The following is a 144,179-nucleotide window of genomic DNA, read 5'->3' as shown; positions in this document are numbered from 1 at the left end:
CAAATCGGAAAGATAGGTAGGAGCAAGCCCATGTAATGCTTTGTAGGTTAGCAGTAAAACCTTGAAATCAGCCCTTGCCTTAACAGGAAGCCAGTGTAGGGAGGCTAACACTGGAGTAATATGATCAAATTTTTTGGTTCTAGTCAGGATTCTAGCAGCCGTATTTAGCACTAACTGAAGTTTATTTAGTGCTTTATCCGGGTAGCCGGAAAGTAGAGCATTGCAGTAGTCCAGCCTAGAAGTAACAAAAGCATGGATTAATTTTTCTGCGTCATTTTTGGACAGAAAATTTCTGATTTTTGCAATGTTACGTAGATGGAAAAAAGCTGTCCTTGAAACAGTCTTGATATGTTCTTCAAAAGAGAGATCAGGGTCCAGAGTAACGCCGAGGTCCTTCACAGTTTTATTTGAGACGACTGTACAACCATCCAGATTAATTGTCAGATTCAACAGAAGATCTCTTTGTTTCTTGGGACCTAGAACAAGCATCTCTGTTTTGTCCGAGTTTAAAAGTAGAAAGTTTGCAGCCATCCACTTCTTTATGTCTGAAACACAGGCTTCTAGCGAGGGCAATTTTGGGGCTTCACCATGTTTCATTGAAATGTACAGCTGTGTGTCGTCTGCATAGCAGTGAAATTTAACATTATGTTTTCGAATGACATCCCCAAGAGGTAAAATATATAGTGAAAACAATAGTGGTCCTAAAACGGAACCTTGAGGAACACCGAAATTTACAATTGATTTGTCAGAGGACAAACCATTCACAGAGACAAACTGATATCTTTCCGACAGATAAGATCTAAACCAGGCCAGAACTTGTCCATGTAGACCAATTTGGGTTTCCAATCTCTCCAAAAGAATGTGGTGATCGATGGTATCAAAAGCGGCACTAAGATCTAGGAGCACGAGGACAGATGCAGAGCCTCGGTCTGACGTCATTAAAAGGTCATTTACCACCTTCACAAGTGCAGTCTCAGTGCTATGATGGGGTCTAAAACCAGACTGAAGCGTTTCGTATACATTGTTTGTCTTCAGGAAGGCAGTCAGTTGCTGTGCAACAGCTTTTTCTAAAATTTTGGAGAGGAATGGAAGATTCGATATAGGCCGATAGTTTTTTATAATTTCTGGATCAAGATTCGGCTTTTTCAAGAGAGGCTTTATTACTGCCACTTTTAGTGAGCTTGGTACACATCCGGTGGATAGAGAGCCGTTTATTATGTTCAACATAGGAGGGCCAAGCACAGGAAGCAGCTCTTTCAGTAGTTTAGTTGGAATAGGGTCCAGTATGCAGCTTGAGGGTTTGGAGGCCATGATTATTTTCATCATTGCGTCAAGAGATATAGTACTAAAACACTTTAGTATCTCCCTTGATCCTAGGTCCTGGCAGAGTTGTGCAGACTCAGGACAATGGAGCTTTGGAGGAATACCCAGATTTAAAGAGGAGTCTGTAATTTGCTTTCTAATGATCATGATCTTTTCCTCAAAGAAGTTCATAAATTTATTACTGCTGAAGTGAAAGCCATCCTCCATTTGCGAAGGCTGCTTTTTAGTTAGCTTTGCGACAGTATCAAAAAGAAATTTCGGATTGTTCTTATTTTCCTCAATTAAGTTGGAAAAATAGGATGATCGAGCAGCAGTAAGGGCTCTTCGATACTGCACGGTACTGTCTTTCCAAGCTAGTCGGAAGACTTCCAGTTTGGTGTGGCGCCATTTCCGTTCCAATTTTCTGGAAGCTTGCTTCAGAGCTCGTGTATTTTCTGTATACCAGGGAGCTAGTTTCTTATGACAGATGTTTTTAGTTTTTAGGGGTGCAACTGCATCTAGGGTATTGCGCAAGGTTAAATTGAGTTCCTCGGTTAGGTGGTTAACTGATTTTTGTCCTCTGACGTCCTTGGGTAGGCAGAGGCAGTCTGGAAGGGCATCAAGGAATCTTTGGGTTGTCTGAGAATTTATAGCACGACTTTTAATGCTCCTTGGTTGGGGTCTGAGCAGATTATTTGTTGCAATTGCAAACGTAATAAAATGGTGGTCCGATAGTCCAGGATTATGAGGAAAAACATTTAGATCCACAACATTTATTCCATGGGACAAAACTAGGTCCAGAGTATGACTGTGGCAGTGAGTAGGTCCAGAGACATGTTGGACAAAACCCACTGAGTCGATGATGGCTCCGAAAGCCTTTTGGAGTGGGTCTGTGGACTTTTCCATGTGAATGTTAAAGTCACCAAAAATTAGAATATTATCTGCTATGACTACAAGATCCGATAGGAATTCAGGGAACTCAGTGAGGAACACTGCATATGGCCCAGGAGGCCTATAAACAGTAGCTATAAAAAGTGAGTGAGTAGGCTGCATAGATTTCATGACTAGAAGCTCAAAAGACGAAAACGTCATTGTTGTTTGTTTTTTTGTAAATTGAAATTTGCTATCGTAAATGTTAGCAACACCTCCGCCTTTGCCGGATGCACGGGGGGTATGGTCACTAATGTAACCTGGGGGTGAGGCCTCATTTAACACAGTAAATTCATCAGGCTTAAGCCATGTTTCAGTCAGGCCAATCACATCAAGATTATTATCAGTGATTAGTTCATTGACTATAACTGCCTTGGAAGTGAGGGATCTAACATTAAGTAACCCAATTTTGAGATGTGAGGTATCACAATCTCTTTCAATAATGGCAGGAATGGAGGAGGTCTTTATACTAGTGAGATTGCTAAAGCGAACACCGCCATTTTTAATTTTGCCCAACCTAGATCGAGGCACAGACACGGTCTCAATGGGGGAAGCTGAGCTGACTACACTGACTGTGCTAGTGGCAGACTCCACTAAGCTGGCAGGCTGGCTAACAGCCTGCTGCCTGGCCTGCACCCTATTTCATTGTGGAGCTAGAGGAGTTAGAGCCCTGTCTATGTTCGTAGATAAGATGAGAGCACCCCTCCAGCTAGGATGGAGTCCGTCACTCCTCAACAGGCCAGGCTTGGTCCTGTTTGTGGGTGAGTCCCAGAAAGAGGGCCAATTATCTACAAATTCTATCTTTTGGGAGGGGCAGAAAACAGTTTTCAACCAGCGATTGAGTTGTGAGACTCTGCAGTAGAGCTCATCACTCCCCCTAACTGGGAGGGGGCCAGAGACAATTAATCGATGCCGACACATCTTTCTAGCTGATTTACACGCTGAAGCTATGTTGCGCTTGGTGACCTCTGACTGTTTCATCCTAACATCGTTGGTGCCGACGTGGATAACAATATCTCTATACTCTCTACACTCGCCAGTTTTAGCTTTAGCCAGCACCGTCCCTCTGTTCTGTCTCTTACTGCTATAGTCCCTCTGCCTCTTACTGCTATAGTCCCTCTGCCTCTTACTGCTATAGTCCCTCTGCCTCTTACTGCTATAGTCCCTGTGTGTCTTACTGCTAAAGTCCCCCTTTCTCTTACTGCTATAGTCCCTCTGCCTGTTACTGCTATAGTCACTTTGTGTCTTACTGCTATAGTCACTCTGTTTCTTACTGCTATAGTCCCTGTGTGTCTTACTGCTATAGTCCCTGTGTGTCTTACTGCTACAGTCCCTCTGTCTCTTACTGCTATAGTCCCTCTGTTCTGTCTCTTACTGCTATAGTCCCTCTGCCTCTTACTGCTATAGTCCCTCTGCCTCTTACTGCTATAGTCCCTGTGTGTCTTACTGCTATAGTCCCTGTGTCTCTTACTGCTACAGTCCCTCTGTCTCTTACTGTTACAGTCCCTCTGTCTCTTACTGCTTTAGTCCCTCCTTCTCTTACTGCTATTGTCCCTCTCTCTCACTGCTATAGTCCCTCTGTTCACGCTCTTACTGCTATAGTCTCTCTATCTCTTACTGCAAAAGTCCCTATGTTCGGTCTATTACTGCTATAGTCCTTATGTTCTGTCTCTTACTGCTATAGACCCACTGTTCTGTCTCTTACTGCTATAGTCCCTCTGTCTCTTACTGCTATAGTCCCTCTGATCGTTCTCTTACTGCTATAGTCCCTGTGTTCTGTCTCTTACTGCTATAGTCCCTCTGTTCTGTCTCTTACTGCTAAAGTCCCTCTGATCGTTCTCTTACTGCTATAGTCCCTCTGTCTCTTACTGCTATAGTCCCTCTGTTCAGTCTCTTACTGCTATAGTCCCTCTGTTCTGTCTCTTACTGCTATAGTCCCTCTGTTCTGTCTCTTACTGCTATAGTCCCTCTGTTCAGTCTCTTACTGCTACAGTCCCTCTGTCCTGTCTCTTACTGCTATAGTCGCTCTGTCTCTCACTGCTATTGTCCCTCTGTTTTGTCTCTTACTGCTAAAGTCTCTCTGTCTCTTACTGCTATAGTCTCTCTGTCTCTTACTGCTATAGTTCCTGTGTGTCTTACTGCTATAGTCCCCCTTTCTCTTCCTGCTATAGTCCCTCTGCCTCTTACTGCTATAGTCACTTTGGGTCTTACTGCTATAGTCCCTCTGCGTCTTACTGCTATAGTCCCTGTGTGTCTTACTGCTATAGGCCCCCTTTCTCTTACTGCTATAGTCCCTCTGCCTCTTACTGCTATAGTCACTTTGTGTCTTACTGCTATAGTCACTCTGTTTCTTACTGCTATAGTCCCTGTGTGTCTTACTGCTATAGTCTCTCTGTCTCTTACAGCTATAGTCCCTCTGTCTCTTACTGCTATAGACCCTCTGTTCTGTCTCTTACTGCTATAGTCCCTCTGCCTCTTACTGCTATAGTCCCTCTGCCTCTTACTGCTATAGTCCCTCTGCCTCTTACTGCTACAGTCCCTGTGTGTCTTACTGCTACAGTCCCTCTGTCTCTTACTGCTATAGTCCCTCTGTTCTGTCTCTTACTGCTATAGTCCCTCTGCTTCTTACTGCTATAGTCCCTCTGTTCTGTCTCTTACTGCTATAGTCCCTCTGCCTCTTACTGCTATAGTCCCTGTGTTGCTTACTGCTACAGTCCCTCTGTCTCTTACTGCTTTAGTCCTTCCTTCTCTTACTGCTATTGTCCCACTGTTCTGTCTCTTACTGCTATAGACCCACTGTTCTGTCTCTTACTGCTATAGTCTCTCTGTCTCTTACTGCTATAGTCCCTCTGTTCTGTCTCTTACTGCTAAAGTTCCCAAGTCTCTTATTGCTATCGTCCCTCTGTCTCTTACTGCTATAGTCCCTCTGTTCAGTCTCTCACTGCTACAGTCCCCCTGTTCAGGCTCTTACTGCTATAGTCTCTCTATCTCTTACAGCTTTAGCCCCTCTGTTATGTCTCTTACTGCTAAAGTTCCCATGTCTCTTACTGCTATAGTCCCTCTGTCTCTTACTGCTATAGTCCCTCTGTCTCTTACTGCTATAGTCCCTCTGTGTCTTACTGCTATAGTCACTCCGTCTCTTACTGCTAAAGTTCCCATGTCTCTTACTGCTATAGTCCCTCTGTTCCGTCTCTTACTGCTATAGTCTATCTATCTCTTACTGCTTTAGTCCCTCTGTTCTGTCTCTTACTGCTATATTCCCTCTGTTCTGTTTCTTACTGCTATAGTCACTCTGTTCAGTCTCTTACTGCTATAGTCCCTCTGTTCTGTCTCTTACTGCTATAGTTCCTCTGTTCTGTCTCTTACTGCTATAGTCCCTCTGTTCTGTCTCTTACTGCTTTAGTCCCTCTGTTCTGTCTCTTACTGCTATAGTCCCTCTGTTCTGTCTCTTACTGCTATAGTTCCTCTGTTCTGTCTCTTACTGCTTTAGTCCCTCTGTTCTGTCTCTTACTGCTATAGTTCCTCTGTTCTGTCTCTTACTGCTTTAGTCCCTCTGTTCTGTCTCTTACTGCTATAGTCCCTCTGTCTCTTACTGCTATAGTCCCTCTGTTCTGTCTCTTACTGCTATAGTCCCTCTGTTCAGTCTCTTACTGCTATAGTCCCTCTGTTCTGTCTCTTACTGCTACAGTCCCTCTGTCCTGTCTCTTACTGCTATAGTCGCTCTGTCTCTCACTGCTATTGTCCCTCTGTTTTGTCTCTTACTGCTAAAGTCTCTCTGTCTCTTACTGCTATAGTCTCTCTGTCTCTTACTGCTATAGTTCCTGTGTGTCTTACTGCTATAGTCCCCCTTTCTCTTACTGCTATAGTCCCTCTGCCTATTACTGCTATAGTCACTTTGTGTCTTACTGCTATAGTCCCTGTGTGTCTTACTGCTACAGTCCCTCTGTCTCTTACTGCTACAGTCCCTCTGTCTCTTACTGCTTTAGTCCCTCCTTCTCTTACTGCTATTGTCCCTCTCTCTCACTGCTATAGTCCCTCTGTTCACGCTCTTACTGCTATAGTCTCTCTATCTCTTAATGCAAAAGTCCCTATGTTCGGTCTATTACTGCTATAGTCCTTATGTTCTGTCTCTTACTGCTATAGACCCACTGTTCTGTCTCTTACTGCTATTGTCCCTCTGTTCTGTCTCTTACTGCTATAGTCCGTCTGTTCTGTCTCTTACTGCTATAGTCCCTCTGTCTCTTACTGCTAAAGTCCCTCTGATCGTTCTCTTACTGCTATAGTCCCTCTGTTCAGTCTCTTACTGCTATAGTCCCTCTGTTCAGTCTCTTACTGCTATAGTCCCTCTGTCTCTTACTGCTAAAGTCCCTCTGATCGTTCTCTTACTGCTATAGTCCCTCTGTCTCTTACTGCTTTAGTCCCTCTGTTCTGTCTCTTACTGCTATAGTCCCTCTGTTCAGTCTCTTACTGCTATAGTCCCTCTGTTCAGTCTCTTACTGCTATAGTCCCTCTGTCTCTTACTGCTAAAGTCCCTCTGATCGTTCTCTTACTGCTACTGTCCCTCTGTCTCTTACAGCTATAGTCCCTCTGTTCTGTCTCTTACTGCTATAGTCCCTCTGTTCTGTCTCTTACTGCTATAGTCCCTCTGTTCAGTCTCTTACTGCTACAGTCCCTCTGTCCTGTCTCTTACTGCTATAGTCGCTCTGTCTCTCACTGCTATTGTCCCTCTGTTTTGTCTCTTACTGCTAAAGTCTCTCTGTCTCTTACTGCTATAGTCTCTCTGTCTCTTACTGCTATAGTTCCTGTGTGTCTTACTGCTATAGTCCCCCTTTCTCTTACTGCTATAGTCCCTCTGCCTCTTACTGCTATAGTCACTTTGTGTCTTACTGCTATAGTCCCTCTGCGTCTTACTGCTATAGTCCCTGTGTGTCTTACTGCTATAGGCCCCCTTTCTCTTACTGCTATAGTCCCTCTGCCTCTTACTGCTATAGTCACTTTGTGTCTTACTGCTATAGTCACTCTGTTTCTTACTGCTATAGTCCCTGTGTGTCTTACTGCTATAGTCTCTCTGTCTCTTACAGCTATAGTCCCTCTGTCTCTTACTGCTATAGTCCCTCTGTTCTGTCTCTTACTGCTATAGTCCCTCTGTTCTGTCTCTTACTGCTATAGTCCCTCTGTTCAGTCTCTTACTGCTACAGTCCCTCTGTCCTGTCTCTTACTGCTATAGTCGCTCTGTCTCTCACTGCTATTGTCCCTCTGTTTTGTCTCTTACTGCTAAAGTCTCTCTGTCTCTTACTGCGTTAGTCTCTCTGTCTCTTACTGCTATAGTTCCTGTGTGTCTTACTGCTATAGTCCCCCTTTCTCTTCCTGCTATAGTCCCTCTGCCTCTTACTGCTATAGTCACTTTGGGTCTTACTGCTATAGTCCCTCTGCGTCTTACTGCTATAGTCCCTGTGTGTCTTACTGCTTTAGTCCCTCTGTTCTGTTTCTTACTGCTATAGTCCCTCTGTTCTGTCTCTTACTGCTTTAGTCCCTCTGTTCTGTCTCTTACTGCTATAGTCCCTCTGTCTCTTACTGCTATAGTCCCTCTGTTCAGTCTCTTACTGCTATAGTCCCTCTGTTCTGTCTCTTACTGCTATAGTCCCTCTGTTCTGTCTCTTACTGCTATAGTCCCTCTGTCTCTTACTGCTATAGTCCCTCTGTTCTGTCTCTTACTGCTATAGTCCCTCTGTTCAGTCTCTTACTGCTATAGTTCCTCTGTTCTGTCTCTTACTGCTTTAGTCCCTCTGCCTATTACTGCTATAGTCACTTTGTGTCTTACTGCTATAGTCCCTGTGTGTCTTACTGCTATAGTCCCTGTGTGTCTTACTGCTACAGTCCCTCTGTCTCTTACTGCTTTAGTCCCTCCTTCTCTTACTGCTATTGTCCCTCTCTCTCACTGCTATAGTCCCTCTGTTCACGCTCTTACTGCTATAGTCTCTCTATCTCTTAATGCAAAAGTCCCTATGTTCGGTCTATTACTGCTATAGTCCTTATGTTCTGTCTCTTACTGCTATAGACCCACTGTTCTGTCTCTTACTGCTATTGTCCCTCTGTCTCTTACTGCTATAGTCCCTCTGTTCAGTCTCTTACTGCTATAGTCCCTCTGTTCAGTCTCTTACTGCTATAGTCCCTCTGTTCTGTCTCTTACTGCTATAGTCCCTCTGTTCTGTCTCTTACTGCTATTGTCCCTCTGTTCAGTCTCTTACTGCTACAGTCCCTCTGTCCTGTCTCTTACTGCTATAGTCGCTCTGTCTCTCACTGCTATTGTCCCTCTGTTTTGTCTCTTACTGCTAAAGTCTCTCTGTCTCTTACTGCTATAGTCTCTCTGTCTCTTACTGCTATAGTTCCTGTGTGTCTTACTGCTATAGTCCCCCTTTCTCTTACTGCTATAGTCCCTCTGCCTCTTACTGCTATAGTCACTTTGTGTCTTACTGCTATAGTCCCTCTGCGTCTTACTGCTATAGTCCCTGTGTGTCTTACTGCTATAGGCCCCCTTTCTCTTACTGCTATAGTCCCTCTGCCTCTTACTGCTATAGTCACTTTGTGTCTTACTGCTATAGTCACTCTGTTTCTTACTGCTATAGTCCCTGTGTGTCTTACTGCTATAGTCTCTCTGTCTCTTACAGCTATAGTCCCTCTGTCTCTTACTGCTATAGACCCTCTGTTCTGTCTCTTACTGCTATAGTCCCTCTGCCTCTTACTGCTATAGTCCCTCTGCCTCTTACTGCTATAGTCCCTCTGCCTCTTACTGCTATAGTCCCTGTGTGTCTTACTGCTACAGTCCCTCTGTCTCTTACTGCTATAGTCCCTCTGTTCTGTCTCTTACTGCTATAGTCCCTCTGCTTCTTACTGCTATAGTCCCTCTGTTCTGTCTCTTACTGCTATAGTCCCTCTGTCTCTTACTGCTATAGTCCCTGTGTTGCTTACTGCTACAGTCCCTCTGTCTCTTACTGCTTTAGTCCTTCCTTCTCTTACTGCTATTGTCCCTCTCTCTCACTGCTATAGTCCCTCTGTTCTGTCTCTTACTGCTATAGTCCCTCTGTCTCTTACTGCTATAGTCTCTCTGTCTCTTACTGCTATAGTCCCTCTGTTCTGTCTCTTACTGCTAAAGTTCCCAAGTCTCTTATTGCTATCGTCCCTCTGTCTCTTACTGCTATAGTCCCTCTGTTCAGTCTCTTACTGCTACAGTCCCTCTGTCCTGTCTCTTACTGCTATAGTCGCTCTGTCTCTCACTGCTATTGTCCCTCTGTTTTGTCTCTTACTGCTAAAGTCTCTCTGTCTCTTACTGCTATAGTCTCTCTGTCTCTTACTGCTATAGTTCCTGTGTGTCTTACTGCTATAGTCCCCCTTTCTCTTACTGCTATAGTCCCTCTGCCTCTTACTGCTATAGTCACTTTGTGTCTTACTGCTATAGTCCCTCTGCGTCTTACTGCTATAGTCCCTGTGTGTCTTACTGCTATAGGCCCCCTTTCTCTTACTGCTATAGTCCCTCTGCCTCTTACTGCTATAGTCACTTTGTGTCTTACTGCTATAGTCACTCTGTTTCTTACTGCTATAGTCCCTGTGTGTCTTACTGCTATAGTCTCTCTGTCTCTTACAGCTATAGTCCCTCTGTCTCTTACTGCTATAGACCCTCTGTTCTGTCTCTTACTGCTATAGTCCCTCTGCCTCTTACTGCTATAGTCCCTCTGCCTCTTACTGCTATAGTCCCTCTGCCTCTTACTGCTATAGTCCCTGTGTGTCTTACTGCTACAGTCCCTCTGTCTCTTACTGCTATAGTCCCTCTGTTCTGTCTCTTACTGCTATAGTCCCTCTGCTTCTTACTGCGACAGTCCCTCTGTTCTGTCTCTTACTGCTATAGTCCCTCTGTCTCTTACTGCTATAGTCCCTGTGTTGCTTACTGCTACAGTCCCTCTGTCTCTTACTGCTTTAGTCCTTCCTTCTCTTACTGCTATTGTCCCTCTCTCTCACTGCTATAGTCCCTCTGTTCTGTCTCTTACTGCTATAGTCCCTCTGTCTCTTACTGCTATAGTCTCTCTGTCTCTTACTGCTATAGTCCCTCTGTTCTGTCTCTTACTGCTAAAGTTCCCAAGTCTCTTATTGCTATCGTCCCTCTGTCTCTTACTGCTATAGTCCCTCTGTTCAGTCTCTCACTGCTACAGTCCCCCTGTTCAGGCTCTTACTGCTATAGTCTCTCTATCTCTTACAGCTTTAGCCCCTCTGTTATGTCTCTTACTGCTAAAGTTCCCATGTCTCTTACTGCTATAGTCCCTCTGTCTCTTACTGCTATAGTCCCTCTGTCTCTTACTGCTATAGTCCCTCTGTGTCTTACTGCTATAGTCACTCCGTCTCTTACTGCTAAAGTTCCCATGTCTCTTACTGCTATAGTCCCTCTGTTCCGTCTCTTACTGCTATAGTCTATCTATCTCTTACTGCTTTAGTTCCTCTGTTCTGTCGCTTACTGCTATATTCCCTCTGTTCTGTTTCTTACTGCTATATTCCCTCTGTTCTGTTTCTTACTGCTATAGTCTATCTATCTCTTACTGCTATAGTCCCTCTGTTCTGTCTCTTACTGCTATAGTCCCTCTGTTCGGTCTCTTACTGCTATAGTCCCTCTGTTCTGTCTCTTACTGCTATAGTCCCTCTGTCTCTTTCTGCTATAGTCCCTCTGTCTCTTACTGCTATAGTCTCTCTGTCTCTTACTGCTATAGTCCCTCTGTTCTGTCTCTTACTGCTATAGTCCCTCTGTTCTGTCTCTTACTGCTATAGTCCCTCTGTTCTGTCTCTTACTGCTATAGTCCCTCTGTTCTGTCTCTTACTGCTATAGTCCCTCTGTTCAGTCTCTTACTGCTACAGTCCCTCTGTCCTGTCTCTTACTGCTATAGTCGCTCTGTCTCTCACTGCTATTGTCCCTCTGTTTTGTCTCTTACTGCTAAAGTCTCTCTGTCTCTTACTGCTATAGTCTCTCTGCGTCTTACTGCTATAGTTCCTGTGTGTCTTACTGCTATAGTCCCCCTTTCTCTTACTGCTATAGTCCCTCTGCCTATTACTGCTATAGTCACTTTGTGTCTTACTGCTATAGTCCCTCTGCGTCTTACTGCTATAGTCCCTGTGTGTCTTACTGCTATAGTCCCCCTTTCTCTTACTGCTATAGTCCCTCTGCCTCTTACTGCTATAGTCACTTTGTGTCTTACTGCTATAGTCACTCTGTTTCTTACTGCTATAGTCCCTGTGTGTCTTACTGCTATAGTCTCTCTGTCTCTTACAGCTATAGTCCCTCTGTCTCTTACTGCTATAGACCCTCTGTTCTGTCTCTTACTGCTATAGTCCCTCTGCCTCTTACTGCTATAGTCCCTCTGCCTCTTAATTCTATTTTTCCCTCTGCCTCTTACTGCTATAGTCCCTGTGTGTCTTACTGCTACAGTCCCTCTGTCTCTTACTGCTATAGTCCCTCTGTTCTGTCTCTTACTGCTATAGTCACTCTGCTTCTTACTGCTACAGTCCCTCTGTTCTGTCTCTTACTGCTATAGTCCCTCTGCCTCTTACTGCTATAGTCCCTCTGTCTCTTACTGCTACAGTCCCTCTGTCTCTTACTGCTTTAGTCCTTCCTTCTCTCACTGCTATAGTCCCTCTGTTCTGTCTCTTACTGCTATAGTCTCTCTGTCTCTTACTGCTATAGTCCCTCTGTTCTGTCTCTTACTGCTATAGTCCCTCTGTTCTGTCTCTTACTGCTATAGTTCCTCTGTTCTGTCTCTTACTGCTTTAGTCCCTCTGTTCTGTCGCTTACTGCTATAGTCCCTCTGTTCTGTCTCTTACTGCTATAGTTCCTGTGTGTCTTACTGCTATAGTCCCCCTTTCTCTTACTGCTACAGTCCCTCTGTCTCTTACTGCTATAGTCCCTCTGTTCTGTCTCTTACTGCTATAGTCCCTCTGTTCTGTCTCTTACTGCTATAGTTCCTCTGTTCTGTCTCTTACTGCTTTAGTCCCTCTGTTCTGTCGCTTACTGCTATAGTCCCTCTGATCTGTCTCTTACTGCTATAGTTCCTGTGTGTCTTACTGCTATAGTCCCCCTTTCTCTTACTGCTACAGTCCCTCTGTCTCTTACTGCTATAGTCCCTCTGTTCCGTCTCTTACTGCTATAGTCTATCTATCTCTTACTGCTTTAGTTCCTCTGTTCTGTCGCTTACTGCTATATTCCCTCTGTTCTGTTTCTTACTGCTATATTCCCTCCGTTCTGTTTCTTACTGCTATAGTCTATCTATCTCTTACTGCTATAGTCCCTCTGTTCTGTCTCTTACTGCTATAGTCCCTCTGTTCGGTCTCTTACTGCTATAGTCCCTCTGTTCTGTCTCTTACTGCTATAGTCCCTCTGTCTCTTTCTGCTATAGTCCCTCTGTCTCTTACTGCTATAGTCTCTCTGTCTCTTACTGCTATAGTCCCTCTGTTCTGTCTCTTACTGCTATAGTCCCTCTGTTCTGTCTCTTACTGCTATAGTCCCTCTGTTCTGTCTCTTACTGCTATAGTCCCTCTGTTCTGTCTCTTACTGCTATAGTCCCTCTGTTCAGTCTCTTACTGCTACAGTCCCTCTGTCCTGTCTCTTACTGCTATAGTCGCTCTGTCTCTCACTGCTATTGTCCCTCTGTTTTGTCTCTTACTGCTAAAGTCTCTCTGTCTCTTACTGCTATAGTCTCTCTGCGTCTTACTGCTATAGTTCCTGTGTGTCTTACTGCTATAGTCCCCCTTTCTCTTACTGCTATAGTCCCTCTGCCTATTACTGCTATAGTCACTTTGTGTCTTACTGCTATAGTCCCTCTGCGTCTTACTGCTATAGTCCCTGTGTGTCTTACTGCTATAGTCCCCCTTTCTCTTACTGCTATAGTCCCTCTGCCTCTTACTGCTATAGTCACTTTGTGTCTTACTGCTATAGTCACTCTGTTTCTTACTGCTATAGTCCCTGTGTGTCTTACTGCTATAGTCTCTCTGTCTCTTACAGCTATAGTCCCTCTGTCTCTTACTGCTATAGACCCTCTGTTCTGTCTCTTACTGCTACAGTCCCTCTGCCTCTTACTGCTATAGTCCCTCTGTTCTGTCTCTTACTGCTATAGTCGCTATAGTCCCTCTGCCTCTTACTGCTATAGTCCCTCTGTCTCTTACTGCTACAGTCCCTCTGTCTCTTACTGCTTTAGTCCTTCCTTCTCTCACTGCTATAGTCCCTCTGTTCTGTCTCTTACTGCTATAGTCTCTCTGTCTCTTACTGCTATAGTCCCTCTGTTCTGTCTCTTACTGCTATAGTCCCTCTGTTCTGTCTCTTACTGCTATAGTTCCTCTGTTCTGTCTCTTACTGCTTTAGTCCCTCTGTTCTGTCGCTTACTGCTATAGTCCCTCTGTTCTGTCTCTTACTGCTATAGTTCCTGTGTGTCTTACTGCTATAGTCCCCCTTTCTCTTCCTGCTACAGTCCCTCTGTCTCTTACTGCTATAGTCCCTCTGTTCTGTCTCTTACAGCTATAGTCCCTCTGTCTCTTACTGCTATTGTCCCTCTGTTCTGTCTCTTACTGCTATAGTCCCTCTGCCTCTTACTGCTATAGTCCCTCTGCCTCTTACTGCTATAGTCCCTGTGTGTCTTACTGCTAAAGTCCCCCTTTCTCTTACTGCTATAGTCCCTCTGCCTGTTACTGCTATAGTCACTTTGTGTCTTACTGCTATAGTCACTCTGTTTCTTACTGCTATAGTCCCTGTGTGTCTTACTGCTATAGTCCCTGTGTGTCTTACTGCTACAGTCCCTCTGTCTCTTACTGCTATAGTCCCTGTGTGTCTTACTGCTATAGTCCCCCTTTCTCTTACTGCTATAGTCCCTCTGCCTATTACTGCTATAGTCCCTGTGTGTCTTACTGCTACAGTCCCTCTGTCTCTTACTGCTATAGTCCCTGTGTGTCTTACTGCTATAGTCCCCCTTTCTCTTACTGCTATAGTCCCTCTGCCTCTTACTGCTATAGTCACTTTGTGTCTTACTGCTATAGTCACTCTGTTTCTTACTGCTATAGTCCCTGTGTGTCTTACTGCTATAGTCTCTCTGTCTCTTACAGCTATAGTCCCTCTGTCTCTTACTGCTATAGACCCTCTGTTCTGTCTCTTACTGCTACAGTCCCTCTGTCTCTTACTGCTATAGTCCCTCTGTTCTGTCTCTTACTGCTATAGTCACTCTGCTTCTTACTGCTACAGTCCCTCTGTTCTGTCTCTTACTGCTATAGTCCCTCTGCCTCTTACTGCTATAGTCCCTCTGTCTCTTACTGCTACAGTCCCTCTGTCTCTTACTGCTTTAGTCCTTCCTTCTCTCACTGCTATAGTCCCTCTGTTCTGTCTCTTACTGCTATAGTCTCTCTGTCTCTTACTGCTATAGTCCCTCTGTTCTGTCTCTTACTGCTATAGTCCCTCTGTTCTGTCTCTTACTGCTATAGTTCCTCTGTTCTGTCTCTTACTGCTTTAGTCCCTCTGTTCTGTCGCTTACTGCTATAGTCCCTCTGTTCTGTCTCTTACTGCTATAGTTCCTGTGTGTCTTACTGCTATAGTCCCCCTTTCTCTTACTGCTACAGTCCCTCTGTCTCTTACTGCTATAGTCCCTCTGTTCTGTCTCTTACAGCTATAGTCCCTCTGTCTCTTACTGCTATTGTCCCTCTGTTCTGTCTCTTACTGCTATAGTCCCTCTGCCTCTTACTGCTATAGTCCCTCTGCCTCTTACTGCTATAGTCCCTGTGTGTCTTACTGCTAAAGTCCCCCTTTCTCTTACTGCTATAGTCCCTCTGCCTGTTACTGCTATAGTCACTTTGTGTCTTACTGCTATAGTCACTCTGTTTCTTACTGCTATAGTCCCTGTGTGTCTTACTGCTATAGTCCCTGTGTGTCTTACTGCTACAGTCCCTCTGTCTCTTACTGCTATAGTCCCTCTGTTCTGTCTCTTACTGCTATAGTCCCTCTGCCTCTTACTGCTATAGTCCCTCTGCCTCTTACTGCTATAGTCCCTGTGTGTCTTACTGCTATAGTCCCTGTGTCTCTTACTGCTACAGTCCCTCTGTCTCTTACTGCTACAGTCCCTCTGTCTCTTACTGCTTTAGTCCCTCCTTCTCTTACTGCTATTGTCCCTCTCTCTCACTGCTATAGTCCCTCTGTTCACGCTCTTACTGCTATAGTCTCTCTATCTCTTACTGCAAAAGTCCCTATGTTCGGTCTATTACTGCTATAGTCCTTATGTTCTGTCTCTTACTGCTATAGACCCACTGTTCTGTCTCTTACTGCTATAGTCCCTCTGTCTCTTACTGCTATAGTCCCTCTGTCTCTTACTGCTATAGTCCCTCTGATCGTTCTCTTACTGCTATAGTCCCTCTGTTCTGTCTCTTACTGCTATAGTCCCTCTGTTCTGTCTCTTACTGCTAAAGTCCCTCTGATCGTTCTCTTACTGCTATAGTCCCTCTGTCTCTTACTGCTATAGTCCCTCTGTTCAGTCTCTTACTGCTATAGTCCCTCTGTTCTGTCTCTTACTGCTATAGTCCCTCTGTTCTGTCTCTTACTGCTATAGTCCCTCTGTTCAGTCTCTTACTGCTACAGTCCCTCTGTCCTGTCTCTTACTGCTATAGTCGCTCTGTCTCTCACTGCTATTGTCCCTCTGTTTTGTCTCTTACTGCTAAAGTCTCTCTGTCTCTTACTGCTATAGTCTCTCTGTCTCTTACTGCTATAGTTCCTGTGTGTCTTACTGCTATAGTCCCCCTTTCTCTTCCTGCTATAGTCCCTCTGCCTCTTACTGCTATAGTCACTTTGGGTCTTACTGCTATAGTCCCTCTGCGTCTTACTGCTATAGTCCCTGTGTGTCTTACTGCTATAGGCCCCCTTTCTCTTACTGCTATAGTCCCTCTGCCTCTTACTGCTATAGTCACTTTGTGTCTTACTGCTATAGTCACTCTGTTTCTTACTGCTATAGTCCCTGTGTGTCTTACTGCTATAGTCTCTCTGTCTCTTACAGCTATAGTCCCTCTGTCTCTTACTGCTATAGACCCTCTGTTCTGTCTCTTACTGCTATAGTCCCTCTGCCTCTTACTGCTATAGTCCCTCTGCCTCTTACTGCTATAGTCCCTCTGCCTCTTACTGCTATAGTCCCTGTGTGTCTTACTGCTACAGTCCCTCTGTCTCTTACTGCTATAGTCCCTCTGTTCTGTCTCTTACTGCTATAGTCCCTCTGCTTCTTACTGCTATAGTCCCTCTGTTCTGTCTCTTACTGCTATAGTCCCTCTGCCTCTTACTGCTATAGTCCCTGTGTTGCTTACTGCTACAGTCCCTCTGTCTCTTACTGCTTTAGTCCTTCCTTCTCTTATGGATTGTCCCACTGTTCTGTCTCTTACTGCTATAGAGCCACTGTTCTGTCTCTTACTGCTATAGTCTCTCTGTCTCTTACTGCTATAGTCCCTCTGTTCTGTCTCTTACTGCTAAAGTTCCCAAGTCTCTTATTGCTATAGTCTCTCTATCTCTTACAGCTTTAGCCCCTCTGTTATGTCTCTTACTGCTAAAGTTCCCATGTCTCTTACTGCTATAGTCCCTCTGTCTCTTACTGCTATAGTCCCTCTGTCTCTTACTGCTATAGTCCCTCTGTGTCTTACTGCTATAGTCACTCCGTCTCTTACTGCTAAAGTTCCCATGTCTCTTACTGCTATAGTCCCTCTGTTCCGTCTCTTACTGCTATAGTCTCTCTATCTCTTACTGCTTTAGTTCCTCTGTTCTGTCTCTTACTGCTACAGTCCCTCTGTCCTGTCTCTTACTGCTATAGTCCCTCTGTTCTGTCTCTTACTGCTATAGTCCCTCTGTCTCTTACTGCTATAGTCCCTCTGCCTCTTACTGCTATAGTCCCTCTGTTCTGTCTCTTACTGCTATAGTCCCTCTGTTCAGTCTCTTACTGCTATAGTCCCTCTGTCTCTTACTGCTATAGTCCCTCTGTTCTGTCTCTTACTGCTACAGTCCCTCTGTCCTGTCTCTTACTGCTATAGTCGCTCTGTCTCTCACTGCTATTGTCCCTCTGTTTTGTCTCTTACTGCTAAAGTCTCTCTGTCTCTTACTGCTATAGTCTCTCTGTCTCTTACTGCTATAGTTCCTGTGTGTCTTACTGCTATAGTCCCCCTTTCTCTTACTGCTATAGTCCCTCTGCCTATTACTGCTATAGTCACTTTGTGTCTTACTGCTATAGTCCCTGTGTGTCTTACTGCTACAGTCCCTCTGTCTCTTACTGCTACAGTCCCTCTGTCTCTTACTGCTTTAGTCCCTCCTTCTCTTACTGCTATTGTCCCTCTCTCTCACTGCTATAGTCCCTCTGTTCACGCTCTTACTGCTATAGTCTCTCTGATCGTTCTCTTACTGCTATTGTCCCTCTGTCTCTTACTGCTATAGTCCCTCTGTTCAGTCTCTTACTGCTATAGTCCCTCTGTTCTGTCTCTTACTGCTATAGTCCCTCTGTTCAGTCTCTTACTGCTACAGTCCCTCTGTCCTGTCTCTTACTGCTATAGTCGCTCTGTCTCTCACTGCTATAGTCCCTCTGTTCTGTCTCTTACTGCTATAGTCACTCTGTTCTCTCTCTTACTGATATAGTCCCTCTGTTCTGTCTCTTACTGCTATAGTCCCTCTGTTCTGTCTCTTACTGCTATAGTCCCTCTGTTCAGTCTCTTACTGCTACAGTCCCACTGTCCTCTCTCTTACTGCTATAGTCGCTCTGTCTCTCACTGCTATTGTCCCTCTGTTTTGTCTCTTACTGCTAAAGTCTCTCTGTCTCTTACTGCTATAGTCTCTCTGTCTCTTACTGCTATAGTTCCTGTGTGTCTTACTGCTATAGTCCCCCTTTCTCTTACTGCTATAGTCCCTCTGCCTATTACTGCTATAGTCACTTTGTGTCTTACTGCTATAGTCCCTCTGCGTCTTACTGCTATAGTCCCTGTGTGTCTTACTGCTATAGTCCCCCTTTCTCTTACTGCTATAGTCCCTCTGCCTCTTACTGCTATAGTCACTTTGTCTCTTACTGCTATAGTCACTCTGTTTCTTACTGCTATAGTCCCTGTGTGTCTTACTGCTATAGTCTCTCTGTCTCTTACAGCTATAGTCCCTCTGTCTCTTACTGCTATAGACCCTCTGTTCTGTCTCTTACTGCTATAGTCCCTCTGCCTCTTACTGCTATAGTCCCTCTGCCTCTTACTGCTATTTTTCCCTCTGCCTCTTACTGCTATAGTCCCTGTGTGTCTTACTGCTACAGTCCCTCTGTCTCTTACTGCTATAGTCCCTCTGTTCTGTCTCTTACTGCTATAGACCCACTGTTCTGTCTCTTACTGCTATAGTCTCTCTGTCTCTTACTGCTATAGTCCCTCTGTTCTGTCTCTTACTGCTAAAGTTCCCAAGTCTCTTATTGCTATCGTCCCTCTGTCTCTTACTGCTATAGTCCCTCTGTTCAGTCTCTCACTGCTACAGTCCCCCTGTTCAGGCTCTTACTGCTATAGTCCTCTCTATCTCTTACAGCTTTAGCCCCTCTGTTATGTCTCTTACTGCTAAAGTTCCCATGTCTCTTACTGCTATAGTCCCTCTGTTCCGTCTCTTACTGCTATAGTCTATCTATCTCTTACTGCTTTAGTCCCTCTGTTCTGTCTCTTACTGCTATATTCCCTCTGTTCTGTTTCTTACTGCTATAGTCACTCCGTCTCTTACTGCTAAAGTTCCCATGTCTCTTACTGCTATAGTTCCTCTGTTCTGTCTCTTACTGCTATAGTCCCTCTGTCTCTTACTGCTATAGTCCCTCTGTTCTGTCTCTTACTGCTATAGTCCCTCTGTCTCTTACTGCTATAGTTCCTCTGTTCTGTCTCTTACTGCTATAGTCCCTCTGTCTCTTACTGCTATAGTCACTCTGTTCAGTCTCTTACTGCTATAGTCCCTCTGTCTCTTACTGCTATAGTCCCTCTGTTCTGTCTCTTACTGCTATAGTCCCTCTGTTCTGTCTCTTACTGCTATAGTCCCTCTGTTCTGTCTCTTACTGCTATAGTCCCTCTGTTCAGTCTCTTACTGCTATAGTCACTCTGTTCTGTCTCTTACTGCTATAGTCCCTCTGTTCTCTCTCTTACTGCTATAGTCCCTCTGTCTCTTACTACTATAGTTCCTCTGTCTCTTACTGCTATAGTCACTCTGCTCGGTCTCTTACTGCAATGGACCCACTGTTCTGTCTCTTACTGCTATAGTCCCTCTGTCTCTTACTGCTAAAGTCCCTCTGCCTCTTACTGCTAAAGTCCCTCTGTTCGGTCTCTTACTGCAATAGTCCCTCTGTCTCTTACTACTATAGTCCCTCTGTCTCTTACTGCTATAGTCCCTCTGTTCAGTCTCTTACCGCTATAGTCCCTCCGTTCTGTCTCTTACTGCTATAGTCCCTCTGTCTCTCACTGCTATTGTCCCTCTGTTCGGTCTCTTTCTGCTATAGTCCCTCTGTCTCTTACTGCTATAGTCCCTCTGTCTCTTACTGCTATAGTCCCTCTGTTCTGTCTCTTACTGCTATAGTCCCTCTGTTCTCTCTCTTACTGCTATAGTTCCTCTGTTCAGTCTCTTACTGCTATAGTCCCTCTGTTCAGTCTAATACTGCTATAGTCCCTCTGTTCTGTCTCTTACTGCTATAGTCCCTCTGTTCTGTCTCTTACTGCTATAGTCCCTCTGTTCTGTCTCTTACTGCTATAGTCCCTCTGTTCAGTCTCTTACTGCTATAGTCCCTCTGTTCTGTCTATTACTGCTATAGTCCCTCTGTTCTGTCTCTTACTGCTATTGTCCCTCTGTCTCTTACTGCTATTGTCCCTCTGTCTCTTACTACTACAGTCCCTCAGTCTCTTACTGCTAAAGTCCCTCTGTCTCTTACTGCTAAAGTCACTCTGTTCGGTCTCTTACTGCTATAGACCCACTGTTCTGTCTCTTACTGCTACTGTCCCTCTGTCTCTTACTGCTACAGTCCCTCCGTTCTGTCTCTTACTGCAATAGTCCCTCTGTCTCTTACTGCTACAGTCCCTCTGTCTCTTACTGCTATAGTCCCTCTGTTCTGTCTCTTACTGCAATAGTCCCTCTGTTCTGTCTCTTACTGCTACTAGTCCCTCTGTTCGGTCTCTTACTGCTATAGTCTCTCTGTCTCTTACTGCTATAGTCCCTCTGTCTCTTTCTGCTATAGTCCCTCTGTCTCTTACTGCTATAGTCCCTCTGTTCAGGCTCTTACTGCTATAGTCCCTCTGTCTCTTACTGCTATAGTCTCTCTGTCTCTTACTGCTATAGTCCCTCTGTTCAGGCTCTTACTGCTATAGTCCCTCTGTTCTGTCTCTTACTGCTATAGTCCCTCTGTTCAGGCTCTTACTGCTATAGTCCCTCTGTTCAGGCTCTTACTGCTATTGTCCCTCTGTTCGGTCTCTTACTGCTATAGTCCCTCTGTCTCTTACTGCTATAGTCCCTCTGTTCAGGCTCTTACTGCTATAGTCCCTCTGTTCAGGCTCTTACTGCTATTGTCCCTCTGTTCTGTCTCTTACTGCTATAGTCTCTCTGTCTCTTACTGCTATAGTCCCTCTGTCTCTTACTGCTATAGTCCCTCTGTTCAGGCTCTTACTGCTATAGTCCCTCTGTTCAGTCTCTTACTGCTATAGTCCCTCTGTTCAGTCTCTTACTGCTATAGTCACTCCGTCTCTTACTGCTAAAGTTCCCATGTCTCTTACTGCTATAGTCCCTCTGAAATGTCTCTTACTGCTATAGTCCCTCTGTTCAGTCTCTTACTGCTATAGTCCCTCTGTTCAATCTCTTACTGCTAAAGTTCCCATGTCTCTTACTGCTATAGTCCCTCTGAAATGTCTCTTACTGCTATAGTCTCTCTATCTCTTACTTCTTTAGTCCCTCTGTTCTGTCTCTTACTGCTATAGTCCCTCTGTTCAGTCTCTTACTGCTATAGTCCCTCTGTTCAGTCTCTTACTGCTATAGTCCCTCTGTTCAGTCTCTTACTGCTATAGTCCCTCTATTCTGTCTCTTACTGCTATAGTCACTCCGTCTCTTACTGCTAAAGTTCCCATGTCTCTTACTGCTATAGTCCCTCTGAAATGTCTCTTACTGCTATAGTCCCTCTGTTCAGTCTCTTACTGCTATAGTCCCTCTGTTCAATCTCTTACTGCTAAAGTTCCCATGTCTCTTACTGCTATAGTCCCTCTGAAATGTCTCTTACTGCTATAGTCCCTCTGTTCTGTCTCTTACTGCTATAGTCCCTCTGTTCAGTCTCTTACTGCTTTAGTCCCTCTGTTCTGTCTCTTACTGCTATATTCCCTCTGTTCAGTCTCTTACTGCTAAAGTCCTTCTGTTCAGTCTCTTACTGCTTTAGTCCCTCTGTCTATTGCTGCTGTAGTCACACAGTCTCGTACTGTTATAGTCCCTCTCTTCTATCTCTTACTGCTATAGTCCCTCTGTCTCTTACTGCTATAGTCCCTCTGTTCTGTCTCTTACTGCTATAGTCCCTCTGTCTCTTACTGCTAAAGTCCCTCTGTTTGGTCTCTTACTGCTATAGTCCCTCTGTTCTGTCTCTTACTGCTATAGTCCCTCTGACTCTTACTGCTATAGTCCCTCTGTCTCTTTCTGCTATAGTCCCTCTGTTCAGTCTCTTACTGCTATAGTCCCTCTGTCTCTTACTGCTATAGTCCCTCTGTTCAGTCTCTTACTGCTATAGTCCCTCTGTCTCTTACTGCTATAGTCCCTCTGTTCTGTCTCTTACTGCTATAGTCCCTCTGCCTCTTACTGCTAAAGTCCCTCTGTTCGGTCTCTTACTGCTATAGTCCCTCTGTCTCTTACTGCTATAGTCCCTCTGTTCAGTCTCTTACTGCTATAGTCCCTCTGTCTCTTACTGTTATAGTCCCTCTGTTCTGTCTCTTACTGCTATAGTCCCTCTGACTCTTACTGCTATAGTCCCTCTGTCTCTTTCTGCTATAGTCCCTCTGTTCAGTCTCTTACTGCTATAGTCCCTCTGTTCTGTCTCTTACTGCTATAGTCTCTCTATCTCTTACTGCTATAGTCCCTCTGTTCAGTCTCTTACTGCTATAGTCTCTCTATCTCTTACTGCTATAGTCCCTCTGTTCAGTCTCTTACTGCTATAGTCTCTCTATCTCTTACTGCTATAGTCCCTCTGTTCAGTCTCTTACTGCTATTGTCCCTCTGTCTCTTTCTGCTATAGTCCCTCTGTTCAGTCTCTTACTGCTATAGTCTCTCTATCTCTTACTGCTATAGTCCCTCTGTCTCTTACTGCTATAGTCCCTCTGTTCAGTCTCTTACTGCTATAGTCCCTCTGTTCAGTCTCTTACTGCTATAGTCTCTCTGTCTCTCACTGCTATAGTCCCTCTGTCTCTTACTGCTATAGTCTCTCTGTTCAGTCTCTTACTGCTATAGTCCCTCTATTCTGTCTCTTACTGCTATAGTCACTCCGTCTCTTACTGCTAAAGTTCCCATGTCTCTTACTGCTATAGTCCCTCTGAAATGTCTCTTACTGCTATAGTCCCTCTGTTCAGTCTCTTACTGCTATAGTCCCTCTGTTCAATCTCTTACTGCTAAAGTTCCCATGTCTCTTACTGCTATAGTCCCTCTGAAATGTCTCTTACTGCTATAGTCTCTCTATCTCTTACTGCTTTAGTCCCTCTGTTCTGTCTCTTACTGCTATAGTCCCTCTGTTCTGTCTCTTACTGCTATAGTCCCTCTGTTCAGTCTCTTACTGCTATAGTCTCTCTATCTCTTACTGCTTTAGTCCCTCTGTTCAGTCTCTTACTGCTATAGTCCCTCTGTTCTGTCTCTTACTGCTATAATCCCTCTGTTCAGTCTCTTACTGCTATAGTCCCTCTTTTCTGTCTCTTACTGCTATAGTCCCTCTGTTCAGTCTCTTACTGCTATAGTCACTCTGTCTCTCACTGCTATAGTCCCTCTGTCTCTGACTGCTATAGTCCCTCTGTCTCTTACTGCTTTAGTCCCTCTGTTCAGTCTCTTACTGCTATAGTCTCTCTGTCTCTCACTGCTATAGTCCCTCTATCTCTTACTGCTATAGTCCCTCTGTTCTGTCTCTTACTGCTATAGTCCCTCTGTTCAGTCTCTTACTGCTATAGTCCCTCTGTTCAGTCTCTTACTGCTATAGTCTCTCTGTCTCTCACTGCTATAGTCCCTCTGTCTCTTACTGCTATAGTCTCTCTTTTCAGTCTCTTACTGCTATAGTCCCTCTATTCTGTCTCTTACTGCTATAGTCACTCCGTCTCTTACTGCTAAAGTTCCCATGTCTCTTACTGCTATAGTCCCTCTGAAATGTCTCTTACTGCTATAGTCCCTCTGTTCAGTCTCTTACTGCTATAGTCCCTCTGTTCAATCTCTTACTGCTAAAGTTCCCATGTCTCTTACTGCTATAGTCCCTCTGAAATGTCTCTTACTGCTATAGTCTCTCTATCTCTTACTGCTTTAGTCCCTCTGTTCTGTCTCTTACTGCTATAGTCCCTCTGTTCAGTCTCTTACTGCTATAGTCCCTCTGTTCTGTCTCTTACTGCTATAGTCCCTCTGTTCTGTCTCTTACTGCTTTAGTCCCTCTGTTCTGTCTCTTACTGCTATAGTCCCTCTGTTCAGTCTCTTACTGCTATAGTCCCTCTTTTCTGTCTCTTACTGCTATAGTCCCTCTGTTCAGTCTCTTACTGCTATAGTCACTCTGTCTCTCACTGCTATAGTCCCTCTGTCTCTGACTGCTATAGTCCCTCTATCTCTTACTGCTATAGTCCCTCTGTTCTGTCTCTTACTGCTTTAGTCCCTCTTTCTATTGCTGCTGTAGTCACACAGTCTCTTACTGCTATAGTCCCTCTGTTCTGTCTCTTACTGCTATAGTCCCTCTGTTCAGTCTCTTACTGCTATAGTCCCTCTGTTCAATCTCTTACTGCTAAAGTTCCCATGTCTCTTACTGCTATAGTCCCTCTGAAATGTCTCTTACTGCTATAGTCCCTCTGTTCTGTCTCTTACTGCTATAGTCCCTCTGTTCAGTCTCTTACTGCTATAGTCCCTCTGTTCTGTCTCTTACTGCTATAGTCCCTCTGTTCAGTCTCTTACTGCTATAGTCCCTCTGTCCTGTCTCTTACTGCTATAGTCTATCTATCTCTTACTGCTATAGTCCCTCTGTCTCTTTCTGCTATAGTCCATCTGTCTCTTACTGCTATAGTCCCTCTGTCGCTTACTGCTATAGTCCCTCTGTTCTGTCTCTTACTGCTATAGTTCCTCTGTTCTGTCTCTTACTGCTATAGTCCCTCTGTTCAGTCTCTTACTGCTATAGTCCCTCTGTTCAGTCTCTTACTGCTACAGTCCCTCTGTCCTGTCTCTTACTGCTATTGTCCCTCTGTCTCTTTCTGCTATAGTCCCTCTGTTCAGTCTCTTACTGCTATAGTCTCTCTATCTCTTACTGCTATAGTCCCTCTGTTCTGTCTCTTACTGCTATTTTCCTTCTATTCAGTCTCTTACTGCTATAGTCCCTCTGTCTCTTACTGCTATAGTCCCTCTGTTCAGTCTCTTACTGCTATACTCTCTCTGTCTCTCACTGCTATAGTCCCTCTGTTCTGTCTCTTACTGCTATAGTCCCTCTGTTCTGTCTCTTACTGCTTTAGTCCCTCTGTCTCTCACTGCTATAGTCCCTCTGTTCAGTCTCTTACTGCTATAGTCACTCTGTCTCTCACTGCTATAGTCCCTCTGTCTCTTACTGCTATAGTCCCTCTGTTCAGGCTCTTACTGCTATAGTCCCTCTGTCTCTTACTGCTATAGTCCCTCTGTTCTGTCTCTTACTGCTATTGTCCCTCTGTTCTGTCTATTACTGCTATAGTCCCTCTGTTCTGTCTCTTACTGCTATAGTCCCTCTGTTCTGTCTCTTACTGCTATAGTCCCTCTGTCTCTTACTGCTATAGTCACTCTCTCTCTTACTGCTATAGACCCTCTGTTCAGTCTCTTACTGCTATAGTCCCTCTGTCTCTGACTGCTATAGTCCCTCTGTTCAGTCTCTTACTGCTATAGTCTCTCTATCTCTTACTGCTATAGACCCTCTGTTCAGTCTCTTACTGCTATAGTCCCTCTGTCTCTGACTGCTATAGTCCCTCTGTCTCTTACTGCTATAGTCCCTCTGTTCAGGCTCTTACTGCTATAGTCCCTCTGTATCTTACTGCTATAGTCCCTCTGTTCAGTCTCTTACTGCTATAGTCCCTCTGTTCTGTCTCTTACTGCTATAGTCCCTCTGTTCTGTCTCTTACTGCTATAGTCCCTCTGTCTCTTACTGCTATAGTCCCTCTGTCTCCTACTGCTATAGTCCCTCTGTTCAGTCTCTTACTGCTATAGTCCCTCTCTCTCTTACTGCTATAGTCCCTCTGTTCTGTCTCTTACTGCTATAGTCTCTCTGTTCTGTCTATTGCTGCTTTTGTCCCTCTGTTCAGTCTCTTACTGCTATAGTCTCTCTATCTCTTACTGCTATAGTCCCTCTGTTCAGTCTCTTACTGCTATAGTCCCTCTGTCTCTCACTGCTATAGTCCCTCTGTTCTGTCTCTTACTGCTATAGTCCCTCTGTCTCTTACAGCTATAGTCCCTCTGTTCAGTCTCTTACTGCTATAGTCCCTCTGTCTCTCACTGCTATAGTCCCTCTGTTCTGTCTCTTACTGCTATAGTCCCTCTGTCTCTCACTGCTATAGTCCCTCTGTTCAGTCTCTTACTGCTATAGTCCCTCTGTTCAGTCTCTTACTGCTAAAGTCTCTCTGTTCTGTCTATTGCTGATTTTGTCCCTCTGTTCAGTCTCTTACTGCTATAGTCCCTCTGTTCTGTCTCTTACTGGTATAGTCCCTCTGTCTCTTACTGCTATAGTCCCTCTGTTCAGTCTCTTACTGCTAAAGTCTCTCTGTCTCTTACTACTATAGTCCCTCTGTCTCTTACTGCTATAGTCTCTCTGTCTCTTACTACTATAGTCACTCTGTTCTGTCTCTTACTACTATAGTCCCTCTGTCTCTTACTACTATAGTCCCTCTGTCTCTTACTACTATAGTCCCTCTGTCTCTTACTGCTATAGTCTCTCTCTCTCTTACTACTATAGTCCCTCTGTCTCTTACTGCTATAGTCACTCTGCTCAGGCTCTTACTGCTATAGTCCCTCTGTCTCTTACTGCAATAGTCCCTCTGTTCGGTCTCTTACTGCAATAGTCCCTCTGACTCTTACTGCTATAGTCCCTCTGTCTCTTACTGCTATAGTCCCTCTGTCTCTTACTGCTATAGTCCCTCTGTCTCTTACTGCTATAGTCCCTCTGTCTCTTACTGCTATAGTCCCTCTGTTCAGTCTCTTACTGCTTTAGTCCTTCTGTTCAGTCTCTTACTGCTTTAGTCCCTCTGTCTATTACTGCTGTAGTCACACAGTCTCTTACTGTTATAATCCCTCTGTTCTATCTCTTACTGCTATAGACCCTCTGTTCTGTCTCTTACTGCTATAGTCTCTCTGTCTCTTACTGCTATAGTCCCTCTGTCTCTTACTGCTATTGTCCCTCTGTTCAGTCTCTTACTGCTATAGTCCCTCTGTTCAATCTCTTACTGCTATAGTCCCTCTGTCCTGTCTCTTACTGCTATAGTCCCTCTGTTCAGTCTCTTACTGCTATAGTCCCTCTGAAATGTCTCTTACTGCTATAGTCTCTCTATCTCTTACTTCTTTAGTCCCTCTGTTCTGTCTCTTACTGCTATAGTCCCTCTGAAATGTCTCTTACTGCTATAGTCTCTCTATCTCTTACTTCTTTAGTCCCTCTGTTCAGTCTCTTACTGCTATAGTCCCTCTGTTCAGTCTCTTACTGCTATAGTCCCTCTGTTCAGTCTCTTACTGCTATAGTCCCTCTGTTCAGTCTCTTACTGCTATAGTCCCTCTGTCTCTTACTGCTATAGTCACTCCGTCTCTTACTGCTAAAGTTCCCATGTCTCTTACTGCTATAGTCCCTCTGAAATGTCTCTTACTGCTATAGTCCCTCTGTTCAGTCTCTTACTGCTATAGTCCCTCTGTTCAATCTCTTACTGCTAAAGTTCCCATGTCTCTTACTGCTATAGTCCCTCTGAAATGTCTCTTACTGCTATAGTCTCTCTATCTCTTACTTCTTTAGTCCCTCTGTTCAGTCTCTTACTTCTTTAGTCCCTCTGTTCTGTCTCTTACTGCTATAGTCTCTCTATGTCTTACTGCTATAGTCCCTCTGTTCAGTCGCTTACTGCTATAGTCCCTCTGTTCTGTCTCTTACTGCTATAGTCCCTCTGTTCTGTCTCTTACTGCTATAGTCCCTCTGTTCTGTCTCTTACTGCTGTAGTCCCTCTGTTCAGTCTCTTACTTCTTTAGTCCCTCTGTTCTATCTCTTACTGCTATAGTCCCTCTGTTCTGTCTCTTACTGCTATAGTCTCTCTGTTCTGTCTCTTACTGCTATAGTCCCTCTATTCAGTCTCTTACTGCTAACATCCCTCTGTTCAGTCTCTTACTGCTATAGTCCCTCTGTTCAGTCTCTTACTGCTATAGTCTCTCTGTCTCTCACTGCTATAGTCCCTCTGTCTCTTACTGCTATAGTCCCTCTGTTCAGTCTCTTACTGCTATAGTCTCTCTGTCTCTTACTGCTATAGTCTCTCTGTCTCTTACTGCTATAGTCCCTTTGTTCAGTCTCTTACTGCTAAAGTCCTTCTGTTCAGTCTCTTACTGCTATAGTCCCTCTGTTCAGTCTCTTACTGCTATAGTCCCTCAGTCTCTTACTGCTATAGTCCCTCTGTCTATTGCTGCTGTAGTCACACAGTCTCTTACTGTTATAATCCCTCTGTTCTATCTCTTACTGCTCTTGTCCCTCTGTTCTGTCTCTTACTGCTATAGTCCCGCTGTCTCTTGCTGCTGTAGTCCCTCGGTCTCTTACTGCTATCGTCCCTCTGTTCTGTCTCTTACTGCTATAGTCTCTCTGTCTCTTACTCCTATAGTCCCTCTGTCTCTGACTGCTATAGTCCCTTTGTTTCTTACGTCTATGGTCCCTCTTTCTAACTGCTATAATCCGTCTGTTCTGCTTCTTATTGCTATTGTCTCGCTTTATCTTACTGCTATTGTCCCTCTGTCTCTTTCTGCCTCTGTTCTGTGTCTTACTCCTATAGTCCTGCGGTCTCGAACTGCTAAAGTTCCCATGTCTCTTACTGCTATCGTCCCTCTGTTCTGTCTCCTACTGCTATGGTCCCCTTGTCTCTTACTGCCATGGTCCCTCCGTCTCTTACAGCTATATTCTCTCAGTCTCTTACTGCTATAGTCCCTCTGTTCAAATCAAATCAAATCAAATGTATTTATATAGCCCTTCTTACATCAGCTGATATCACAAAGTGCTGTACAGAAACCCAGCCTAAAACCCCAAAGAGCAAGCAGTGCAGGTGTAGAAGCACGGTGGCTAGGAAAAACTCCCTAGAAAGGCCAAAACCTAGGAAGAAACCTAGAGAGGAACCAGGCTATGAGGGGTGGCCAGTCCTCTTCTGGCTGTGCAAGGTGGAGATTATAACAGCACATGGCCTAGATGTTCAAATGTTCATAAATGACCAGCATTGTCAAATAATAATAATCATAGTAGTTGTCGAGGGTGCAACAAGTCAGTAACACAAGAGTAAGTGTCAGTTGGCTTTTTCATAGCCGATCTTTGAGAGTATCTCTACCGCTCCTGCTGTCTCTAGAGAGTTGAAAACAGCAGGTCTGGGACAGGTAGCACGTCCGGTGAATAGGTCAGGGTTCCAGCAGGTCTGGGACAACAGGTCTGGGACAGGTAGCATGTCCGGTGAACAGGTCAGGGTTCCATAGCTGCAGGTAGAACAGTTGGAACTGGAGCAGCAGCACGGCCAGGTCAACTGGGGACAGCAAGGAGTCATCAAGCCAGGTAGTCCTGAGGCATGGTCCTAGGGCTCAGGTCCTCCGAGAGAGAGAAAGAAAGAAAGAGAAAGAGAGAATTAGAGAGAGCATATGTAAATTCACACAGGACACCAGAAAAGACAAGAGAAATTCTCCAGATGTGACAGACTGACCCTAGCCCCCCGACAAATAGACTACTGCAGCATAAATACTGGAGGCTGAGACAGGAGGGGTCAGGAGACACTGTGGCCCCATCCGATGAAACCCCCGGACAGGGCCAAACAGATAGGATATAACCCCACCCACTTTGCCAAAGCACAGCCTCCACACCACTGGAGGGATATCTCCAACCACCAACATACCATCCCGGGACAAGGCCGAGTATAGGCCACAAAGATCTCCGCCACGGCACAGCCCAAGGGGGGGCACCAACCCAGACAGGAAGACCACGTCAGTGACTCAACCCACTCAAGTGACGCACCCCTCCCAGGGACGGCATGGAAGAACACCAGTAAGCCAGTGACTCAGCCCCCGTAATAGGGGTAGAGGCAGAGAATCCCAGTGGAAAGAGGGGAAACCGGCCAGGCAGAGACAGCAAGGGCGGTTTGTTGCACCAGCCTTTCCGTTCACCTTCACACCCCTGGGCCAGACAACACTTAATCATAGGACCTACTGAAGAGATATGTCTTCAGTAAAGACTTAAAGGTTGAGACTGAGTCTGCGTCTCTCACATGGGTAGGCAGAGTATTCCATAAAAATGGAGCTCTATAGGAGAAAGCCCTGCCTCCAGCTGTTTACTTAGAAATTCTAGGAACAATTAGGAGGCCCGCGTCTTGTGACCGTAGCGTACGTGTAGGTATGTACGGCAGGACCAAATCGGAAAGATAGGTAGGAGCAAGCCCATGTAATGCTTTGTAGGTTAGCAGTAAAACCTTGAAATCAGCCCTTGCCTTAACAGGAAGCCAGTGTAGGGAGGCTAGCACTGGAGTAATATGATCACATTTTTTGGTTCTAGTCAGGATTCTAGCAGCCGTATTTAGCACTAACTGAAGTTTATTTAGTGCTTTATCCGGGTAGCCGGAAAGTAGAGCATTGCAGTAGTCCAACCTAGAAGTAACAAAGGCATGGATTAATTTTTCTGTGTCAATTTTGGACAGAAAGTTTCTGATTTTTCCAATGTTACGTAGATGGAAAAAAGCTGTCCTTGAAACAGTCTTGATATGTTCTTCAAAAGAGAGATCAGGGTCCAGAGCAACGCCGAGGTCCTTCACAGTTTTATGTGAGACGACTGTACAACCATCCAGATTAATTGTCAGATTCAACAGAAGATCTCTTTGTTTCTTGGGACCTAGAACAAGCATCTCTGTTTTGTCCGAGTTTAAGAGTAGAAAGTTTGCAGCCATCCACTTCCTTATGTCTGAGACACAGGCTTCTAGCGAGGGCAATTTTGGGGCTTCACCATGTTTCATTGAAATGTACAGCTGTGTGTCATCCACATAGCAGTGAAATTTAACATTATGTTTTCGAATGACATCCCCAAGAGGTAAAATATATAGTGAAAACAATAGTGGTCCTAAAACGGAACCTTGAGGAACACCGAAATTTACAGTTGATTTGTCAGAGGACAAACCATTCAGAGAGACAAACTGATATCTTTCCGACAGATAAGACCTAAACCAGGCCAGAACTTGTCCATGTAGACGAATTTGGGTTTCCAATCTCTCCAAAAGAATGTGGTGATCGATGGTATCAAAAGCAGCACTAAGATGTAGGAGCACGAGGACAGACGCAGAACCTCGGTCTGACGTCATTAAAAGGTCATTTACCACCTTCACAAGTGCAGTCTCAGTGCTATGATGGGGTCTAAAACCAGACTGAAGCGTTTCGTGTACATTGTTTGTCTTCAGGAAGGCAGTGAGTTGCTGCGCAACAGCTTTTTCAAAAACTTTTGAGAGGAATGGAAGATTCGATATAGGCCGATAGTTTTTTTTATAATTTCTGGGTCAAGATTTGGCTTTTTCAAGAGAGGCTTTATTACTGCCACTTTTAGTGAGTTTGGTACAAATCCGGTGGATAGAGAGCCATTTATTATGTTCAACATAGGAGGGCCAAGCACAGAAAGCAGCTCTTTCAGTAGTTTAGTTGGAATAGGGTCCAGTATGCAGCTTGAAGGTTTAGAGGCCATGATTATTTTCATCATTGTGTCAAGAGATATAGTACTAAAACACTTTAGTGTCTCCCTTGATCCTAGGTCCTGGCAGGGTTGTGCAGACTCAGGACAACGGAGCTTTGGAGGAATACGCAGATTTAAAGAGGAGTCCGTAATTTGCTTTCTAATGATCATGATCTTTTCCTCAAAGAAGTTCATGAATTCATCACTGCTGAAGTGAGAGCCATCCTCTCCTGGGGAATGCTGCTTTTTAGTTAACTTTGCGACAGTATCAAAAAGAAATTTCGGATTGTTCTTATTTTCCTCATTTAAGTTGGAAAAATAGGATGATCGAGCAGCAGTGAGGGCTCTTCGATACTGCACGGTACTGTCTTTCCAAGCTAGTCGGAAGACTTCCAGTTTGGTGTGGCGCCATTTCCGTTCCAATTTTCTGGAAGCTTGCTTCAGAACTCGTGTATTTTCTGTATACCAGGGAGCTAGTTTCTTATGACAAATGTTTTTAGTTTTTAGGGGTGCAACTGCATCTAGGGTATTGCGCAAGGTTAGATTGAGTTCCTCGGTTAGGTGGTTAACTGATTTTTGTCCTCTGACGTCCTTGGGTAGGCAGAGGGAGTCTGGAAGGGCATCAAGGAATCTTTGGGTTGTCTGAGAATTTATAGCATGACTTTTAATGCTTCTTGGTTGGGGTCTGAGGAGATTATTTGTTGCGATTGCGAACGTAATAAAATGGTGGTCCGATAGTCCAGGATTATGAGGAAAAACATTAAGATCCACAACATTTATTCCATGGGACAAAACTAGGTCCAGAGTATGACTGTGGCAGTGAGTAGGTCCAGAGACATGTTGGACAAAACCCACTGAGTCGATGATGGCTCCGAAAGCCTTTTGGAGTGGGTCTGTGGACTTTTCCATGTGAATATTAAAGTCACCAAAAATTTGAATATTATCTGCGATGACTACAAGGTCCGATAGGAATTCAGGGAACTCAGTGAGGAACGCTGCATATGGCCGAGGAGGCCTGTAAACAGTAGCTATAAAAAGTGATTGAGTAGGCTGCATAGATTTCATGACTAGAAGCTCAAAAGACGAAAACGTCGTTGTTTTTTGGGGGTAAATTTAAATTTGCTATCATAAATGTTAGCAACACCTCCGCCTTTGCGGGATACGCGGGGGATATGGTCACTAGTGTAACCAGGGGGTGAGGCCTCATTTAACACAGTAAATTCATCAGGCTTAAGCCATGTTTCAGTCAGGCCAATCACATCAAGATTATGATCAGTGATTAGTTCATTGACTATAACTGCCTTTGAAGTGAGGGATCTAACATTGAGTAGTCCTATTTTGAGATGAGGTATCACAATCTCTTTCAATAATGGCAGGAATGGATGAGGTCTTTATACTAGTGAGATTGCTAAAGCGAACACCGCCATCTTTAATTTTGCCCAACCTAAATCGAGGCACAGACACGGTCTCAATGGGGATAGCTGAGCTGACTACACTGACTGTGCTAGTGGCAGACTCCACTAAGCTAGCAGGCTGGCTAACAGCCTGCTGCCTGGCCTGCACCCTATTTCATTGTGGAGCTAGAGGAGTTAGAGCCCTGTCTATGTTTGTAGATAAGATGAGAGCACCCCTCCAGCTAGGATGGAGTCCGTCACTCCTCAACAGCCCAGGCTTGGTCCTGTTTGTGGGTGAGTCCCAGAAAGAGGGCCAATTATCTACAAATTCTACCTTTTGGGAGGGGCAGAAAACAGTTTTCAACCAGCGATTGAGTTGTGAGACTCTGCTATAGAGCTCATCACTCCCCCTAACTGTTCTGTCTCTTACTGCTATAGACCCTCTGTCTCTTACTGCTACAGTCCCTCTGCTCAGTCTCTTACTGCTATAGTCCCTCTGTCTCTTACTGCTATAGTCCCTCTGTCTCTTACTGATATAGTCCTTCTGTCTCTTACTGCTATAGTCCCTCTGTCTCTTACTGCTATAGTCCCTCTGTCTCTTACTGCTATAGTCCCTCTGTCTCTTACTGCTATAGTCCCTCTGTCTCTTACTGATATAGTCCTTCTGTCTCTTACTGCTATAGTCTCTCTGTCTCTTACTGATATAGTCCTTCTGTCTCTTACTGCTATAGTCTCTCTGTCTCTTACTGATTTAGTCCTTCTGTCTCTCACTGCTATAGTCTCTCTGTCTCTTATTGCTATAGTCGCTCTGTCTCTTACTGATGTAGTCTCTCTGTCTCTTACTGCTATAGACCCTCTGTTCTGTCTCTTACTGCTATAGTCCCTTTGACTCTTACTTCTATGTTCCCTCTGTTTCTTACTGCTGTGGTCCCTCTGTTCTGTCTCCTACTGCTATTGTCTCCTTGTCTCTTACTGCTGTCGTCCCTCTGTCTCTTACTGCTATAGTCCCTCTGTTCTGTCTCTTACTGCTATAGTCCCTCTTTCTGACTGCTATAATCACTCTGCTCTGTCTCTTATTGCTATAGTCTCTCTGTCTCTTACTGCTATGGTCCCTCTGTCTCTTACTGCTATAGTCCCTCTGTTTCTTACTGCTATAGTCCCTCTCTCTTACTGCTAAAGTTCCCATGTCTCTTACTGCTATAGTCCCTCTGTTCTGTCTCTTACTGCTATAGTTCCTCTGTTCAGTCTCTTACTGCTATAGTCCCTCTGTCTCTTACTGCTATAGTCCCTCTGTTCTATCTCTTACTGCTATTGTCCTTCTGTTCAGTCTCTTACTGCTATAGTCCCTCTGTTCAGTCTCTTACTGCTATAGTCCCTCTATTCAGTCTCTTACTGCTATAGTCCCTCTGTTCTGTCTCTTACTGCTATAGTCCCTCTGTTCAGTCTCTTACTGCTATAGTCCCTCTGTTCTGTCTCTTACTGCTATAGTCCCTCTGTTCTGTCTCTTACTGCTATAGTCCCTCTGTTCAGTCTCTTACTGCTATAGTCCCTCTGTTCTGTCTCTTACTGCTATAGTCCCTCTGTTCAGTCTCTTACTGCTATAGTCCCTCTGTCTCTTACTGCTATAGTTCCTCTGAGTCTTACTGCTATAGTCCCTCTGTGTCTTACTGCTATGGTCCCTCTGTTCTGTCTCTTACTGCTATGGTCCCCTTGTCTCTTACTGCTATGGTCCCTCTGTTCTGTCTCTTACTGCTATGGTCCCCTTGTCTCTTACTGCTATGGTCCGACTGTCTCTTACTGCTATAGTCCCTCTGTCTCTTACTGCTATAGTCCCTCTGTCTCTTACTGCTATAGTCCCTCTGTCTCTTACTGCTATAGTCCCTCTGTCTCTTACTGCTATAATCACTCTGTTCTGTCTCTTACTGCTATAGTCCCTCTGTCTCTTACTGCTATAGTCCCTCTGTCTCTTACTGCTATAGTCCCTCTGTTCTGTCTCTTACTGCTATAGTCCCTCTGTTCAGTCTCTTACTGCTATAGTCTCTCTGTCTCTTACTGCTATAGTCACTCTGTTCTGTCTCTTACTGCTATAGTCCCTCTGTCTCTTACTGCTATAGTCTCTCTGTCTCTTACTGCTATAGTCCCTCTGTCTCTTACTGCAATAGTCTTTATGTTCTGTCTTTCAGAGCTCCCAACCAATGACATAAAGAATCTAGACAAGAATCTTTTAAGTCGCTATGTGGGCATGTACTGTGTGTTAGTGTGTACAAAATGCCAAAAGTGCATGAGCGAGTGTGCATCTATGACCATGGTTGTGGATATTGTGTAGACTTTACAGAGTGATGACTTTGCATTTGCTGTGTAAAATGTAGAAAATCCTGATGGGGGAGACGATGATGTAACAAGGCAAAACCCGAGAGAAATTGCAAGTTCTTCAGACGACTGTCTTCGACGTCGAGGGCTCCCCAGAGCGACGTAAAACGGCTTTGTTATTGTACACCATGAAATCTCCACACGGCTTCAATTTCATTTTACCCAGCAGTGCAGCTTAAAAGTCATCTTTATCTTCGATCTGCGACAAGCCACTGATGTATCGTGGTGTGGATTAGCACGCCAGTCAGGCAGTTCTACTTTTTGTTGTGTTACTGCGAGTGCATCCCAATTGGCACCCTATTGCCTGGTCAAAAAGTTGTACACTATATAGGCAATAGGCCTTTTGGGACGCAGTCGGTGAGTTACATCAAAACTAAACAGAACGTTTTATTTAATTAGGCCTGCAGCGCTTTGGTGGAAAAGGTGTGTTATTTCTGACACATTAATGTTGAGCAGCATTTAAAGGCAGGAGATACACACAACGGCAGCAGAGGAAACAAAGTCACTCTTATTCTGTGGGTGGATGTGAAACTGGAAAATACATCAGCAAGGCTCCGGTGCATTTCAACCTGCCGTTTTGGTACAAGAAAGTCCCAAGGAACATTCCAGCTATCAAAGGCCCAGGCCACGGACCTTTTCAAGTGTATGTGCTTTGCAACTGGACACTTCAAATGCTTAGCAGCAGCATGAAAAGGGCCCTCTTCAGCTTTGCGGGTTCTAAGAAAAAATCTGTGTAGAGTTGACATCCTGTGCTGTGTGAGGATAGGGTGAGGAGATGGGTGGAGCGGCCTCACATCAATCCTGTGCTGGAAGTCAGCGTTTCAGGGTGGTCAGCTGAGCGGGACGGGGAAGCAGAAAGCCTCGTTATGACTACCCCACCCCTGTGCCCGTCTATGGCAGTGTTTCCCAACCCTCTCCTGTCCTACAGTACCCCCAGCCAGGTCCACTTATTTGATCCATTGCCAGTACAAGCACACGTTCCAGAACATTCTTCCTTGGTGTCTGTCTGTACTGCCTCTGGCAGGCTTGGCTTCTGGTGGAACTCCACGACTGGAGACTTGACCTCCTCCAGAACCATCCAATACAGGACCTTTAAGTCTGTGGTCTGTCCCGGAAAGGGACAGGACCTTAACGTTTGTGGTCTGCCCCGGAAAAGGATAGGACCTTTAAGTCTGTGGCCTGCCCCGGAAAAGGATAGGACCTTTAAGTCTGTGGCCTGCCCCGGTAAAGGATAGGACCTTTAAGTCTGTGGCCTGCCCCGGAAAAGGATAGGACCTTTAAGTCTGTGGTCTGCCCCGGAAAAGGATTGGACCTTTAAGTCTGTGGCCTGCCCCGGTAAAGGATAGGACCTTTAAGTCTGTGGCCTGCCCCGGTAAAGGATAGGACCTTTAAGTCTGTGACCTGCCCCGGTAAAGGATAGGACCTTTAAGTCTGTGGTCTGCCCCGGTAAAGGATAGGACCTTTAAGTCTGTGGCCTGCCCTGGAAAAGGATAGGACCTTTAAGTCTGTGGTCTGCCCCGGTAAAGGATAGGACCTTTAAGTCTGTGGCCTGCCCTGGAAAAGGATAGGACCTTTAAGTCTGTGGCCTGCCCTGGAAAAGGGCACAAAGCTGCTGGTTTTGGGGGTGGAGGTGTAGATGGGGTGAAGGTGAAGGTGGAGGACTCTACTTCTGGAGGGTTCTCACTAGGCGGACCCTGGGGCTCCTCAAGACTCCTGGGCTCCTTTCTCCGACTTCGTGGCTTCTTTTTGGGACCTATCGTCAATCCACAGTGCACTTGTATTGTTGTCCTCCTGTATGTCTTCCCACTGTGGCACAGTGCTGAGTAGAAGTGGGTATGTGACCTCATGTTGGCATAGCCCAGTCCTGCATGTCTTGTCAGTAATAGCAGACACTCAAAGCTTTGGTTGTGGCAGATCAGGGGTTATATTCAGTGATGTGAAATATTAAGATAGACATGTAATGAATAGAGCTAACACGATTCCTAATTCCACATGGCAGATAATCATACTGTATCTGTTCTACACAGCACTTTTCAGATTGTTTTGTAACGTTACACCTTACTGAACAGACACAGGACAAAGGTCTACGGACATAGATATGTCTCCTCCTCCAATGCGGCCACTGTGACAGCCTGGTTAAATCTGAACACTTTGTCTAGAGGGAACTTGAGTTACAGGACCTTGGGCAACTCTTTACTCAATACAAATCCCTTACTCATAGAATTACAGGACACCAAGGGAGAATACATTGTTGTGGTACCTTTAGTAGTGGTCTGTTCTCGCTCTCTCTCTCTCTCTCTCTCTCTCTCTATTCATAGAATTACAGGACACCAAGGGAGAATACATTGTTGTGGTACCTTTAGTAGTGGTCTGCTCTCTCTCTCTCTCTCTCTCTCTCTCTCTCTCTCTCTCTCTCTCTCTCTCTCTCTCTCTCTCTCTCTCTCTCTCTCTCTCTCTCTCTCTCTCTCTCTCTCTCTCTCTCTCTCTCTCTCTCTCTCTCTCTCTCTCTCTCTCTCCTCTCTCTCAAGGCCAGACTGCAACCCCTCTCCCTTTGATTGCACCAGGTGGAGGTTTTTAGTAAGGAGTAAAACATCACCCAGTGTCCTTCTGTAATGTCCACTTCACCCAGTTAAGTCAACGTCTATTGACCAAATTCTACATTTACTACAAATATACTGTACAGTCATGACAAAATATCAAAACTGTTATTTTGACATAGGCTACTTATGTGAGGTACACAGACAGTAGTGGAGGTGATAAGAGATGTTTTAAAAAGCAGCCATACCAGCTGGGTTTCCTCGCTTATCCTAAGGGGGTCCGGCAGCCCCCTGTCTCGGTCTGTCCACATGTTCATCTTTACAGGGCACTCCAGGAAGTGGCGTTGACAGGCTGGATTCAAGGTCGGGGAGGGGAGTGGAGTAAAGGTCAAGCCCTTCCTGCTGACATCAAAAGCACATCCAAGCACACCTTGCTCTTCGTATCTGTCGTCCACCCCTCGTCTGCTCCCCCCTCTCTGACCATCTGTACCTGGACAATCTGGGCCTCATCGGCCGGGGCCCCAACAAAAGCCATGTGTTAATTACCTTTGAAGGTGTAATGACTTCAGGGCCGCGGCCAGCCGATCTTCATCTGGGTTTCAAAGCCAGGAGGGCCAGGAACAGGTTACTCTTCAGACATATTACAGTTGTCCTCTCTCTCTCTCTCTCTCTCTGTCTCTCTCTCTCTCTCTCTCTCTGTCTCTCTGTCTCTCTGTCTCTCTCTGTCTCTCTCTCTCTCCTCTATGCTGGCCTGGTCTGTTGGTGTGCTTTCATTTTAGAGGAATAACATTGCAGGACTTCCCTTTAAACTCAGACTCCACCTCTATCAATTCCAGAAGGACACAACTAATCAGGTAAACTCTTTGTGCAAGATTTACAAAGAGATATGAAAATACACCTGTATAACAGATACATATGGACTTTAGTCACAATAAACTACATAGAATTTGTCTCCAATGGAACCTAGCAGAATTGGGGTCAATTGGAATTAGAATTAAAGGCTGTCAACTCAGGAACTAAACTGAAATTCCAATTCAACAACTGAAAATTGGGCATCTATTTTACATTACTTTTCAATAAACTGAAAAGTAGTATAAAACCGATAATAAACTGAAAACAGACTCAAACCGTTAATAAACTGAAAACAGACTCAAACCGGTAATAAACTGAAAACAGACTCAAACCGGTAATAAACTGAAAACAGACTCAAACCGGTATTGGACCTATGTGATCATGGTGTTAATGTCTATATTTTACAGTAAATATCATCCTCACTTTAACCTTACTGTAAGAGGGACCTGTTTGTCTGGACAAGTTCCAAAGAGAACCCCTATTTCCTTTTCCAGGTGCTCGCACTGATCTCCGGTCGGATTAAAGCCAGATATTGAAGATGTGAAGAGATTCCTTCCGCAATCTGTCTATTAGTCACCTCAAAGCAAATGGATGTGGTCTGACGTTGGCTACTCTTATGAGTAAAGCCTGAGTAGCATTCTTCTTCCCGCAAATAACCCTCCTCTTCCTGCCACAGGAGAAAAGGGAAGTGGGTGCTGTTGTATATACAAAAATATATATCATCTTGTTTTGAATAAATGTTTCCTTTAGGTAACCACAGGTGGCCTTAAGAGCAAAGGTAAGATATTTTCAGGAAGGCACAAAACCCACAAGAATTTAGGAGGCTTTACTCATGCAGAAAGCAGTGCAGAAGCATGTCATTCTGTCTTTTTGTGACAGTGTAAGATGCCGTATGCCTCCTGTAGCATGACAGAGTTATTCTATTCTGTTCTATTGTATTGTAAACTAGAGTCCATGTGTTCCAGAGGTGGTTCAGTAACCAGTATCCTGACCAGTATCCTTACCCCTCCTAATCTCATGCTATTTTACACATTTTGCCATGAGGCTGAGAGAAAATGTTGCTGTTTTAATGCAAATTTCCTGCAATTCTACACATATTATCGTGGGGCAGAGAGAAAAATTAGTAGTTGTATAGCTAATCCCATGCTCTTCTACACATTTTGCAATGAGGCTGAGAGAATTTTGTATTTCTTTACATAATTTCCGGCAATTCTATACATATTGCCATGGGGCAGAGAAAAACATTGGCAGTTTTATAGCTAATCTCATGCTATTCTACTCATTTTGCAATGAGGCTGAGATAAAATGTGGCAGTTTTACAGCAAATTTCCTGTCATTCTTAAAATGTTTGCCATGGCTCATGTACGCCAGTGCGGTCCACACTACTATTACTACTACTCCACATAGGTGAAGACAGACAGGCCTGTGAGGAGGCTGGACACAGAGGGAACACTGCATGCCTGGCCTGGCCTGGCCTGGCCTGACCTGACCTAGAACACCAACTGAGGATATAAATATCCACCTCATGCAGCAATTTCCTCTGAAAGAAAACATTTCAGATTCTTACCTTGTAATTTATCACTGCCCACTCCGTGGCGCACAAGAGGAAATTTAGCAGAAATTTGACTGACTTAAATCTGACTTAAGTTTTTATTTTCCCTTCGTGCCCGCCCCCATACCCAATAATTCTGTATTTTCTTTGTGACTGTATACAGGTAGACCAGAGAAGCCACATCCCTGAATAGAAGCACCTGCTGCTCATCATTTGCTGACCTGTGTCCAAACAAATGCTGTTTTGAATTGAAAAGATTTGTACCTACAAATCCGAAACATCTCTGTACGCTATCCCTGATGCAGTGGAAAGAATAAAAGTAATTGAAAGATGAAGTAAGCTTTATGCAACATATTTTTGAGTGTCGGACCCATCACACCATTTTATTTATCTGAATTCACGGGTTTTATGCACCGACCAAACTTCTGGGAGAGCGCAATGGTCCCTTTTTGATGTTTCGACACACTGAAAGGGAAAAGCGAGAGATAGCCAGGGATGATCATTCCAGATTCCTGGGAGAAAACTCCCAGACCTGGAAGCATCTGTGGAAAGTAATCAAGTAGCCCAGTGATGTCATCCTGATAAAAGGCTTGCTGTCAGACAGTTGGCTGGGATGGGCGTGCTCTGGCACAGGATGCTGCGGAGTGCGCCGCTACACCACAATAATATGCCAGGGTAGGGAGAAGAGGCTGTCAATGCTCATTGTCTTCTTTGATTACTGGATCCTTCTTCATCCTCGGACTGAAGGAAGAAAAAATACTTGGTTGGTGTAAAGTGGATGGAATGGTTGGGTGGAATGGGGGGCTGATTGTGCCAACCAACTGTTCAATGTACTGTAACAGAGTTCTGTTCTGACCCGAGCGGGGCTCAAACTTATAACCTTCTGCACAACACATGCCACCCGATAAACACTGTCCATTCCAAAGCATTTCCTGGGTTCGGCGACAGCACTTTGGGTTGACGTCACTCATGTACTACAGCCAACATGCTACAGGCAAGATTCACATCCACCACACTATGCTCGTATTGACTCCATTTTGTACCTGGGTGTGGGACGTTCTGTTGAATGCATACAGATGTAGGATCTTATTTTGACCTATATTGTCAAAGCAAAAGAATCATGCTGTTGCTTGATCTGTGGTTAGGCTATTAGCTGGCCAAAAGTAGCCTACATGAAAGTGCAATACTGTTAATATAACCGTGTGTTAGTGTGGGTTTTCAGTGAATTTATGTAAATCATGAATCTCATCTGCTTTTCCTATGGTGCAGGAAAATTCTCAGCAACAAAAAAGTGATCAAATTAAGATCCTACATCTGTAGGACTAAACTGTAGTCTAAGGTATGAAATCATCTTAACCTTCTGCAGTGCTATAACTTTAAACGATTTTGTATTTTCATGGGGGGATGAACTGTACGAGTTCAAACACAGGGATATTATTAATAAGCTCTTACGTGGCTACTGTCATCCTGACCTGTAATTATAAAGTGTAATAGAGGTCTTTTCCATGTCTGCTGGCGCTCTAACATCACGGTACAAACCTGCCTTTCCAAAACAAAGAGACCTGATTATCCCTCCATCTCTATGGAGATGGTTGCATCCCAAGTGGCACCCTGTTCCCTCTATAATGTACTGGTCAAAAGTAGTGCACTACACAGGTAATAGGGTGCCATTTGGGACATGGAGGGGAAGGTAAAGGGGAAGGAGGGCAGCCTCCTGTCAGATAATAACAGCATGTTGTGGATGATAATTGGTTTCCACTCCCTCCCCTATCCCCACCTACTGTAGGAGAGGGCATCCCAGGGGCTTCCGGTGATTCAGGCACCAGGCATGTAGTGTAGTGGAAACTACTGAAGGAGGAGGAGGAGTATAAGGAGGGGGGACTCCAGGACTCCCGGATTGGTGTCTCTGAGCTATCTTTAACACACACGCACACACACACACATGGCATGCATACCTGCAGCTTGCAAACACACACACACATGAAATCTGAAAACACAAAATTATTACAGGAAAAAAACTGGTAAAGAAGGCAACCAAATCTACAGAGACACAGATCCATTCAGAATAGCCAGAGAATCTAGGAGTGAGAATTCATAAAAAGGACACCTGCTAAAACATGGCCATTACATCATATTGATGCTGAGAAAGGGACAAAAAGAAACATTGGCACAAGAACCCTCCAAACCCACTTGCAAAATCTTCAATGCTACGCAAACCTGTCCATGTGACTATTGGGTCACCCCTTGGTAACCAAGGAGACCCAGCAGACCACTAATGGACGCTGTCCTATCTTGAAATACTTTGTTTTTATCTAACAGGCCCAAGATCATCTGAAACCAATATAAGATCTCCTCTTACAAAATAGGAGCCTGTTGGACAGATGTCTTCAGCCTCTCCTCTTACTCTCCATTGAAGTCCACATCTTAGATGGCACCTCTTGACTCAAGTCAGGATCAAGGTTGATGACTAATTATCAAGGTAATATAGAGAACATGTGGTGAAGGGGTACATGAAAGGCACAGTGTTAACACCCAAAACTCTCTACATGTTTTCTGTATTTTTTTAATTCTTTTTTTTTTTAACAGTGGTTAAAATGTCAAATGGACTTTAAAGGAACCGGATTCCAGAAATGTTCTGAGTTGAGAGAATGTGTTGGAAGGAGCTACGATGTTTTAAAGGAACCTAAAATGTAGTGGGCACGTAGGTGCATCACACATAGGGTTGCAAAATTCCGGGAACTTTCAATAAATTCCCTGGTATTCCTGAAATCCCGGTTGGAAGATTCCCGGAATCAGGAGGGAATAAGCAGGAATCCGGAATCACGCAACCAGGATTTCTGGAAAACCAGGGAATTTGCAACCCTAATTACACACGTTTCTTTCTCACTAACACGACAGCATGTCCATTTCATTCAGTGTCACAGACATAGAAATTATAAAACATATGGTAATTTCAAAGATAAAGAATTTGCAAACAATAATTCTGAATGTTTCCCTTACACGACCACAATAGCAATAGATTCTAAAGATTTTTTTAATGCATTTTGAGCAAACAATCCTAACAAGATCATGAGTTACAGTTTATGACAGGATGACAACAAGAACGTGTTCCTCTTTCGAAAGTGCAATGACATTCAAAAGAAGAGCTCTGAAATGTGAGCCAGCTGGGAAATGAAGTGTCAATTATCATATTACCCATAAAGTCTATGAATGTTTCAACAACTTTACAACTAATTCGTAACACCTGAAGTGCATTAATCAGATTTCCGTTTTTCTTTTAGTTCCAAGAGTTTTATCAGATTTCCACACTTTAACACTCTGTGGTGTAGTACCACTAAATCACAGGTTAGAAGTGTGACTGTGACCTCCAGAGGGTTTTAGTAGGGAGGCTAAACTGGAAACGTCCAAACCTGATATCAGAGAAACGGCCTTAAGCTGGTACCTACTGTAACAGCTCGTGGACTATGTGGAGAGAAAAAAGCGAGGGGTGCCACATTAAAGGAATTTCAAGCAACTATTGTGTGAAATACAAAGGTTTTATAGATGGTGATCTCTCCTTTGTTCTTGGAAGGAGGACCTCCACCTGTTTCTGATGATGTGAGCCCCAGCCTGTCCCTTTCAAGAGCCTGATCCCTCCTGATCTCTTTGATGTAACCTGACCTAACAGTTCCAACTAGCAGGATTTGATGATCACGGATGGACGCCGGACAACAGCATGTGCAAATCAAGACTAACAGTCGTGGATGGGTAGGGGAGGAGGAGCAGGAGGAGGGGGGAGGAGGAGGTGGAGGAGGAGGAGAAAGAGAAGTAGGAAGAGGAGGGCAGGGCAGGGGGTTGATGTGTAAAGAGGAGGAGGAGGATCAGGAGGATCAGGTGGAGGAAGAGGAGCAGGAGGAAGAAGGGGAGGGGGTTGATGTGTGAGGAGGAGGAGGAGGAGGAGGAGGGTTAGCACAGACTGAGTGCGCTCATATTGTTGTGATGTGTCTTAACTCTGAACCAAACGGCCAGACAGACAGACAGGCAGATAGATAGATAGACAGACAGGCAGATAGACAGACAGACAGACAGACAGACAGACAGACAGACAGACAGACAGACAGACAGACAGACAGACAGACAGACAGACAGACAGACAGACAGACAGACAGACAGACAGACAGACAGGCAGACAGACAGGCAGACAGGCAGATAGATAGACAGACAGGCACACAGACAAACAGGCAGACGTTCAGATCACATGATGGGCCCTGCCAGCCCAGAATTAAACAGTAAAACCTGTGGATCTGTGGAGGGCACATGCAACTGATCGCAGATAAAAGACAGGGCTTTGACTTTCATAGGAGGGCTGGAGCCGGAAGGGGGGTTGAGGCTGGGGCTAACAGGGCTACGGGGGCACTTCTGAGGGACTGGCTGCCATCGGAACAGCTGGGTCAATTGAATGTCCTAATTCTTGGATTACAGTTTTTTACAATCTCTAGGACCCATTTCTCAATACTTAGGTCACTTTTTCAAAACTCTTCACACAGTGAGCACAACAGCAGTCTATGTGGGCTAAACTGTGGATCATTTTTCATTGCTTTGGCACAAAATGCATTCAAATTTCATGAATTTCCAGCAAAACAACAGGTAAGATGTGCATTCTGCAAGGGCATCTGACTGAACTGCACATTACAGAACTAAATTGAGCAAAGCCTCCAAACCCACTTATGTGTAATTGTTTTTGTATTTCTGCTTAGGATGAGAGACAGAGGGAAAGGGAGAGGGTGGGGGGGCAGAGAGAAAGAGCGGGAGAGAGCGAGAACGAGAGAGAGAGAGAGAGAGAAAGAGACAGAGAGAGAAAGAGAGATGATAGATAGATAGATAGATAGATAGATAGATAGATAGATAGATAGATAGATAGATAGATAGATAGATAGATAGATAGATAGATAGATAGATAGATAGATAGATAGATAGATAGATAGATAGATAGATAGATAGATAGATAGATAGATAGATAGATAGATAGATAGATAGATAGATAGATAGATAGATAGATAGATAGATAGATAGATAGATAGATAGATAGATAGATAGATAGATAGATAGATAGATAGAGAGACAGAGAGACAGAGAGATAGAGAGACAGAGAGAGAGAGAGAGAGAGAGAGAGAGAGAGAGAGAGAGAGCAGAGACAGAGAGACAGAGAGAGACAGAGAGAGAGGACAACTGTAATATGTCTGAAGAGTAACCTGTTCCTGGCCCTCCTGGTTTGAAACCCAGATGAAGATTGGAAAATTAGAGCATGAAAGGCAGTGGAGACTACTGTGAAACCGCAGACAAAAATATGACCAGTCTCCAAACCTGTGAATGCATGTGGAGTACTCAGGTGTCAGTTCTTGGTCATTTAGGGTTTCAGACTGTGTACAGACCTATAATACACAATGTACAGGTAACTGTCAAAATAAAGGAAACACTTGAGTAAATGAGGGATACAAAGTATATTGAAAGCAGGTGATTCTACATGTGTGATTCCTGAGTTAATGAAGCAATTAACATCCCATCATGCTTAGGGTCATGTATAAAAATGACACGTTGCCCATTATTTTGGCTACCATGGCTAGAAGAGATCTCAGTGACTTTGAAATAGGGGTCTCAAAGGAGCACAAGGGGTTTAAAAGGTGTGTGTGTGTGTGTGTGTGTGGTGTGTGTGTGTGTGTGTGTGTGTGTGTGTGTGTGTGTGTGTGTGTGTGTGTGTGTGTGTGCAGTCACCAGATCTCAATCCAACTGAACACTAATGGGAGATCCTGGAGTGGTACCTGAGACAGCGTTTTCCACCACCATCAACAAAACACCAAATTATGGAATTTCTCATGGAAGAATGGTGTCACATCCCTCCAATAGAATTCCAAACACTTGTAGAATCTATGTCAAGGTGCATTGAAGCTGTTCTGGCGGCTCCTGGTGGCCCAACACCCTATTAAGACACTTTATGTTGGTGTTTCCTTTATTTTGGCGGTTACCTGTCAATCAGCTACACCTGGGTTGTGTTCATCAAGCAGAAGAAAACGGACTAAACAAAGAGGGAGGGACTACCTGGGCTTGTCTAATACGAAACGCTCATTTTCACAACGTTTTCAGTTTCGTGCCCAGTTTTTGCAGTACAACACAACAGTAAAAACACCATATAACAGTAAGCCCACAGACGTGTTAGTTCAACCAGCTTGTCATGAGGCCATTTGAAGCTCCATCAAGGCACCTCTCTTCTCTGTAGTGTGTCAGAGGGGCCACGGTCCATCTGTGAGTGACTTAAGAGTTACATTTCCGGGGATGACATTGAATAACATTTCGGGGAGTATTGGTCAAAGTGACTAGACTCAATCTGTGACAGACCCTCTCCTTTCTACAGGCCCTCGCAGCACATGTTCTAATCTACACAAGCATCCGTTTGAAGTTGCCCAATGAATACCATCAGTCCTGCTGGTGAGTGTGATTTCATATCCAGGTTAATTGGCTGCCTACTCCAAAGTTGCGTCCCAAACAGAGCCCATAGGACTGTGGTCAAAAGTAGTGCACTACATAGGGAATAGGTTGTCATTTGGGACTGCTGATCACTTTAGCAGTAGTACATCGATATGGGTCTGTAAGTCCTTGTTGCATGGACCCGTACATTTGTTTTCTTGTCTGCTTTGTAATGATGTCCTTTCTCCCCCATGGGACAGAGTTTTCATTCTTTACTGGTATTATTCATCTGTCTAGAATTTCAGATACCTCCACATTTCCTGGTCTATGCTTTGTTGTTCACCTTTGTACACACTTTGGAGGTTAAAGGTGTCCACATGCTTCCCATCCGGAACACTTTGTGCATTTCTTATGTTAGCAATATATATATATATATATATATATATATATATATATATTTCCACAACCATTTACTAACATTCACTGGTTTTATGGCTATTCATGCACACAACATTTTTTCTCTCGAAGCAAGCCTGAATTCGAAGTCTATACCCTTCATCTGTGATTGGTCAACAGTGGGGATTCTTCAATGAAGTGTTTGTTGTCATTTCACTTGAGAAATTTTGCACCAAACATCCTAGTTAGATGTAAAATTGCGTGACTAAGATCTCCTCGACATAAACGTCAAAATTAATGCCAGATTTATTGAGTAATCTTAGATTAATTATGACTATTTTGAGGAAGTGTATTCATGCTACGGCATCTCAATATGGACAAACAGTACTATTACCACTTTTTTCTCATTTTTCAAACAAAGGTCTTTTCAAGCGAAGGTCGAAGGTATGCCAGCACACTCGTTCGGTTCGCCTATCTGAGTTAAGGTAGGCGCCAGAATGCTTCAACCGAAGCATGCAGAAGCCTTAACTCACTTTTGTATTCCAAAGGACTTTTCTGGTAGGGAGACATTTTGAAAAAGGGAAAAGCATATTAAGGATTTATCAACGTAAATGACTCACCTGTTTTCACAACAGAATGGTGTCCTTTTTCTGATAGACCTGTGATTGAGTTTAGAAATGACATTGAGCTGTAAACATTCCCAGCTTGAATACTGTTGTATGGCGTTGTCTCAATTGCTGCTTCACTGTAACCTCAGGTCCTGTCATACATTGATCTGTTTACAGAAAATATATTAACCTGTAGTACAAATGCAATAGCAGAACATAAGTAGGCTACGACAAAGAGCACCATGAGAATGGTAGTTTCCATAACGCCTTTTCTTAGCACCTCCAAGGCATCAACAGGCACATATGATGCTCATGGAGCTCAAAGGATGCTATGGAGATAGTAGGCTAGGCCTGATTGAAATGGCAGCGTCCAATAAATCTCTCGCTGGACAATTGATAGACACTCTTGAAAAGTATTGACACAGAGGGCCATGGAGATCGTGAAGCTGTAGCCTATATCTGTCTGGAAAACAGGACGATCCATGAGCATGTTCCACTAGTAGCCCTGTTTTGCGTTCCAATATAAGGAGAATCTCTTAAAAAATATATAATAATAAGAAGAAGTAAGGGGCATCTCTTGGTGTGTCAATCATTGAATCACTGTCACAAGCGCGCGAGTTCCCCAGTTACCGCGTTGCTATATAAACGCGGATGGGGCGGTAGTTAGGCGCAACAGGGAGGGTTCTGCAGAGTTAAGTGTCCCAGCCCATCGGCTCTCTCTAGTCTCGCCGCCCCTATAGATGATAAAGCTCTCCAGCCGAGGATCCCACAGAGTCCATAAAACACTAATACCTTTATGTGTTTATTGCGCGTGACGGTTAATTAAGACATCATAGCTAACCCCCCTCCACGCATAGCGGGAATAAATCAATTACCATATCAATTATCCTGAGAAAGTGTCGGGTGCCCTAAATAGGTCTGTCTTTTTACACAACTTTGCATGCAAATTAGGTGTTTATTGATCGTTTTATTTAGGCTAATGTCGAGCCCAACTGATGTATATAGCCTAATTACGCGAAGTTACATTTCTGATATTATAAGTAGGCTATTGTTTATTCCAACATTTGTTGGGACATCCGTTGACAGAAATAAAAGGACAGATAACCAACAGCAGGCAGACAGGGATACAAATCTATTTTACACTTGCATTAGAGTAGGCTATTTTAGTGCATAGCCTACATGCCTACTGCCAACATTTTGTATAATGACTTTTATGCAGTCGAATAACAATTTTAAAAGAAGTTTGGAAAGTAACAAATGTGACGCATTTCAATTTGGCGATTGGGTTAATAAAAAGGACAGGGGCTTGTTGCCAAATTCTTCCTGTTATGTTATAATGTGATTGCCGTGCCTAACCTATAGACGATCTTAAAGACAAATACATACGTCAAGGCAAATAAATAAGCATCCCCTATTGCCTAGTGTTGACGACATGGCATGACACGCATTGTATTTATCCAAGGCAAGCCGCTTGCGGACAGGATCAGATGAAGGATTTGATCCTCAGACACAGAGAGGGACCAACCTTTAAAAAAAACACTTTAACCGCAACCGGGCATTCCAGCGTTAAGGTGAGGGCTTCCCTTCAGGATGCTTAACTTGATTTAAAATATACAGTAGAGCAAGGGTTCTGGCAGGGCGGCGAAGGGAGGGAGAGAGGGAGGGAGAGAGGGGAGAGAAAGAAAGAGTGATGGCTGCTTTGATCTTTAGGGGGCCCTTGTAGATAAAAAAAGGGTCCGCGTCCACTCGCGCAGATAAACACAACATGCTCAGAGTTGCCCTAAAGCCAACATATTGAAACTGTCGTTCATAAGGAATAAAGGCTCGCGCACACCTAGGTAATGTTGAATTATTTAGAAATCTAATCGAAATAAGCATTTTTAAACAACACATGTAAAAGCTGAAGATGTTAACGATAGATAGCTTGAGCAATGATATTTAGTCGTCAAAATGAAATCATGCCACACATTCTTAGAATAATAGAATAATAGCCTTTTCTAAAATGATATCATGACATTACAGTTATTATAGCCAAATAGGAGCAATTGAAGTGATGAAAACGTCCTCTGCGTTCAATTGATATCGAAGAAGGCTATGGCATAAGAAGTCGTTTAGGAGTAAACTGCGACTAGCGTGAGATTTTGTGTCACTCCATCATTCACATCAATAGCAACTCATATAGCTTCTGCGCTAGCCTACTTTACGCACTGCCTGCGCTCTAGGGGTGTCCGCGCGCGCCACAAGACATCACAGGAAGGCTTTCAACTCGCAACATGAAACACCTGTGGGCACCATTTCACTATATTAAAAATGAATTAAGAGGAAGTCGGTATATAGCAATCTGTAAAAGATCTCCACCACAGTAATAACCTTTGAGGAAATTAAAGAATGCGTGAAGTTAGTATTGCTTTCAGAGAAAAAGTATGTGAGATCAAAGACAGTATCCGTGCATTAATTCATAATAAAGGTACAGGGCTATTCAACAATTCAATAAGAGACATAGTAAAAATGATTATTATAATAATCTTAACAATAATCATGATCATAGTCATAATAATAATAATAATTGACTAATAATTTCGATTTCATTTAAATCAAAGTGTAAAACATGTTGCATCTATGTCTAACATAATAGTTTACTACTGGGTTGTTAATCTCCGGCCAGAGTTAGATTTTGTGTTGTGTATTTTTCCCCTCTTGAGTTTTAGGCTAGTGTGTAACAAGGGGCTTATTCTTACTCTATAAATGTGTGTGGAATGGGAAATAGGCATTTCAAAGTCAATAAAAAAAAACACCACATCAAATGAAACATCGCGGATCAAAAGAGCCAAAGCACGGACATTTTTCCCCCTCAATAAATTAAAAGGGGGGAGTCTGCTACGCTTGATCATGCCCAGCCCAGAGTCCTGCCCTCCTCTCTGATTGGATGACGGGTGAGAGAAGGGGGGAAAGTTTGAATAAAATTCCAGAGCATGTGATGAGTATTGTCATTTAACTCAAACCCTAAACTTGGTTCAATAGCAGTGACAGTGCGGTGGTGGTTTGAGAACAGAACAGTTTACGACTTCGATTAAGATAATCTAGGAAACTAATGCTTCTATTTTACACCTTTTTCACATCGACCCATAGAAGCCACTGAATTGTTTTTAATAAATACATGTTGTTACTGAACATCATTGATCTGAAAGGAGATTTAAAAAGTATTTTCCTTGATCATCTGATACAAAACAGTTAGCCTAGTTCGGAGGATAGCAGTGCAACAGTTCGAACCGTGCGTAATTCTCTGCTTCTTATTCCAATCCAATCACCAAACAGCAAGAATTCTTCGGAAGGAAAACCTTAAACTCGGAAACCATCAAAGGAAGACCTAAACTGCAGGTGGCTCGCGGAAAAGATGACGGCAATGAGATTGATTTCCTGGCTTTTGCTGCTGGTGTTTATGCAGTCCGGAGTTTTTGCCGCAAGAAGATTCCGAGGTGGTCGCAACCCGCAACCACGACGGACACCGCCTTCTCCCACATACCGGGACCGGAGTGACACCACGGAGAGTTTTCCTTTGGATTTCACCGCCGTTGAAGAGAACATGGACAACTTCATGACGCAGGTGAAGAACCTGGCGCAGTCCCTCTACCCGTGTTCGGCGCAGAAGCTCGACTATGATATGAAGCTGCACTTTTTGGAAAATACTTCAGTCACGTGCAACGATGGAACTCCAGCAGGGTATTGTATTCTTTTCTCATCTCATGCGTGACTTTTTTTCTTTCATACAGTCGAGGTTTCCAGAAATATAGCATGTTGAAAGCACACTCCAAACATGATTGCCCATTGGATTTTGCTTATCCTTAAAGTTTAAATATAGATTTTTTTTGTGATTGAGATATCTACTTTAGATTAGAGGATCACAAAAAGGAACATGAAAACCATTTTTTTTTTTAAGTGTGTCATACAGATGTCCAAGACAGCTGCTGTGCGTAATGGCAGCTATTCAGCGAATAGTTGCGGCCTGGCACGTGCATAATGCGCATAGTGCTTGATTTCTGTGGGCTTCTTAATCTCATGATGCGGAAGTGATCAAAATGTATACATTTTCCACATTTGGAATCTCTCTACAATCATTGCAAATCGCATTGGTCCATTATCTTTACGTGTGCGCGACGCACCAAAATGTGTATAGAGGTTTTTTTTAATGTACATTGTATTTTTTAAATGAAGATAATATTGGAAAACATACCTGGTCATATAAATTCAATCCCAATTTTAATGGAAAAATATTATATTGATCTTTATATTGTTTTTATGTTCATCCAAACCAATGTCAAAATGACATAAACAATTTCCCATGAAGGAATATAGGCTAATAACTGTTATTCACCAGTAATATGGTTGTGAAATTGACACCTGTTTTCTGCATAGATAAGCACAGCCATTGTGTTGCTCATTAGCCTCAGTATGGTAGTATTTCTAAAATATAATTCAAAAAAAAATATTCTCTCTCTCTCTCTCTCTCTGTCCTCTCTCCTCTCTCCTCTCTCCTCTCTCCTCTCTCTCTCTCTCTCTCTCTCTCTCTCTCTCTCTCTCTCTGTCCTCTCTCCTCTCTCCTCTCTCTCTCTCTCTCCTCTCTCTCTCTCTCTCTCTGTCCTCTCTCCTCTCTCCTCTCTCTCTCTCTCTCTCTCTCTCTCTCTCTCTCTCTCTCTCTCTCTCTCTCTCTCTCCAAAGACCTTAAGTAGTCTGTCATTAAGAGAAAATCCATTTGGCACTGGAAAAGCCTTCATGTTTTTTTTCCATTAATGAGGGATAAGCAGGGGGACTAAAAGCATTTGGATATTTAACTGTGTCTGTTATTGCAGCAAAGACAACCAGAGGGCATAGACATGGTTAAGCCAAATGCTGAACTCAATGGCACAGTGCATGCAGAGACACTACTCAACAGGTTGCATTGGGTTAGAGCCTCCAAATCTTAGCAAAGGGAACTGCTTTAATGTTGGGTTGTGTGGCTTGTGTAGTATAATAAACTATACACATGTACAAAGGCAAATATATTTTTTTGCCAGACAGATTCAGTGTTATTGGTTAATATGGTATAGTATACATCTAGTCATTGGTTAATATGGTATAGTGTAGTATACATCAAGTCTTTGAAAGGCTAATACATACAGTATCTATTGAATACTATATATCTGTTTGTTTTTACTGTCGATGTGCCATACCCTAATTTCTAATCCTCGTACTCTCGATGTTCCATACCCTAAATTCTAATGCATGTACTCTCAATGTTCCATACCCTACATTCTAATCCCCATGCTCTCGATGTTCCGTACCCTACTTTCTAATCCCCGTACTCTCGATGTTCCATACCCCACTTTCTAATCCCCGTACTCTCGATGTTCCATACCCTATATTCTAATCCCCGTACGCTTGATATCCCATACCCTACATTCTAATCCCCGTACTCTCGATGTTCCATACCCTACTTTCTAATCCCTATCACCTATATTTGTTTTATAGCGAGCATGCCTGTAGATGCTCTATTGGGAGGTTAATGCTATTCTAACCCACTGCAATGATGAGGGATCCATTTAAGGTCAGAGTGTAATACACTGCTATGGAGCGCTAGCATGATGCAAGTCTGCATGTCCAGTACAGTATGTCTCGTAATATCAGATTGTTGTGCTTATACCCAACAGACAAAACACATGAAATGTGTTATGACTTAGACATATCGCTGGGCAGTAGGCTACAGTACCGTGTCTATACACGGGTCTTTAATGTCAGTGTGTGACTGACTGGATGGAGGATGTAGATGTCTCTCTCTGGATTTAGCATCCTGTATAAATCCAGTGTAATAATTAAACCTCAGAGTGACTCCTATCCTCCATCCCAAATGGCACCCTATTCCATATATGTCCCCCATTCCCTATGGCCCCTGGTCAACAGTAGTGCACCACATAGGGAATAGGGTTCCATTTGGGACAGGCACATAGAGAGTGGCCCATCCAGCCCGTAAAGCTCTTAGCTCTTTAGGATCACAGTGTGAGTGAGGACACAGAGGCTTTTAGACCTGGCCAGCAGGCCAGAGGTTGGCAGATGTCGTCTCTGTAATAGTCACCTTTATGTCTATAAATAACCAGATTCTAACACTAATTCCTCACAGCCAGTTCATGTCCCTCCCTGGTTCACCCTGTCCCTCCCTGGTTCACCCTGTCCCTCCCTGGTTCACCCTGTCCCTCCCTGGTTCACCCTGTCCCTCCCTGGTTCACCCTGTCCCTCCCTGGTTCACCCTGTCCCTCCCTGGTTCACCCTGTCCCTCCCTGGTTCACCCTGTCCCTCCCTGGTTCACCCTGTCCCTCCCTGGTTCTCCCTGTTCTCCCTGGTTCACCCTGTCCCTCCCTGGTTCACCCTGTCCCTCCCTGGTTCACCCTCCCTGGTTCACCCTGTCCCTCCCAGGTTCTCCCTGTCCCTCCCTGGTTCACCCTCCCTGGTTCACCCTGTCCCTCCCTGGTTCACCCTGTCCCTCCCTGGTTCACCCTGTCCCTCCCTGGTTCACCCTGTCCCTCCCTGGTTCTCCCTGTTCTCCCTGGTTCACCCTGTCCCTCCCTGGTTCACCCTGTCCCTCCCTGGTTCACCCTCCCTGGTTCACCCTGTCCCTCCCAGGTTCTCCCTGTCCCTCCCTGGTTCACCCTCCCTGGTTCACCCTGTCCCTCCCTGGTTCTCCCTGTCCCTCCCTGGTTCACCCTCCCTGGTTCACCCTGTCCCTCCCAGGTTCTCCCTGTCCCTCCCTGGTTCACCCTCCCTGGTTCACCCTGTCCCTCCCAGGTTCTCCCTGTCCCTCCCTGGTTCACCCTCCCTGGTTCACCCTGTCCCTCCCTGGTTCACCCTGTCCCTCCCTGGTTCTCCCCGTCCCTCCCTGGTTCACCCTGCTCCTCCCTGGTACACCCTGCTCCTTCCTGGTACATACTTCTCCTCCCTGGTTCATACTGCTCCTTCCTGGTTCACCCTGCCCCTCTCTGGTTCACCTTTCCCCTCCCTGGTTCAACCTGCCCCTCCTTGGCTCATCCTGCTCAAGCCTGGTTCACCCTGTCCCTCCCTGGTTCACCCTGTCCCTCCCTGGTTCACCCTGTCCCTCCCTGGTTCACCCTGTCCCTCCCTGGTTCACCCTGTCCCTCCCTGGTTCACCCTGTCCCTCCCTGGTTCACCCTGCTCCCTCCCTGGTTCACCCTGTCCCTCCCTGGTTCACCCTGTCCCTCCCTGGTTCACCCTGTCCCTCCCTGGTTCACCCTGTCCCTCCCTGGTTCACCCTGTCCCTCCCTGGTTCACCCTGTCCCCTCCCTGGTTTACCCTGTCCCTCCCTGGTCTACCCTGTCCCTCCCTGGTTCACCCTGTCCCTCCCTGGTTTACCCTGTCCCTCCCTGGTTCACCCTGTCCCTCCCTGGTTCCCTCTAACCCTCCCCGGTTTACTCTGTCCCTCCCCGGTTTACTCTGTCCCTCCCCGGTTTATTCTGTCTCTCCCTGGTCCATCCTGTGCCACCTTGGTTCACTCTGTCCCTCCCTGGTTTGCCCTGTCCCTTCCTGGTTAACTCTGCCCCTCCCTGGTAATTGTTGTTGTTATTGTTGTTGTTGTTAATAATAGTGATGGTGATAGTGTTATTGACAGTGTTAGTGACAGTGATAGTGTTAGTGATATTGACAGTGTTAGTGATACTATTAGTGATAGTGGCAGTGATAGTGTTAGTGATATTGACAGTGTTAGTGATAGTATTAGTGATAGTGACAGTATTATTGATAGTGATAGTGACAGTGTTAGTGATAGTGACGGTGATAGTGACAGTGATAGTGATAGTGACAGTGTTAATGATAGTGATAGTGACAGTGATAGTGTTAATGATAGTGACAGTGTTAATGATAGTGTTAGTGATAGTGACAGTGTTAGTGATAGTGACAGTGTTAGTGACAGTGTTAGTGATAGTGACAGTGTTAGTGATAATGATAGTGACAGTGTTAGTGATAGTGACAGTGATAGTGTTAGTGACAGTGATAGTGTTAGTGACAGTGTTAGTGTTAGTGTTAGTGACAGTGTTAGTGATAGTGACAGTGTTAGTGTTAGTGATAGTGACAGTGTTAGTGATAGTGACAGTGTTAGTGATAGTGACAGTGTTAGTGATAGTGACAGTGATAGTGTTAGTGACAGTGTTAGTGTTAGTGATAGTGACAGTGTTAGTGATAGTGACAGTGTTAGTGACAGTGTTAGTGATAGTGACAGTGTTAGTGATAATGATAGTGACAGTGTTAGTGATAGTGACAGTGATAGTGTTAGTGACAGTGATAGTGTTAGTGACAGTGTTAGTGTTAGTGTTAGTGACAGTGTTAGTGATAGTGACAGTGTTAGTGTTAGTGATAGTGACAGTGTTAGTGATAGTGACAGTGTTAGTGATAGTGACAGTGTTAGTGATAGTGACAGTGATAGTGTTAGTGACAGTGTTAGTGTTAGTGATAGTGACAGTGTTAGTGATAGTGACAGTGTTAGTGATAGTGACAGTGTTAGTGATAGTGATAGTGTTAGTGATAGTGACAGTGATAGTCATAGACTGTTCTCTCTACTACCGCATGGCAAGCGGTACCGGAGTGCCAAGTCTAGGACAAAAAGGCTTCTCAACAGTTTTTACCCCCAAGCCATAAGACTCCTGAACAGGTAATCAAATGGCTACCCGGACTATTTGCATTGTGTGCCCCCCCCAACCCCTCTTTTACGCTGCTGCTACTCTCTGTTTATCATATATGCATAGTCACTTTATCTGTGCATTCATGTACATACTACCTCAACTGGCCCGACCAACCAGTGCTCCCGCACATTGGCTAACCGGCCTATCTGCATTGTGTCCCACCACCCGCCAACCCCTCTTTTACACTAATGCTACTCTGTTTATCATATATGCATAGTCACTTTAACCATATCTACATGTACATACTACCTCAATCAGCCTGACTAACCGGTGTCTGTATATAGCCTCGCTACTGTATATAGCCTCGCTACTGTATATAGCCTCGCTACTGTTATTTTTCACTGTCTTTTTACTGTTGTTTTTATTTCTTTACTTACCTATTGTTCACCTAGTACCTTTTTTACACTATTGGTTAGAGCCTGTAAGTAAGCATTTCACTGTAAAGTCTACAACTGTTGTATTCGGCGCACGTGACAAATAAACTTTGATTTGATAGTGATAGTGACAGTGTTTGTGATAGTGATAGTGACAGTGATAGTGACAGTGTTAGTGATAGTGACAGTGTTAGTGATAGTGACAGTGTTAGTGACAGTGATAGTGACAGTGTTAGTGATAGTGTGATAGTGTTAGTGTGATAGTGTGATAGTGACAGTGATAGTGTTAGTGATAGTGTGATAGTGACAGTGTTAGTGATAGTGACAGTCGTAGTGTTTGTGAGAGTGATAGTGGTTGTGATAGTGGTAGTGTTAGCGATAGTGATAGTGACAGTGTTAGTGATAATGACAGTGTTAGTGATAGTGACAGTGATAGTCATAGTGTTTGTGATAGTGGTAGTGGTAGTAGTAGTGATCGTGGTAGTGATAGTGTTCATGATAGTGGTAGTGATAGTTATAGTGATAGTTTAGGTAGCTGTATAGTGATAGATCTGTAGTTTATAGTTATAGTGATAGTTTAGGTAGTTGTATAGTGATAGATCTGTAGTTTATAGTTATAGTGATAGTTTAGGTAGTTGTATAGTGATAGATCTGTAGTTTATAGTTATAGTGATAGTTTAGGTAGTTGTATAGTGATAGATCTGTAGTTTATAGTTATAGTGATAGTTTAAGTAGTTGTATAGTGATAGATCTGTAGTTTATAGTTATAGTGATAGTTTAGGTAGTTGTATAGTGATAGATCTGTAGTTTATAGTTATAGTGATAGTTTAGGTAGTTGTATAGTGATAGATCTGTAGTTTATAGTTATAGTGATAGTTTAGGTAGTTGTATAGTGATAGATCTGTAGTTTATAGTTATAGTGATAGTTTAGGTAGTTGTATAGTGATAGATCTGTAGTTTATAGTTATAGTGATAGTTTAGGTAGTTGTATAGTGATAGATCTGTAGTTTATAGTTATAGTTTAGGTAGTTGTATAGTGATAGATCTGTAGTTTATAGTTATAGTTTAGGTAGTTGTATAGTGATAGATCTGTAGTTTATAGTTATTGATCTGTAGTTTATAGTTATAGTGATAGTTTAGGTAGTTGTATAGTGATAGATCTGTAGTTTATAGTTATAGTGATAGTTTAGGTAGTTGTATAGTGATAGATCTGTAGTTTATAGTTATAGTGATAGTTTAGGTAGTTGTATAGTGATAGATCTGTAGTTTATAGTTATAGTTTAGGTAGTTGTATAGTGATAGATCTGTAGTTTATAGTTATAGTGATAGTTTAGGTAGTTGTATAGTGATAGATCTGTAGTAGTTATAGTGACAGTTTAGGTAGTTGTATAGTGATAGATCTGTAGTTTATAGTTATAGTAACAGTTTAGGTAGTTGTATAGTGATAGATCTGTAGTTTATAGTTATAGTAACAGTTTAGGTAGTTGTATAGTGATAGATCTGTAGTTTATAGTGATTGTGATAGTTTAGGTAGTTGTATAGCAGTGGAGGCTGCTGAGTGTTGGACGACTCATAATAATTGCTGGAACGGAGCAAATGGAATGGCATCAAACACATGGAAACCATGTGTTTGATGTATTTGATACTATTCCACTAATTCTGCTCCAGCCATTATCATGAGTTCGTCCTCCCCAATTAATGTGCCACCAACCTCCTGTGTTGTATAGTGATAAATCTGTAGTTTATAGTTATTGTGATACCTCTCTAGAGCCTCAGGAAATATTTTCTCCAACATAATAAAGAGACTTATAGTGATGGAGTGGTGTGTCTGCCCTGGTAGATGTTAGCTAGTGGTGTGTCTACCATGGTAGATGTTAGCTAGTGGTGTGTCTACCATGGTAGATGTTAGCTAGTGGTGTGTCTGCCCTGGTAGATGTTAGTTAGTGGTGTGTCTGCCCTGGTAGATGTTAGTTAGTGGTGTGTGTGCCCTGGTAGATGTTAGTTAGTGGTGTGTCTGCCCTGGTAGATGTTAGTTAGTGGTGTGTCTGCCCTGGTAGATGTTAGTTAGTGGTGTGTGTGCCCTGGTAGATGTTAGTTAGTGGTGTGTCTGCCATGGTAGATGTTACAGTGCGACGTTTACCCTTGATCAGTTTTCTTGGCGGCAGGGCTCAATGGCCCTGAAGAAACACCCAGGTCTGCATGCTGACACCACCTAAAACCCACATGTTGGCCAGACTTCTTCAGGCACTTCTTCATGCAGGGAGCAACAGAGCTCTGCATGGTTAGGGAACACTGTTCCAAACCCAAATACACTTAAAGTGGTGCTCCAGAGGTTCTGAATCATTTCAGTCAGTAGTTTTGGAAGTAGTGCTCATGAGCCAAAAAAGGTCCCCTGAAAATTATGCACAATTGTGTATTACATCATCCATTTAGTATGACATGTTACGTCCTGCCCAAAAAATATAAAATAAATAACTAAATTGCAATTCGTTTGAAATGTTACGAATTTGTAGAATAAGTGCACATGATCCCAGACTGCATATTAAAAGAAGAGACGTAAAACCAGGGTCCCTAGTCAGGTGTATTTAGAGCTCTACCTCTGTCTCCAGCATCCACAGACAGCAAGGAGAGGATAGGGTGGTCTGCCCCGTACTACTGATAACCTCCATAGATGTTGCAGTGATAGTGTGGTCTGCCCCGTACTACTGATAACCTCCATAGATGTTGCAGTGATAGTGTGGTCTGCCCTGTGCTACTGATAACCTCCATAGATGTTGCAGTGATATTGTGGTCTGCCCTGTGCTACTGATAACCTCCATAGATGTTGCAGTGATATTGTGGTCTGCCCTGTACTACTGATAACCTCCATAGATGTTGCAGTGATAGTGTGGTCTGCCCCGTACTACTGATAACCTCCATAGATGTTGCAGTGATATTGTGGTCTGCCCTGTACTACTGATAACCTCCATAGATGTTGCAGTGATAGTGTGGTCTGCCCCGTACTACTGATAACCTCCATAGATGTTGCAGTGATAGTGTGGTCTGCCCCGTACTACTGATAACCTCCATAGATGTTGCAGTGATAGTGTGGTCTGCCCTGTACTACTGATAACCTCCATAGATGTTGCAGTGATAGTGTGGTCTGCCCCGTACTACTGGTAACCTCCATAGATGTTGCAGTGATAGTGTGGTCTGCCCCGTACTACTGATAACCTCCATAGATGTTGCAGTGATAGTGTGGTCTGCCCTGTACTACTGGTAACCTCCATAGATGTTGCAGTGATAGTGTGGTCTGCCCTGTGCCACTGATAACCTCCATAGATGTTGCAGTGATAGTGTGGTCTGCCCTGTACTACTGGTAACCTCCATAGATGTTGCAGTGATAGTGTGGTCTGCCCTGTACTACTGGTAACCTCCATAGATGTTGCAGTGATAGTGTGGTCGGCCCTGTGCTACTGATAACCTCCATAGATGTTGCAGTGATAGTGTGGTCTGCCCTGTACTACTGGTAACCTCCATAGATGTTGCAGTGATAGTGTGGTCTGCCCTGTGCTACTGATAACCTCCATAGATGTTGCAGTGATATTGTGGTCTGCCCTGTACTACTGGTAACCTCCATAGATGTTGCAGTGATATTGTGGTCTGCCCTGTACTACTGGTAACCTCCATAGATGTTGCAGTGATAGTGTGGTCTGCCCTGTGCTACTGATAACCTCCATAGATGTTGCAGTGATAGTGTGGTCTGCCCTGTGCTACTGGTAACCTCCATAGATGTTGCAGTGATAGTGTGGTCTGCCCTGTACTACTGGTAACCTCCATAGATGTTGCAGTGATAGTGTGGTCTGCCCTGTACTACTGGTATTCTCCATAGATGTTGCAGTGATAGTGTGGTCGGCCCTGTGCTACTGATAACCTCCATAGATGTTGCAGTGATAGTGTGGTCTGCCCTGTACTACTGGTAACCTCCATAGATGTTGCAGTGATAGTGTGGTCTGCCCTGTGCTACTGATAACCTCCATAGATGTTGCAGTGATATTGTGGTCTGCCCTGTACTACTGGTAAACTCCATAGATGTTGCAGTGATATTGTGGTCTGCCCTGTACTACTGGTAACCTCCATAGATGTTGCAGTGATAGTGTGGTCTGCCCTGTGCTACTGATAACCTCCATAGATGTTGCAGTGATAGTGTGGTCTGCCCTGTACTACTGGTAACCTCCATAGATGTTGCAGTGATAGTGTGGTCTGCCCTGTACTACTGGTAACCTCCATAGATGTTGCAGTGATAGTGTGGTCTGCCCTGTACTACTGGTATTCTCCATAGATGTTGCAGTGATAGTGTGGTCGGCCCTGTGCTACTGATAACCTCCATAGATGTTGCAGTGATAGTGTGGTCGGCCCTGTGCTACTGGTAACCTCCATAGATGTTGCAGTGATAGTGTGGTCTGCCCTGTGCTACTGATAACCTCCATAGATGTTGCAGTGATATTGTGGTCTGCCCTGTACTACTGATAACCTCCATAGATGTTGCAGTGATATTGTGGTCTGCCCTGTACTACTGGTAACCTCCATAGATGTTGCAGTGATAGTGTGGTCTGCTCCATGCTGCTGGTACCCTCCAAATGTAGCGTAATTGGGTATTCTAAGCTTAATCGTAGTTTATTATGTCATGAGTTGATCATATCATGAAAGATTATCCCTGAGGACGAGAGTGTGAGTGAGTCGGTGTCTTGGCAAACACCACACCACTCAGCCTGCTCAACACCACACCACTCAGCCTGCTCAACACCACACCACTCAGCCTACTCAACACCACACCACTCAGCCTGCCCAACACCACACCACTCAGCCTGCCCAACACCACACCACTCAGCCTACTCAACACCACACCACTCAGCCTGCTCAACACCACACCACTCAGCCTGCCCAACACCACACCACTCAGCCTGCTCAACACCACACCACTCAGCCTGCCCAACACCACACCACTCAGCCTGCCCAACACCACACCACTCAGCCTGCTCAACACCACACCACTCAGCCTCCTCAACACCACACCACTCAGCCTGCTCAACACCACACCACTCAGCCTGCTCAACACCACACCACTCAGCCTGCTCAACACCACACCACTCAGCCTGCTCAACACCACACCACTCAGCCTGCTCAACACCACACCACTCAGCCTGCTCAACACCAGACCACTCAGCCTGCCCAACACCACACCACTCAGCCTGCTCAACACCACACCACTCAGCCTGCTCAACACCACACCACTCAGCCTGCCCAACACCACACCACTCAGTCTGCTCAACACCACACCACTCTGTAGTGACACCTCCAGCACTGAGATGCAGTGCCTTAGACCGCTGCGCCACTCAGGAGCTCCAATGATGAGATATGCCTGGCAGCCGCCAGAGTTTCCGGTCCGAGAAGCCGACTGTCTCAGCTGCAGCCGCATCGTCGTCGGTAAAGAGGAGCGTGCAGATACCGCTGTTCCCTCTAGCTGCCTGACAAAGCTCCCTTAGAAGCTAGGCTTTAGCTCAGCAGGCTAACATGTCTGTTGCTGAAATAACAGTCTCTGTACATCGCAGAACATTGCAGAAGCAAATGGGGAATAGAATAGCATCATGCATGCTTGTATGGCCGACTGGGTTTGAATCCAGGCCTCTTGGGTGCTACAAGTCTGTGTTAGTCCGCTGAGCTAAAGCCTAGCCATCACAGAAACATTGTGAGAATCATGCCTGCTTCTAACGGTCTTTTATAGTGTCAGCTAGTCTGATCCTGTGAAATGGTAGAAATGTTGTTGGGTGACAGAAAGTTAAAGGGATACTTTGGGGTTTTGGCAATGAGGCCCTTTATCTACTTCCCCAGAGTCAGATGAACAACTGTTTATGTCTCTGTTTCCAGTATGAAGGAAGTTAAGAGGTAGATTTGTGAGCCAAGGCTAACTAACGTCAGCACTATGACTGGAAGTCCATGGGTATCTGTTAGCATGCTGATGCAATGTATTACAATGCCTTGACAGAACTGTAGACTTATACAATTGCAGTGAATTGATGATTCTACACTTCACAGTTGTGAGACTATGGGGATGAATTATAGCATTGCCCTCTTGTGGGCAGAGGATGAACAGATCTCCTGAAGTGAATGACCCATGCATCCAGATTGAAAAACTCTTCAGAGTGAATATTTCCTACACTACTGAGCTAAGCTCAGCCAAACCAAGCAGAAACTAACTGCCCACCGTAGTTGCTGGATCTGTGCTGAAAAGGACAACCCGAAAAGAAAACATCGGACCAGTTTAGTTCAGGTTCAGATCCATAGAATTGAATAGGAAAACATTTACATTTTAGCTACATTTACATTTCAGACGCATTTACATTTCAGCCGCATTTACATTTCAGCCACAATCACACTTCAGTCATTTAGCAGACGCTCTTATGCAGAGCGACTTACAGTAAGTTCATTCATCTTAAGATGAAGCTAGGTGAGACAACCTCCTATCACAGTAATAATAAGGACAGCTTTTCCTCAATAAAGCATCTATCAGCAGAATCAGTGCTAGTGAGAAGAGACAGTGTGAGTGTTAGAACCAAGAAAGACAAGGGTGTTAGTTGTTTTAATTGTTTTGGTTCAGACAGTGATCTCTGTGTTTGATCTCAGTGTTCAGAAGGTGGTTCAGGTCGTGCTGTTTAATCCACTGTAGGATGTTGTAACGCATCAAAGGGAGCATTCCTCTGGGTGGATGTAGTAAATATGGGTCCTGGGCAACAGAGATGTGTCTGTCTGTGTGTGTGTGTGTTTGCACAGACCTCACCATGGTTTTCATCCCTGGCTGCAGCAGGCTGCAGGCAGCACGTCATCTCCTCTCTGTTTTTCATTTCTGCATGGCCGGCACTGAGGGTAGTGGAGATTTTATCCAGCCTGAGATGGAGGGCCTATGTATGAGACCACTGTTAAAGAACGGTGACTTCAGCAGAGTAGTAACAGGGAATATGATGGTACTGCACTTCCTTATCACTGTTGCCAGCCACGGGCCGTTAGGGCACTGGTAACTCCTAGGGTGCTTCCAAAAGTCATCCAGGGTGGAGGAACCTGGATGAGTTCCTATCTGTTGTTTTATCACATGATAGGATCGTGTGTGTGTGTGTGTGTGTGTTTGTGTGTGTGTGTGATGTGTGTGTAACCAGCACTCAAACATTGTTTAGGTGAGTTCAAATCTGGGGGAAGTAGTTTTAGCTTTAGATTCGTTTTGCTAACAGAGATAAAGATCTTCAAAGTGACACCATGTCTTGTATTCTTTGATTACATAATATGTACATGAGGTCATAGGTTTATTCTGTTTGGCACAGTCACTGATGCCTGGAGGCGGTGAGGGCAACTTGAGTGTTTTGCGTGAGGATACATGATTCTTGTCCATGGTTTGTGAGATTGTGTTTCTAAAATAGAATGGTTTTCTTTCTGTTCTAGGTACTACATGAAAGAGTCCCGAGGGAGCAGACGGTGGTTGATATTCTTGGAGGGCGGCTGGTACTGCTTCAACAAAGACAACTGTGACAGCCGATACGACACCATGAGGAGACTGATGAGCTCTTCCAAGTGGCCTCAAACCAAAACAGGTCAGAATCTCTGCCTACAGTACCCGCCTGTGTCTGTCTGGCTGTTACGGTTCACCAATCCCCACCACTACTACTCTAAGACACAAATTAAGCTTAGTCCTGAACGGTATCCTGTGAAGCAAGTCACATCTACTCTGGGTTTTGTAAAAGTAGCCAGCTCCAGTTAGCTTCACATTCCAGCTCAGACTTCATCCGTACTACGACGGTTGATATTGCTCGTCTGCCTTCCGCTAACTCTAGCAGGCTTATAACTGCGCGTGCATGTCGTGCATGGCTAGTCGAATGCCAAACTCTTCATTGAAACAATACTGATACATCAATCCATGCCTTAGTCAGTGCCACATTTTCATTTGTGCCTCGCAAATTCAGCAGGCTATTGCGTGAAATTGGCTTCTTGATGTGTCGCCTTTATGTTATTACGTATGGTTAATGTCGTCTTTGTGTTATTACGTATGGTTAATGTTGTCTTTATGTTATTATGTATGGTTAATGTTGTCTTTATGTTATTACGTGTGGTTAATGTTGTCTTTATGTTATTACATATGGTTAATGTTGTCTTTATGTTATTACGTATGGTTAATGTTGTCTTTATGTTATTACATATGGTTAATGTTGTCTTTATGTTATTACGTATGGTTAATGTTGTCTTTATGTTATTACGTATGGTTAATGTCGTCTTTGTGTTATTACGTATGGTTAATGTCGTCTTTATGTTATTACGTATGGTTAATGTTGTCTTTGTGTTATTACATATGGTTAATGTCGTCTTTATGTTATTATGTATGGTTAATGTTGTCTTTATGTTATTATGTATGGTTAATGTTGGCTTTATGTTATTACGTATGGTTAATGTTGTCTTTATGTTATTACGTATGGTTAATGTTGTCTTTATGTTATTACGTATGGTTAATGTTGTCTTTATGTTATTACGTATGGTTAATGTTGTCTTTATGTTATTACGTATGGTTAATGTTGTCTTTATGTTATTACATATGGTTAATGTTGTCTTTATGTTATTACGTATGGTTAATGTTGTCTTTATGTTATTACGTATGGTTAATGTTGTCTTTATGTTATTATGTATGGTTAATGTTGTCTTTATGTTATTACGTGTGGTTAATGTTGTCTTTATGTTATTACGTATGGTTAATGTTGTCTTTGTGTTATTACATATGGTTAATGTTGTCTTTATGTTATTATGTATGGTTAATGTTGTCTTTATGTTATTACGTATGGTTAATGTTGTCTTTATGTTATTACGTATGGTTAATGTTGTCTTTATGTTATTACGTATGGTTAATGTTGTCTTTATGTTATTACGTATGGTTAATGTTGTCTTTATGTTATTACGTATGGTTAATGTTGTCTTTATGTTATTACATATGGTTAATGTCGTCTTTATGTTATTACGTATGGTTAATGTTGTCTTTATGTTATTACGTATGGTTAATGTCGTCTTTATGTTATTACGTATGGTTAATGTTGTCTTTATGTTATTACATATGGTTAATGTCGTCTTTATGTTATTACATATGGTTAATGTTGTCTTTATGTTATTACGTATGGTTAATGTTGTCTTTATGTTATTACATATGGTTAATGTCGTCTTTATGTTATTACGTATGGTTAATGTTGTCTTTATGTTATTACATATGGTTAATGTCGTCTTTATGTTATTACGTATGGTTAATGTTGTCTTTATGTTATTACGTATGGTTAATGTTGTCTTTATGTTATTACATATGGTTAATGTCGTCTTTATGTTATTACGTATGGTTAATGTTGTCTTTATGTTATTACAGGTATGGTTAGATGGTCTGTGCTTTATGTTATTGGGGGGTTATTACATATGGTTAATGTTGTCTTTATGTTATTACGTATGGTTAATGTTGTCTTTATGTTATTACGTATGGTTAATGTTGTCTTTATGTTATTACATATGGTTAATGTTGTCTTTATGTTATTACGTATGGTTAATGTTGTCTTTATGTTATTACATATGGTTAATGTTGTCTTTATGTTATTACGTATGGTTAATGTCGTCTTTATGTTATTACGTATGGTTAATGTTGTCTTTATGTTATTACATATGGTTAATGTTGTCTTTATGTTATTACGTATGGTTAATGTTGTCTTTATGTTATTACATATGGTTAATGTTGGCTTTATGTTATTACGTATGGTTAATGTTGTCTTTATGTTATTACGTATGGTTAATGTTGTCTTTATGTTATTACGTATGGTTAATGTTGTCTTTATGTTATTACATATGGTTAATGTTGGCTTTATGTTATTACGTATGGTTAATGTTGTCTTTATGTTATTACATATGGTTAATGTTGGCTTTATGTTATTACACATGGTTAATGTTGTCTTTATGTTATTACATATGGTTAATGTTGGCTTTATGTTATTACACATGGTTAATGTTGGCTTTATGTTATTACGTATGGTTAATGTTGTCTATGTTATTACGTATGGTTAATGTTGTCTTTATGTTATTACGTATGGTTAATGTCGTCTTTATGTTATTACATATGGTTAATGTTGTCTTTATGTTATTACGTATGGTTAATGTTGTCTTTATGTTATTACGTATGGTTAATGTTGTCTTTATGTTATTACGTATGGTTAATGTTGTCTTTATGTTATTACGTATGGTTAATGTTGTCTTTATGTTATTACATATGGTTAATGTCGTCTTTATGTTATTACGTATGGTTAATGTTGTCTTTGTGTTATTACGTATGGTTAATGTTGTCTTTATGTTATTACGTATGGTTAATGTTGTCTTTATGTTATTATGTATGGTTAATGTTGTCTTTATGTTATTATGTATGGTTAATGTTGTCTTTATGTTATTATGTATGGTTAATGTTGTCTTTATGTTATTACGTATGGTTAATGTTGTCTTTATGTTATTACGTGTAGTTAATGTTGTCTTTATGTTATTACATATGGTTAATGTTGTCTTTATGTTATTACGTATGGTTAATGTCGTCTTTATGTTATTACGTATGGTTAATGTTGGCTTTATGTTATTACGTATGGTTAATGTTGTCTTTATGTTATTATGTATGGTTAATGTTGTCTTTATGTTATTATGTATGGTTAATGTTGTCTTTATGTTATTACGTATGGTTAACCTGTCTGGGCCAGTGGGACGCTTGCGTCCCACCCTAATCAACAGCCAGTGGAATCGCGTCGCGCTAAATGCAAAACCTCATAAATGCTATAACTTCAATTTCTCAAACATATGACTATTTTACACCGTTTTATAGATACACCTCTCCTGAATCGAACCACGTTGTCCGATTTCAAAAAGGCTTTACAGCAAAAGCAAAACATTAGATTATGTCAGCAGAGTACCCAGCCAGAAATAATCACAGTCATTTTCAAAGCAACTAGCATGCATCACAAATACCCAAAACACAGCTAAATGCAGCACTAACCTTTGACAACCTTCATCAGATGACACTCCTAGGACATCATGTTACACAACACATGCATTTTTTGTTCGATAAAGTTCATATTTATGTATAAAAACAGCATTTTACATCGGCGCATGACGTTCAGAAAATCTTTTCCCTCAAATGCTTCCGATGATCAGCGCTACAATTTACAAAATGACTATTCGAAAACATTGTTAAAATGTAATATTGTCATTCAAAGATCTATAGATTAACATGTCTTGAATGCCATCTCTTTGCCAGATTTAAAAATAACTTTACTGGGAAATCACACTTTGCAATAAACGACGTGGTATGCCCAGAAAAGAAGTCTATGTTGGAGCCATCTTGGAACGATCAACCATCAAATATACTATTGTAAATAATCCCTTACCTTTGATTATCTTTATCAGAAGGCACTTCTAGGAATCCCAGGTCCATAACAAATGTAGTTTTGTTCAAAACAGTTAATAATTTATGTTCCAATAGTGTTAGCGCGCTCCGAAGGCTAGTAAAAATGTACCGTGTGCGTCTGACTTGTCGTCAGGAATGAGCAAAAAATATATATTTAAGTTCGTTCAAACATGTCAAACGTTGTATAACATAAATCTTTAGGGGCTTTTTCAACCAGGGCTTCAATAATATTCCATTGGGACGGTTGCATTGTCTTTCAAAACGTTTCGAAAAGGGAGAGTACCCATGGGCGCCGACGTCACAATGGTAATGGCCCATCCCCTGTGACCAAGGTAAACATCCTCTCTTTCAGTCAATTTTGATGGTAGGAGGCTCAAACCACTTTGTAAAGACTGGGGACATCTAGTGGAAGCCATAGAAAGTGCTAAATGAATTGCAAGCCCCTGTGTGTTTCAATGGCAAATGTTTGAAGTGATATCCACACATCAGATTTCAGTTTCCTGTCAGGATTTGTCTCAGGGTTTTGACTGCCATATGAGTTCTGTTATACTCACAGACACCATTCAAACAGTTTTAGAAACTTTAGGGTGTTTTCTATCCAAATCAAACAATTATATGCATATTCTAGTTACTGGGCAGGAGTAGTAACCAGATTAAATCGGGTATGTTTTTTTTATCCGGCTGTGCAAATACTGCCCCCTAGCCCTAACAGGTCGTCTTTATGTTATTACATATGGTTAATGTCGTCTTTATGTTATTGTGTATCGTTAATGTTGTCTTTATGTTATTACGTATGGTTAATGTCGTCTTTATGTTATTACGTATGGTTAATGTTGTCTTTGTGTTATTACGTATGGTTAATGTCGTCTTTATGTTATTACGTATGGTTAATGTTGTCTTTATGTTATTACGTATGGTTAATGTTGTCTTTATGTTATTACGTATGGTTAATGTTGTCTTTATGTTATTACGTATGGTTAATGTTGTCTTTATGTTATTACATATGGTTAATGTTGTCTTTATGTTATTACATATGGTTAATGTCGTCTTTATGTTATTACGTATGGTTAATGTTGTCTTTATGTTATTACGTATGGTTAATGTTGTCTTTATGTTATTACGTATGGTTAATGTTGTCTTTATGTTATTACGTATGGTTAATGTTGTCTTTATGTTATTACATATGGTTAATGTTGTCTATGTTATTACGTATGGTTAATGTTGTCTTTATGTTATTACGTATGGTTAATGTTGTCTTTATGTTATTACGTATGGTTAATGTTGTCTTTATGTTATTACGTGTGGTTAATGTTGTCTTTATGTTATTACGTGTGGTTAATGTTGTCTTTATGTTATTACGTATGGTTAATGTCGTCTTTATGTTATTACGTATGGTTAATGTCGTCTTTATGTTATTACATATGGTTAATGTCGTCTTTATGTTATTACATATGGTTAATGTCGTCTTTATGTTATTACGTATGGTTAATGTCGTCTTTATGTTATTACGTATGGTTAATGTCGTCTTTATGTTATTACATATGGTTAATGTTGTCTTTGTGTTATTACGTATGGTTAATGTTGTCTTTGTGTTATTACATATGGTTAATGTTGTCTTTGTGTTATTACGTATGGTTAATGTCGTCTTTATGTTATTGCGTGTCGTTAATTCTCCTTTGAAAATGATTTTTAGTCTGGGACTAGGCCTAATCTGTGTCTGGGAAACAGTACCTTACTGTCAACTGAATGTAACAGAAAATATCAGACACTTATCTAAAGCAACCTACTGTATGGTAAGTGCATACACTCTTCTGTTGCTAGTGGTGTGCTCCTACCAACTGAGCCCCACCACATGTTATAGACAGAAAATGGCTATAGTGCTCTCTGTTCTGGCTCTGCACCCACACAATGAACAAAGTACAGACCAGGGCCCGTATCCACACAATGAACAAAGTACAGACCAGGGCCCGTATCCACACAATGAACAAATTACAGACCAGGGCCAATATTCACACAATGAACAAAGTACAGACCAGGGCCCGTATCCACACAATGAACAAAGTACAGACCAGGGCCCGTATCCACACAATGAACAAAGTACAGACCAGGGCCCGTATCCACACAATGAACAAAGTACAGACTAGGGCCCATATTCACACAATGAACAAAGTACAGACTAGGGCCCGTATTCACACAATGAACAAATTACAGACCAGGGCCCGTATCCACACAATGAACAAATTACAGACCAGGGCCCGTATTCACACAATGAACAAAGTACAGACCAGGGCCCGTATTCACACAATGAACAAAATACAGACCAGGGCCAATATTCACACAATGAACAAACTGACAAACTGTTGGATGTCAGTTATAAAAAGCACAGGAATATATTTATCTGTGGTAATAACCAGTGTTATTGAGATTTACACCCAGTCATAATGGAGATATAGCTAACTGTGGTAATAACCAGTGTTATTGAGATTTACACCCAGTCATAATGGAGATATAGCTAACTGTGGTAATAACCAGTGTTATTGAGATTTACACCCAGTCACAATGGAGATATAGCTATCTGTGGTAATAACCAGTGTTATTGAGATTTACACCCAGTCATAATGGAGATATAGCTAACTGTGGTAATAACCAGTGTTATTGAGATTTACACCCAGTCATAATGGAGATATAGCTAACTGTGGTAATAACCAGTGTTATTGAGATTTACACCCAGTCATAATGGAGATATAGCTAACTGTGGTAATAACCAGTGTTATTGAGATTTACACCCAGTCATAATGGAGATATAGCTAACTGTGGTAATAACCAGTGTTATTGAGATTTACACCCAGTCACAATGGAGATATAGCTATCTGTGGTAATAACCAGTGTTATTGAGATTTACACCCAGTCATAATGGAGATATAGCTAACTGTGGTAATAACCAGTGTTATTGAGATTTACACCCAGTCACAATGGAGATATAGCTATCTGTGGTAATAGCCAGTGTTATTGAGACAGTCATCTATGTAGTCTTGACCAGTGTTATTGAGACAGTCATCTATGTAGTAATGACCAGTGTTATTGAGACAGTCATCTATGTAGTAATGACCAGTGTTATTGAGACAGTCATCTATGTAGTCTTGACCAGTGTTATTGAGACAGTCATCTATGTAGTAATGATCAGTGTTATTGAGACAGTCATCTATATAGTAATGACCAGTGTTATTGAGACAGTCATCTATGTAGTAATGACCAGTGTTATTGAGACAGTCATCTATGTAGTCTTGACCAGTGTTATTGAGACAGTCATCTATGTAGTCTTGACCAGTGTTATTGAGACAGTCATCTATGTAGTCTTGACCAGTGTTATTGAGACAGTCATCTATGTAGTCTTGACCAGTGTTATTGAGACAGTCATCTATGTAGTAATGACCAGTGTTATTGAGACAGTCATCTATATAGTAATGACCAGTGTTATTGAGACAGTCATCTATGTAGTCTTGACCAGTGTTATTGAGACAGTCATCTATGTAGTAATGACTAGTGTTATTGAGACAGTCATCTATGTAGTAATGACCAGTGTTATTGAGACAGTCATCTATGTAGTAATGACCAGTGTTATTGAGACAGTCATCTATGTAGTCTTGACCAGTGTTATTGAGACAGTCATCTATGTAGTCTTGACCAGTGTTATTGAGACAGTCATCTATGTAGTCTTGACCAGTGTTATTGAGACAGTCATCTATGTAGTCTTGACCAGTGTTATTGAGACAGTCATCTATGTAGTAATGACCAGTGTTATTGAGACAGTCATCTATATAGTAATGATCAGTGTTATTGAGACAGTCATCTATGTAGTCTTGACCAGTGTTATTGAGACAGTCATCTATATAGTAATGACCAGTGTTATTGAGACAGTCATCTATGTAGTAATGACCAGTGTTATTGAGACAGTCATCTATGTAGTAATGACTAGTGTTATTGAGACAGTCATCTATGTAGTAATGACCAGTGTTATTGAGACAGTCATCTATGTAGTCTTGACCAGTGTTATTGAGACAGTCATCTATGTAGTAATGATCAGTGTTATTGAGACAGTCATCTATATAGTAATGACCAGTGTTATTGAGACAGTCATCTATGTAGTAATGACCAGTGTTATTGAGACAGTCATCTATGTAGTCTTGACCAGTGTTATTGAGACAGTCATCTATGTAGTAATGACCAGTGTTATTGAGACAGTCATCTATGTAGTCTTGACCAGTGTTATTGAGACAGTCATAACATACTACTGTACAGAGCTATCTGCTGCCTGCTCCTGTGAAAGGGGAAGTGCCTCTCTCTCTCAATGTGTTGTCAGGACCATCATTCATGCAGTGATTATGAGGAAGATGGGGATGTTTCTGGGAGTGGCATGATGGTTAATGTAATATGTTCTCTATTGCCGTGTCGTTCCTCTCTTTAGGCACAGGGATCCTGTCTCCACTCCCAGAGGAAAACCCTCACTGGTGGAACGCCAACATGGTGTAAGTTCCAGGATTTGGTGTGTGTGTGTGTGTGTGTCCAGTTGATCTTTATAAAGGTGTAAGAAGACCTGACATTGATGTTGTGTTTCCTCTCCAGGTTCATCCCCTACTGCTCTAGTGATGTGTGGAGTGGTGCCTCAGCCAAGACGGACCACAGTAAGACATCACTATTGGCCATACTAATGTGTGTTTGCATTTTCTAATGAGATCAATCAACCAATCACCCAAACAATAAATCAACCAATCAGCCAATACATCAATCAACCAATCAATCAACCAATCACCCAACCAATAAATCAACCAATCAGCCAATACATCAATCAACCAATCAATCAACCAATCACCCAACCAATCAATCACCCAACCAATCAATCACCCAACAAATCAATCACCCAACCAATCAATCACCCAACAAATCAATCACCCAACCAATCAATCACCCAACCAATCAATCACCCAACCAATCAATCACCCAACAAATCAATCACCCAACCAATCAATCACCCAACCAACATCACCCACTCACCCCACCACCCCAACCTCAATCACCCAACCAATCAATCACCCAACCAATCACCCACCTCACCCCAACCAATCAATCACCCAACCAATCAATCACCCAACCAATCACCCACCTCACCCCAACCAATCAATCCCCCCCCACCCAACCAATCAATCACCCAACCAATCAATCAACCAAGCAACCAATAAAACAAGCAACCAATCAGCCAACCAACCAAGAAATTAATCAATCAATCATTCAATCAATCAATTAACTTAAAACATATTTTCCTAGAGGGAAATTGGTTATTTCATTGAGTCATCCATGATACACATAGGATAGGTAGGCATGTTGTGTGCATTGTGTTGGTCACTCTTTCACTGAATGTATTGTGTTGGTGACTGACTGTCTGTCTGCCTGCGTGCCGTCTGTGTGCAGGTGGCTACGCCTTCATGGGGTCTCTGATCATTCAGGAGGTGGTGAAGGATCTGCTGACCAAGGGGCTTGACAACGCCAAGGTTCTACTTCTGGCTGGCAGCAGGTGGGTGGGGCCACATGTTGGTGTGGGTGTGTCTGTGTGTTAACGTAATGTAAATATAAGATTAGAGTAAGTGAGTGTGTCTGTACCTGTGTGTGTGTGTGTGTGTGTGTGTGTGTCGATGTGTGTGTGTGTGTCGATGTGTGTGTGTGTGTGTCGATGCCTGTGTGAGTGTGTGTATCTATGCCTGTGTGAGTGTGTGTATCTATGCCTGTGTGAGTGTGTGTATCCATGCCTGTCTGGGTGTGTGTATCCATGCCTGTGTGTGTGTGTGTTATCTATCTGTGTGTCTCTTCTCTACCCCACAGTGCGGGGGGGACGGGGGTCCTGCTGAACGTGGACCCTGTGGCTGAGCTGCTGGAGGGGCTGGGGCACCCTGGGATCCAGGTGAGAGGTCTGGCTGACTCGGGCTGGTTCCTGGACAACAAGCAGTACCGATCTACTGACTGTCACGACACCATCAGCTGTGCCCCCACGGAGGCCATCAAGAGAGGCATCAAGTAAGAGAGCACTCCACCACTGTAGCTGCAGCCTCTGGGACCATATTCACAATCTCAAATTGTGCTGATATAGGATCAGTTTTCCGACTTTTAGATCATATTCAATAAGATCATATGGACAGGGGGGACTGATCCTAGATCAGCACTCCTATTCTGAGCTGCTTTCTGAGTGGTTAGGGCCAGAGTGTTTCCCATGGCTCAGTGTCCCGACCAGGATAAGCTATAGGCCCTAGTTGTACTGTAATGTGTCACTTCATTGTTAAATGGATTGAAAATATTGAACCCCCTCACCTTAGGCTGCGTTTACACAGACAGCCCAATAATTGGCAAAAGATCTGATTTGATTGGGATGCTTGTGTAAACGCAGCCTTAGAGATCTGATCTGATTGGGATGCTTGTGTAAACACAGCCTTAGAGATCTGATCTGATTAGGATGATTGTGTAAACACAGCCTTAGAGATCTGATCTGATTAGGATGCTTGTGTAAACACAGCCTTAGAGATCTGATCTGATTAGGATGATTGTGTAAACACAGCCTTAGAGATCTGATCTGATTAGGATGCTTGTGTAAACACAGCCTTAGAGATCTGATCGGGATACTTCTGTAAACGCAGCCTTAGCGATCTGATCTGATTGGGATGTTTGTGTAAACACAGCCTTAGGGATTTGATCTGATCGGGCTTCTTGTGTAAACGCAGCCTTAGTAGCCTATTCTTCAGGTCCTATACGAACTGACACTGTAAGATGTTGACCTCTGACCTCTTGTCACCAGGTACTGGGGCAGCGTGGTGCCAGAGAGGTGTAGACAGGCCCACCTGGGGGAGGAGTGGAACTGTTTCTTTGGCTACAGAGTGTTCCCCTCCATAAAGAGTGAGTGCTAGCAAAGGTTAAGGAATTCATTTGTGAATTTGCACAGATATCTGTGTATGTCTCTGTGTGTCAGCGAGTTCATTATGGACAGCCTGTGCGTGCGTTTGTGTGTGTGTTCACTTGTGCATACATTACAACCTCCCTCCACGCAGGCCCAGTGTTCGTGGTCCAGTGGTTGTTTGACGAGGCCCAGCTGACCGTCGACAACATCCATCTGACCGGTCAGCCTGTCCAGGAGGGGCAGTGGCGGTACATCCAGAACCTAGGCATCGAGCTGAGGAACACGCTCAAAGATGTCCCGTAAGCACCCGCAAACTTACAGTAACTCTTACAGCAAATTTAGAGTTACTCTTACAGCAAACTTACAGTAACTCATACAGCAAACCAGCATGAACTCTTACAGCAAACTTACAGTTACTCATACAGCAAACTTACAGTAACTCTTACAGCAAATTTAGAGTTACTCTTACAGCAAACTTACAGTAACTCATACAGCAAACCTGCATGAACTCTTACAGCAAACTTACAGTAACTCTAACAGAAAACTTAAATGAATTGTGAAGATTGACAGACAGACAGTGTGTCAAGGTTATGCTGCCAACTGTGTTCAACAAGTCTCATGTATTTGCATACATTTTCAGGGCCATGTTTGCTCCAGCTTGCCTCTCACATGAAGTCATCACAAGGAAGTAAGTATCAATCTCTCTGTCTTTCATCTTCCACCTGGGTCATGTTCAGTTGGGCACATTATATATAAAGGTTTTACAACAGGAAACTGAAATTTGTGTTATTATTGGACACATTTATCACTTGGTTTTTCAACTTTCTTCAAACCTGGGTCGTGTTCAGTAGGGCACACCATATACAAAAAAACATTTTGGAACAAAAAATGGAAATCTGTGTTGTTATTGGACAAATCTAAATAGTACCTCCCCCTTTCCCTGCTTTTTCCCTACTGAACACCACTCTAATTAGAGAGAGATAATTATGTGTCAGCTAGCTGTTTATTCTGTGACTCGCTGTGATCTAACAGTGTCCTCTTGTGGCTGGTCTGTTACAGTTACTGGATCGACGTTCAGGTCAAAGGCACCTCCCTTCCCAGAGCCCTACACTGCTGGGACCGCAGTCTCCAAGACAACAGCCGGAACAACAAGGCCCTGCCCAAGGGCTGCCCCGTCCATTTGATTGACAGCTGCCCCTGGCCACACTGCAACCCCACCTGCCCCACCATCCGGGACCAATTCACGGGCCAGGAGATGAACGTGATCCAGTTCCTCATGCACATGGGCTTTGACGTGCAGAAGATGGCCCAGCAGCAGGGCATGGACCCCAGCAAGCTACTGGGGATGCTGAGCAGCGGGAGCTAAGGAGACAGGAGTAAAGTCTTAGTACAGTAGACTAAACCAGGGGGCTATGGGGCCAAATCCTGACTTTGAGATCCCAGAAAAAAAAATCATTTTTATAAATACTTGTTTTAATCTCCCATTGACATCAATGTTTGATTTAAAGGGGTAGTTCACTTTTGGGGGGGGGTTCAACTTGAAGTAGCCTTTTAAGCAACAGACTTTTGTGTGGATCTCAAGGTAGGATTCGACACCAAGTCTGGTCCCCACATCTGATACCTCCAGCTCTGCTCCCCATGTTCCCTGTCCCCATCCCATTCACCTCAGCCCTAATCTCTGGCACACCTAAGGGCTACAGTCTGACCCCTAAACCCTCACCCCCAACCCACCCGACAGAGCCTCTCACAACCCAGTACTGTTAGGAGTACTGGGGCAAACACGCCACACAGACAAGGCACACCTCTCTGCTACTCTCCTTAAATTATATTTTGGTTGTAAAAGAAAAAGAAAAATCACGAATGTAATCCAGTTTTAAGGATGCTCATTGTTTAGTTGCTATTTGCTCTGTTCGTTTAGTTTTTTTACCTTAACTTTAATCCTGTGTTGATAGTTTTTAATTGTGTCATTGTTTAAAAAAGGCAGCAATGACTTAAGGAAGTTTTTTTGAAAGGAGTCTATGTAAAGTATATGAAGTAAACACAATGTTTAAGTCTGTCTAACTGTGGGTCTCTTCTACCACAGTATTTTCTCCTCAAGTCAAGAACAGGCACACACATTAACGGTGTGGAAAGCACTGGACAAGTAGTCCTTCTCTAAGGAGGCAGTGACTGCTTCCCAAATGCCACCCTATTCCCTATTCCCAATATAGTGCACTACTTTTGACCAGGCACTAGGGTGCCACCAGGCACTAGGGTGCCATTTGGGATGCAACAATAACATGGAATTATTCAGTGAGGTGAAACGTTCAGAATGTTACAGATAGAAATGGAACGAATAGATCAGGCACGATTCCCAATAGGAACTTGGCAGATATCACATCTACTCTACACAACACATATCTATCTGAACGTTCTGTAACCCTTGCACCCTCCTGAACGGGGTCAGTATTTACCCCCGTCTCATCTCCAAGGCAGTGGAGGGATGGGAAAAGAGTGGAAAGAGAGAGGGAGGATGAGGAAGGGAGAATGCAGCAACCCAGCTCTCACCCCTGATCATCACCACAGCACACTGTAACAACAACAACATCAGACTGTTCTTAATGTGATGCTAGGCAACACGTTAAACAAATCACCAGCTGGCTGACAGTTTGTTACTCTATGGATTGACACAGTATCATAAAGGCATAACATCACGGCTGCAACCCGGAATTGACCAGTCAGATTGAGAGACCGGAATGAACCTTTATATAATGATCTGTAGCAGTACACGTTCAGGTTCATTTGAAAACCGCAGGAATTGTATGAGGACCAATGAGAACTTTGACACAACCACCAAAGGTAGTGATTGGGTGCCACCTATTGGCAATTGGAGGAACATCATGAAAGTTCAAACAGGTTTCTCATGGGGCTTCCAACTAAAGAAATTATGATTCAGATGGTTGTGGTAGAGAAGAGTCCATTATACAGGTAACTACAGTCCCTACCTTGACACAGGTAGACATGGTTTAGATCCTAAAGGTATTGAACACAGAAACAGAATTCTAGAGGAATTCTGTTTCTATGATTCACCATAAAGTAGGATCTCATGTCCACACCGTGCCAGTCTAGAGTTCTACGGTGCTCTCCCTGATTTGTGGTGCTCAGATGGGTCTCAGTGCTGGTGGGCCTTGATTTAGCATGTCTGGCACAATGGAAACAATAGAATAGTGCCAAAAATGCAAGCCACTCACCCTCCCCATCTAGCACTCCTCCACGCAGGCTCAATCAAACACTCAAAGTATCTGAAAATGAAACAAAAACTGCATGAATCCAGGTTCTGTAGGTCACTCACACAGGCCCACTAATAGTTCATCTATACCACAGTGCCAATGCATGTAGTCCTCTTTACCTCTCAACAGAATCATCAACTATACTCCTTTTTAGTCAGCCATGACAGTTTCCATGCATACAGTATATCATTGCATCAGAAGGTGAACTACACGTTAGATGGGCTTTGTTGAACAACAAACTGTAAAATCAATGCAATTTCCATTCAAATGGAGAAGAATATCACATACTGGATTCTTTTTGTCTGAGTGTTTGTACAGGTTATTTTTAAGTGTTCACTATTGTAACTCCTTTCCTTTATATTTTTGTTAGAAAATCACTTTTTAATATAATGATAATGTTGTATGTACTGTAATGCTCAACGTTAAGTCGTATCAACTATGTTTTAAAGGACCTCTTTCAGCAGACACCAGAGAAGGAAAGGTATTATTCATTGTCATTTTGTTCTGTAACATATTTTTTCACAGAGAAAACTCAAGCTACATTGGTAATTTACATATTTATTTTGTTATGTAAATCATATTTATAAGTGCTATATTCACAGAGAAGTGATTTTTTTGTAAATTGTAAATATATTGCTGTTTTTTTTCTCTTTGTGTTGATTGCATGTCTTTGTATCAGACTTTAAAGAAAGGACACAATACAATTATTTCAAAAGAAACGTTTTCTTGTTGCCTTTTTGATGTCTTTGCCATTCTGCCTCAATCTACAGTACCAATAGTGGACTCCTTGACTCACACAGTACACGCACATATGTATTAGGGTAGAAACTGATAGTGTAGATAGTGTCTATTTTGAAGAAGGTTTTATTTTCCCTATCTACCTTATTTTAAATGCACTTCTACATAGCTCTGGCTAAGTGTCTGATAAATGATTCAAATGTAGAAACTCAACATCTTATCAGGCTTTTATTTTATTTACAAATCAATTTCAATTAATTACTATACATTGATTGTCACATGAAACTCAAACTCAAAACTCAACTCAAAATCTTTTGAATATTAACCTGCTTCAGTGTTTCCCCAAACTGGTAATTAGTTAAAACCTCCATTTTACACACATAAAACTCAAAACTGCTAGCTACTAGTATCTCATGTATAATCATCCCTAAGACCTGTATAACTGCTGGCCCAAATGGCTGTCTTGGGCTCTCCCCTGTCATTACGTTGGGGATAAATGCCAGGCAGTCTCCCTGTGAGAGACAGAGCATGATAGAGAGAGATAGAAAAAGAGAGCGAGAGAGAGACTGAGAAAGAGAGAAAGTCTGACTAAGTAAGTTCCCTCTGTCCCAGAAACACGACTCCCCATGCCGGTGCCTGACGGGGGCGGACCTGGACATGTGGGCTCCCACCCCATTCCTCTGTGGAATATAGTCCCCTATTTATAGACCTGGCCTGGCCCATAACCCTGGGCTGGGCAGAGCAGTCATTTAAATAACTTTCCCTGGCAGCCTATGGGGCACATACTGTCATATAGGAGAGAGAGCGTGTGTGTGTGTGTGTGTGTGTGTGTGTGTATTTGAGAGAGAGAGAACACATCAGGAGAGAGGGGGTGAGAGGCAGTGGGAGAGAGAGAAAGAGAGAGGAGAGGGAGGGAGAGAGAGAGAGAGAAATAGTGTGTGAGAGAGACAGAGAAGAAGAGAGGGAGAAAGAGGGACACGAGACAGAGATCAGACAGTGAGGAGGACTTTTCCAGGGAGTTTAGGTCCTGGCAGTGGAAGGATTACAAGGACAGAGCTGATCAGTGTTGGACCTTGACAAGCCTAGTACAGCTGCCTGCATGGGACACAGGACTACAACCAGAACAACAACCTAACTCTATAGTGGGTTATTATTGGAGCACTCCCCCATGTTCATGTAACTGTACTGCATTTGGATGAGCCTGTTGATGGATTGTTGGTCTCTGGATCTCTGGAGTGACGTGTTGGGAGTAAGGAACTTGTTGCTCTTCCATAACCTGAAGGAGAAGTGAACGACAAGACCCTTTGTGACTGAGTTGGACTTCTCAGTTAAAACACAAGGGTAATGTTATATCTGGCCACCGGCAATCTGATCTGTGACTTTATCTCGATATGGGATTATTGATACAAGCATCTGTAAGAAACTAGACAGATCACTTGGGTCAACATTAAATTATTACCGTTAGAGAAGCAAAGAAGTTACAAGATCTGATGTTATTTGAGAATCCAAAATTGCTAAACTGTTGACAGGGAAGATGAAATCAGCACTGCTCAAGGCTCTGACTGCGTTGTAAGTTGAACACCATTGTGGCCGACTGTAACCTGATCTCCAACACACTGCAGTAATTACAAGGTGTATGCAGGGAAACATGGAGAGAGATTTGTAATTAGACCTGTCTATAAAAAGAACCAGGCAAAGGGCGAGGTCCCCACACAGAGAGAGTTAAAGGGGGAGAGTCAGGCCAAGGACACCCAGCTTGAAGGGAGGGAGGGGGGCTGTCTGGAGGCATAGGAAGGAGGCTGCCTGGAGGCATAGGAAGGAGGCCAACTGGAGGCATAGGAAGGAGGCTGCCTGGAGGCATAGGAAGGAGGCCAACTGGAGGCATAGGAAGGAGGCTGCCTGGAGGCATAGGAAGGAGGCCAACTGGAGGGATAGGAAGGAGGCCAACTGGAGGGATAGGAAGGAGGCCAACTGGAGGCATAGGAAGGAGGCCAACTGGAGGCATAGGAAAGAGGTTGCCTGGGGGCATTGTTGAGTGTAAGTGACACCCAGACCCAGACAGCAACGACACCTAACCTGAAGGGAAGGAGGCTGCCTGGAGTCATCATTGGGAAGAAGAGACACCCAGACAGCTTTTGACAATTAGGGGACAGGAGGTGTGACCATGGACCCCCAAGGCGGACACTACCTGAACAAGGCGGCGGTGCTGTCTCCTCTAGGAGCGGCCCGTATGCTCCAGCTCCTCCTGGGCTGCACCATCATAGCCCTGGTGGCCCACAGCGCCGGATACAACCACGCCTATGGTATCTACTGCATGTTTGTGTGGTGCTTCTGCTTCGCCATGACCCTGCTGGTGTTCACCATGGATGTGACACGCCTCCCCTGCTGCATGCCCATTTCCTGGGACAACCTCACCGTGGCGTTCGCCATGCTCGCCACACTCATGTATGTCGCCGCCTCCGTCGTCTACCCCGTCTACTTCCTGCGCTCTCAGTGCTCCAAATCCGACGGGGGCTGCGAGGTGCGCAACTACCGCATCGCTGTCACCGTGTGCTCCAGTTTCTGCTGCTTCGCCTACGCGGCTGAGGTGTTCCTGACCCGGGCCAAACCCGGCCATGTGGTGGGCTACATGGCCACCATGTCAGGCCTGCTCAAAGTGGTCCAGGCCTTCGTGGCCTGCATTATATTCGGGGCCCTGGCCAACGGCAGCGAGTACAACCGCCACATCCCCACTCATTACTGCGTGGTGGTCTACAGCCTGTGCTTCTCCATCACCGTGGTCGTGATCGCTGTGACCGTGTCGGGAAAAGCCTCGGCTCTGCCCCTGCGTTTCCCCTTCGACCGCTTCGTGATCATCTACACGTTCCTGGCGACGCTGCTGTACCTGAGCGCCGCCCTGGTGTGGCCCATCTTTAGCTTCGACAGGAAGTATGGCACGCCGGGTCGCCCCGACGGCTGTCCCTGGGAGAACTGTCCCTGGGACAGCAAGCTGGTGGTGGCGGTGTTCACCCATGTCAACATGGTGCTGTACTTCAGCGACCTAATCTACTCCCAGAGGATCCGCTTTGTCTCCCACTCCGCTGCTTGAGGACCCCTCCACCCTCCACTCTGCTGCCTGAGGACCCCTCCACCCTCCTCACTCCACTCTGATGCCTGAGGACCCCTCCTCACTCCTGGGGACCCCTTTACCCTCCTCACTCCTGGGGACCCCTCTACCCTCCTCACTCCACTCTGATGCCTGAGGACCCCTCCTCAGTCCTGGGGACCCCTCTACCCTCCTCAGTCCTGGGGACCCCTCTACCCTCCTCAGTCCTGGGGACCCCTCTATCCTCCTCACTCCTGGGGATCCCTCTACCCTCCTCACTCCTAGGGTGAATCTCAAAAGTGTTTTCCTCGGTTCGTCATTGGACACGGCGTACGAGGTAAGGGAGGAGAGCATTGGAGAAGACAAGAGGAGAGACGATATTTGAATGGACTTCTGCCTCGCTCTGACGTTATGAGGAGGCGTGGAGAGGGAGATGAGGAGTAGAGGGTATAGACTTTTGAGTTGCACCCCTGGCCCTCAGAGACAGACAGAGACCACACTGGAAATGACACACAGCATCTCCACTCAAGTACCTCTGAATGTCCCATGCCTACTACAGATTACATATCGCCTCAATGATGTTATGGCTTTGTACCTTGTTGTGTCTTTCTTAACATCAGTGCTGTCTTTCTTAACATCAGTGCTGTCTTTCTTAACATCAGTGTTGTGTCTTTCTTAACATCAGTGTTGTGTCTTTCTTAACATCAGTGCTGTGTCTTTCTTAACATCAGTATTGTGTCTTTCTTAACATCAGTATTGTGTCTTTCTTAACATCAGTATTGTGTCTTTCTTAACATCAGTGTTGTGTCTTTCTTAACATCAGTGCTGTGTCTTTCTTAACATCAGTATTGTGTCTTTCTCAACATCAGTGTTGTGTCTTTCTTAACATCAGTGCTGTGTCTTTCTCAACATCAGTGTTGTGTCTTTCTTAACATCAGTATTGTGTCTTTCTTAACATCAGTGTTGTGTCTTTCTTAACCTCAGTGTTGTATCTTTCTTAACATCAGTGTTGTGTCTTTCTTAACATCAGTGTTGTTAACATCAGTGTTGTGTCTTTCTTAAAATCAGTGTTGTTAACATCAGTGCTGTGTCTTTCTCAACATCAGTGTTGTGTCTTTCTTAACATCAGTATTGTGTCTTTCTTAACATCAGTGTTGTGTCTTTCTTAACATCAGTGCTGTCTTTCTTAACATCAGTGTTGTGTCTTTCTTAACATCAGTATTGTGTCTTTCTTAACATCAGTGTTGTGTCTTTCTTAACATCAGTGTTGTTAACATCAGTGTTGTGTCTTTCTTAACATCAGTGTTGTTAACATCAGTGTTGTGTCTTTCTTAACATCAGTGGTGTGTCTTTCTTAACCTCAGTGTTGTGTCTTTCTTAACATCAGTGTTGTGTCTTTCTTAACATCAGTGTTGTTAACATCAGTGTTGTGTCTTTCTTAACATCAGTGTTGTTAACATCAGTGTTGTGTCTTTCTTAACATCAGTGTTGTGTCTTTCTTAACATCAGTGTTGTGTCTTTCTTAACATCAGTGTTGTTAACATCAGTGTTGTGTCTTTCTTAACATCAGTGTTGTTAACATCAGTGTTGTGTCTTTCTTAACATCAGTGTTGTGTCTTTCTTAACATCAGTGTTGTGTCTTTCTTAACATCAGTGTTGTTAACATCAGTGTTGTGTCTTTTTTAAAATCAGTGTTGTTAACAACAGTGTTGTGTCTTTCTTAACATCAGTGTTGTTAACATCAGTGTTATGTCTTTCTTAACATCAGTGTTGTGTCTTAACATCAGTGTTGTGTCTTAACATCAGTGTTGTGTCTTTCTTAACATCAGTGTTATGTCTTAACATTACTATCAGTAGTATCAGTATTATAATCTCTAAGAGAAACCTGAGACAAGGGCCAGTACTGTTGTAGGCACTCTGTCTTATGGTGCAGTACATTGGTTTAATTCAGAGCTTTGAACATGTTGGGCGACATTTTCGTAGTGCAAAAGCGATGTGCTAAATGCAATAGAAATCTGTAAACCTCATAATCTGGCAGTGTGATTTAAACTGAAACTTTTCCTCTACAATCTGCATTATAAAGAAGCTATTATTTATAAGGTTTAGTAAACCGAGCAATCGATAAAATGTATGCACATCGCCTACTAATAATGCACATTGTTGAAAAACATTTTCAAGATTATAACGAGGTTCATGGTCATTTTTGTACTTTGCTTTTGTACTATGAACATGTCGCCCATTATGTATTGAAGGACGTCGTAAATCATCATTGGGTTGTTTTCATGTCTTGAAATAGTCTGTTTTATTTATTGTGTTTCAAGAAACTTTTATCTTAACTAAGAGGTTTTTTCTAATAATGACAATAATATATACAAAATGTAATGTGTAGTGTGTTGAATTGGCTTTCCATCACTGAGTACTTTTGGTGTTTAAACTAACACCCAACTGCTTGTTTCAACTTCAACTCCTCTTGTTTTAGTCCAAGTTCAGTCAGTGTGTAGATTCATTATGAGCTGAATGTTCAGTGTATCAACTGTCAATACAAAATTGGGAATATACAGTATGTGTGAGGGTGTGTGTGCATGAGTGTGAGTGTGTGTGTGTGTGTGGGGGGGGGGTTATGGAATTGACTACATAGGTACAGCTACCACTTTTTGATATGTGATGTCTGCACTGCAAAACATCCCTGAACACTGTATTGTAATGAAAACCATGCGATGTACTCAATGATATAAACCGATAGAAAAGTTCTGAAACTTGTGAATATTCAAAATGTCATTAAAATGAACAAATTGTTTAGTCTGTGCGCCTGTTCATCTCTCTCCCATTGTCTCTCCCTTCATGATCAGTAGGCTGCAGACTAGCTAGTAATAGGCATAAACATTACTGATCTAGTCAATCAGATATATTAGGTTATGTTTCTGTCACAAAATGCTGCCGTCAGAGGATCTGTGATCTTACATTTTATAGCATTATAGCCTGTGATGTATGGACTGCTTTACTGGACTAAAATGCCCTTTAAATGAAAATGGACTAGGATTAATGGGGGCCAAGAAACCATGATGGCTCTGTTCAAACTGTTCTGTCCTCATTTGTCCTCAACTGACACCCAAAACAAAGCTGGTACTAGGCTACCGTTTAAATGGTGAAAACACCATCTCAACATTATAATTCCTTAATGTACGAGTGAATTATAATAGGCCTCTGCCTTTTGGGATTAGTGTCCTGAAATAGAGAAGCTAATACCTTGATAGTACATGTTATCACTAACAAATCGATGTGTTAAGGCAGTAAATAAAAGAACAGCGACTTTACACTGTAATAATGAATGCTCTTCCGGATTCAGCCACTAGAAGGGCATGATCTAGAACGTAACCTGGAGGTTTCTTCTCCACGCCCACTCTACTTCCAAGGCTGATGCAACTGGCTGTACACAGCTTACAGAACCCACCCATAACTGCGCAATAAATGAATGCTGCCACCGTTATTGGTTAGACGTTTAGCGACTCTCTCAGTCTATTGGTCACGTTGCATGTCATTATCATAGTCGGTTTTTGGGGTGGAAACCATATTAACGCGGTTACAACTGTAACTCTGTTGAATTATATGTTTGGCGGCAACATTGGAAAGGAAACAATTTATACATTCGTCTCAACATCCGTAAGTTTGATTCGTCTGTCAGATATTTAAGCTAACGTTACTTCGTTGCAGGCAGCTGTCGGCATTGTTTCAACTGTGTCATAACTGCATGTGTTGTGATTCCATGTGTTATAAGGAAGTAACTACGGTTTACTGTAAATGGTACATACTCTTTGTTTACACAAGGCTGGTGGACAGGTTATGTGAATGGCATATACCTGTGTGTCTCTTGATATTACCAGTGTCCTTTGCTTTCTACACCTACACCTGCATTGCTTTCTGTTTGGGGTTTTAGGCTGGGTTTCTGTGCAGCACTTTGAGATATCAGCTGATGTAAGAAGGGCTTTATAAATACATTTGATTTGATTTGCCTTCACAGCAACATCAGAAACTTCAGAATGAGCGTGGGGTTCATCGGAGCGGGTCAGTTGACCCATGCCTTGGTGAAGGGATTCAGCGCTGCAGGTAACCATCTAAGCATTGCTTTTAGTACCTGGCAGATCCGAGCCACTTGCTAACAGCTGCACTAAGGTCGGACAGCATTCATGTGTATATTAAGACACTGCAGAGCTGGAGCGAGATATGGCTCAGAAAACATACCTCAATCCAGAAACGAGTTTTTACTCTGAATGTTCCTATGAGCAGTCGTTCAATCTTCTCTGTGTAACCGTTGGGATAACAGGACAGTTCGGAGGACAGCGCATTTCTCATCTCTGGATTGAGGTACTAGCTCACGCTGGCTCCACGGTGTCTTAATATACACAGGAATGCTGTCCGACCCTATTAAGGCTGTAAGCAAGAGGGTCAGGTCTGCTGGCTATGCCTTGAGGAGCCTGAGTCATTCTATATTGTCATATATGAATTGTCGAACCTCTGAATTAATGTATAGTGATTTCATGATTGAAATGTATTCTGTGTTAACCACTTCAGTGCCCTGCTGAAAAAACAGCATAGACCAGCCCAAATGTTTAGCTGGTCTGGTGCTGGTCAAGCTGGTCTGACTGGCATGGTCTAGCTGGTTATGCTGGTTTACCAGCATGGTCTAGAGATGGTTTTGCTGGTGACCAGCCGTTCGCTGTGTTTTGGACACTGGTGACCAGCCTTCGCTGTGTTTTGGACACTGGTGACCAGCCTTTGCTGTGTTTCTGACACATACCATCTTATGCTGGTGACCAAGCTGGGCCACCATGGTCTTGGTCAAGCTGGTCTGACCACACCGATCCAAGGTTATTATAGTTTGTTAGTTTTCAGGCCTGATTTGCTAGTTTTTATTTTTGTTTTAGTTGTATACAAATATTTCATTTTTAGATTATACCAGTGTCCAGAACACTGCAAAGGCTGGTCACCAGCAAAAACACAGTCACGGCTGGCCACCAGTGTCCAAAACACAGCCAACAGGGTATTCCGGTTGATTTTCCCCTCTCCCATCCCTGCAGGTGTCATTGCCACCCAGAGGATTACAGCCAGCTCCCCAGACACAGATCTTCCCACAGTGTCTGGACTGCGGGTGAGTAGAATGGATCAGTCATTGGGGTGCGCTGGATGTTTGTGGGAATAAGTTTCCTCAGTTACAGCATATCTATAACCATCTCACATCAGCTACACTCAAATGAAATCCCCCACACACAAGCGAGATACATAGAGAAAGAAAGACAGAGCGAGAGAAAGGCACAGAATAATACATTTGTTAATTTCAATTATATTTTAGAAGTACTATCATTCTGAGGGGTAACAATCAACACAATGGCTGTGCTCTTCTACACAGAAAATGGGTGTCAATCTCACAACCAGCAACAAGGAGGTGGTGAACAAGAGTGACGTTCTGTTTCTGGCTGTCAAACCACACATCATCCCCTTCGTGTTGGATGAGATCGGACCGGACATTGAGGACCGCCACCTCATTGTGTCCTGTGCAGCTGGTGTCACCATCAGCTCCATTGAGAAGGTCAGTTTGGAGTCCAGTGAAAGTCGACTTTAGCTAGAGCTTTCTCTCTCTACTGTTTTACAGATCTTTAGAAATGTTTTGCAACAGAAAACGGAAGAGTGACAAAAATACAAAATCGCTTTCTCTCTCCTCAGTACTGAACTATGGATCTGGGTCGTGTTCATTAGCGCACAGAACAGAATGTTTTGCAACAGAACTGAAATGTATATTTCTTGTTGGACAAGTATCTCACTGGTTTTCTTACAGTTGATGCCTATTGAACAAGCCCCTGATGTGATTGGATAGGTGAAAGCATTCTGGTGGAATCCTGCTTTGAAATAACTTGTTCCATCCTGTCAGATCAATGAAGCTACAGCCCTCTGTTATAGCCTAACCTGAGGTTTCCAGTTCTGTATCACAGACAGACTGACTTCCCCTCTCCCTGGTAGAATATAAATTGCATTTCCCTAATTCCTCTCATCGTCCTCAAAACCCATTGGATGAGGTCAGAAGTCCCTCTCCTCTACCTGGGAGAACCTCAATTGAAGGAGGTGAGAGGATGCAAGAAATCAATGAAATACCATTGAGATTCTCTCCCTGCCCCCTCAGTCACTACCATGCTCTGGTCTCACATAGCCCTAGGACATAGCAACTTCCAGCTGCTACAACATGAATCTCCCTTCCATTCTGTTCTCACTGAAAATACCTCAGCCCTCTGTCCTGATACTGGGAAAGCTGCCACACACTGCAATCTGATGAACAGTCATGCTCTTTCACAAGAGACTGACAAATAGAGAATCAGGATAGATTTTTACTGTGCTATTTGAGAGAACCAGACCACAAAATGGCAAAATCAAGCTTTTTGTAATGCCGGAAAGGTCTTGGTTCAAACCGTTGCACAATAAAACTGGGGAAGCGTTCAACTGTTTGTGGGTATCTTATCTTTCCATATTGTCTTTCATCTTTGTACGCTGCACCTGCAAGTTACTGGATATGCCTAATACACTACTTCTAAACTAAAATCTACCTTCCATACCGTAGTTCCGTTGCTCAGTGGTATTTGTCGTTAACTTAACCCTTGTCTTAGTGACATTTAGATTACATTTTAGTCCGTTAGCAGATGCTCTTATCCAGAGCAGTTTCCAGTCAGTGTGCGAGTGGTAGGTTAAAAACAACCGTAAGCTGTAATTCTGCAGTAGTAAGTTGACATTGAAAAGGTAAAAGAGTAGACTAGACTTCTAGCATCAGGTGGAAGTAAATGTTTTAATACAGAGCTTTCTGGTCATGTGGTCATGTGAAAAAGGCCAAAAGCAAGATTGCTCAAAGGCAAATGATTCTTCTGAGTGTCAACATTATATAGTCATTCTGAATGCTGTGTACATGCATCATTACAGACGTTGGTTGATATGAACCTGATACAACTTTCAATTGAACATGGTAACAGTGAGACATCTGCTACTTTCGGTACATAGAGTGAGATTCAGCAGTTTGAGACTGTTCAAGGTTGGATTGTCACGAGATGAGGCCTCTGAGAATTCTGTGTCCTGTGTTATCTGGGGCACAGAGAATGATGGAAAACACTTGCCTACTCTTAGAACATGTTGAAGTTGTGAGTCATTAGGCAGGTTATTTATGATATGATTGTAAGCAAAGATGAGTAAGGATGTACACTACATGTCCAAAAGATGTGGACACCTGCTCGTCAAACATCTCATTCCAAAATCAGAAGCATTAATATGGAGTTGATTTCCCCCACAGATTTGTCCATCGGACTGCCAGATGGTGAAGCGTGATGTATCGCTCCAGAGAACGCATCTCCACTGCTCAAGAGTCCAATGGCGGCGAGCTTTAAACCACTCCAGTCGACGCTTGGCATTGCGCATGGTGATCTTAGGCTTGTGTGTGGCTGCTCGGCCATGGAAACCCATTTCATGAAGCTCCCGTCGAACAGTTCTTGTGCTGACGTTTCTTCCAGAGGCATTTTGGAACACGTTAGTGAGTGTTGCAAACGAGGACCGAGGATTTTTACACGCTACTCGCTTCAGCACTCGGTGGTCCTGTTCTATGAGCTTGTGTGGCCTACCACTTTGCGGCTGAGCCGTTGTTGCGCCTAGATATTTCCACTTCACAATAACAGCACTTACAGTTGACCGGGGCAACTCTAGGAGGGCAGAAATTTGACGAACTGACTTGTTGGAAAGGACTGAGCTCTTCGGTACGGGCCATTCTACTGCCAATGTTACTCTATGGTGATTGTATGGCTGTGTGCTTGATTTTATACACCTGTCAGCAACGGGTGTGGCTGAAATAGCCAAATTCACAAATTTTAAGGGGTGTCCACATACTTGTAGAGTGGGGGGGAAAGTATTTAATCCCCTGCTGATTTTGTACGTTTGCCCACTGATAAAGAAAGGACCAGTCTATAATTTTAATGGTAGGTTTATTTGAACAGTGAGAGACAGAATAACAATAAAAATGTTGAGGAAAAACGCATGTCAAAAATTGTTAAATTAATTTGCATTTTAATGAGGGAAATAAGTATTTGACCCCCTCTCAATCAGAAAGATTTCTGGCTCCCAGGTGTCTTTTATACAGATAACGAGCTGAGATTAGAAGTGTAACCGATGTGAAATGGCTAGTTAGTTAGCGGTGGTGCGCGCTAATAGCGGTTCAATCTGTGACGTCACTCGCTCTGCGACCTTAAGTAGTTGTTCCCCTTGCGTTGCAAGGGCTGCGGCTTTTGTGGCGCGATGGGTAACGATGCTTCGGTGGGTGTCAGTTGTTGATGTGTGCAAGGGTCCCTGGTTCGAGCCCAGGTTGTGGCGAAGAGAGGGACGGAACCTACACTGTTACAGGAGCACACTCTTAAAGGGAGTGCTCCTAACCGCAGCTTGTTACCTGTAAAAAAGACACCTGTCCACAGAAGCAATCAATCAATCAGATTCCAAACTCTCCACCATGGCCAAGACCAAAGTGCTCTCCAAGGATGTCAGGGACAAGGCTGTAGACCTACACAAGGCTGGAATGGGCTACAAGACCATCGCCAAGCAGCTTGGTGAGAAGGTGACAACAGTTGGTGCGATTATTCGCAAATGGAAGAAACACAAAAGAACTGCCAATATCCCTCGGCCTGGGGCTCCATGCAAGATCTCACCTTGTGGGGTTGCAATGATCATGAGAACGGTGAGGAATCAGCCCAGAACTACACGGGAGGATCTTGTCAATGATCCCAAGACAGCTGGGACCATAGTCACCAAGAAAACAATTGGTAACACACTACGCCGTGAAGGACTGAAATCCTGCAGCGCCCGCAAGGTCCCCCTGCTCAAGAATACATATACATGCCCATCTGAAGTTTGCCAATGAACATCTGAATGATTCAGAGGACAACTGGGTGAAAGTGTTGTGGTCAGATGGAGCTCTTTGGCATCAACTCAACTTGCCGTGTTTGGAGGAGGAGGATTGCTGCCTATGACCCCAAGAACACCATCTCCACTGTCAAACATGGAGGTGGAAACATTATGCTTTGGGGGTGTTTTTCTGCTAAGGGGACAGGACAACTTCACCGCATCATTTGACGGGGCCATGTACTGTCAAATCTTGGGTGAGATCCTCCTTCCCTCAGCCAGGGCATTGAAAATGGGTCGTGGATGGGTATTCCAGCATGACAATGACCCAAAACACACGGCCAAGGCAACAAAGGAGTGGCTCAAGAAGAAGCACATTAAGGTCCTGGAGTGGCCTAGCCAGTCTCCAGACCTTAATCCCATAGAAAATCTGTTGAGGGAGCTCAAGGTTCGAGTTGCCAAACGTCAGCCTCGAAACCTTAATGATTTGGAGAAGATCAGCAAAGAGGAGTGGAACAAAATCCCTCCTGAGATGTGTGCAAACCTGGTGGCCAACTACAAGAAACATCTGACCTCTGTGATTGCCAACAAGGGTTTTGCCACCAAGTACTAAGTCATGTTTTGCAGAGGGGTCAAATACTTATTTCCCTAATCAAAATGCAAATCATTTTATAACATTTTTGACATGCGTTTTTCTGGATTTTTTGTTGTTGTTATTCTGTCTCTCACTGTTCAAATAAACCTGCCATTAAAATTATAGACTGATCATTTCTTTGTAAGTGGGCAAACGTACAAAATCAGCAGGGGATCAAATACTTTTCCCCCCCACTGTATCTGGGTTGGCCCCCACACAACCACATATCCAAATCATTGCAAGTTAAAAAAACGTATTCAAAAAGGACGTTAGACTGCAGAGACCATTTTCATGAAGCTTTTTCTCATGTTTCTATCAAGTAATCTTAACTTCTGTGTTATTCTCCCCTGCCTTTTGCAGAAGCTGCTCCAGTACCGCCCGTTCCCCAAGGTGATGCGATGCATGACCAACACCCCGGTGGTGGTTCGGGAGGGAGCCACGGTCTACGCCACGGGTACCCACGCCGAGCTAGAGGACGGGAGGCTGCTGGAGCAGCTGATGGCCAGTGTGGGCTACTGCACGGAGGTGGAGGAGGACCTGATCGATGCCGTCACCGGACTCAGTGGCAGTGGACCCGCCTATGTGAGTGGTTACGTTATTGTAGTTTGTATTTTACATTGACTATCACAAAAGCTCTGACGGCCAAGAGGCCGACATGCTTGAATAAACTGTGGTTAAAAGTGATACAGTACGAGCAGGAGTAGTAGTGTGCAGGTTTCTCCTTTCTTTTTAGATACCACTTTATACCCACACACCTGCAACAAGATAACTCTGATGTGCTTTTTTTGAGTTGTGCTTTGCATGTCTGCCACTGTAACTGAGCTGGTTCAGTAAACCCTGCTTGTGGGCTGACTGACCTCTCCTGACTCCAGAAGACTAGCTCCCCAAGCTAATGCCTAGGCTAGCCCAGTGGGCTACAACCATACCTTTGGGTTGTAAAACTATTTTAGCTCATTATTTTCATGATCATCCATGCAAATAATGAGTTCTAAGAACTGGACCTTGCCTTGCCCCTAGGAGAACGCCTACTATGCAGCTTAAACTACTGGCTGGCTAGTCATTTCTGTTAACTCTTCTATATTGTATAATCTCCAGAGCCCATTTTGAAATGTGTGTTACACATGTGATGAGTGTGCATATGATAAGTGCATGTTCGTCTTTGTCTCCCTATAGGCATTTACAGCTGTGGAAGCGCTTGCTGACGGGGGAGTGAAAATGGGTCTGCCCAGGAGACTGGCTATACGGCTAGGAGCACAGGCCCTGCTGGTGAGAACATCATCTACATGCATTTTCTATGAACGTCTAGCCCTGAATTAGTCTTGGTACCAGTCTCTGTAACATTACACTCCTTGCACACCGTGTCATGTACCAAAGAGACTGGTCTTTCTTCAAATATGAACATTCTATCATTAATGAGCTTGAGGAGATCAGAGGATTTGATCCTGATTCGATAACTCCCACAGCTATCTTTGGCAAATGACACAGTACAATGAGGGGAATGTAAATGCTGAACAGAGACTAGCAATCAGGCAAGCCCTGAATATAATCTGTCAGAAATCTCTTTTGAGGACTGCTTGTGAATGTTTTCATTTTTTTATTATACATCAGATTTTGATCTGGGAACATTTTGAAAGAAATCTATTGTATCTGAGCGAAAATGTGGAGAATTCTTCTGTTGAGTTTGACATTTTATAACCATGAGCCTTGCAAACGTTTGCTTGACTGTAGAGTGTACCGTATTGAAGCAACCTTGGTTTACCTAGCGACCTCGTCAATGGGTTCGGATCTCTTGGTGTAACGGTCAAGATGTGTTACTGTCGCTCACAGGGACCCGGGTTCCAGTTCCCCGGTCGAGGCTACGCCCAAATTCACCACAGTATGTTCATGTCTCTATTTCGTCTTTCCCATAGGGAGCAGCCAAAATGCTGTTGGACTCGGAGCAGCACCCTGGCCAGCTAAAGGACAACGTTTGCTCCCCAGGGGGTGCCACCATTCACGCCCTGCACGTAATGGAGAGTGGGGGCTTCCGCGCCCTGCTCATCAACGCTGTAGAGGCCTCCTGCATCAGGACCAGGTAGGCTGGGCACCACTTTACAGAGGGACAGTTTCCTGGACTAAAAAGCACTTCCAATGGAAAATCTCCATAGAAAATGCTTTTTAGTCAAGGACTAGGCTAAGTCTTGTGTCCTGGAAATCAAACTGGAATGTGCAGATAGAAATCTGCGTTGTAGAGTAGACATGATCCCCTGTCGTGAAGTATGTCAAGTCTGTGTTACATTTCTATCTGCAACATTCAATATGTTGGATCTTTGTGGATAAGCCCTGGCTGGTGGTATAGTGAGGCCAGTAGGTCTCTGGACATAGTATTTAACAAAATGTGGCTTTTCGATATAACCACATAATGCTGATGTAGCACTGATGGCAGTTACACTATGGGTCGGGTTTCCCGAACCCAGATTCAACCAGCCTACAAGCACTTTTATTGGAGATTCTCCATTGAGTGTGCTTTTAGTCCAGGACTGATCTAAATCTGGGTTCAGGAAACCAGACCTATATGTTTTGTGTAAAAATAATAATAATTTGAATGTTTGTGTTTAATGTCTGTGTCATAGTGCTCTGTTGTATGGCTGGATGCTATTGTTTAGACAGCAGAGGGTGCTAGATGCATATGTCTGAACCTTTTGTAACTAACAGATAGTAGACACACTCCATGAGCGAAGTCCCATCTCTTTTAAATAATGTGGCTCAAACGGGAGTGTCAGTGTGTGAATATTTGACTTGAGGTCACTTGGGATAACAGCCTCTGTTAAGAGTAAAAGGTAATGTACATTTCTTTCTTTCTTTTCTTTCTTTGTTTCTTTCAATCAGGGAGCTCCAGTTCTTGGCTGACCAGGAGAAGATCTCTCCTGCGGCCATCAAGAAGACTACGCTGGACAAGGTTCTGCAGCAGCCAGGGGTTGGAACAGGGGTGAGTGTCCGGACGGGATCTGGGATCAGCCTGTTCAGCAGCAGCAACCCCAGGCATAAGAAGTAATTGAACTGAGTGGCTCTGATCACAGAACAGTGGTGTATTCATTAGTGCATTGCAGACCATATCAAAACATTTTGCAACAAAAACAAGTTTCTTAGCGGACAAGTTCAGGTAGTTCCTCCCTGTTTCGGTCTGTTTGCTTCCTAGTGATACGCCCCAGGTAGAGACCCTCAAAAGAATGAAACACTGCTGAACATATTATTTCAACCCTAAAAAATGTGTTATGGTTATAGCCTGAGGATAAACTTAGAGCAGCAATAGAGTATGTAGGGTGAAGGGACACTTCTCCTGGTCTCCTTCCATATTCACTGACTAGAAACATCTGGACAGGTAAAAGCAAGTTCCTAATAGGCATTATGGCTTTCACCTGTCTAGTGTTGTCATATCAGTGCAGATGAAGGAGAAAAGAGGTAGGAGGTGACCGGGGGAAGACGACGACACTAGACAGTTAAGATGGACCAACATGGTGATGAGCAACAGGTCACAATTCCTTTACATTTTAGCCATTTAGCAGACGCTCTTATCCAGAGCGACTTACAGGAGCAATTATGGTCAAGTGCCTTGCTCAAGGGCACGTGAACAGATTTCTCACCTAGTCGGCTCGGGACTCAAACCAGGTATCTATCGGTTACTGTCCGAACGTACTTAACCTCTAGGTTACCTGCCGCCCACTCCCTTTCAGTAGAAACACAGAGGCCGATGTGGAGTTGGATGTTTTATGTGCTTAGCTATCTATAGCTTCTGTTTCATAGAATGTTCCGTTAGACAGATTGTTAGGTCATACATTATGTACAGTCTTACTGGAACTATTTTGGTCTGTCTTGCTAAACAGCAAAGGCCCCTGTTTTCTATTGTTGTTTATCTCTTCATTTTCTGGCTATTTTCTTTGCTTGATTGAGAGATTATATTACAGCTTTAGCATGTTAATAATTTTAGCCTGACTGAGGGAGGGAAAACGTTGTTTTTCAGTTTGTAGAAGGAGCAACACAAGTCTATTTTAAAGAAGATATACATCAACAAGACAAACCTGGATAAAGAAAGGTTTAAAAGAAAGGTTTTTCTTTATCCAGGTTTGTCTTGTTGATGTATATCTTCTTTAAAATAGATTTGTTCAAGATGGTAACTCGAAACATCTGTGGCATTGTGTTGTGTGACAAAACTGCACATTTTAGAGTGGCCTTTATTGTCCCCAGCACAAGGTGCACCTGTATAATGATCATGCTGTTTAATCAGCTTCTTGATATGTCACACCTGTCAGGTGGAGGGATTATCTTGGCAAAGGAGAAATGCTCACTAACAGGGATGTAAACAAATGTTTGCAAAACATTTGAGAGAAATAAGCTTTTTTTTGTGCATATGGAACATTTCTGGGATTTTTTTTCTTCAGTTCATGAAACACTTTACATGTTGCTTTTACATTTTTGTTCAGTGTAGATAAATCTCCTTTGCAAGATAGACTTGTTACGTACGAACTTGCTACACACAAACAAATCTCCTTTGTGTTAGAGACTTGTTCAAGATGGTAGCAATCATTGTTACACATACACAGTAGGTAGACTACAGTATTTTACATAAGACATTTTACGTTTACATATTTGACTGGCATATCACTGTGTTACAAGGTGGAAATGGTACTATTAGGCCTATACAAAGTGAAATACATGTATATGCTGAACGTGTAAGAGTTTGTATATTTTGTGAACAAAATGTGTAAAGTCTAGATCTGTTTTATTAAATGTTATTTCCAGAACATTCATAATTAAATATTTCAACTTTTTTTCTGTAGCCTGTATGCATGTATGGGTGATTTTGCAAATACTGGCCTTTTTGTGTCCCAGGGTTAGATTAAGATAAAATGTTAATTTAGAAGAAAAAAAATTTCTTCACATCCAGAGACTATAACCTAAACTTTTTCTTTCAGCTTTCAATATTCTTTTTTTATTTTATAAAGCATTTCATGTCTGGAATTCACAGTTTTTGTCCTGTCTCACACCCAGGCTTTTGACATTCTACTATGCATTACACTTACAAAAGTCTTGATAATTAGAAAATATTTAATGCACCTGTTTAAAAAAAAAAAGTTAAATAAATGGAAACTATATATACAGTGTCTTCGGGAAAGTATTCTGACCCCTTGACTTTTTCCACATTTTGTTACGTTACAGCCTTCTAAAATGGATTACATTTTTTTTAAAATCTCAGCAATCTACACACAATACCCCACAATGACAAAGTGAGAAAACAGGTTTTTAGACATTTTTGCAAATAAATAAAAAACAGAAATACCTTATTTATGTAAGTATTCAGACCCTTTGCTATGAGACATGAAATTGAGCTCAGGTGCATCCTGCTTCCATTGATTATCCTTGAGACGTTCCTACAACTTGATTGGAGTCCACCTGTGGTCAATTCAATTGATTGGACATGATTTGGAAAGGTACACACGTGTGTCTATATCCCACAGTTGACAGTGCATGTCAGAGCAAAAACCAAGCCGTGATGTTGAAGGAATTGTCTGTCGAGTGCTGAGACAGATTTGTGTTGAGGCACAGATCTGGGGAAGGGTACCAAAACATTTCTGCATCATTGACGGTCCCCAAGAACACAGTAGCCTCCATCATTATTAAATGGAAAAAGTTTGGAACTGCCAAGACTCTTTCTAGAGCTGGCTGCCTGGTCAAACTGAGCAATCAGGGGAGAAGGGCCTTGGTCAGGGAGGTGACCAAGAACCCAATAGGTCACTCTGACAGCTCTAGAGTTCCTGTGTGGAGATGGGAGAATCTTCCAGAAGGACAACCATCTCTGCAGCCACTCCTCAGTAAAAGGCACATGACAACCCGCTTGGAGTTTGCCAAAAGGCACCTAATGCTTCACCATTTGACAGTCCGATGAAAGAAATCTGCCCCAATGTAGAGTGCCAACTGTGAAGTTTGGAGGAGGAATAATGGTCTGGGGCTGTTTTTCATGGTTGGGCTAGGCCCCTTAGTTTCAGTGAAGGGAAATCTTAACGCTACAGCATACAATGACATTCTAGACAATTCTGTGCCTTCAACTTTGTGGCAACATTTTTGGTGAAGGCCCTTTCCTGTTTCAGCATGACAATACTCCCGTTCACAAAGCGAGGTCCATACAGAAATGGTTTGTTGAGATCGGTGTGTAAGAACTTGACTGGCCTGCACAATACCCTGACTTCAACCCCATCGAACACCTTTGGGATGATTTGGAACAAATGGTCTGTTATATATCTTCAATAAAATTAAACATGTACAACTGTGACATTCAAATGTTTAATGGTATTTTTCATCAGTTTTATATGAAATGGAATTTCCACCACACTGTCATTTCAAAATATATATATTTAACCTTTATTTATTACCACAACACTAAGTTTTTACCATCACGGTACATATTTTTGAGGCAAAGGTGTATTAAATTACAATTGATATTGTTGACTTTCCCATATGTGAACCTTCCATGATTATTTTAGGAATTATCTTAAGAACAATGTAAAATGTGAAGATTTTGATGTGGTAGATACATGTTTCTGAGTATCATCAAGATATATATGGACATTGACATAAATGATGAATACATATAATTAAGAACTTCCAAATAGTAAAAAAAAGAAGTAATTAATATGAAAGGTTATATATACAGTTGAAGTCTGAAGTTTACTTACACTTAGGTTGGAGTCATTAAAACTTGTTTTTCAACCACTCCACAAATTTCTTATTAAAAAACTATAGTTGTGGCAAGTCGGTTGGGATATCTACTTTGTGCATTACACAAGTAATTTTTCCAACAATTGTTTACAGACAGATTATTTCACTTATAATTCAAAGTATCACAAATCCAGTGGGTCAGAAGTTTACATACACTAAGTTGACTGTGCCTTTAAACAGCTTGGAAAATTCCAGAAAATGATGTCATGGCTTTAGAAGCTTCTGATAGGCTAAATGACATAATTTGAGTCAATTAGAGATGTATCTGTGGATGTATTTCAAGGCCTACCTTCAAACTCAGTGCCTCTTTGCTTGACATCATTGGAAAATCAAAAGAAATCAGCCAAAACCTCAGAAAGAAATTGAGACCTCCACAAGTCTGGTTGATCCTTGGGAGCAATTCCCAAACACCTGAAGGTACCACGTTCACCTGTACAAACAATAGTACGCAAGTATAAACACCATGGGACCACACAGCCGTCATACCGCTCAGGAAGGAGACACGTTCTGTCTCCTAGAGATGAACGTACTTTGGTGCGAAAAGTGCAAAAAAGTCACAGAACAGCAGCAAAGGACCTGTACTGACCCCACGGGGGGCCAGTACAAAAAAAAAAAATGCAGGAAATGAAATGTATGCATTCACTACTGTAAGTCGCTCTGGATAAGAGCGTCTGCTAAATGACTAAAATGTAAAAAAAAATGTAAAAATGAAGATGATGGAGGAAACAGGTACAAATGTATCTATATCCACAGAAAAATGTCTCCTATATCGACATAACCTGAAAGGCCGCTCAGCAAGGAGGAAGCCACTGTTCCAAAAACACCATAAAAAACCCAGACTACGGTTTGCAACTGCACATGGGCACAAAGATCGTACTTTTTGGAGAAATGTCCTCTGGTCTGATGAAACAAAAATAGAACTGTTTGGCCATCGTTATGTTTGGAGGATAAAGGGGGGGGGGGGGGGTGGGGGGGGGGGGGGCTTGCAAGCCGAAGAACACCATCCCAACTGTGAAGCACAGGGGTGGCAGCAGGGACTGGTGCACTTCACAAAATAGATGGCATCATGAGGGAGGAAAATTATGTGGATATATTGAAGCAAGACATCAGTCAGGAAGTTTAAGCTTGGTCGCAAATGGACAGTTACCCCAAGCATACTTCCAAAGTTGTGGCAAAATGGCTTAAAACCTGTTAGGGCTAGGGGGCAGTATTTAAACGTACCCGATTTAATCTGGTTATTACTACTGCCCAGAAACTAGAATATGCATATAATTATTGGCTTTGGATAGAAAACACCCTAAAGTTTCTAAAACTGTTTGAATGGTGTCTGTGAGTATAACAGAACTCATATGGCAGGCAAAAACCTGAGAAGATTCCTTACAGGAAGTGGCCTGTCTGACAAGTTCTTGTTCTTCTTGACTCTCTTTATTGAAAACTGAGGATCTTTGCTGTAACGTGACACTTCCTATGGCTCCCATAGGCTCTCAGAACCCGGGAAAAAGCTGAATGATGTCGAGGCAGCCCCTGGCTGAAAAACATTAGCGCCTTTGGTAAGTGGTCTATCAGAGGACAATGAGACTGAGGCGCGTGCACGAGGCGACCCCATGTTTTTATTTTCTCTCTCTTTGTTCTAAAACACAGATTCCCGGTCGGAATATTATCGCTTTTTTACGAGAAAAATGTCATAAAAATTGATTTTAAACAGCGGTTGACATGCTTCGAAGTACGGTAATGGAATATTTAGAATTTCTTTGTCACGAAACGCGTCGGGCGCGTCACCCTTCTTTTCCCTTTCGGATAGTGTCTTGAACGCACGAACAAAACGCCGCTATTTGGATATAACTATGGATTATTTTGAACCAAACCAACATTTGTTGTTGAAGTAGAAGTCCTGGGAGTGCATTCTGACGAAGAACAGCAAAGGTAATAACATTTTTCTTATAGTAAATCTGACTTTGGTGAGGGCTATACTTGGTGGGTGTCTAAATAGCTAGCCCTGTGATGCCAGGCTATCTACTTAGAATATTGCAAAATGTGCTTTCACCGAAAAGCTAATTTAAAATCGGACATAGCGAGTGCATAGAGGAGTTCTGTATCTATAATTCTTAAAATAATTTATGTTTTTTTGTGAACGTTTATCGTGAGTAATTTAGTAAATTCACCGGAAGTTTGCGGTGGGTATGCTAGTTCTGAACGTCACATACTAATGTAAAAAGCTGGTTTTTGATATAAATATGAACTTGATTGAACAAAACATGCATGTATTGTATAACATAATGTCCTAAGATTGTCATCTGATGAAGATCATCAAAGGTTAGTGCTGCATTTAGCTGTGGTTTGGGTTTATGTGACATTATATGCTAGCTTGAAAAATGGGTGTCTGATTATTTCTGGCTGGGTACTCTGCTGACATAATCTAATGTTTTGCTTTCGTTGTAAAGCCTTTTTGAAATCGGACAGTGTGGTTAGATTAACGAGAGTCTTGTCTTTAAAATGGTGTAAAATAGTCATATGTTTGAGAAATTGAAGTAATAGCATTTCTAATGTATTTGAATAACGCGCCACGGGATTCCACTGGCTGTTACGTAGGTGGGACGAAATCGTCCCACTGGCCCTAGAGAAGTTAAGGACAACAAAGTCAAGGTATTGGAGTGGCCATCACAAAGCCCTGAACTCAATCATATAGAATATTTGTGGGCAGAACTCAAAAAGTGTGTGTGAGCAAGGAGGCCTACAAACCTGACTCAGTTAGTTACACCAGCTTTGTCAGGAGGAATGAGCCAAAATTCCCCCAATTTATTGTGAGAAGCTTGTGGAAGATTACCTGAAACGTTTGACCCAAGTTGAACAATTTAAAAGCAATGCTACCAAATACTAATTGAGTGTATGTAAACTTCTGACCCACTGGGAATGTGATGAAAGAAATAAAAGCTGAGATAAATCATTCTCTGTACTATTATTCTGACGTCACATTCTTAAAATAAAGTGGTGATTCTAACTGACCTAAGACAGGGGATTTTTACTATGATTAAATGTCAGGAATTGTGAAAAACCGAGTGTAAATGTATTTGGCTAAGGTGTATGTAAACTTCCGACTTCAACTGTATATAGGCACAATTTCGGTAATTTCCTTTTCAACTAAAATAGCACATTTTATGACGTTGTAACTCAGGTATTTGGGGAAACCGATCCAAATCTTTATATTCTTAAGTAGTATGGTCTCAGCCACTATTAGATCTTGTTTGCGGACAGAGTAAAGAAAAAAAATCAGATAGATTAAAAAGCAGTTTCAAGAGGTTTTATATTCAAAAACATGTAACATCAAAGTGTCCATATTTGCAAAATCAACCATATGCGTTACAACAAGCTCTTTTTTCCTTCTTTTTTTAATTTTTAATTTTACAGATGCGTTGCAACATCATGCAAGAGATTGCATACATGAAAAGAGGATTTTTAGTGTCCTTCTGTTGATACTTCATGAATGAACCCACGTGACGTCTGGCTCCGCGATACAAGGGAATGTAGAGAAAGGAATCAACAAGGAGAGCACAAGGGGGATTTAAAACGCATGCTTGTCTGGCAGTCACAATTGTAGCAGCTACATTCAAGTTGGCCTTTTTATTACACAATAGAGGACGTTAAGAACTATAGAAAAACATCAAGGTGAGTTGAAAAGCGAAACGTGTTATGCTGAGTGTGCGTGCATGCCATTACCTCCGATATGCTGAGTTTTGCTTGCTCAATGCGTGTCTTCTATGCTGTAACTAACTGGCCAGCCTGTAAACTAATTTCTCAGGTTTCCAGCAGCTGGCTGAACTCAGTTCACTATCAAGTAATTTATTCTAGTATACGTCTCAACTCTTGTTAGCCTCTGTGTGTGAATGACGACATGGTTTGTAATTAGACGAACATGTTACATTATTCTTTTTTGAATCCTAGAATGTGTCCCCCCCAAAAAAGCGTATCTTGTAATTCCTAAGTAGCTGAGTATGGGGATTCCCTTGCTTGTTCAGCAGGCGGGAGTCTGTAGGCTGCTACACATATACTGGTATTTAGTCACGCGCAAGCAGTGGTGTAGTGTAGTAGTGACAGCTTGGGGGTTGTCGAGAAAGAAAATGTATAACCAGATATAGGTGGCTTCTGCTAAATGGATAGCCTGCAATCCAACTGTTTATTTAGCTTGTTGTAGTTTGCCTAGTCATGCACATACTGTAACTAGGTCTGGAGCTGTTCAAACCTGCTGCTTCATATCGTAGCGAGCGTGCCTTGCAGAGCTGAGGGAAGCGCGAGCCGAAGCAACGGTTGTCGGAGCGCGATCAGGTTGGTGGCTTAATTTGTGACATAAATCCGCACGATAAAACAAGGACTCGACAGTATTTTGTGATACTATATGTATATATATATATATATATATATATATATATATATATGTGTGTGTGTGTGTGTGTGCACAGCTTAGTGATTGATAGCTACAAGTTTGCATTGCTCAACAGTCGATTGCTTGGCATTTCCGATCGTGTTCGATGGCGGTAGAGGTTAGCAAACTGGTTCACCTGCCGAAGTCATTTAGCCACTGGTAACCACGCGCGATGTCTTATCAAGCCTCCGCTGTCAATGTCCAGTGTTTACACACCAGGATAGCTAGCGTTACACATTGTACGTTTTGTTTGACGTTCGTAGTTAAACGCATTCTAGGTATTTTTATCACGTTGCTGAATCATCACAATGATGTATTTAGACGTCTGAGAAAGAAACCACCCGAAACATGGCCCCACCAGCGGACAAAGGTCTGGGCGGAGAAGGATGGTTGATATTTATCAGCGAGCCGTCAGGCGTCATCCTAGACATTATGTCTAGTGAAATGGTCAAGTGTTGATTTGCAGTCCTCTTGTTGCTCGTGGAATGATGGGGATGAGCATAAATCATTCAATTTGCCTTGTTCTCTGGCTGCAATGCATTCTGATGAGGAGAAATAGATCAGCTTTCTGTATTGTAATGCTCTCTTTAGGATCCACCAGCAAGCAGTCAAGTGTGCTATCATACAATTCTAACATCTAGTATTCTAAGAATACAATTCAAAAAAAGTAATTTAATAGGATTTCTTTGTGCTATATCCTGTATCTATTATATTGACCAACATGTATTTCATACATAAAGAATCCCCACTGTTTTCAGCCCGCTTTGCTATTCACCATGTCAAGTAATGTTAAACTGGGTCACATTTAGATTAAACCCGCCGTTCTGTAGTGAATGCCTTTTGTTTCAGAAAATATAATCCAGCACTGTCAATCACTGCTGTATATGTTTTTATGTTGCTTGAATAATGTTAGCCTATATGCTTTGGACATGGGATGTACATGGGATGATTTGGTGGCATATAGGCTAATCTAATACTGATGTCCTTATTTTAGGTAATGATGGTTAATTTGTGTTACATGTAGACGTTTTTTGATTGGTTGCCAGCAACTCTAAATGGTGCACTTTGAATAGCTTTTACTTTAAGTGCCATGGTGCTATTTTAGTGGTGGGCAGTGAAAATATGCTTTTGCCTTTTTTGTTGCTCAGAGGCTGAGTTACTTATTTACTTCTCAGTAGGGCTGGGCGGTTTGGCCTAAAAATCATATCTCCTTATTTTCATTTCTTTTCAAACTTGTGGACAAATCACATCGATATCGATAAAATTCTCTAAGCTTTGTGTTACAATTTAAAGACCAAATACACTGCATTTTAAAACAGTCAGGAATAATCTAATGAATTTAGGGCTTGTGAAATTATACCTAGGCAAAATATAAGCCTTCCACCACCATAAGACCCACTAATAATTTAATTATTTTATCAAAATAATTTAACTTGCTTTTTTGCAATAATCACTTATCTGGATTTCAAGTCAGTCTATGGAAATGCCATTTTTGTTACATATTTTAACCAGAACCATGCATAATGCACATTCACTAATAATGACTAATTTGTTGCAGGCATTATAGAACATTAACACAGGTCTCATAAACAAGTGCTAGTGGAGTAGCCATCTAATCTTTATATTTCAAGTTTAGCCAACGTGGATCTATCTGCTAGCTAACAAGGCAGAACAGTTATGAACACACCCTTCTGTCCATCTCCAACTGTTTGAACAGCGTGCTAGCCTGGCCACTTTGTTTAGATGTTGAAATCATGTGACCTACCTTATTTCTCAGAATGAGAACGAGTTGCCAATTCCTTATATAATAGTGTTTTTAAGCTTATTGCACGTTTTATAAAACAGACTAGACAGCGAGTATAACGGTCTGGCTAAGATGCTGCTATCTGTTCCACGTGACAAACTGACCATTCGTTTTCCAGAATCAATGTTCATTGATACTCCTGTTTTACTGGTGTCTGCCCTGTGTGCAATTTGAGTATTTGAGATGTAAAAAGGGCATCATTAGAAAGGTTAACTTCTCCTCTATTACAATTTGTTTCGGTATCCCTATGACAAATTTTGTTGGACCAAATGGCAAGTTGAAACCTCTTGTCAGAGAGGAATAAGTGATCTCTCATCTTTGTTGTTGTGAGTGGAGGGGAAGGGGTTTTGTGTGTGTGTGTGTGTGTGTGTGTGTGTGTGTGTGTGTGTGTGTGTGTGTGTGTGTGTGTGTGTGTGTGTGTGTGTGTGTGTGTGTGTGTGTGTGTGTGTGTGTGTGTGTGTGTAAACAGAGAGGAAGAGGCGACGCGAGAAGTTTCACTTGACAAAATCTGTCAAATAAGGCCAATACGTTTCTATGGGTTTATTTTGGACCTAAGCTTGTCACCTGCTTTCGCGTCTTTGGGACAACGACTCCCATTGTTATGGACGGAGACATGAGCATCTCGTCATTATATACAGATCTCTGGGGTAAATGGTTAGGTGCACAGAAGGAGCGAAGGAGACGAGACCAAAAAGACAACATTCGGACATAAACGCTCATAAAAAAATATCAAAAAATGATTAGTGTGATGTAGGCATTTGTAATATCTCACAAAAACATACATTCAAATTCATTTGCTATATTGTCCAGCTCTACTTCCCCCTCACCTTGGAAACTGTTGAGTAGCCTAAATGGGCGAGGAGGGGTACACAGATAGGATCTGCGTAGAGTCTCTGAAGTTTCTCTCTTGCTCCGATTTCCAAGTTATTTCATCATCCTCGTTGGTGCAGGCAAGCAAAGCGTGTTTGGGTAGACATACTGCGCAGTTAGCTACAGCCCCATGTCAGAGACCCAGATTTGCAATAAAGCTCAATTCTTGTCTCCCGTCCCGCCACAGCAGGTAACGAGAACAGATGAGGGGGCCTTGTATAGCGCCACAGCAGGTGGCAGGCAGGATGAGATTGGTATGGTGAGGTGAGATCAGCTCAGAGATTTATGGCCCTTCTAGAGGTGGCCAAGATAAAACAAGGCTGGACACTGTTAGAGGTGAACGTGGCTGGATGGTGCACACAGCTACTGGACTGTAAAGCCCATTTGGGGTGGCAGGTAGCCTAGTGGTTAGAGCGTTGGACTAGTAACCGGAAGGTTGCAAGATCGAATCCCTGAGCTGACAAGGTAAAAATCTGTCGTTCTGCCCCTGAACAAGGCAGTTAACCCATTGTTCTTAGGCCGTCATTGAAAATAAGAATTTGTTCTTAACTGACTTGCCTAGTTAAATAAAGGTAAAATAAAAAATGTCATTCTACTGAGCCGAGTGGAGCTGGCCTGGTTATGGCTACATCCATCGTAGTTGCTGGCTCTGTGCTGGAAAGGACCGTCGTTGATACTCCATCCGAGTCGGTACAGTTTGGGTCGGCACCATCGTCTGAGGGCTATTACTGACAGCAACACCCATTGGCAATGTTTAGGACAGGCCGACCAGCCCAGCCCACGTGAAGAACCACTGGGCAAGAATCCACTGCTGCACAGCTTCACAGACAATGAACCAACACCTCTGCAAATGCCTATGTATTGTATGGCTGACTCAACACAGAGTAGTTATTTAGTTATTTAGTTAGTTAGTTAGTTATACCTAATCAGGAGAAATGAATTTCCCTTCGGAAATACACAGCATGTGTTATGGGGTTTCTTCTTGTCTGCAGAAGTGCTGCTTTCACTACATGGGGAAACAGAAGTGCTGCTTTCACTACATGGGGAAACGGAAGTGCTGCTGTAGCTACATGGGGAAACGGAAGTGCAGCTGTAGCTACATGGGGAAACGGAAGTGCAGCTGTAGCTACATGGGGAAACGTAAGTGCAGCTGTAGCTACATAGAGAGAGAATATAGGGTTTTCTGTTTAATGGAAGGAGGGGCTGTTGGTGATGAAACTCTTTGCAAAGCGTCGTCGGAAGGGGATTATGATTGCTGAGTGTTGCGATATAGGCTACCTCTCTGGACTTGTGAAAAAGTAGCACTTTGTTCTTTCATCCTCCAGGCACAGCAGGCAAAGCGTTGTCATTTTGACTTTCATGTGCTTTACTTGGTTGACCTGTTTTAAGTAGGCAACATCTGTGACATCAAATGAGGCTTTGTCAATGTTACTTTCCCAATATTTTACTTGTCAATGTTACTTTCCCAATATTTTACTTGTCAATGTTACTTTTCCAATATTTTACTTGTCAATGTTACTTTTCCAATATTTTACTTGTCAATGTTACTTTCCCAATATTTTACTTGTCAATGTTACTTTTCCAATATTTTACTTGTCAATGTTACTTTCCCAATATTTGACTTGTCAATGTTACTTTTCCAATATTTGACTTGTCAATGTTACTTTTCCAATATTTGACTTGTCAATGTTACTTTTCCAATATTTTACTTGTCAATGTTACTTTTCCAATATTTTACTTGTCAATGTTACTTTCCCAATATTTTACTTGTCAATGTTACTTTTCCAATATTTTACTTGTCAATGTTACTTTCCCAATATTTTACTTGTCAATGTTACTTTTCCAATATTTGACTTGTCAATGTTACTTTTCCAATATTTTACTTGTCAATGTTACTTTTCCAATATTTGACTTGTCAATGTTACTTTTCCAATATTTTACTTGTCAATGTTACTTTTCCAATATTTTACTTGTCAATGTTACTTTTCCAATATTTTACTTGTCAATGTTACTTTTCCAATATTTGACTTGTCAATGTTACTTTTCCAATATTTGACTTGTCAATGTTACTTTCCCAATATTTTACTTGTCAATGTTACTTTTCCAATATTTTACTTGTCAATGTTACTTTTCCAATATTTTACTTGTCAATGTTACTTTCCCAATATTTTACTTGTCAATGTTACTTTTCCAATATTTTACTTGTCAATGTTACTTTTCCAATATTTGACTTGTCAATGTTACTTTTCCAATATTTGACTTGTCAATGTTACTTTTCCAATATTTGACTTGTCAGTGTTACTTTTCCAATATTTTACTTGTCAATGTTACTTTTCCAATATTTGACTTGTCAATGTTACTTGTACCATATGAAAAACGTGTGCTTCATTTACATAAACATCAACCACTCTGAACCAGTCTTCACACTCATTATGAATGCTGACGTTTAGCCTTGTGTGTGCAGTGGTGTAAAAATACTTTAAAGTACTACTTAAGTAGTATTTTGGGGTGTCTGTACTTTACAATTTATATTTTTGATTTACTTTTACATCACTACATTCCTAAAGAAAATAATGTACTTTTTACTCCATACATTTTCCCTGACACCAAAAAGCACTCGTTACATTTAGAATGCTCAGACAGGACAGAATTATTGTTCAATTCATGCACCAATCAAAATAATGCATTGTCATTCCTACTGCCTATGATCTGGCAGACTCAATAAACACAAAAACGGTGTTTCTAAATGATGCTGCAGTGTGCCCCAGTCTTTCTGTAAATAAAAAAAATATATAAGAATTATGCTGTCTTGTTTACAAAATAAAAGGAATTTGATGTAAAGCATTTTATTTTTTTACTTTTACTCAAGTATGACAATTGTGTACTTTTTCCACCACTGTACTTAAGTACATTTAAAACCAGATACTTTTTTACTCAAGTAGTATTTTTCTGGGTTACTTTTACTTGAGTCATTTTCTATGAAGGTATCTTTACTTTTACTCAAGTATAACAATTGAGTACTTTTTCCACGTGTGTACGCATGCACGTAGTACATAGGCTACTATCTACACAATGAGACAATTGTTTTCAATGCAGTCAGTTGTTTTATGGTCCACTAAATCACTGAAAACCCTACAAATAGCAGAGTATTGATTTTTGTAGCATAACATTACAGTGGTAGCCAAACAACATTGTCTTCTTGTTTAATGAATCTACCAAAGCAGCAGTGGATTGGACAGACAGAGTAGGCCTAGCCTCCTGTTTGCTTACAGTGACGACACTGATGAGCTCTTAACCATACAGAGCCAATTAACTACAAATGACTGAATTATTCCTGTTCCAGAGAATCCTACTCTCATGTTGTAGAGAAATTGGACACATTTCCGTTGTTCAATATGGACAGTACAGTTGTATTCTATTGTAGTCCTAAGGTCAGTAATACATATAGGATCCAGTAATGGTAGTTCATGGATTGAAACATTTCACCAGTGAGAGTGTGTGTGTGTGTGTGTGGGCTGCCTGCTATCCTCCTTGCCTCCCTCTGCCAGCGTTAGGCTATGGCTGCTGATGTATCAAGAGCGATTCCCTTTTAATCAAGTCCTCCAGGCATATAGAGCGTTGAAGGCCAATGAAGTCCTCGCTCTCCTCCGAGTCCCACTGCGGCTCTCGACACAATATCGATTCAATAGACCACAGCGGCACTGTATTCAACTTGGAAATAAGCCTAGCCAAGTTTGGCTTATTTTAGAAAACACCAAATCACAGGTACTAAGAGTGTGCTGAAATTGCTTTCCCATTTTCTGTCAACATATACGCTTAACAACTGACAGCTTCCTCACACAAAAATGTTGCCTAACCTGTGGTGTAGCTTGGGTGTAGGCCTAAAGTACAACACTGAATGATGGACAGCAGATTGCAACCGAGTGCCTCTGACAAGAATATCGGCTGACATTCTGTTACTTTTCCAACTGTTCTACATGTTGATTCTGCTAAAACAGCATAGCCTATGTAAAAAAAGCTTTAGGACTTAATAACATGTTGACTATTTATTTGTTTTAATCTGTGGCAACAACCAGCATGCAGGAAGTCTTTTTACTCTAGATAAGGTTTGTTCCGTATGAAGACTGTCGTTCCTCTTTCAGGTGGAGAAACTCACCCGTTTCTTATTCCTCAATTTGAAGTGTGATGACGTGTTCTCAGTTTCTGGTAATCATGGGGTTCATCCCTAATGGAACCCTATTCCCTGCATAGGGTTCTGGACAAAAGGAGTGCACTATATAGGGTATAGAGTGCCATTTGGGACATAACATTAGTCTATACCACAGGCCCAAACTCTGACAGCCTTTTGAGAGCTATCCAAATACATCTTATTAAACAGTCTTCTTGGAAATCAGATTAGATCTTGGCTATGATTCTGAAATGTCTGTCCTCGCCCACTCACGTGAGCCTCATGCCTGATGGACTCCAGAGACTGTATTCATAAAGTCGCTCAGACTAAGAGTGCTGTTGTAGGATCAGTTTTACCTTGTACGTCATGATGAATAAGATTAGCCTACATTGGTCAAGGACTGGGATGGACCTGATCCTAGATCAGCAGAACTTACTCTGAGACGCTTTATAAACCACTACGAGCTCAGGTTCTAGAACTCATTTAGATCTTCAGAGGCAGTAGGAAGAATGTCCCCTTGTAGTCTCTGCAAACAACCAGTCATCTATCCCATGGGAAAGCAGGGCAGCGTAGGTGACATATCATTATACAAGGGCCCACTACTACAGGGACAGTCCTTGTAAAAGGTGCCATCTTTATTTCGGCAAACAATTTCTGGTTATGTTAGGAAATGTCTCATCATCACTCCAACCTCTTAATGGGAGAAGGTGTTGGCTTAATGTTTTCCCACCATTGATAGCGCCTCACACATTTTCCCTTTGAAAGCCGCTGAACGATTTACCCTCTCTCTTTTGTCACTCTTATTTCACGCTCTGAATAACACCTCTCTCTCGTTGCCTCTCTCTCCCTCCCTCCCCCTCTTTCTCTTTCTTTCCTATATGCATAAATTGAGCCAGCCTCCTGGTAACTCTTCCTGAGCTACCAGCAGAGTCAGATTTTTAATTTGCAGTTAAATGGCGCTCGACACATGCAGCTTGGTTGATAATTGACTTCACTCAGCTGAAGGGAGGGATGATTAGGTCAGAATATCTTATAATTTTCTTCAAAGGAAGGAGGGAGTGGAACTGGTGGCACTCCTATCAGGATGTAATGTTGACTATACTTAAAGGAAAAGTCAGTGACTCTCTAAACAGTAGTACCGGACAGACTCCTGCAGCAACTAAGAGCGTGAAGCGCGAGGCTAAACTTCTCTGCTGTTGTCTGGCAGCTATCACGTTGTTGCAGCATAGTGTCAACTACCCGTTTACATTGTGTTAGTGCATCTTCTTGCATCGCGCTGCAATAGTCTCAGTTCTTCCTGATGCTTGTGGTAACCTGCAGATACATTGTGTGAGTGTTTTAGAGGACGTACGGGAGGAACAAAAGCAGTAATGTAGTGGAGCAGACCGCCCGGTCTAGGCCTAGTGTGCACATACTGGAGAAGCAGGGGTTGTAAACGAGTGAGATCATTCCATCTAGTCTTAATGCATGATTTTGTGCAGGTGAGATTTATTTTAAGCTTGATGCGGAGAAGCATGATTTTGTGCAGGTGAGATTTATTTTAAGCTTGATGCGGAGAAGCATGATTTTGTGCAGGTGAGATTTATTTTAAGCTTGATGCGGAGAAGCATGATTTTGTGCAGGTGAGATTTATTTTAAGCTTGATGCGGAGAAGCATGATTTTGTGCAGGTGAGATTTATTTTTAAGCTTGATGCGGAGAAGCATGATTTTGTGCAGGTGAGATTTATTTTAAGCTTGATGCAGAGAAGCATGATTTTGTGCAGGTGAGATTTATTTTAAGCTTGATGCGGAGAAGCATGATTTTTCAGCTGCGTGGTGCAATATCATTTTATCTTCAGTGTTGAGCATGAATTTAAGCAGATGAGATATAATTATATCTTGAAGGTAGACTCACCGAAATGACGTTGCCACAAGCAGCACCACAGATATTGCAAGATGCAAGACTTCTCACACAGTATGTGCACGGGTTCACTTCACCCTGTAACAGTGTGGTAGCAACCGGACCAAAACAGCAGTAAAATTTAGCGTTGCGCTTCAACATTCTTACTTGTTGTTGAAATTGACCCACTGTTTACTTTGTGCATCTACGTCATATCTGAGTACCTTTTTAAGTATCTACAAGCATGAATTATAGCAGGTGATCTTATTACCTAGGTGTGGAGAATCATTATTTAGCCTAACTAGGTGAGAGAGCCTACCATTTAAGATAGGTGTTCATTTCTCAGATCTTTACTGCCTCTGCTGTGTCGCTCGTTGGCTGTTGTGTCGCTCGTTGGCTGTTGTGTCGCTCGTTGGCTGTTGTGTCGCTCGTTGGCTGTTGTGTCGCTCGTTGGCTGTTGTGTCGCTCGTTGGCTGTTGTGTCGCTCGTTGGCTGTTGTGTCGCTCGTTGGCTGTTGGCGCTCGTGGCTGTGGTCGGGCCGCTGGTTGTTGGTCTTTCATCAGCATGCACCTCCACAGCCTAGTTTATCCACTTCATTAGGGAGCTGCCGATGCCTACCGCCACCACGCTTCCTTTCAGGAATCAGCAGTGACAGGCTAAATCATTGGGTGGGTGGGTGTGCGTGGAATGTTTGTGTGCATGCATTGTGCGTTTTTAGTGAGTCATCTGTTTGTTTTAATACATTTTGTCTGAGTGCATGTTTCCGTAGTGAATATCTTTGTGTGTGTGTTGGTGAGTCCGTCGGCTGAGTCTGTATAGGCCTATTACGAATAACGTCTTCTCTCAGCATCTGAACAAAGCCCGCGCCCCCGTTACGATAGTCCCCCTCAGTGTCGCTTAGTATTCAGAGAGGGAGGTGCTGCTGTAATCTGGATTCCAAAGCGGGTTGCCGCAGGTTTTTGTTTGCTCTTACAGCCCTGATAATCTTGTTACACTGCTGTCAAGTGGAGGACGTGGCTTTCCCCCAACCTCTTCAACCCCACAACCCTATCCCCACCTCTCTAACTCCAACCCCACCACCTCAATCCCCCCCCTCCCTAACACTCAACCTCACCTCCCTAATCCCCCATCCCAAGTAGCACCATTTTGAGCCAGCAGAGCAGATGATGGAGGTATCCTTGAAGAATGACCCTCCTGCATGTCTCTTGGTGTGTCTCTGCTCAATGGACACACAACTAGGGCTGATCACATTTAGTCGAATGTTCGGTCTATAGGCTGTTGGTCCATCGGGATTTCTTTAGTCAAGCAGAAGCAAAAAAATAACAATTTAATGGTGTACAAGACACCTGTCTGATTCACACCTGTCAGGGTGGACTACTCCATTGTGGAGGCAGTGGAGATGGCACAGTCCATCACTAAGACATTTGCTGCTGAAATTGTAAATGGTTAGATAAGAACAATGGTGCAAGACAAAAATGTGAAAAAATGTATAACGAATGCGCTTTCTCCCTCGTTGGATAGCGGTCGCTGTCCGCGGTTCTGAAACGTGAATTGGCGCCTTTTCCTAGACCATGTTGCCATGTGTATAATAGCAAAGTCAACTAGCATATTGGTGTTGAGGAAAATGTGGCGGAGATAGGAGATGAGAAAAACAATTAAGGCATGTGCTGTTAAGAAGTGAGGAGCGGGGAAACACAAACAGCCTTATTCTATTTTTTATTTTTTTATCTACACACACTACCCATAATGACTAAGAAAAAAAATGGTTTTTAGACATTTTTGCAAATGTATTAAACATTTTAAACTGAAATATCACATTTACATAAGTGTTCAGACCCTTTACTCAGTACTTTGTTGAAGCACCTTTGGCAGCGACTACATTCTTGATTCTTCTTGGGTACAAGCTTGGCACACCTGTATTTGGTGAGTTTGTCCCATTCTTCTCTGCAGATCCTCAAGTTCTGTCAGGTTGAATGGCTTCCCATTCAACCGTCGCTGCACAGATGTTTTCAGGTCTTTCCAGAGATGTTAGATCGGGTTCAAGTCCAGGCTCTGGCTGGGCCACTCAAGGACATTCAGTGACTTCTCCCAAAGCCACTCCTGCATTGGAAGGTGAACCTTTGCTCCAGTCTGAGGTCCTGAGCACTCTGGAGCAGGTTTTCATCAAGGATCTCTCTGTACTTTGCTCCATTCATCTTTCCCTCAATCCTGACTAGTTTCCAGTCTCTGCCGCTGAAAAACATCCCCACAGTATGATGCTGCCACCACCGTGCTTCACCGTAGGGATGGTATTGGCCAGGTGATGAGTGGTGCCAGGTTTCCTCCAGACGTGATGCTTGGCATTCAGGCCAAAGAGTTCAATCTTGGTTTCATCAAACCAGAGAATCTTGTTTCTCGAGTCCTTTAGGTGCCTATTGGCAAACTCCAAGCGGGCTGTCATGTGCCTTTTTTTTTGAGGAGTGGCTTCCGTCTGGCTACTCTACCATAATGGCCTGATTGGTGGACTGCTGCAGAGGTGGTTGTCTTTCTGGAAGGTTTTCCCATCTCCACAGAGGAACTCTGGAGCTCTATCAGAGTGACCAACAGGTTCTTGGTCACCTCTTTGACCAAGGCCCTTCTCCCCCGATTGCTCAGTTTGGCCAGGTGGCCAGCTCTATGAAGAGTCTTGGTGATTCCAAACTTCTTCTATTTTAAGAATGATGGGGGCCACTGTGTTTTTGGGGACCTTCAATGCTGCAGAAATGTTTTGGTACCCTTCCCCAGATCTGTGCCTCGATACAATCCTGTCTCGGAGCTCTACGGACAATTACTTTGACTCCATGGCTTGGTTTTTGCTCTGACATGCACTGTCAACTGTGGTACCTTATATACACAAATGTGCCTTTTCCGAATCCTGTCCAATCACAGGTGTTCTCCAATTAAGTGGTAGGAACATCTCAAGGATGATCAATGGAAACAGGATGCACCTGACCTCAATTTCGAGTCTCATAGCAAAGTGTCTGAATACTTCTGTAAATAAGGTGTTTTTATTTTTAATAAATGTGCAAACATTTCTAAACCTGTTTTTGCTTTGTGATTATGGGGTTATTGTGTGTAGCTTGTATATCTACAGAAATAAGACAGATCCTGCTTCTGTTGGCTGGTTGAGTGTTTGTTTAATAGCATACAGATTCTCTGAGCACCAAGCCTCACACAACCACATGTCGGATAAACAATTTCACAAATTCGTCTGTTTTTAATCTTTGCTGTTGTGTAATAAAGCCTTTAACTTTTTTATTATTATTATTTGAACAGCCTCTGGTATTACTTATTTAGTGTTTACGCTTCCACATTTTCAGAAAAACAACATTTTCTAATAATAATAACCCTCCTTTTTCTTCATCTCCTTATTGTTATTATTATGATTATAATGATAATGATTTAAGATGGCGCCAACAGAGGGCTGCCTCGCTTCTAGTCCTTAGGAAACTCAAATCAAATTGTTTTTGTCACATACACATAGTTAGCAGATGTTAATGCGAGTGTAGCGAAATGCTTGTGCTTCTGGTTCAGACAGTGCAGTAATATCTAACAAATTCACAACGACTACCTTATACACACAAATGTAAAGGGATGAATAAGAATATGTACATATAAATATATGGATGAGCCATGGCCGTGTGGCATAGGCCAGATGCAGTAGATGGTGTAGAATACAGTGTATACAGATGAGATGAGTAATGTATGATATGTAGACATTAAAGTGCGGTTTATTTAAAGTGACTAGTGATAGCTTTATTAAATCCATTTATTAAAGTGGCAAGAGATTTGAGTCAGTATGTTGGCAGCAGCCACTCTGTTAGTGATGGCTGTTTAACAGTCTGATGGCCTTGAGATAGAAGCCGTTTTTCAGTCTCTCGTTCCCAGCTTTGATGCACCTGTACTGACCTCACCTTCTGGATGATAGCGGGGTGAACAGGCAGTGGCTCGGGTGGTTGTTGTCCTTGATGATCTTTTTGACCTTCCTGTGACATCGGGTGCTGTAGGTGTCCTGGAGGGCAGGTAGTTTGCCCCCGGTGATGTGTTGTGCAGACTGTACTCTGCTATCCCGTCGATGTGGATAGGGGTTGAGACCTATCCACATCGAGACCCAGGGCCTCAAGCTTAACGATGAGCTTGGAGGGTACTATGGTGTTGAATGCTGAGCTATAGTCAATTAACAGCATTCTTACATGGGTATTCCTCTTGTCCAGATGGGATAGGGCAGTTTGATGGCGATTGCGTCGTCTGTGGACCTCTTGGAGTGGGTCTAGGGTCTAGGGTATCCGGTAGGGTGGAGGTGATATGGTCCTTAACTAGTCTCTCAAAGCAATTCATGATGACAGAAGTGAGTGCTATGGGGCGATAGTCGTTTAACCTGTTGAGGACAGACGTTCCGCTAGCGGAACGCCTCGCCAAATATCCAATGGTAGAGCGTGGCGCGAAATACAAAAACCTTAAAAATGCTATAACTTAAATTTCTCAAACATATGACTATTTTACACCATTTGAAAGATAAGACTCTCATTAATCCAACCACATTGTCCGATTTCAAAAAGGCTTTACAGCGAAAGCAAAACATTAGATTATGTCAGAGAACCCAGCCAAAAATAATCACACAGCCATTTTCAAAGCAAGCATATATGTCACAAAAACCCAAACCACAGCTAAATGCAGCACTAACCTTTGATGATCTTCATCAGATGACACTCCTAGGACATTATGTTATACAATACATGCATGTTTTGTTCAATCAAGTTCATATTTATATAAAAAAACAGCTTTTTACATTAGCATGTGATGTTCAGAACTAGCATACCCACCGAAAACTTCCGGTGAATTTACTAAATTACTCATTATAAACGTTGACAAAATACATAAAAATTATTTTAAGAATTATAGATACAGAACTACTTTATGCAATCGCTGTGTCAGATTTTAAAATAGCTTTTCGGCGGAAGCACATTTTGCAATATTCTGAGTACATAGTTCAGCCATCACAGGCTAGCTATTCAGACACCCGCCAACTTCGGGGCTCACTAAACTCAGAATTACTATTAGAAAAATTGGATTACCTTTGCTGTTCTTCGTCAGAATGCACTCCCAGGACTTCTACTTCAAAAACAAATGTTGTTTTGGTTCCAAATAATCCATAGTTATATCCAAATACCTCAGTTTTGTTCGTGCGTTCAGGTCACTATCCAAAGGGTAACGCGCGAGCGCATTTCGTGACAAAAAAATTCAAAATGTTCCATTACCGTACTTCGAAGCATGTCAAACGCTGTTTAAAATCAATTTTTATGCTTTTTTTCTCGTAAAATAGCGATAATATTACAACCGGACAATGTTGTGTTCAAAGAGGGAAAGAAAAAAATGGCGAGGTCTCGTGAACGCGCATCTCCAGTTTCTCTGTCCCCAGGCAGACCACTGACAAACTCTGCTCCTGTTATCTGCCCAGAGACAGGAGACGCGTCAATCCGCTTTCTGAAGGCTTTAGAGAGCCAATGGAAGCCTTAGAAAGTGTCACGTAACAGCTCAGATGCTGTAATTTCGATAGAGATGCAACAGAAGGACTACAAATTGTCAGACAGGCCACTTCCTTCATGGAATCTTCTCAGGTTTTTGCCTGCCATATGAGTTCTGTTATACTCACAGACACCATTCAAACAGTTTTAGAAACTTTAGAGTGTTTTCTATCCAAATCGACTAAGTATATGCATATTCTAGTTTCTGGGCAAGAGTAGTAACCAGATTAAATCGGGTACGTTTTTTATCCGGCCGTGAAAATACTGCCCCCTATCCACAACAGGTTCAGTTACCTTTTTTTTCTTGGGAACAGGAACAATGGTGGCCATCTTGAAGCATGTGGGCACATCAGACTGGGATAGGGATTGATTATGTGCGTAAACACACCAGCCAGCTGGTCTGTGCTTGCTCTGAGGACGCGGCTAGGGATGTCCTCTGGGCCGGCAGCCTTGTGAGGGTTAACACGTTTAAATGTTTTACTCACGTTGGCCACGGAGAAGGAGAGCCCACAGGCTTTGGTAGCAGGCCGTGTCAGTGGCACTGTATTGTCCTCAAAGTGAGCAAAGAAGTTGTTTAATTTGAGAACGCACCCTTGTGGGGCCCCAGAGGCTGAAGAAATTTGGCTTGTAAAAAACTCTCACAAACTTCTACAGATGCACAGTTGAGCGCATCCTGTCGGGCTGTCGCAATAACATCTGCTAACCATGTGTATGTGAGCAATAAAATTTGGTTTGATAAGTCATGTTATCATTAGTAGGCTTAGTATAGCAGCCTTGTATAACAACCATCGAGCTTTAGTTCAAAATACCATAACTTATAGGCCTTATATAGGCTACTGTATCAATCAGTCATTTATCTGTTCATGTCATCACACAGCATATGAGTCATTCATGATTTGAAATGCTATCCAAGCATTTTCGTAACAAAAAAAGTTAAAGCGACCCTTGAATAATTTGCGTAAACAATAAATAAACCGTTCCATTTCGTAAATTGCATTCATTTAGTCTGTACTGTCATAAAGGCTTTACAAAAAAAACTCAACGTTACAACAGACTCTTTGGTACGCTTATTTATTTAGTGTTTACATTGTTCCAAATTAGAGGTCGACCGATTAATCGGAATGGCCAATTAATTAGGGCCGATTTCAAGTTTTCATAACAATCAGTAATCGGTATTTTTGGAGACCGATTTGCTGTTATTTTTAACATTTATTTTTAGGTTTACATTTTTTAAAATATATATATATATATATATATATATATATATATATATATATATATATATATATATATATATATATATATATATATATATATTTACACCTTTATTTAACTAGTCAGATTAAGAATACATTCTTATTTTCAATGACAGCCTAGGAACGGGGGGTTAACTGCCTTGTTCAGGGGCAGAACAACAGATTTTTACCTTGTCAGCTCGGGGATTCGTTTTTGCAACCTTCCGGTTACTAGTCCAAAGCTCTAACCACCTGCCTTACATTGCACTCCACGAGGAGCCTGCATGGCAGGCTGACTACCTGTTACGCGAGGGCAGCAAGAAGCCAAGGTAAGTTGCTAGCTAGCATTAAACTTATCTTATAAAAAACGATCAATCTTAACATAATCACTAGTTAACTACACATGGTTGATGATATTACTAGTTGCATATAATCGATGCGGTACCTGTTAATTTCTCATCAAATCACAGCCTACCTTGACAAACGGGTGATGATTTAACAAGCACTTTTATGAAAAAAGCAATGTCGTTGCACCAATGTACCTAGCCATAAACATCAATGCCTTTCTTTAAAATCAATACACAAGTATATATTTTGAAACCTTCATATTTAGTTAATATTGCCTGCTAACATGAATTTCTTATAACTAGGAAAATTGTGTCACTTCTCTTGCATTCCGTGCAAGCAGTCAGGGTATATACAGCAGTTTGGGCCGCCTGGCTCATTGCGAACTGTGTGAAGTCCATTTATTCCTAACAAAGGCCATAATTCATTTGCCAGAATTGTACATAATTATGACATAACATTGAAGGTTGTGCAATGTAACAGGAATATTTAGACTTAGGGATGGCACCTGTTAGATAAAATACGGAACGGTTCCGTTTTTCACTGAAATAATACACGTTTTGTTTTTGAAATTATAGTTTCCGGATTCTACCATATTAATGACCAAAGGCTCGTATTTCTGTGTGTTATTATGTTATAATTAAGTCTAAGATTTGATAGAGCAGTCTGACTGAGCGATAGTAGGCAGCAGCAGGCTCGTAAGCATTCATTCAAACAGCACCTTCGTACGTTTGCCAGCAGCTCTCCGCAATTCTTCAAGCATTGCGCTGTTTATGACTTCAAGCCTATCAACTCCCGAGATTAGGCTGGTGTAACCGATGTGAAATGGCTAGCTAGTTAGCGGGGTGTGTGCTAATAGCGTTTCAAACGTCACTCGCTCTGAGACTTGGAGTGGTTGTTCCCCTTGCTCTACATGGGTAACGCTGCTTCGAGGGTGGCTGTTGTCGATGTGTTCCTGGTTCGAGCCCAGGTAGGAGCGAGAAGAGGGACGGAAGCTATACTGTTACACTGGCAATACTAAAGTGCCTATAAGAACATCCAATAGTCAAAGGTATATGAAATACAAATCGTATAGAGAGAAATAGTCCTATAGTTCCTATAATAACTACAACCTAAAACTTCTTACCTGGGAATATTGAAGACTCATGTTAAAAGGAACCACCAGCTTTCATATGTTCTGAGCAAGGAACTTAAACGTTAGCTTTTTTACATGGCACATATTGCACTTTTACTTTCTTCTCCAACACTTTGTTTTTGCATTATTTAAACCAAATTGAACACGTTTTATTATTTATTTGATGCTAAATAGATAGTATTGATGTATTATATTAAGTTAAAATAAGTGTTCATTCAGTATTGTTGCAATTGTCATTATTACTAATAAATAAATAAATGGGAAAAATCGTCCGATTAATCGGTATCGGTCCTTTTGGGCATCCAATAATCAGTATAGGTGTTGAAAAACCATAATCGGTCGACCTCTATTCCAAATGGTCAGACAAATTATATTGTAATATAACTTCACCTGTTTGGCGTACTTAATATGCACGCAGCACTTGCTCCTTACCTTATTTTTCTTGATCTCTTGTATTTCCACAACTTGTCACATTTATTCCACAAATCTGACTTCCCCTTTTATCTCATAAGCAACCAGTAAACATTCCCGTTTCCAGTTTTTGTCATGTCCTCTGCATCCATTTTGCTGTCACGTGTTCGGAGTTTGTTTATAAACAATTTATTGATGGGATTATGATATGCTATAGGTCAAGCCCTATTGATCACGTGCATGCGATGCATACCTGTGTCACGTAAAAAGAGTAAGGGTTGAGGGAATAGGGAATGTTTTTCCCTAAACAAATGAGGGATTTTGGTAACAGAACTTTTCAGTCAGAAATGGCTGTAATTATTCAGCTTCAGCAACATGGACATGGTGATAAACACTGATGTTCTGTAGTGGTCTCTGCAGTGTGGAGGAGAGAGACAATGGGTGCTGGTCACACGCTGTCCTTTTTTCTTTTTTTTAACACAGTGCAGCAAGTCTGAGCACAATCAAATCAATTGCGGTCGGACTCCCTCTAGTCATTTGTGTCTTAATGATTTAGTCGAACAGTGCGCTTAAAGCGTCAGACAAGCTCTGTGCATATACTGTAGTTGATCTGATTAAAATACAGGATGTGCCTATATTTGGAACAAAACACGTTTAACAATTTCTACCAATCGATTTGGTTAATAGAACAGACGACTCTCGGGCGACCATATATATATTTTTTCCCGCGGACAGTTATACACACAACATATATACATACAGCTTACTCACTATAACACAGGTGTGTGCACACGTATTGAGCGACACGTGCGTGCGCGTACACACACACACAGGGAATGACAGTGATAAATATTCATCAAGGGGGCCATGGTGTAGGCTAGATACTGTGTAGGGTAACCAATAGCTCCCCCCCCCCCCCCCCCCCCACACCACTCACTGTCCTCTGTAGGTTTATCAACATGGCCGACCCCCTCACACCACTCACTGTCCTCTGTCGGTTTATCAACATGGCCGACCCCCCTCACACCACTCACTGTCCTCTGTAGGTTTATCAACATGGCCGACCCCCCTCACACCACTCACTGGCCTCTGTAGGTTTATCAACATGGCCGACCCCCCTCACACCACTCACTGTCCTCTGTAGGTTTATCAACCTGGCCGACCCCCTCACACCACTCACTGTCCTCTGTAGGTTTATCAACATGGCCGACCCCCCTCACACCACTCACTGTCCTCTGTAGGTTTATCAACATGGCCGACCCCCCCTCACACCACTCAATGTCCTCTGTAGGTTTATCAACATGGCCGACCCCCCCTCACACCACTCACTGTCCTCTGTAGGTTTATCAACATGGCCGACCCCCCCTCACACCACTCACTGTCCTCTGTAGGTTTATCAACATGGCCGACCCCCCTCACACCACTCACTGTCCTCTGTAGGTTTATCAACATGGCCGACCCCCCTCACACCACTCACTGGCCTCTGTAGGTTTATCAACATGGCCGACCCCCCTCACACCACTCACTGTCCTCTGTAGGTTTATCAACCTGGCCGACCCCCTCACACCACTCACTGTCCTCTGTAGGTTTATCAACATGGCCGACCCCCCTCACACCACTCACTGTCCTCTGTAGGTTTATCAACATGGCCGACCCCCCCTCACACCACTCAATGTCCTCTGTAGGTTTATCAACATGGCCGACCCCCCCTCACACCACTCACTGTCCTCTGTCGGTTTATCAACATGGCCGACCCCCCTCACACCACTCACTGTCCTTTGTAGGTTTATCAACATGGCCGACCCCCCTCACACCACTCACTGTCCTCTGTAGGTTTATCAACATGGCCGACCCCCCTCACACCACTCACTGTCCTCTGTAGGTTTATCAACATGGCCGACCCCCCTCACACCACTCACTGTCCTCTGTAGGTTTATCAACATGGCCACCTACAGTAGGTCTGGAACTGTAATTGTAGAACTGTGTAACAGCTGATTTTATGGATGAAGACCATTCTTTTTTATATAACTGTTCTAATACATTTTAGAAAATATTTGGCTTACCTTTTATATTAAATATATCCAATACACCCAATAGCAGTAGTGTAAATGGACTATTATGAACAAATGTTTTTCTACCTTAATCTGTGACTCCATCTCCTTCCTCCTTCAACATGCTCCCTTTGCTGCTGTAAAGTTAGCAGGATCTGTAGCTTAGTAAACACAGTGCTCTGGCTATACCTTTTTTATCCGCTTTACAGAGATGCTAAAACTATGCTAAAAGCCACCATCTCTGCTGTAATGAACTACCAAATGTCATTCTTGGTGAGTGTGGACATCTAAAGTGAATCCGAGACCCAGTGATGAGTAGTGACTTTGAGATCCATGCTAGGTTAGCGAATGTCATGTATGTGTAGATGCACTGCAACTGCAGGACTACTGCTTGATAGTTGTTTACTGCGGTAGCTAGGCAAAGGAACACAACATGCTTTCATTTTTGACTAAATTTCTGTTTATTCCAATAGATTCACAGATTTATGTAACGAAAAACGTAGCTTACGTGATGGCGAAATACGTAGCTTACGTGATGACAAAATACGTAGCTTACGCGATGACAAAATACGTAGCTTACGCGATGACGAAATACGTAGCTTACGTGATGACAAAATACGTAGCTTACGCGATGACAAAATACGTAGCTTACGCGATGACGAAATACTTAGCTTACGTGATGACGAAATACGTAGCTTACGCGATGGCGAAATACGTAGCTTACGTGATGGCGAAATACGTAGCTTACGTGATGACAAAATACGTAGCTTACGCGATGACGAAATACGTAGCTTACGTGATGACGAAATACGTAGCTTACGCGATGACGAAATACGTAGCTTACGTGATGGCGAAATACGTAGCTTACGTGATGACGAAATACGTAGCTTACGCGATGGCGAAATACGTAGCTTACGTGATGACGAATATGCAAGGAATGAATATTTTTGATTTATGGCAATCATCTCGTATTAATAATTTGATCAAAAAGTCTCGAATGGTCTTACATTAGATTCCATTAGGCAATATATTGGCAAAACTTTTAAGAAGCAAGTTCTAGAGCTTGTTGTGTTTTTACTCGGGGGGGCGAATTGCGACACAGCAAACTAGCGACTAATATGCTTAATACCACTGTGAAATCCCAGACATCAGAGCGCAAAATAGAGAAGTTGCAATCTGAACTTCAAGCTAAAAAAATAAAAGACTAGCATATGGATAGCATGACGGACGGACAGTCAGTCCTACCTAAGGGTGTGCAGTTCATGTCCATGCTGCTCTCTGGTGTGAGAGCGGCCCAAGCACCCAAAATAGCTCCTATTGCAGCTAAAGGGACAGGTACAGGTACTAATCCCAAACAACCCACAAAGCGTGGTTGTGATTCCTGTAGGCGCTGTTGGAACGTAGGCAGAGGAAATCCTCCTGCACATCTCAGGCAGCCTGCCGGCCCGTGGAGTAAAACCAGCTATTCAGTTAGTTATTGGAACTCCTGTCACAGAAGTGATCATACGATGCAGAGATTATGAGATTTAGGGAGAGGCAGACAGTCTTGATGGGTGTTTTGAAGGTTGGACTGGTGGTGTTCCAAATAGCACCTTATTCCCTATACAGTGTACTCCTTTTGAACTGAGCCCTATGTGACCTAGTCAAAAGTAGTGCACTACATGGGGAATAGGGTGCCATTTGGGATATATGCGATAGTTCAACTTCTTTAACTGTCCTAATTGGCTCCTTGGTCGGTCCTTGCTGAGATCAGGGTTTTTATCTTCTTTTCAGTTCCTCCAAATGTGTTGAGAGTGCATTTTTCACAAGGCTGTTTATACCTCTCTCTCGCTCTCTCTGCTCAGTGTCTCTGTCTCTCCTCCCCAATCTCTCTTTCTCCTCCTTTCACTGGGGTTGAGCGGCCACACTCAGCGCTTTCCATTTCCTGTGGGTGTAATGTCTCCTCTACGAGCAACAAGCAATCAGCTCTGGTTTTGTCAGCATTCTTCCAGGGCGATTCATAAAAATGCAGCGTGCGCCTACAAAAGACACTCCGTGTCCCCCATCCGTCCCTCCCCCTCCCCCGCCACCCCCATCCCTTCTCCTGAGCCGTGGCTCTGCCTCCGTTCTCTTGGCGTACACACAAGGTGAAGTCGTTTATGGGAGGTAAATCATTTGTGTGTGAGGAGGACGTTGGTGCCCAATGCTCCGTCCTCTGCTGTGAATGTTAGAGGGTGAACCTGTCAGATGCAAGGTTGCCGCCTAGTCCCAGTCCAATCACTTGCTGTCTTTTGTGTGCGCCTGCTAGCGCGTGTGGACTTTTTTTGCACTTCCATGTAAGGTCATTTGGACCAATGGAACTAGAATGGACATGAACCTTCTTATGACGGGGGATAAAGGTCAGCCATTTTGGTCAAGGAGTTGGTCAACCATGGTTTGCCAGTGCTGTGATAAGATATTGTGTAAAATTAATTTGAATAATTTTTCTGCACTGTATGCTAGCCGGCCAGTTTTAGTGGAATGATTCCATACATTTTTCAAATTCACTGCCAACTTGCAGCTGTGTGGCTCAATGAGGTGCTGGCCTGTCACCCTGCAGCTGTGTGGCTCAATGAGGTGCTGGCCTGTCACCCTGCAGCTGTGTGGCTCAATGAGGTGCTGGCCTGTCACCCTGCAGCTGTGTGTCTGAACGATGTGCTGGCCTGTCACCCTGCAGTTGTGTGGCTGAACGATGTGCTGGCCTGTCACCCTGCAGTTGTGTGGCTGAATGAGGTGCTGGCCTGTCACCCTGCACAGCTGTGTCACGAAATTCTCCTCAACTTGGAAACAGGCCGACAGAGTTGTCCACTTGTGTTGCCTTCAAGACAATTCTGCTCTGTTCTCTGCTTTTGAACAATGTTACCTGTGCAAAGTACACAGATTGTAGATTTGGCAGCCTTTCACTTTAAGTCTCATCACTAACCCTACTAGTATAGCCAAGCTACACCAGCTGTAAAGAGAAGGTAGCCTGGGCCCGTGGGACTAGGACTATAGGCTACTTGACTGTCTCTCATCATCCATTAGTCTATCTGTGCATCATATTTAGGGTTGCACATTTTGGGGAATATTCAGGTGGAAACTTTCTGTAGAATTGCCTTATGTGTATCCCACAAAAAAAGTTCACTGTTATAAGCTAACTTTTTGTTGTTGAAGAATTTAAGAAAATTTCCAGGGCTTAACTTCCCATGGAAAATTTCCCAGAAAGTTTCCGACCCTTTGCAACCCTAATCATATTTCTATATCCCATTATCTCTGTAGTATTTTGGAAGGCTTCCTGGTGGGGACTCAGTAGAGGAACTATTATTTATAGCCACAACTAGATGGAAATACGCCTTATCTATTTCTACTGACTGTGGAATGGAATGTTAGGGGTTAGCCTACTAGCTAGCGGAGAGAAAACATTGTTAGGCTATTCCATGAGGGTATTTGAAAGGGAAGCATCAAGAATGCGAGCCACAATGTGACCCTGTGTTCCATTCCTCCACTGCCTGTGTGATTGTGTCGTATCCAGGTCATTTTTAACAAGTGGCCTGTCTCATCCCGTTTGGCTCAGGTGAGCTGTCGTTTCCACCTGTAGCCCCCCACCCCGTTGTTGCCATGGCAACGTCTTGGCCGCACTTCAGTACGACTACTCATCTCTCTGTTTCTCTTTCTGTTTCTCCATCGTCTCTGCTGTGTGTAGTCTACACATCCTCTCACGCTTCGTCTCACATATTTACAGCTATTTGCAAAACTGAGGTGTTAGCCATCACGATTACACGCACACACATGCAGCCAAGCGCTACTCTCACACACCCTGTGTAAATGAGCTTATAGAGTGTGTGTGTGTGTGTGTGTGTGTGTGTGTGTGTGTGTGTGTGTGTGTGTGTGTGTGTGTGTGTGTGTGTGTGTGTGTGTGTGTGTGTGTGTGTGTGTGTGTTGGCTGTGCTCGGCATGCCGTGGCGCTGACACAGCTTTTTCTCTGTGTTGAGTAAAGCAGTTCGTCAAGGGCCACTGCTCTACTCAGTCACAAGCTTGTGTCCTGCTACCCTCTGACACTGTGACAAGGCTCACACTGACTGTGGACCAGCTCAGCTGGAAGGGGTTCCGGAATACTACACATTAGGATGTATTCATAGGTGGAAACTTTCCATGGGATTTATCAGGAATATATGGGAATTAATATTAATACCGTTTAAATGATGTTTTTTGCATTGGATATATTTACCATATCATATGGAAACAGAAACCTTTTACCTTATCATAAGTAGACATAATTGCATATGATTAAATCCTTTCAATAGAAATAAAAAAAACAATTTAGTTACGAATTGAACTTTAATTAAATGAGTTGACTCTTCACATGGGATGATTTCACTGAACAACAAAAGAAAGGGAATATTGAATGATCCCCAATGATCCATTGCATCTCCCAAAAATGTTTTCAACATACATCTGTAAAATGATAGTTTATAGACTAAAGCTTTGGTTGTCTTCCTCTCAGGCTTCCATGTCTTCTCCCTGGACCTCCTCAATATCCACCTCTTGAAAATCAAACTCTGAGGCCTCACCTTCATTGTCACTTTCCAACCTTGTTGAGGATGGCTCGTTGTCAGGTTCAAAAAGCCTCAAATTTGCCCGGATGGCCACCAATTTTTCATCCCTTGTATTGGTCAATCTGTTGCGTGCTCTGGTTTGTGTGTTCCCAAACAAGGTCCAGTTGTGCTCTGAGGTGGCTGATGTTGGTGGGATTTGGAGGATGATGGTGGCAACAGGGGAAAGAGCCTCAGATCCACAAAGTCTCTTCCACCAGGTGGCTGATGAGATATGTTGGCCCGACTACCATATTGCATCTCCATCCCAAAGCCCTTGCTTGGAAGTGAACTTGGCCAGACTGCCAAGAACCTTGCCTTCATCCAGGCCAAGGTGGCGAGACATGGTAGTGATGACACCATAGGCCTTGTTGATCTCTGCACCAGACAGGATGCTCTTGCCAGCATACTTGGGGTCCAACATGTACGCTGCAGCATGTATGCGGTTCAGGCAGAAGTCTTCACGCTTTTTGATGTATTTCAGAACTGCAGTTTCCTCTGCTTGGAGCAACAGTGAAGTGGGCAGGGCAGTACGGATTTATTCTCTTACATCTGCAAGCATAGTCTGAACATCAGACAGGATGGCATTGTTTCCCTCAATCTGCGGAATGGCTACTGCTATAGGTTTCAGGAGTTTCAGGCTGCTTACCACTCTTTCCCAAAATGCATCATCCAGGAGGATCCTCTTGATGGGGGCTGTCCATATCGGCAGACTCTTTTCCCTCCAGGAGACTGTCAAACATGATGACAACACCACCCCAACGGGTATTACTGGGCAGCTTCAATGTGGTGCTCTTATTCTTCTCACTTCGCTTGGTGAGGTAGATTGCTGCTATAACTTGATGACCCTTCACATACCTAACCACTTCCTTGGCTCTCTTGTAGAGTGTATCCATTGTTTTCAGTGCCATGATGTCCTTGAGTAGATTCAATGCATGAGCAGCACAGCCAAAGGGTGTGATGTGAGGGTAGGACTCCTCCACTTTAGACCAAGCAGCCTTCATGTTCGCTGCATTGTTTGTCCCCAGTGCAAATACCTTCTGTGGTCCAAGGTCATTGATGACTGCCTTCAGCTCATCTGCAATGTAGAGACCGGTGTGTCTGTTGTCCCTTGTGTCTGTGCTCTTGTAGAATACTGGTTGAGGGGTGGAGATGATGTAGTTAATTTTTCCTTGCCCACGAACATTCGACCACCCATCAGAGATGATTGCAATAGAGTCTGCTTTCTCTATGATTTGCTTGACCTTCACCTGAACTCTGTTGAATTCTACATCCAGCAAATGAGTAGATAAAACATGTCTGGTTGGAGGGGTGTATGCTGGGCAAAGAACATTCAGAAATCTCTTCCAATACACATTGCCTGTGAGCATCAGAGGTGAACCAGTTGCATACACAGCTCAAGCAAGACATTCATCAGCATTTCTCTGACTACATTCCTCCATTGAGTCAAAAAAACTTGTGATTCCAGGAGGACCATGAGCTGTTGCTATCGATAAGGTGTCTGATTCATAATTTTCACCTCGAATAGAAGTAGAGGGACTTTTGTAAGAGGTTGCTTGTTGTGATTGCTGAGGGAACTTTATGCACTTGGCCAGATGATTCTGCATCTTTGTTGCATTCTTCACATATGATTTGGCACAGTATTTGCAAATGTACTCAGCTTTTCCTTCTATATTAGTTGCAGTGAAATGTCTCCAGACATCAGATAGTGCCTGTGGCATTTTCCTGTAAAGGTTAGAAAAATCGAGTAAAAAAACGAACCAATACAATTCCATGTACAGATAAATAGTTAAGCAGTTAAATGTTTTATCTATCTTACAAAAGGAGTTGTTTAAAACCTATTAGGGATAGGTGTTCCGCTAGCCAGTGAAATTGCAGAGTGCCAAATTCAAACAACAGAAATTTCATAATAAAAATTCCTAAAACATACAAGTGTTAGGCTATTCCATGAGGGCTTAAAGATAAACTTCTTGTTAATCCAACCACAGTGTCAGATTTCAAAAATACTTTACTGCGAAAGCATACCATGCGATTATCTGAGAACTGCGCCCAGCACACAAAACATTACAAACAGTTACCAGCCAAGTAAAGGAGTAACAAAAGTCAGAAATAGCGATAAAATTAATCACTTACCTTTGATGATCTTCATATGGTTGCACACACAAGACTCCCAGTTACCCAAGAAATGTTTGTTTTGTTCGATGAAGTCCCTCTTTATATCCAAAAACCTCAGTTTTGTTAGAGTGTTTTGTTCAGTAATCCACTGTCTCAAATAATATCCGGTGAAATTGCAGAGCGTGAAACTCAACAAAACAGAAATTCTCATAATAAACATACATAAAAGATACAAATGTTATACATCAGCTTAAAGATAAACTTCTTGTTAATCCAACCACTGTGTCAGATTTCAGAAAGGCTTTACGGCGAAAGCATACCATGCGATTATCTGAGAACAGCGCCCAGCAGACAAATCATTACAAACAGTAACCAGCCAAGTAGAGGAGTAACAAAATAGCGATAAAATTTGATGATCTTCATATGGTTGCACTCACAAGACTCCATGTTACACAATAAATGTTCGTTTTTTTATCTCGATAAAGTCCCTCTTTATGTCCAAAAACCTCAGTTTTGTTGGTGCGTTTTGTTCAGTAATCCATTGGCACAAAGAGCAGTCACAGCAGGCAGACGAAAAATCAAGAAAGTACCATAAAAGTTTGTAGAAACATGTCAAACGATGTTTATAATCAATTCTCAGGTTGTTTTTGTCATAAATAATCGATCATATTTCAACCGGACAATAGCTTCGTCAATAGAAAAGGAAAAACAAGAAAGGCGTGCTACCGGTCATGCGCAGGACACATCTCTGGAAATTTCCACTGTCCTCTCATTGAAAGTGGTGTTTCTCCCTCATTTTTTCAGAGTAAAAGCCTGAAACAATGCCTAAAGACTGGCCACATGTAGTGGAAGCCATAGGGATCGTGAACTGGGTCATAAGTCTTTGTATGGTGGATAGGCTTTCAATGGAAAAACAGCCATTTCAAAATAATAGCATTTCCTGGATGGATTTTCCTCTGGTTTTCGCCTGCCATATCAGTTCTGTTATACTCACAAACATTATTTTAACAGTTTTGGAAACGTTAGAGTGTTTTCTATCCAATACTACCATGCATATGCATATCCTAGCTTCTGGGCCTGAGTAACCTTCAGTTTACATAGTGCACCTTATTCATCCAAACTACTCAATACTGCCCCCGGTCCCAGAAAGGTTAAAAATTAAACGTGTATGGAAACAGGTGAATTAACACTCCTCAGTTAGCAGGCTCAAGCAAGCTAAAACCCACAATGTAGCAAAAACTAGCTAGCAGAAATTGTTCACAAGTTAGAAATTATTTAAACACACTTTGCTGTAGGCTACTATTTACTAGTTAACAAAAATATAATGTATGTCATATAAAATATATTCACCCACCCATTATTGTAATCAAAACTTACCAGAAAGCATGTAGTCCTTGGCTCAGACAGTGTATTGGTGTGGACTCAATAGCATCTTATTTGTGTGCAAGATCTTGAGAATCAGCTGTACATGTGATGGAAGAGTGCACTGTACATGCAGAGGGTTGCAATTCCATTGAATTGGAGATAGTTTAACCAAAATATGCCACAAGATCTGGAATTGCCTTATGTGTATCCCACAAAAAAGGTTCACTGTTATAAGCTGACTTAAAAAAAAAAAAAAAGAATTTAAGCAAAATTCCCAAAATTCCAGGGCTTAACTTCCCATGGAAAATTTCCGGATATTTCCCGGGAAAGTTTCCGACCCTTTGCAACCCTACTAGAGGTTGACCGATTAATCGGAATGGCCGATTAATTAGGGCCAATTTTAAGTTTTCATAACAATCGGTAATCTGCATTTTTGGACACCGATTATAGCTGATTTACATTGCACTCCACGAGGAGACTGCGAGTGCAGAAAGGAGCCAAGGTAAGGTGCTAGCTAGCATTAAACTTATTTTATAAAAAATAATCAATCTTCACATAATCACTTGTTAACTACACATGGTTGATGATATTACTAGTTTATCTAGCTTGTACTGCGTTGCATATAAAGGATGCGGGACCTATTAATTTGTCATTGAATCACAACCTACTTCGCCAAATGGGTGATTTAACAAGCGCATTCGCAAAAAAAGAACTGCCGTTGCACCAATATTCCTAACCATAAACATCAATGCCTTTCTTAAAATCAATACACAAGTATATATTTTTAAACCTGTATATTTAGTTAATATTGCCTGCTAACATGAATTTCTTTTAACTAGGGCAATTGTGTCACTTTTATTGCGTTCTGTGCAAGCAGAGTCAGGGTATATGCAGCAGTTTGAGCCACCTGGCTCGTTGCGAACTTTGTGAAGACCATTTCATCCTAACAAAGGCCATAATTAGTTTGCCAGAATATTACATAATTATGACATAACATTGAATGTTGTGCAATGTAACAGCAATATTTAGACTCATGGATGCCACCCATTAGATAAAATACGGAATGGTTCCGTATTTCACTGAAAGAATAAACGTTTTGTTTTCGAAATGATAGTTTCTGGATTTGACCATATTAATGACCTAAGGCTCGTATTTCTGTGTGTTATTATAATTAAGTCTGATTTGATAGAGCGGTGGTAGGCAGCAGCAGGCTCGTAAGCATTCATTCAAACAGCACTTTCGTGCATTTGCCAGCAGCTCTTTGCTGTGCTTTAAGCATTGCACTGTTTATGACTTCAAGCCTATCAGGTACATACAGTAGGATGGTGACTTTTTCAGTTGAGGTATTTCCTGTCTGGTGGCTGCTCGTTGAGGAAGTTCCCCGCTGAGGGTTTTGTTTTCTAATAAATCAAAGTGACAGTCGCTACTGCTGTAGTTGTGCCAAACTGTCAAATGCCAACTGTCCTTTAGTTCACAGTTGCTCAAATGATTGGCCTGCCTGTTTCTGATTGGCCTGCCTGTTTCTGATTGGCCTGCCTGTTTCTGATTGGCCTGCCTGTTACTGATTGGCCTGCCTGTTACTGTTAGCAGAAGAGCTGCAGTCTCTGCTCCATCTCTGAAAACTAATGGCTTCGTCACAATGTGCCTTTCCTCTATTCCGCACAATCTATCTCCTTGATTCCTTCTCAACCGTATTGGGGAATTTCCCAGGTCCTTCCTCTCTGACCTTTTCCTCCAATGGATTTTGAGTTTGAGGAACATAATTTTTTTGAGCACCTTTCCTGTTCTTCTATATTTGATGTGAACTCTCAGTGAAACCTCACTGTTCTTCTCCTCTGGCTATATGGATTCTTATTGCTCTTCTCTTCCACAGACCAACAAGTGGTGTAGTTGGAAGCGGCTCTCGTGGCATGACTACTACAAACAAGGGAAACAAAGCCTTGAAGGTAAACTTACGACAGAAGTACAGAGACCCCTACCTTAACCTTTGTCTCTCTCACACTGTCAGTGTGGGGAGAAAAGGTATGTTCTTCTTACCATCTGTACTCTAGTTATAATTGTTTGTTTGTCATCACCCCTCTTCCTCCTCTCCTTCTCTTTGTCCCCCCTTCTTCCTCCTTCTCCTGACCACATCCCCCCCTTTGCCCTGCTCTTTGCACCACATTGAAAATAACGGCTGTATAATGCTTTCATGAGTTATCCTCTGGGCTTTGTACTTTTTACAGAATTTTTTTTTACCTCCAAAATAAATCAAATCATCCCTCCTTCACTTCCCTCTCAGGTGAAGAAGGAGCCAGGGGAGAATGGGACCAGCCTCACGGACGACGAACTGGTGACCATGTCTGTCCGGGAGCTCAACGCTCACCTCCGCGGCCTCACCAAGGACGAAATCCTGCAGCTCAAGCAGCGGCGGCGCACCCTGAAGAACCGTGGCTACGCCGCCAGCTGCCGCGTCAAGCGGGTCACCCAGAAGGAGGAGCTAGAGAAGCAGAAGACGGCGCTGCAGCTGGAGGTGGACAAGCTGGCCACAGAGAACGCCACCATGAAGGTGGAACTGGACTCGCTGCGCTCCAAGTACGAGGCCCTGCAGAGCTTCGCCAGGACTGTGGCGCGCAGCCCGGCCGTAGCCTTCACCCCAGGGGGTCGGGGGGTCATGGGGCCCCTGGTCCCTGGGAAGGTGGCCACGGCCACCAGCGTCATCACCATCATCAAGTCCAAGACGGGAGCCAGGTCGTAGTATCGGGGCTGGGTGGCGTGGAGAGTTATCAGACTAATGAAGCAACGTGTACTATAGTCAGTGTATCATCACGGAGCACAGGATTAGTTCCCTTGTCTGTCTTTTGGGCCAGAACACACAACACAACCCCCCCCAGACCTTTGTACCAGCTAGTAACACTCTTTCAATTGGCCAGCAGCAGAGGCCACATCAACCCTTATCAGACAGCCTTTAGTAGGATAAACCATACTTCCATTCTGCCTTGGCACTGTACAAGCAGAAATACATACACCAGAGAAGGCTTGTCGGAGGAGCTATAGGAGGACGGGCTCATTGTAATGACTGGAATGGAATAGATGGAAACCACATGTTTGACTCTGTTTCATGAATTCCATTCCAGCCATTACAATGAGCCTTCGCTGGACTATACACATCCTCTATAGTGTATTTTCACATACTGGATTCCAAAAGGTTAAACGTCACGTGAGTCCAGGAAGGTCGTACGACACAGCCCAATCCATAATTGATGTCACTCCATTTGGTGTTGGAAGTCGAGCTGTCGATTGATTTGTGTGTTTTTGTACATGGTACTAAGTGTTTGAGTGTTTGTTTGTTTCCTCCAGATGGCCCTTTGAGTCTTTTCCGTCCCGACACGGGATTTTGATGTGGAAATGCACTCTTTCATAACTACTAGCCACCAACAGTCTAGCCACACCCGGTTGGCATTATGCGTCAAGTTCTTAGCCCTCTGTCCGTAACACAAGTGGAGAAAGAGTGATTGCACTTAGCAACAAGCCTGGGCCTGTTAGAATGCACTGACCACTATGAGAAGAGGGAAATGCGCTGTATGTTATTGATGTATTGTGAGCAACCTTCAGTAAGGACTAGTAACTCAACCATCAGACCAGTTCATGTGATTTTAGTTGGTAACAGAATTTCCTGTTTAGTTTTGTTTAAGTTGAGCATTTATTTAGGTTCAGTTCAGCCTGTCACAAAATTCTACCAACAGGAGATGCAATAATACACACATGCACTGAAAAATAGGAAATGTCTCTTACATAGTTTCATGTAAGTGAAATGAGTCAATCTGATCAGCAAAATAATACCATAGCCTACTTGGTATGGGATGATGATGATGATGATGATAATAATAGCTGTGATGTTAGAGTTGACAATGCCATTCCAGGATTACAAGATTGTTTCTTTCTCCAGTATCTGAGAACCAGAATGTTTTCACAAGATCTTGTGATGATTATGCTTTGGGGGGACAATATTTTTTATCCTCAAAACATTTTAAAACTCAATTTGTGCTCCATGGAGTAAATAAGTTGATACTGTTTTGTAGCTAGTTTTTTTGTGCGTATGTAATAACATGAACTGGCTGGTCACATATTCCAAAATAATATTCACACAACAAGCTTTACTGTTTAATTGTCAACGTGTGTGTATTCTAGAAGTCGTTGACTTAGAGCTCTTGATTTGTATTGATGCATAGACGAGCATCTGGCATTGTTTATAGAAACACTGGAAAAGAAAACTTCAAACAAAAAAACCTGTGATATCCTTTTTGCAATTGTACCAAAAGTGGCTTACTATTGAAGGCTGGTAGCTTTTTCTAGTGACTAGGCGCGTACTGTGTGGGGTAGCGCGTGACGTGATGTGTATAAGTGACAGTTGGCAGTGTTGTTCACTGTATAGATGTCATGCTGTGGTATTTTCTATAGGAATCTGTAATAGAGATAATATAGCTGGTGTAAACATCATCTATTGTCTTCATCCATATTGGCATCTGTGATATCTCTTCCACTAGCTGTGATTCACAAATGTTTTTGTCATTGCATCGTTATTACTGTCAACGTTATTACTGTCGACCGAGCAGGCATAGGTAGGGTAAGATAATGCTAAGGTAATGCCCTTGGTTCATTTTTATGGGGTAAGATAATGCCCTTGGTTCATTTTGAATCCCAGTTAAGTGACCCTCCTCACCTCTCTTTGGTTTCAATTCTAGTGGGACATCACCTCTGATTTAGATTCAACTTTTATTTTCTTATCCATTTACCAAAGGGGACTACTTGCAATTTGCAAAGGGATAATAGCCTCACAATTAAATCTTTCTAAGACTAAGCAAAATCGAAATATTTGACTCTCTCTTACCATATATCCAAGCATTGTAAAAGTTCTCCTTGAAGAAATAACTTATCATTCTAACTATGAGAAGGGAGGCTCAGCATGCAGCTTTATACAGGTGACTAACAACAGGTCATCTCCTGACTGTCAGGTTGTGTTCATGGTTTGTGTGAGGGTAAACATGCACTAACCTCCAGCTTGTTCTGCTCAGGAGAAAACAAGGTTGCCCTAAAAATAAACCATTACAGCTCTGAGAAGAAGCTGTTGGGGATGGCACTTATGTTGATAGTTGCTCATTGAAAATTTTTCTAAAAGGGCTTTTTGTTCAGACACCAAATGAAGATGTGGGAAGATGAACCTGCTGCCAGTAATGCTGCTTACGTGCCAAGTGTCAACCCTGTCTTCTGATCCTTTAAGAGGGGTTAAAGGAAGCAGTTGTACCTTAAAAGGTGACAGTATCTTTGTAATGACATTAAGGGATATGTTTGGTATTTTACAACTTCATGTCAGATGGTTCCTTGCCCTAAATATAGTCTATATGAGCCTGGAGAAACTGTATTCCATGGTTGAAATTTCTTTAAACAGCCAATATAAACTTCAGCTAACTTTATCCTCTGTCAGCTAAAAATCAATGGGAGTGATGGGGGCAAATGTTCAAAAAATGATGCCAAATCACCTTTAAGTAATGTAAAACCCAATCATTCCAGTTTCTCCTGGCTCATAGACTTCTATCAGGGTCAGGATACCACTAGCATTAAGTTGTGAGTTACTGAACGTATCCTTTTAAAACAGAGCAGCTGAGAGGAAGAGGTTAGGAAGCAGAGAGCTGGATGTGTCCAAATTATCCACGATCCAGACTGTTAGCCTATAGCTAGAATAGTCAAGGAAGGCAGGAGGAACCCAGAGCACATGAAGTTGTATGGTAGGTAGACCTGAACAGGAGAGAATAGGTCTGCATTCCATTGTCTAATATGCTATTCCCCACACCTCTGAGCTCACATCAGATCAGGGGGCATCTGAAATGGACACTTCCGTGCATTATCAAAAGCAGTGCACTAAATAGGGAATAGGGTGCCATCAGACACAGCCCTAGTATATAGTGTATGTACGCTAAAACATCCTCACTATGTCTTCTGAACACACTTAGATATTTCCATTGACTGGAAGATAATCCATGGATATATATGACTTTTGACATTCCCCAGTATGGGTGTTGTCGTTCTTGTTGCTGTGGCAGTCTTGTGGAGTGAACCTTAATGTGTCTTTACAATGTTAAAAAGGCATCCTGACCTATGACCTGTCTCGCATACGTACAGTGAGCACCATAATTCATTGGACAGTGACCATTTTTTTGTTATTTTGGTTCTGTACTCTAGCACTTTGAGTTTGAAAGGATATGATGACAATGAGGGTGAAGTGCAGACTGTTAGCTTTAATTTGAGGGTATTTTCATACATATCGGATGAACTGTTTAGAAATTATAGAAGCTTTTGTACATAGTCAACCCCATTTTCGGGCATCAAAAAACATTAGACAGTTTAACATAATGTAGAATAAAGTAATCATTGTTAATATTTGGTCACATATCCTTTGTATGCAATGACTGTTTGAAGTCTGCGATGCATCGACATCACCAGACGCTGGGTATCTTCCCTGGTGATGCTCTGCCAGGCCTGTACTGTAGCCATCTTCAGTCTGCGATACATCGACATCACCAGACACTGGGTATCTTCCCTGGTGATGCTCTGCCAGGCCTGTACTGCAGCCATCTTCAGTTCCTGCTTGTTTCGGAGACTTATTGCCTTCAGTCTCCTCTTCAGCATGTTAAATGCATATTCAATTGGATTCAGATGCGGTGATTTACTCGGCCAGTCAAGGATTTTCCACTTTTTGGCCATCAAAAACCCCTTCGTTGCTCTAGCAGTATGTTTAGGGTCATTGTCTTGTTGCATGATGAAGTGCCGTCCAATGAGTTTGGAGGCATTTGGTTTTATCTGAGCAGATAAAATATTTCTGTAGACTTCAGAATTCATTGTTCTACTTCTGTCTGCAGTCACATCGTCGATGAAGACAAGTGAGCCTGTTCCACTGGCAGCCATACAGGCCCAAGCCATAACACCCCCTCCACCATGTTTCACGGATGAGGTGGTATACTTTGGATCATGGGCATGTCTTTTTTTTCTCACACTTTCCTCTTTCCATCACTCTGGTACATGTTAATCTTTGTCTCATCTGTCCACAATACTTTTTTTCCAGAACTCTTGGGGCTCTTTTAGGTGCTTTTTAGCAAACTGTAATCTCGCCTTTCTGTTCTTCAGGCTTATCAGTGGTTTGCATCTTGTAGTGTACCCTCTGTAGTCCTGCTGGTGTAGTCTTCTACGTATGGTAGACTTTGACACATCTACACCTACTTCCAGGAGAGTGTTTTTGATCTGTTGGGCTGTTGTCAGGGGTGATTTCTTCACCATAGAGTATTCTCCGGTCATCCACTACAGTGGTCGTCCTCAGTCTACCGGGTCTTTTGACATAATTGAGTTCACCGGTTGTTTTTTGTCTTGTTAATGATGAACCAAACTGTTGACTTGGGCATGCCCAGGGTTTTTGCAATGTTGATAATTGATTGATTTTCATTTCTGAGCCTTATGACGGCCAGCTTCATTTGCATCTATACTGCTGTCTTCCTCATGTTGTCACACCCCAACAACAACCTCCAAAAGCAATAGCAAAGTGTAGAATCAATGCTATTCATCAACAGCTCTCCTGCATTCACTAATGACACAAATAAATACACCTGCCTAACAGCACACATCTGTGAAGCCAATTCAACAAATACTTGTAGTACCTTAAAATGGGGGGACCATGTACAAAAGGTGCTGTCATTTCTAAACGATTAATCCGATATGTATGAAAATACACTCAAATTAAAGCTAAAAGTCTGCACTTCACCCTCATTGTCATTGTTTCCTTTCAAACACAAAGTGCTAGAGTACAGAACCAAAATAACAAAAAATGGTCACTGTCCAATGAATTATGGTGCTCACTGTACATGTATCTCTTCTGGAGAGGGAATAACCACACCACACACACACACACACACACACACACACACACACACACACTAAGGTGTATAGTAGGTAGGTAGTGTTGACCGTCGTGAAAAAGTGACCCTTATACATATGCAAACTCAGTGGACAGGCTTGAGAGTAAAGCTAGAAGAGTAGTCTATATTGTTGTAATAGTGACACGTGACTGTGGTCTAATGATTTTTTTACCAACAGCTCCTGTGTTTTGGATTGGAATTCTTTGAAGGTTTTTGTGGCGTTGTTGTTCTTTTACCCCACACACACCAAACTGCAGTTGGCCCTTAGTTTATGTTGGTGAAGGAGATGAAAACCATGGGAACTGCTAGAGGGTACAACTGTTCAGATAGAAATATATTGTGTAGAACAGATATGATTACCTGTCATGATAGAATTGGGAATTGTGTCAGATCCATTCATTTATATTTTTATCTGCAACGTTGTTGAGCGTTCCACCCTCACTGGACACACCCCAGATGTTCACTCACTGTAATGCCTGTCTAAAGGGATTCTAGTCTAGGGGAAGTAGCCCAACGCCTGACTAAACCCTTCTCAAGCAGTAGACTTCCCCTGACCAAAACCCCTAAACCCGAAGACTATGGAGTGATATTAGAACCAGCAGAAACTGAATATGTATTCACAAATTGAATTTCTGTTGTCACAAATATCACTCCATAGATTAGAAGACTGGTATTACCTGTCCTAAAGACTAAACCTACAGATATTCTACATTATACAGTCTATAGATGTGTGATTATACAATCTGTAAAACAGGGCTGAAGTTAAGTCCTGAAGTAGAAGACGTGACCAGGAACACAATCCTGAGTAACATAAGGGCCACTTGCAATTTCTGTTGTCATTTGTGGTTTGGTTAGTTTGGTTCCTACCATGCTGCTAATTCAATCATTACTGCTCATTGTCTCCTGAAAGTCCATTTGTTTGTCTTTGTTTGTTGAACGTGTATCTGATATTGATCTTAACACTGGAATTAATTTGTTCTGCAGCTGATCTCATTTTTACTTGGTTATGGCTTTTTGTTTAAAAGCGAGTTGTATTGGAGAGGATGAAGAACTTCTCAGCACTTGTGTGACGGTTTGCTAGCTCTAGTAGAGATATGTAGGCTTTTTTGAATCAAATGATGCTTGGTGAACATTTGACTGTGCAGGTATTTCTCACTCGAGTATAGGTCTATGTTTCAAAGGTATTAAGTCTGAAAATAAAGCTGTTGGAAGTGTCTGAATGGTATATAAAGTTATTATTAATCTGTTTTTGTTATTTTTCTGTATGGGTTGTAATAAGATATTGCAGTACTTTGTATGGAAAACAGAATAGTTAATTGTAACTATTTGTAAATTATTGTACTTTTTTGCAATCTGTAGATAAGTAATATGATGTATTCATATATAATGACTGTGGTTTTAACCGTGGTTCTCTGAAATGTCTAAGTTATTGATGTGTGTGTATATATAGTATGTTTGTTGATACAGCTTACTTTATTTTCTATATGACCAATAAAAAGGTTTTGAAAAGGACTATTAAATGTGACCCTCTCTTCCTGTGGTGGCCCATTCAGACACTGTTGAAATGTTTAAATGAGGTTTCGTCATGTTTTTCTGTGGCGTCATTGACCCACTTTGATGCTAGTAAAAATAAACTGACGGGGAAGGCTTTTTGCTGTCCAGGGTGGGTTTTCAGGAGGCGGCGATCATTTAGATGGCACAATTTCCTCTTTTTTTTGTGATCCAAAAAAAGCCATCGGGCGGGCGACCCAGTTTGACTAACCTCGGCGGACATATTTTTGGCCCAACACGACTAAAACATGAGAGTCATGAAGGATGTGCGGTGTGCGTAGCTGTCCTAGATTAGGAAGAGTAGTGAGTTAGTCATCCCCTGTCCCTCGGGGCCTCCTGGGCCCCTCAGTGTATTAACACATGGTTCATCACATCAGACATCACCCATCACATGAATGCCTATACCTTGACTCACATTCAGAACATATTTAATGTGGGGAACATGGTTAGCAAAGAACTAATGGTTCTGTCTAGACTAATACCTTTTTCCCACTAGGCTACTGAGCTGAACCAAACTGAGCAGAGCTGTTGGTACTGCACTGGCCTGGTTACATATCCATCCGCTGTAGTTGCGGGAACTGTGACGGAAAGCACAGTGAAAGGTACATATCCACACCAGCACAGTGTGGTTGGGGACAGGAAGATTGTGCCAACATTGTAACTGTCATGTGTAACCCAGCATTGCTTCTTTGTACAACCATTCCCTCCTATCAGCTCATACAGGTCTCTCTGTCCTCATCAGATGCTTCACTCCCCCTCCCCTGATGGCTGCCCCAGACGGTCTCTCTGTCTTCATCAGATGCTTCACTCCCCCTCCCCTGATGGCTGCCCCAGACGGTCTCTCTGTCTTCATCAGATGCTTCACTCCCCCTCCCCTGATGGCTGCCCCAGACGGTCTCTCTGTCTTCATCAGATGCTTCACTCCCCCTCCCCTGATGGCTGCCCCAGACGGTCTCTCTGTCTTCATCAGATGCTTCACTCCCCCGCCCCTGATGGCTGCCCAAGACGGTCTCTCTGTCCTCATCAGATGCTTCCCTTCCCCCCTCCCCTGATGGCTGTCCCAGACGGTCTCTCTGTCCTCATCAGATGCTTCCCTTCCCCCCTCCCCTGATGGCTGCCCCAGACGGTCTCTCTGTCCTCATCAGATGCTTAACTCCCCCTCCCCTGATGGCTTCCCCAGACGGTCTCTCTGTCCTCATCAGATGCTTTACTCCCCCTCCCCTGATGGCTGCCCCAAACGGGCTTTATGGCCTCTGAAGACTTGATTAATTTGGCGGGTTGGGTTAAAGTGATCTGGTGGGCAATCTAGGACACTTGTGTAGCAGGTGCACTGTCCTAGATCCTAAACCCGCCTGATGCCCGCTGCCGCCGACCACACAATTAATGTTACCACCATCCCCATCAGCCGTGGTGTTAATTTACCACCATGCCCGACTGCCAAAGCTTAGCATGGTGCCACTTCCTCCAAATGTCATCGTTTTAGAGGACAAATCTATTAAAAATAGTTATTATTAGGGTTGTCCATAAACTGCAAACTACACTGAACAAAAATATAAACGTAACATGTAACGTGTTGGTCCCATGTTTCATGAGCTGAAATAAAAGATCCCAGAAATGTTCCATGCACACAAAAAGCTTATTTCTCTGAAAAGTTGTGCACACATTTGTTTATATCCCTCTTAGTGAGCATTTCTCCTTTGCCAAGATGATCCATCCACCTGACAGGAGTGGCATATCAAGAAGCTGATTAAACAGCATGATCATTACACAGGTGCACCTTGTGCTGGGGACAATAAAAAGCCACAGATGTCTCCAGTCTTGAGGGAGCATGCAATTGGCACGCTGACTGCAGGAAGGGCCACCAGAGCTTTTGTCAGAGAATTGAAAGTTAATTTCTCTACCATAAGCTGCCTCCAATGTCATTTTAGAGAATTTGGCAGTATGTCCAACCGGCCTCACAACCGCAGACCACGTGTAACCACGCTAGCCCAGGATCTCCACATCCGGCTGCTTCACCTGTGGCATCGTCCGAGGGGGAGGGTGGGGGGTAATAAAGCCATTTTGTGGGGAAAAACTCATTCGGATTGGCTGGGCCTGGCTCCCACCCATGGCTGCACCTCTGCCCAGTCATATGAAATCCATAGATTAGGGCCTAACACATTTATTTAAATTGACTGATTTCCTTATGTGAACTGTTACTCAGTAAAATGTTTGAAATTGTTGCATGTTGCATTTATATTTCTGTTCAGTATACCGGTACATTGAATTACATTTACATTTTAGTCATTTAGCAGACGCTCTTATCCAGAGCGACTTACAGTAGTGAATGCATACATTTCATACATTATTTTTAATGTATGATACAAACTCTTTGAATGTTCTCTCATTGGTATCCACTCACTTATTTTGGTAATGTGCTGCATGACGGATAGCTGCACAAAACATCAGCAGTCCAGGCAGTAGACCTCAGAGCAATACTTCAAGCCCCATGGTGTCTGGTTCTGCTCTTGGGGGTGGTGGTAGCCTTGAGGTTAGAGTGGGTTGCCGGTTCGAATGCCTGTGCAAACCGGCTTTTTTTTTAGGGAGGGCTGTGGCTGAAGCTGTGCTACTCCCTAGCTTGTCGTGTTCGGTGTGTAATGTGTTGGGTATTGTGTCAGATATACCTATATCATTGCAAATGGATATCATGGAAAATATATATTATTCTATTCTAATGCAGCAGTCAAAAAATATGGACCATTTAGGTTTTCATAATGTGTTGTGTTAATAAAGGCAAGGACAAAGCTATGTATTATTCTATGTGCTTACTAAACACAATATGTTCAAGTAATCGTCATTCTACTCTGAGTACCTACATAGTGTGATAGCATGTGTACAATATTATATGGTGGAGCTTTGCTCCCTCTGCTGGACATGGATAGGAAGTGCAGAGAGAGAGAGGGAAATTACTGCATGTTGTAGCAGTACCCACTGAGTGTACAACATATTACGCACTCTTTCCATGACATAGACTGACCAGGTGAAAGCTATGATCCCTTATTGATGTCACTTGTTAAATACACTTCAATCAGTGTAGATGAAGGGGAGGAGACAGGTTAAAGGAGTATTTTTAAGCCTTGAGACAATTGAGACATGGATTGTGTATGTGTGCCATTCAGAGGGTGAATGACCAAGACAAAATATTTAAGTGCCTTTGAACTGGCTATGGTAGTAGGTGCCAGGCACACCAGTTTGTGTCAAGAACTGCAATGCTACTGTTTTTTTCACGCTCAACAGTTTCCCATGCGTACCAAGAATTGTTAACCACCCAAAGGACATCTAGCCAACTTGACACAGCTGTGGGAGTCAACATGGGCCCTGTGGAACGCTTTTAACACCTTGTAGAGTGCTCCGATGAATTGAGGCTGTTCTGAGGGCAAAAGGAGGGGGTTGCAACTCAATATTAGGAAGGTGTTCCTAATGTTTAGTATACTCAGTGTATAACTGCAGGGAAACTTAAATCAGTTCTACCAAATTTCTATCAACATGTCAAATGTGCAACCAGAGGGAAAAAAATTCTAGATCACCTGTACTCCACACACAGAGACGTGTACAAAGCTCTCCCTCACCCTCCATTTGGTAAATCCGACCACAACTCTATCCTCCTGATTCCTGCTTACAAGCAAAAATTAAAGCAGGAAGCACCAGTGACTCGGTCTATAGAAAAATGGTCAGATGAAGCAGATGCTAAACTACAGGACTGTTTTGCTATCGCAGACTGGAACATGTTCCGAGATTCTTCCGATGGCATTGAGGAGTACACCACATCAGTCACTGGCTTTATCAATAAGTGCATCGAGGACGTCGTCCCCACAGTGACTGTACAAACATACCCCAACCAGAAGCCATGGATTACAGGCAACATTCGCACTGAGCTAAAGAGTAGAGCTGCCGCTTTCAAGGTGTGGGACTCTAACCCGGAAGCTTACAAAAAATCCTGCTATGCCCTGTGACGAACCATCAAACAGGCAAAGCGTCAATACAGTGCTAAGATTGAGACTCTCTAATTGAATCTGTAATAACAACATGTTTCAAGCAGACCACCATAGTCCCTGTGCCCAAGAACACTAAGATAACCTACCTAAATGACTACTGACCTGTTGCACTCACGTCTGTGGCCATGAATTACTTTCAAAGGTTGCTAATGGATCACATCAACACCATTATCCCAGAAACCCTAGACCCACTCCAATTTCCATACCGCCCAAACAGATCCACAGATGATGCAATCTCTATTGCAATCCACACTGCCCTTTCCCACCTGGACAAAAGGAACCCTTATGTGAGAATGCTATTCAT

At 42.8% G+C, this 144,179-nt stretch overlaps 4 protein-coding genes across 5 annotated transcripts; all 4 read left to right on the top strand.

The window, feature by feature from the left end:
* Positions 1–50,500: 50,500 nt before the first annotated feature.
* LOC106601896 (palmitoleoyl-protein carboxylesterase notum1a) lies at positions 50,501–79,018 on the top strand. Its single transcript, XM_045715685.2, has 10 exons — positions 50,501–51,240; positions 64,082–64,230; positions 72,559–72,619; positions 72,717–72,775; positions 73,560–73,662; positions 73,968–74,159; positions 74,932–75,029; positions 75,182–75,329; positions 75,671–75,718; positions 76,090–79,018. The coding sequence occupies exons 1-10, from the start codon at positions 50,915–50,917 to the stop codon at positions 76,394–76,396; spliced, it is 1,491 nt and encodes a 496-aa protein (XP_045571641.2). The 5' UTR covers positions 50,501–50,914; the 3' UTR covers positions 76,397–79,018.
* An 810-nt stretch (positions 79,019–79,828) lies between these two features.
* LOC106601897 (myeloid-associated differentiation marker-like protein 2) lies at positions 79,829–84,924 on the top strand. The gene has a single exon (XM_014194327.3). It carries the CDS (start codon positions 81,202–81,204, stop codon positions 82,123–82,125), a length of 924 nt encoding a protein of 307 aa, XP_014049802.1. The 5' UTR covers positions 79,829–81,201; the 3' UTR covers positions 82,126–84,924.
* Positions 84,925–85,631: 707 nt separating this feature from the next.
* LOC106601844 (pyrroline-5-carboxylate reductase 1, mitochondrial) lies at positions 85,632–96,474 on the top strand. Its single transcript, XM_082972861.1, has 9 exons — positions 85,632–85,782; positions 86,141–86,226; positions 87,198–87,268; positions 87,527–87,706; positions 92,027–92,248; positions 92,840–92,932; positions 93,577–93,740; positions 94,535–95,687; positions 95,768–96,474. The coding sequence occupies exons 2-8, from the start codon at positions 86,160–86,162 to the stop codon at positions 94,698–94,700; spliced, it is 963 nt and encodes a 320-aa protein (XP_082828987.1). The 5' UTR covers positions 85,632–85,782; positions 86,141–86,159; the 3' UTR covers positions 94,701–95,687; positions 95,768–96,474.
* A 5,427-nt stretch (positions 96,475–101,901) lies between these two features.
* On the top strand, positions 101,902–139,802 carry LOC106601927 (transcription factor MafG). 2 transcript variants are annotated; one of them, XM_045715684.2, is made up of 3 exons: positions 101,902–102,082; positions 132,221–132,293; positions 132,629–139,802. In XM_045715684.2, exons 2-3 carry the CDS (start codon positions 132,258–132,260, stop codon positions 133,082–133,084), a joined length of 492 nt encoding a protein of 163 aa, XP_045571640.1. In that variant the 5' UTR covers positions 101,902–102,082; positions 132,221–132,257; the 3' UTR covers positions 133,085–139,802. The 2 variants fall into 2 exon arrangements, with proteins under 2 accessions (XP_045571640.1, XP_045571639.1); XM_045715683.2 differs by lacking the exon at positions 101,902–102,082 and adding an exon at positions 102,114–102,739.
* The last annotated feature ends 4,377 nt before the right edge of the window (positions 139,803–144,179 follow it).

The sequence above is a fragment of the Salmo salar genome, chromosome 03 (genome assembly GCF_965601325.2).
Source record: "Salmo salar chromosome 03, fSalSal1, whole genome shotgun sequence".
Lineage (NCBI taxonomy): Eukaryota > Metazoa > Chordata > Actinopteri > Salmoniformes > Salmonidae > Salmo > Salmo salar.
This window is presented reverse-complemented; position numbering and strand designations above follow the sequence as displayed.

What these genes read in the sequence shown, in the direction of transcription:
- LOC106601896 (XM_045715685.2), top strand. Translation starts at nt 50,915, where the DNA reads ATGACGGCAATGAGATTGATTTCCTGGCTTTTGCTGCTGGTGTTTATG. An exon ending in GCCATCAAGAGAGGCATCAA is followed by an intron (nt 74,160 to 74,931) that starts GTAAGAGAGCAC and finishes TCTTGTCACCAG; the next exon opens with GTACTGGGGCAGCGTGGTGC. An exon ending in AGTGTTCCCCTCCATAAAGA is followed by an intron (nt 75,030 to 75,181) that starts GTGAGTGCTAGC and finishes CCCTCCACGCAG; the next exon opens with GCCCAGTGTTCGTGGTCCAG.
- LOC106601897 (XM_014194327.3), top strand. Translation starts at nt 81,202, where the DNA reads ATGGACCCCCAAGGCGGACACTACCTGAACAAGGCGGCGGTGCTGTCT.
- LOC106601844 (XM_082972861.1), top strand. Translation starts at nt 86,160, where the DNA reads ATGAGCGTGGGGTTCATCGGAGCGGGTCAGTTGACCCATGCCTTGGTG. An exon ending in GAAGGGATTCAGCGCTGCAG is followed by an intron (nt 86,227 to 87,197) that starts GTAACCATCTAA and finishes CCATCCCTGCAG; the next exon opens with GTGTCATTGCCACCCAGAGG. An exon ending in TAGGAGCACAGGCCCTGCTG is followed by an intron (nt 92,933 to 93,576) that starts GTGAGAACATCA and finishes TCTTTCCCATAG; the next exon opens with GGAGCAGCCAAAATGCTGTT.
- LOC106601927 (XM_045715684.2), top strand. Translation starts at nt 132,258, where the DNA reads ATGACTACTACAAACAAGGGAAACAAAGCCTTGAAG. An exon ending in AGGGAAACAAAGCCTTGAAG is followed by an intron (nt 132,294 to 132,628) that starts GTAAACTTACGA and finishes CTTCCCTCTCAG; the next exon opens with GTGAAGAAGGAGCCAGGGGA.